The sequence below is a fragment of the Rhinolophus sinicus genome, linkage group LG05 (genome assembly GCF_036562045.2).
Source record: "Rhinolophus sinicus isolate RSC01 linkage group LG05, ASM3656204v1, whole genome shotgun sequence".
NCBI lineage: Eukaryota > Metazoa > Chordata > Mammalia > Chiroptera > Rhinolophidae > Rhinolophus > Rhinolophus sinicus.
The window spans coordinates 30,906,004-31,021,399 of NC_133755.1; the positions used below are offsets into that span (position 1 = coordinate 30,906,004).

Sequence of the window (115,396 nt, forward strand, 5' to 3'; positions counted from 1 at the left end):
GGGAGAAATTGTGCTGCCACCTGTCACTCAACCTACAAGTCCTGGGCTGATGAGGGAGAAAGGGATTCTGCCCAGAAACAAATCAGGGTAGTTTCCAAAATAAGGAAGAACGGACACAGGGGTACCAAAGCCCAGCAAATATTCACTACAATATACATTTCTTCCAAGACCCATCCCCAAAAATCCTGGCTGATTGTCTTCTCTGCACTCCTGACCTAATTCTTCATAATGGCACACTTACGTTGGCAATGTGTTTTGCAGGTATCCTTTTGTTGAGAATAAGTCTTGCTGTGTCAACTACTCTGTGAAACACTTTCATGTGAGGACTGTACCCATATCCTTCATTTGGCAATGAATCGTGTACTGCCTTCTTTACTGCACTGTTTCTCTTACTGATATTCCTATATATGTAGGTCTTAACTTTCTTTCAGATTGTAAACACCATGGCAGGAAACAGGATATTCCTCTCTATATAATAAATGCACGACAGATGTTGTTGATTGATCAAAAATTGAATGATACATTTTCTCTTATAACTTCCATTGGTTGAATGTCCACTGAGCGATAAATAATATTCTTAGAATCATAGATTTAAAAGAAACATCGAATTTGGACAGGGCCTTATGATCTAATGCAGGTCCCTCGTTTTATACGAAGTTAGGACAGGGCCCAGAGTAATGCAGTGATTATATGAGCAAGCTAGATAAAATTAAAATCAAAATCCTTTGAACCATAGTTAGCACTTTGTATTTGTTGATTGACTGATGATTGCAAATTCAATGGATTTCCATTGAATCTTTACGCAAGACCAGGAACAAACCAAGGATGCCTGCTTTCACCACGTCTATTCAACATAGCAGAATTCCTAGCCAGACAAATTAGACAAGATAAAGAAATAAAGGGCATCCAAGTTGGAAAGGAAGAAGTAAAATTATCTCTGTTTGTAGGGGACATAATCTTACATGTAGAAACTCCTGAAGATTACACAAACAAACTATTAGAACTAATAAATTCAGCAAAGTTGCGGGATACAAAATCAACACACATAAAATCAGTTGCATTTAAAAAATATTGTTTTATTGTGTTAAGAACACTTAACTTGAGATCTGCCCTCTTAACAAATTGTTAAGTGTACAATACAGTATTGCTGATCATAGGTACGATTTTGTACAACAAATCTCTAGAACTTATTCGTCTGGCTTAACTGAAACTTCACGTTTATTGATTAGTAACTCCCCTTTCACCCTTTCCTCAGCCCCTGAAAATCACCACTCCATTCCTTAATTATACGAATTTGACTGTTTTACATATCTCAAATAAGAGAAATCGTGCATTTGTCTTTCTGCGACTGACTTATTTCACTTAGCATAATGTCCTCAAGGTTCATCCATGCTGTTGCATATTGCAGAATTTCCTCATTTTTTTAAGGTTACATAATATTCTGCTGTATGTGTATATCACATTCTTTCTATCCATTCATTGGCTGAAGCACATTTAAGTTGTTTTCATATCTTGACTATTATGAATAGTGCTACAATGAACATAGTAGGGCTAATGTCACTTCAATCAACTGATTTCAATTCTTTTGGGTAAATATCCAGATGTAGGATTGCTGGATCATATGGTAGTTCTATTTTTTGATTCTTTGAGAAAGCTTCATACTATTTTCCATAGCACCCATGCCATTTTGCATTTCGCCAATAGAGTGTAGGACTTAAAATTTCTCCACATCCTCACTAACACTTTTTAATTTTTATTTTTTATTAAGAGCTAGTCTGACAGGTGGGAGGTGGAATCTCATTATGGTTTTCATTTTCTTTCCCCTGATGATTAGTGATATTCAGCACCTTTTTATGCACCTGTTGGCCATTTGTACGTCTTCTTTGGAGAAATGTCTATTCAAGTCCTTTGCCCACTTTTTAAAAAATTGGGTTATCAGGTTTTTGGCTTTTAAGTTGTAAGAGTTCCTTGTATATCTTAGATATTAACCCCTTATCAGATATATGGTTTGCAAATATTTTCATTCCATAGGTTGCCATTTTACTCTGTTGATTGTTTCATTTACTGTGCAGAAGCTTTTTTGTTCGATGAATTTCCGCTTGTCTATTTTTGTTTTTAATGCCTGTGCTTTTGATCCATTTGGAGTTGATTTTTGTGCGTGGTGCAAGATAAGAGTCCAATTTAATTCTTTTGCATGTGGCTATCCAGTTTTTCCAACACCAGTGTTGAAAAGATCTGTTCTTTCCCCCATTGTATATTCTTGATGCCTTTGCTGAAGGTCAGTTGACTGTATGTGCATGGGTTTATTTCTGGGTTCTCTGTTCTGTTCCATTGGTCGACGTATCTATCTTTAGGCCAGTACCATACTGTTTTGATTACTGTAGCTCTGTAACATATTTTGAACTCAGGAAGTGATTGTATCTTGATCCAAGCATCAGTAGAGTTCCAGTCTGCCTGCCTGGGCCTGTGGGCTGGGGGCCCAGAAGCAAGACCAGCTGGGAGTACAACCCTTAAACAAACAAAACAAACAAACAAGAAACTTATCATTCCTCAGGGAACAGAGATTAAGGCAGGGCAGGTCCTTAACAGGTGAATGAAAGAAATCCACAAAATAAGAGAAATACCAAAAGGGTGTTAAACAAGTTTGGACACTTCATCCAAAGCCTTTGCCATTACCTGCAATGATTACCTGGCAAAGCTCCTGTACATCCAGAGGTAACTGTCCCAGGCCCAGAGGCTTGATCCCAATGCAATCAAACCTGAGCTCTGCGCAAGACCCATGGTGAGCCCCACCGAACCTGGTTCTCAGGTATTGGGCCTCCAGGGGTCACCAACCAGCCCTCAGTCGAGAGGGAGGAGAGATGGGGAGGCATGAGACTGAAAAGTCTCTCTAGTTCTTCTCAATCTTCTTTACCAGATGGAAGGGGCTCTGTAGGTGCCAGACCCAGGGCAGGAACAGGAAATCAGCTCAACATGGCCCTCAGCTCCACAGGACATCTCTAGCAGATAAGTGACACCCACCACCCAACAGTCCTGCCTTCTGCCGTGGGGGTTGAGTGAACAGGGCAGGCAGGGGCCCCAGGGGGAGGGACACAGTCTTATTTTCCTAGAGAAATGTGGAAAATTAAAAGGATGCTGTCAGGGGACCTTGGATCTAATCCTTGTTTCATCATTTTCTACTGTGTTTCCCCAAAAATAAGACCTAGCCAGATAATCAGCTCTAATGCGTCTTTTAAAGCAAAAATTAATATAAGACACAGTCTTATATTATGTTAGATAAGACCTGGTCTTATATTATAGTACAATAAGACCAGGTCTTATATTAATTTTTGCTCCAAAAGGCACATTAGAGCTGATTGTCCAGCTAGGTCTTATTTTCGGGGAAACACGGTAGTTGCCTGACCCCAGGCAACCTCTTCAGGTCTGCTTGCACTAACCTTAGGAGGGGGTGGGGTTGGATGAGCTTTCTCCCGCTCTAAGTGAGGTGATGGTTAATTCTGATGGCACCAACTATACACCCACAGGCCACATGTTTAGGACGTTTGGGTTCTCCGTGGACAACTGAAGCCAAATCTCTGCTCCAGCTCATGCAGTGGAGCAACAAGGCAGTGCCACCCCATAGTGAAGGGCACTGCTCTGGAGCCAAAGCGCATCTGAATCCCAGCTCTGCCCCCTTTCCATGCCTCAGTCTCCCTGTCTGTAAAATGGAGATAAGGGAGATAATTCCTACTTTATAGAACTGTTATGAGGATTCAATGGTTTAGATAAAACCTCTGAGAACAGTACCTGGCACTGGGTAAGTGCAGCATAAGAGTTGCTTGTCATTCCCATGAGCACTCAGCAGCCCACAAAGCTCTCAAAACCACTGTCTGAGCTAACAAAACATCCAAGTGCAGCTCCCAAGGACTTTGTCTCAGGGAAAGCTGAGCCTCTCTGCAGACCTGGGGCCAGAAGGAGATGGCCTTGGATGTTCTCTTGCTCACTCTGGAAGGTGAGAATTGGCCCGCCCTCTGGCCTGGAGATTAGAGCCCCTCCCAGGCTCCAGCTCCCGGGGGGCCGTTGGGAACGTGCTGTTGACACAGACCGGCTGCACCCCACATTTGCTCAGAACGGCCTGGTAGGCCGGATATGGCCTCCTTTCCCAGTGGGCTTGTGCCAGACGGCTAGATTACCGTGGGGTGCATTTCAGGCCTTCTCGCTATTATCAGCTTCTCACTTTCAGCTGCTGGATCAGGGGCAGGATCCTTCCCTTCCTCCCTCTGCCCCTTCAGTGGGTGTTTGTTTTCATAGCAGCCTGGACTGCCAAGGTGAGCCATCTCCCATCCTGGTGAAGGCTTCTCCTGCTATGCCCGCTCAGACCCACCCAGACATCATGCCACATGCCCTCAGTTAGAATCCAACTCTTGCCTCCAGTCCCAACCCTTCATGCATCTGTCTCGAGTAGGGGTGGGGAGGTGAGGACGGGGCCAGGTCACAACTATTCTGTCCGTGCCACCAGCATTTCAAGGTCTCCGCAGGAGAAAACTTCCCTGTAGTGATGAATAACACACTTGGAAAGACAAAAGGAGAGAAGAAAATGAAGGAGAAGGAACAAGCAAAGATGTACACTGGAGCCATAAACACTCGGTTTATAAAACGTGCCATTCCTCCCTCTACACCATGCAGTGCCCCTTCCAGCTGTGCCCTCTCCTGCCTAAAGCTGCCCCATGATGTTAGTTCTCACAGAGCCTTCCCTCCTGGTCACTGCTTCCCAAATGGACGTGGCAGGAGTTGTGAGTACCCCCCGTCCCTCCCCACCACACTGAAGTCTGGAAAACTTTTCTACGTTAGATTAATTCCTTGTGGGGGGGAGGATGGTTCATCTTTGAATAAACAAACAAACAAAAACTTCTTTCATCAAAGAGCTCCAGAGAGAAGCCTTTCCAGGGGGAAGGGACACTTTGGCAGCTGGTCCCTTTCCCTCCGCCAGGATTTTGTCCTCACTGGCACTGCTCTTTTGTTCTCATTGCCACAAGTCACCTTGTCCACCTGGTTCTCCTGCCCAGGTGTGGACCACGCCCCCTTTGTCCCCCTTTGCAGAGCTCAGACAGGCTGGAATTCTCTAAAAATAACCTCACAAAAAACCAATGAAATGAACAAAGAGAACACAAACAGCTGAACAACAGATGTGCTTACCGAGCGCAGGTACCTAATCCTAAAACAACCAAAGTCTCGCCATCCCTATGCTGGCCAGCTCTGGGTTCCTCCCTGCTAACTCCCTGCCCTGCCAGAAAAGACCCTCTCAAGGAAAGCTTTTGACACTCTCCTTCCCCGCTCCGCCCCCACCAGTGAGGCAGAAGGAAGAGAAAGGGCAGGTGGTGTTCAGAGCGCAGCCAACAGCTGGCCTTGTGTCTGAGCTCCAGTCAAAGGGCAGTTGGGCCCGTGTCCCCTAAATTGGAGCAAAGTCCTGCTGGGTGAAACAGCCCCCTACTTGGCAAGGGGCAGTGCCCACAAAGGGGCACCTGGTGAGGAGAAGGGAGCTGGTGAGGCCGGGCTTGGAGGCAGGGCCAAGGTCTAGACATTGGGAGCAGGTGCCTGGCTCCAGCTCTGCCTTTGTCACTCTGGCCGTGTTCTCATCTTTTCTGGGTCTCGGTTTCCCCATTGGTAAAAGGGGGATGTTTAACTAAGTGACCTCCAAAGACTCTTTCATCTCTAGCACTTGGCAGTATTGCAATGCTCCATCTTCAGCCACTACTTGCCAGCGGTGAGAACGCTGCAGTTTACCCAGACAGCTCTCGTATCTGGTACCCCAGTAAAGGCATCAACTCCCAACACAGTGATAACAGCTAATCAGCCTGAATGCTGACCAGGTGCCAGAAACTACTGTAGCCCTTTACGTGTGTGGACTCATTTCCTCTTCACAACAGCCCTGAGCAGGACGGCCTAGTATCCCCATTTCACTGATGAGAAAACTGAAGCACAAAGTGGTTAAAAGCATCTCAGGTGGAGGTAAGTACAAGGACGGGCTTCCAGCAGTGTGGTTCCAGGGTCCGTGGTCTGATCCTCCAGCCTAAACTACTTTTTCATGGTGAGTGACTGCAATGTCCACAACAGGCACATTAGCCAAAAGGTAGAAACAACCCACAGGTCCATCCACGGATAAGTGGAAAAGCAAAATGTGGTACATCCATTCAACGGAATATTATTCAGCCTTAAAGAGGGATGGAATGCTGATATATGCTCCAACCATGGATCAACTTTGAAGACATTCTGCTAAGTAAAATGAGCCAAACACAAAAGGACAAATACTGTATGGTTCCACTTATATGAAATATCCAGAACAGACAAATTCATAGAGACAGAGAATAGATTAGAAGTGCCAGTGGCTAGGGAAGGGGAGAATGGAAAGTTAGTGTTTAACGGGTACGCAGTGTTTGTTTGGGAGGATGAAAAAGTTCTAGAAATGGATGGTGGAGATGGTTGCACAACATTATAAATGTACTTAATGCCACTGACTTGTACACTGAAAAGTGGTTAAGCCAGTAAATTGTTATGTTAAAAATAGATTTTTAAAACATCTATAATAGAATAGGTATCACATACTGAGCACCTACTATGCCCCCATAGCACTAGGTGTTTTACGCATCGACTCATTTAATGTTAACAACAACCCTGTGAAGTAGGCTATGGTGTCATTCCATCTACTTTATAGGCAGGGACACCCAGTCATGGAGAATAAATTCCCCAAGTACCGGCAAGCAGAAAGTGGCAGAGCCAACATGTAAACCCAGGCAATGCTGAGAGCACACTCAGAGAAGAGGGCAGAGAGAAATCTGAGAAGGCGAGGAACAAGCTGAGACGAACCAGGGTGTGGGGCCACTCACACCTCCACCTGTGCCTGCCAGGTTCCACAAATTCCACCTTTGTCTTTTCTCACATCTCTCCCTGCATTTGTTGTGTTTTATAGCCACCCGACACCTTCCTGCCTCACCCCGCCAGTGACATCACCACCTCTGCCCAGGCCACTTTGGCATCCACCCCCAGCACAGTAGGACGGCCTGTGGGGATGTAGGGAGAGGGCTCACAGCCTGTCAGGGTTCATTCTGTGCCAAGGGACAGAGAGACCTGGATCTCTACAAAAGCAGCCCCCAAGCAAGCAGCTCTCGCACACCCCACTGACAGTCCTGCCAGGGCCAGGGGCAGCTGACTGATGACTGTCCACAGAAGAACCTCAGGGAGGTCGCTGGGCAGGTGACTCCATGAGGTGCCAGGCCTTGTGGGTTCCTAGTTTATCCCAGTTTCAGTTGCCCGCCTGTGTGAGTGTAGACAGGGCAATGAGTTTCCTTTGCCTTTGAAATAATGAACTGCCGATTGCCCCTGAAGAACATGGCATTTTATATTCAGGTCCCCCGGCGAAGCCACGCACACCTGCATCCAGGCTGCCATCCTCTTGTCTGGCTGGAGCCTCCCAAGGCATGAGCCTAGCCCAGAAAATCGCAGGAGGCACCAGGCATCCTCAGAAACTCCTCACACGCGAGGGCTCAGGCAAAATTGCCGGATGCCAGTCGTGACTGTCAGGATTGCAGGGGGCGGGTTTTGTGTACGTGACCCATAACTTGCTTTCTCGGCCCCACATCCCCAGACATTTCCCTGGCACTCTGTGCCCCAGGCCCTGCACCCAGCCTGTGACTGTAAGTCCCCGGAAGTGGCCCGCTGATGAGCTGTGACACCGCCCCAAGAAGTAAAATCCATGGGGATTCTGGACCTCCAGCAGTAGTGGGGAAAAGGTGTTAAAGCATCTGAGTCTTTCCAAACATCTCTTTAATTATACCCAGGAAGGGTGACCTCTACCTGCCGGCAGATTTAAAGCACCGGCTGCCGTGTTCTCGGGGGAGGCACTGGGACATTACAGAGTGGACTCTGGTGTCCCGCTTCCAGGGTTTGACTCCTGACTGCCACTAACCAGCTGTGTGATCTCGGGCGTGTTGTGGCTGAATTTTCCTCCTTTAGAAACTGGGGACAATGATAATGCCTACCTTAGGGTGCTGACGAGAATTAAATGGGATGAAGCACGTAAGATACCGCGGACGGCGCTTAGCACAAAGGTCCTAGTCAATAAATGTTAGCTACCATGATTATGCGGCCCATGCAGATTGACACTGGTGGTCAATCAGGGCATCTTTCCCCGAAACTAGACTCAGTCTCAGGCTCCTCGGGGCAGCATAGCAAGTAGCCACTACCAACTGGCCAGGGAGAGCATCTAAGACAAAATCTGTTTGCAACCGTTGTCCTATTTCTTTTAACTTGGCATCTAGTGCTCTTCCCCTTGCTGAGCTGGGACCCCTTTACTTCTCCACCCTGGTCTCCTATCAGGCAATGCGAGGACAACCTCCTCCCAACACACACATGCACTTTAGATCCAAAATTGGTCCCCAATTTCCCCGTGCACAATTTTAAACAGCTTCATTGAGATACGATTCACATACTAGACAATTCACCCATTTAAAGAGTACAATGGAATGGCTTGTAGTACATTAACGTGTGCATCCCCAGAATCAATTTGAGCATATTTTCATTCCCCCTCCAAAAAAATCCCTACACTTCGTATCCATCACCTCACAAGCTCTCCTCTCCCTACCCTCCAGCTCTAGGCAGTCACCATCTACTTTCTGTTTCAATAGATTTGCATATTCTGGACATTTCACATAAACGGAATCATACAGTAAGTAGTGCTTTGTGACTGGCTTCTTCCACTTAGCATCATGTTTCCAAGGCCCACCCATGTTGTAGCAGGAATCAGCACTTCATTTTTCTTATTGCTGAATAATATTCCATGGTGTGAATATAGCACATTTTATTTACTGATGGACATTTGGGTTGTTTCCACTTTTTGACTATTACGAATACACAATAATGTTGCTATGAACTGTTAGGTACAAGTTTTTGTGTGGACATGTCTTGTTTCTCAGGTAGAAACATAGGAGTGAAATTGTTGGGTCATATAGTAACTCTATGTTTAACCATCTGAGAAACTGCCAGAATGTTTTCCCAACCAGCTGTACCATTTTAAATTTCCACCAGCAGTAGGTGAGGATTTAATTTCTCCACATCCTTGTCAACACGTGTTATTATCTGTGTTTTTGATTAAAGCCACTCTAGAGGGTGTGAAATGGCATCTCATTGGGCTTTGGATTTGCATTTCCTGATGGCTAATGATGTTGAGCATCTTTTCCTGTGCTTATTGGCCAGTTGTGTATCTTCATTGGGGAAATGTCTATTCAGATCCTTTGCCCATTTTTAAATTGGGTTATTTGTAGTTTTGCTATTGAATTGTGAGGGTTCTTTATATATTCTAGATACAAGTCCCTTTTCAGATATATGATTGGCAAAAATTTTCTCCCATTATGTAAGTTGTCTTGTCACTTTCTTGATGGTATTCTTTGAGACACAAAGGTTTTTAATTTTGATGCCATTTTGAGTACATTTTGTATGTGATAAGAGGTAAGGGGTTCAACATCATTCTTATTTACACATGTGAATATCCCGTTGTCCCAGCACCATTTAAAAGACTATACTTTCTTCAATTTAATTGTCTTCTCCCCTTTGTCAAAAATCAATTGACCATAAAGTTTAAAGTTTATTTCTGGACTCTCAATTCTGTTCCCTTGATCTATATGTCCATCCATATGCAAATAACATATTGTTTTGATTACTATAGCTTTGTAGCAAGTTTTGAAATCTAGCAGTGTTAGTCTTTCAACTTTGTTCATCTTTTCAAGATTATCTTGGCTAATCTGGGTCCCTTGCATTTTCACATGAACTTTAGGATTAATTTGTCAATTTCTGCAATGAAATCATCTGGGATTTTGATAGGGATTATGTTGAATCTGCAGATCACGTTGGAGAGTATTGACATCTTTTAACAATATTATGTCTTCCAAACCATGAGTGTTGGGACGTCTCTCCATTTATTGATATCTTCTTTATTTTATGTAGTTTTGAGTATAAATTTTTCACTTCTTTTGTCAAATTTATTTCTGAGTATGTTATTTTTTGATACTATTGCAAGTGGAACTGTCTTCTTAATTTCATTTTCTGTTCACTCAGTGTTGCTTATTGAAATACAATTGAGTTTTGTACATTGATCATGCATCCTGCAACTTTGCTGAACTCATTTATTAGAGTTAATATTTTTTTGGTGAATTATTTAGGGTGTTCTATATGTCAGTCATGTCATCTATGAATAGAGATAATTTTACTTCTTCCATTCCAATTTTGATGCCTTTTATTTATTTTCTTGCCTAATTTCCCTGATTAGAATGTCCAGTACAATGTATAAAATCAATGAGAGTAGAAATCCTTGTTTTGTTCCAAATCTTAGGGGGTTGCATTACCACTAAGTATTATGTTAGCTACCGGTGGGCTGACATAAAATAGGATGAAACTCTTCCTAGAGATTCCCCACCTGCATGGGAGCTTTGAAGGTACCAATGTGGGGACTGGTATGATGCCCTATGATATTATGGGATAGTATCAGGAGACCTCAGAGTCTGACCACTTCTGAACACTCTGCATCTACCCCCAGAAATGTAAATCTTGTTGTATTATTGCCAGTGGTCAGGTGATGTCTTGAATTCAGGTTAATTCAAGTAATTGCTAAATTCTTACCATTAGTCTAGTCTCACGCTAAGGACGGTGGTGAACAGAAAGGAAGGCTGGGTACGGTCCTTGCTGTTAAGAACTTCATAGCTGGAAAAACAAGAATTCCATATTGGAAAATAGCATGACTCACATAATTCACCCAAGAGTGGAATTAAATATAAAAATGGACGGAACAATGAGTGGGGTAGGAGTTGAGAGGGGACAGAGAGAGGACAGAGGGCTGGTGGCCAGGGAGAACTTTATGGAGAAAGTGGAACTTGACACCAATATGCACCTATAAGAAGAAGGTGCCATGTCCTTCCTCCCTCCCCCGAGGCTATGAGAGGAACAAGCCCAAAGCTTGGGAGTGGAAGAAGTAGCTTCTCTTCTGGAAACTTAGAGGTAGGGCTCTACGTGAGAACTTTCTCCTGTCCTATGTTTTTCAGTGCTGTTTGTTCTAAAAAGGGAACAGATTTTCCTGTTACAACAGCCAAGAAAACCAAAATAAATCAAGGAAGGAATGAATGGCAAGATGGACCTGGAAATGATGTTAAAATCTCTAGGCTTGGTGAAGACACCACAAAATGGTTTTCTCCTCAAAGTGGCCGCTGAGTTTAGAGGGACGGCGGACCAGACTGCTCTAATGGGCCTGGGGACATATTCTTCTCCCTGACAACTCCACCCACCCCTCTTCCCACCCCATTTCCTCCAAAAGCCTTTTGCAGATGGTTCTTTTCAGTTCCCAGAACCAGTCTGGAGCAATGATTAAAAGATCAAAATTCCAGGAACCATTTTTTTCTTCTTGTACACCTTGGCAAATGCTTCAGCTACACTAAGACACAGTGAATCATTTAAGAGTGACAATCAAGATGCTGCAGAAAAATTAAGAATTCCACTAGGCATGGGGCCAGTCCTCAAAAAAGTAGTGGTTTGTGAAAGGTAGAATTCTGTGAACACTCTGGGAGAACGCTTTATCCCCATAGGTGCTCAGACCTTCCTCTTGCCTCACTGCTTCCCTCTTTCCTTTCCCCATTTGTATGGACAAAAATTATTTGCCTTACTAACAGTTTTCTGCACATTACTAATTAAGTTAAATGCGGGACAAAATCCATAAGTTGAATGAGCTAAATCTGCAGTTTGAAGAGTATATGTATATGTGATATATATTTCTTATTTTAAAAACTCTGTATTAGTGAGATATATTAAAATAACAACATTTTTATTATCCTAACCTTTTTAGAGTATATCAGGTTAAACAAGGCACTTTTATGTGAAAAAGTGCAGGATATAATTAATAGTCATTCTATAAGTCATAGTAGAGTCTTTTTGATATACTTTCTAGAAATTGAGAAACTAGATGTGTGCAATGACCAAGAATACAAATTTCCAGTTGGCTGATTCTCCATTCTTTGTATTCAACTAAACCGGTGGAGGATCTAACTGAATTATTAGCTGATAGATCATTAAAAATAATTTTTGATGATAGGTCACCATGTGATTTTGGTATGTAACTAGGAAGGCGTTCAAAGCATTGAGTATCATTGCTATCACAAAACTCTTTCTATTCCCTTCATATTTTTGTGAACACGTTTTCTCAGCATGTATATCTACAAGAAAGGAAAAATAGGAATAGAATTGAAGCCAAACACTGTCTCATGTAACAAGTAACTAATACCCCTCCATGGAGAGAGAGAACAAAAAAGAAAGGCTTCCCATGTCATGGAGAGATGCACTTCCAATAACACTACAGTTTTGTTAAATATTTACTAAAATTTGTATTATATTTATGATATTTTGGTCAATTATATAACAAAAATTATTTTAATGAATAATCTAGAAATAATCACAGAAGATTTTAAAAGTTAATTTTAATACATACACACTTTTTAGTGCCAAGGGTATAAAAATATATTAGGATAAAATTCTATGAGAGAAGAGGAATGAAAATGCAGATTCAAGGAGAAATAGGAACAATGTAAGGTTTCTGATGGTAACGAAGAGGTTGTTCATATCCTTTATAGACAGATGGTAATGAGTATGAAATTGCTATGGTATTTATAGACCACCGGATACATGCTATAAAATTTTCGATATGCAGAAATTACATCCTTTTGCAATTGCTATTTTAAATTTGTGATGAAAATATTTAGCTGTCAGTGCACCTATGCTGCCTCTCTGCCTTGGCTTAGCCCTTCCCCTCATCTGGAACATTCTTCCCCTCCTAGCCCAGGTAGTATGGCACAGAGGGCCTGGGACAGATCCACACGGGGGGGGGGGGGGAGCCCAGGGTACACTGTCACATCACTGCTTTCCAGTGCTGTCCTGACCCCACCATTCTGCAAGAGCCAAGCAGAGGCAGGTCCCGTGCCTTCCCTCAGGCACTGTGCTCTCTGAGCTGAGGACAGGAACAAGCAGTGCCCACACAGATAAAGGGTTCCCTGGACTTTCAGGCCACATACCCCTATCCTCTGTCCTAATCAGGGATGCGTGGCTTCCTGTGGGGAAGTGGGCTGAGGGTGCCTGGGCTACTCACCAACAATCCACCATCCACTGCACAGCTCACCCTTCCTCCCAGCATGCCCTGGGTAAGTACTCTGAGAGGGAAAGAGTACTGGGAAAGAGAGAGGACTGAAACCCCAGGTTGATGGAGAAGACAGTCTCCACATGTAGGCAGAAAGGGGACATTAGAATCTCGGCCCCTTCTGTCCTCAGTATAAAAGAGAGGCTTCATGCTCTTAATTTTTTTCTTTTTGCTCATAATTCAAGAGAATCGATGCTCTAAAGGGTTGAGGACCTGATGTAGTCACAACGTTCCTTCCTGTAGGACCAGCTACAAGAGAAGAGAACCATCTGTATAACAGCAAGGCTTTGATCATAAAGGAATCAAAGTCTTTGGGAAAGGCAATGCAGGAAGGCTGCCTGGAGGAGATGGTTGAACTAGTTGTTAAAGGAGATTTGGGTCTCATGGAGGCTACTAAGCAACAATTCAATGTTTATTGCCTCCCAGAATGTTTTCTCTGTGGTTAGAAGTTATAACATAATGCCAGAGATCAGCTGGAGACAGATTAGCTGAAATTTGAAGGCTAGAAATGAGAGGGATGGAGTAGGAGGAGAGAAAAAAAAACAACCCTATCTCAAATCCAATAACATCGCCCCGCTTCATTTCATTACCAGAGATGAACGGGGCTCACAAATGCCAACATTATAAGCTAAGACGCGATTCCCCTGGGGAAGAGTATCAGCTGCCTCAGTAATTATAGATCTGCTCCCCGCCGTCTTCGATAGTGATCTATGTGAGCTCTGAGAAACAACAGGCAGGCACCTAAGAACACGGACGATGTTTTCGCTGTAAAGAGCATACCCCTGCGCAGGTCTGAGCCTTGCTGGGTTGCCCTGGCCTGGGGCCTTGCCAGTAAACCCACAGGAGCTGTGCCCAGCAGCAGCTTGATGGACTGGTCAAGGGGGGCAGCCAGGACCATCACTTGGTCAGTGAGTGAAGAGGGCCCAGAGCAGCAGGGACCCATCGACTTTCCAACCCAATGTGGCCGCTCCCTTCCAGGCAGTCTTGGTGCCAGCATTACCCAGCTGCTTGCTCTTGCCCCATACCTGCCTGCCTGTGCTCTCCTGCCCAAGCCACTTCCTTCCCTTAAATGTCTTTTGTCCGCAGAGCCCCATGTCTGCCACCTTCTACCATTCCTTCAAGCCCCACTATTTCTCTAAGGCGCTTCCTCCGGAAAGGCTTCTCTGATTCCCCATCAACCCACCCAGCCCATGAACTGAAGATCACCTGTCAGCCTCTGTGCTGCAGCCTCTAAGCCCTTGACCTGCAATTCTCTCATGTTATAGATCCCTTTCCACCTTACGTCATGATTATCTACATGGTCTGAGTTCCCTCCCAGTACAGGGCTAGCATTATCAACCCCTCTTCTCCTCACCGCCACAAGGGAGCTGAGCACGTGTTGGGTTCAGGCATAGTGCAGGGTGCACTAACGAGGGAGGGAGATGGCCCTGCAGCCAGGCGTCCATGTCCCACTAGGAGAACGGAGGCCAAACACAGCCCAGCGCACCGCCCTCTATGGCCAAGCTCCACACTTGTTCTATAACTTTAGCCCAGTGTGGCTTAGTTCCAGGAGGTTGGAAAGTGATTTATCTTTAGCCAAATGCAGACCATCCTGTGACTGGGTGAGGTCCGGGGAGAAGTGGTTGGGAAGGTGGTCCAGCAAATACTGCTCAGTGCTCAGTCACTGGGCACGGGCTTCTGGGGAATGGTGGACACACCTCGGTCATGATGTTTTATCTGTCTGGAGGCCCAGAAGGGACTCTGGAGCCAAGCTTCCTAGGGGCCCCAGCTGAGTACAGGGAGAGCATCCAGTTCACATCCAGCAGGTGGTTCCTAACTTCCTGGGGAGCTAATGAAAGTTCTGGATGTTCTTCCCAGAAGTGCACAGACACATGCAGGTACTGTTTGGCACGCAGTTTCAGGAGATTCATCTACTCTCAAAACCCATCCCTGAGTCCCTGGATCAATACCTTGATGTAAACAAAGTGTCCTTTAGTGCGGCTGCCATGGAACAATGGGCAAAATGTATATACCCTGGGGGGAAAAAGTGCTCAGAAAAAGTTTGTTGCATTAATGAATGACCTTGAATTTGACCAGGCCAAGTTCCCTACTTGTATTCGCTAATTACTATTTCTTGTACTTTCTGGTAGAGCCAGCATGAGGTCTTCGCCAGAGCCAACCTTGTGTTCAGGTGGAACAGGTCGCCTTCTGCATGGTGGCACTTGTGGGATTCAGGGAATGCCTCACCTCTCAAAGCATCTTCCTCCAACAAGCTTCCTTTGGCCCACCATGCCTGAAACTCTACCATTAACACTACAGCCCTTTGAAGCAAGAGGTTATAGTGAGTGGGGTTAGGGAATGCCTTTCCTCCTTCCAGGAGGAGCCCACGGGTTAAGGACAGATGTATAGAGCTCTTACTCTGAGGACGGGGCTTGGCAAAGGAAAGTACAGTACATCAGACTACGGAGACTTCCCAGCCTGGGCTCTGCCTCCCTCAAGGGGACATTCAGACTGTGAAGAACTGCAGAGGCTGGAAGAGCTATTTCAAAATCAAACACTACCTGTATGATCTGACAACCCAGAAACACAAAAAAATATCCTAGAAAACCTTTTGTAAGTAAGTGAATAAGGACTTCCAAGAGGCCTCAGCCTCCAGAAATAAATCCTCCAGAAAGTTTGGATTTATCCAGGCAGGAAAGGCCTCCCCAGAAAGGATGGGGATGGACAGCTACTGGGTATCTATTGTGTGCTGGGTCATTTCCACACATGATCTCATTTAATGTCCACCTCATTAGGAAAAGAAAGTACATCATTGCCCCCATGTACAAGTGAGGAAATGGATGCAAACGTGCCCAAAGTGACAGAGAATCCAACTCAAGCCTGTCAGGTTCCAAAGCCTATGAGCTCCCCACCATACAATAAATCGAAGGTGTTTTGTTTAGCTTCAGGACAGAACGCAGATCAGGCCCGTAATCTCTTTGGCTCAGAAATAAGAAACAATTTGGGGAGACCAAGGTTGCCTTGAAGGACATTTAACTTCAAAACTTGGGGGAATGAGCCCAACTCCCACTATTTCCCATGGAACCAGGGCTGGGTTTGCTTCATGATAATGAAAACTAATCACTTTTCTTTTTCAAAATACATACCCTGCAGACCTTAGGATTCTTGGGAAATCTGAAAATAGGCAGATTTTCCCTGATGGTCCCAGTCTAAATCTCCCAGAGGCTGGGAAAGTGCTCTGGCCCAGGAGCCACACTTCTACAAGACGCCAGTGTCTCGGGCCTATCTGAGAAGGAGGACCTCCGTGACGCCTGGTAAACCTGACCTGAGGCTCATCTGTCATACACTTCATGGTGCAAGAAAATGGCCAACCTGGGAAAAGATGCGCTTCTAACCACATTCGTTATTTCAGCAATTTTTTTTTCTTTGTTGAAAGTATCTTTGTTTGCTTTGCCTCTTTGGCTTTTCCTGTTGTTTCTTCGAACAGGCGTACTCCCAAAAATGTGATCACCATCATCACCAGCCTTATAGTCAACAACCAGGAATTCCTGCGCAGTCGAAAAGCACTTTTCTACAAAAGACAAATCATGATCAGGGGCCATAACCAAGGCTTCCCAAGACAGTCAGTGTTGACATAAAGATAACTTCCTTCTTTGATAATAAGCTACTTTTGGTGTGTTTATTAACTTTCATTCCTACATTTTTCTTTCTCTGTTTCTTGTAGATAAATTTATTTTAACTAGATGTTTTATTTTTTAATAAATCATTCTCCTACTGACCCCTTTAGACAAGAAAACAGGGACCTGTCAGGGTAGCTACATGCACACCAATATTTTTTGCACACCAATTTTGGCAAACTGATGACTTTTGAGGCCTAGTTATAGAAGTTTCTCAGACAAAAACCATTTGGATAACATTAAAGAAAAAAACCCAAGACTTTTTTTCCACTTAATAGAGGGCTCTGCAGAAAATATTTTTGGCACCTCGAGTTGTCTTGTTATTAATCAGCTATTATTATAGGGGTTTGTACCAGAACAATGTTCTAAAAGTTTTTTATCTCGTTACATAAACAGAATGGCATTTCAGAATCTCATTTTTAAAAGGCATTAGTCACCAGTATAACAAAACACGTGCTCTGTACCAATAAAATTTAATGTTCAAATAAAAAATGCTTGTTTACATGCGTTTTTATATGCCTCTTTACATAAAAGAAACCATGGTTTCATGAGCTATTTTCCTTAGGTCAGTGGACACTCCCTCCTAGTTCTCTGTCTACTGAGAAGCCAGCCCATCTTACTGTCATCACCCTGGAGAGAAGGCAGAGATCCAAGAGGGGAGGAGCAGATTCAGTAGTTATGACTTTGTGATTTGAAGCGAAACAGTAGCTGCACCCCTGACTCGGTCTGGTGTAAGAACTATTTCCACAGGCAGGTCCCTGTTGAAATGAGCTTTATCACTTCACTGGCCTAAACCCACCAGATGTGGACCCTGCAATAAGGTCCTTCTTCAATACACCGACAGTAAACAGAGAACCAGAAGCATGTGCTATAACAAGAGCAATGACAAAAGGTGGAGTTTCTCTGTTTTCTAAAATTGCTTTTTTAAATGTCTAGTCCAGAGGACCCGTTCATGAACACAACTGCTTCTTAAATTTATTAACTTTTACTTTATACAAAATAACTAAATCCTATGAGGTAGGGCAATAGTCCACTTTAAGCCACTTTAACTCTATTTGATATCTTTAGGCTAGAATTTCCCCTTCGATCTAATTGAAATTTCGTAATTGAAGTTGATGGACTGGCAGTCTCCGATTTTCACCTGTGCTACTAGATTTGATGTATTTCTTGCATGCATTCAGAATTCACATAACAGTACATTTTAAACAAAACATTAGGTCATTCATAGACTTGTCTTCTATGCGTAGCAATCATGGGAAAGGATATCAGAGTGAAGGATGGAGTTTCTCGTAGGTAGTATTTTCCTTTTTGGTTCTATCAACAAAATAAGTGTTGTATTAAGGAATATTTTATTCTAAGAGGTTAACTTTTTATTCAATAGCAAGTTAATGATTTATTAGTCCTATTACTTAGACACCAAAGCCCTAATAAATAAATAAAATTTTAAATTAAGCTTAACAGTAACAGAGAGGGACCAGGAGAACAGAGAAACAGGTCCTGGAAACGATTTTTGTGTGTGTAAAATAAGTACTGCTGCTACTAATTCTTCCTTTTCCTCACCTGAAAGCCTTGCAAATTCTAGACAAACTACTTCTCTGTCAGAGTTCAGAAAGAGAAGGAAAAAACAAAATGAAGCTGACACCATTTTTTGCCCATGATGTCATCTGCTGTCCTCCAAAGCCCGTGGGTCCGATTTTGATGTCAGGGTGCGTAACTCTGCAGTGACAGCCCCAAATGTATTTGAAGAGGGAAATAACCTTTCAGCTCTGCAGCAGTCATTTTCCCCACAAAGACAAATATAGCCCAGGCTGAAATCACTTAGTGTCAATCAAGGTAACCAGATCAGCTCAGCGTTAATAATGAATTTGGTCACGTGCTTGCACCGAGTGAAAAGTGTGAGATAGTTGAGCACTTGTTCCACGCGACACCCACCGGCTTCTGTGTCAGGCCACAGTTTTCCTAGCCCAGCTGGGAAGCAACAGGGTAACTTAATCTGCCACCCACTCTAATTGCTACACTGAGAGAATTATCAGAGTTGCCAGAAAGGGCTTTCAGAACACTGGGTCCAGGCTTTGTGGCTGGTATGCAAAGCCATGCCTGGGGTTGTAATTAGGGATGAAGTCAGGTTTTGTGGGATCGAAGGCTTATAGAACTTGGGGTCTCTCTTTGAGGAAAGAATGCAGCTACAAATACAAAATTAGGAGCAAGGCCTTCCTTGGAAGGGGCCCTTTTAAGTCACAGTCCCTGAAGCATTAAGTGTCATTAACAGCATGATACATCCACCTCCGGTTGTCATGGAAACCCAAAGAACATTAGCCTTCTGTTTGTGTCCTGGATTTTGGATTGACTGACTCCAAGGAGGTATATCCTCTCCACTCTTATGTAATCATTTGTACTTTTCCATTTTTCCTTCCACGAAGATAAACTACACACAACGCTATCGCGGGTCACAAGCGATCCCTTTACCAACCCCTCAGCCCACCTCAAATGTAGGATTGTGTTTCTGACAGACACCAATCAGTTGGTATGCCCTGGTTGTCCTCCATGATGCCAACTTTTAAAGCTTAAGGATTTGTCCCAAACATCCTTAGTTTCTCCTAAATCATCTGCAATAAAACCTTTGAAGAAGATGACCATGAACTCACTCACTAGAGACAAAATACAGACAAAAATGACAAAACAGTGGAGTCATGGGAGACCTTTGAAACTGTCAGTTTTCAGTCAAACCAAAGACTGCCTGTCCTATTTAAGCATTTATAAGCAAACTAAAAGCATTATTACCACAATTAGGAAAAATCATACAGCGTTTAATCCCTGAAATGCAATGTTGGTTCAACATTTCAAAATACTGTTAAATTAATAGACTAGGAGAGAACAGTTCTGTAATTATCTCAATAGAAGCAGAAAAAAAATATTGCATGAAATTTAACACTCATTTCCAAGAAACTCTTAGCAAGTTGGAAGTAGACAAAAAATTTCTTTTCTTGATAAAGAATGCCAACCAGAAACCTAGAACAAATATCCTTGCTAATGATGAAATAAGAGAATTATTCCTGCTGATATCAGGAATAAGAGAAGGATGCCCACAACTATTTCACATTAACCTGGATGTCCCAGCCAATTAAATGACAAGGACAACAAATGACATAAAAATTTGAAAGGAAGAAACAAAACTGTCAGTATTTGCAGACAACATAATTGTGTATTGAGAAAATCTAAGAGAATCTGAAGTAAATTACCAGACTTCACAGAGTTCAGTCAGGAGGCCAAGCATAATATTAACATATGAAAACAATAGCTTGCCTCTATTCTACAATAACTACTACAAAATGTTATGAAAAAGGATCCTATTCACAAAAGACACAAAACTGCAAAATACCTAAAAATAAACTGAAAATCTGCAAGATATACATGAAGAAAAATGATAAAAATTTTACGAAAGGACATAAAAGAAAACCCAAATAAATGGAGAAAATGTTCATGTATCTGGTTGGACAGACTTGGCATAGTAAAGATGCTCATTCCTCCACAAATTATTCTATAAATTCAGGGAAATCACAATCAAATTCCCAGTGGGATTTTGCACAGAACATACATACTGATTCTAAAATTCTTCTAGAAGAGAAAATGTGAAAAAATATCCAAGGCAATTTTGAGAAAGAAGTTCTGAAAGAGAGTGCATGCTGTTTGAAATTTCTAAAGTAGTCCAATAGAGGCTGGGCTTAAAGACAAGTAAAAGGAAACACTCAGGCACATAGAGAGGATACAGAGTACATGTCATTGCAATGACTTTGAAGGATAAAAGACTGCCTCAAGCAGGAGAGCTTAGGAAGCACAGCTTCTTGGGGTTACCTTAATTCCACCATGAGGGACAGGCCTGAGGGCTGTGATGGTCAGCCTGCCAGGGGAAATAGGCAGGTGACGGTAAGTCCTGAACAGTGTCTTCTGGAGCCCACAGGTCCCCAGCCACAACACCTCAACACCCCAGAGTGGTTTTTACAAAACCGCTTTTGGTAAGCCACATTATCCAGATCTGTTATCAGGCTCAGGTTCTTGCTATATTGCTACAATGCCACACTAAATGCTATAATGCTATATTAAACACAGAGGAAATGGCAATAACTAGGCATCAAATATGTCTGGTTGCCCTAAGACAATACGTCAGGCCATGTGTGATGCCTGGTTATTATCACTACTCATCCTAAGGCCCATTCTCTGCTGAACTACTTCAGAAATGTGGAAGAGCATGTTCTCTCTTCTAGACTCCTTTTTTCAAGATTTCAGGCATGATGTCAGCTAGGAGCTGAGCAGGACAAGCTTGGCCATTGCCTATCACAATATCTAAATATAATACGAAGCTATGGAAAATAAAATATTGTGAAATTAGTACAAAATAGCTCAATAGGACAAAAGGAAATCTAGTAACTGAGCCATGAATATATGGGAATGTATTATCTGATAAATGTGGCATTTCAAATCAATAGAGAAAGGATAGAATGAATGACTATTCAAAGCATAACATTGGGGCAATTTACTGACCATTTGGGAAAAAGTAATTTACTTCACTACTTTTAACTATTCAAAATATAAGCTCCAGAAGGATTAAAGACCTAAACATATACAAAACTATAAACCTTAGAAGAAAATCTTAGGGGATGCGATGGGAAAGCTCATGCAAAAACTATAGAGGGAAAAGTGAATAAATTTAATTTTGTCAAATTATAAAATTCTATCAACAGAAGTCACCATAAACATACTAAAAGTAACAGACAATGAAAATATATTTGCTACATATAAAGTAAGTCATCACTTACTGCCGTCAATTGGTTCTGCAATTTGAAGTCAAACAACATATAACAAAACCAATTTTATCATGGGCTAATTAATATAAACAAGAGTTAAGTTCCTAAGGTACCTCATCAATGTTATAATGGAACAACATTGAATGAAATGACATTATTAGAGAACCTGCTGTATAACAAAGGATTGGTATTCAAAATATTTAAAACCCTGAAAAGAAAAAGCCTAATAAATAAATTAGTGAAAGATAGAAATGAGCAATTTAAATAAGACAAACTACAAGTCAGTACTAAACGTAAAAATAAATGATCAGCTTCACTGCTCATTAGTAATAGATTAAACCATAGTGGGATACCATTCCCATTTTTCACTTGTGGTCAACAATACTTTTGTTTGTCTAAGGAAGTCTTATTTTTAACTCCACTTTTGAAAGATATTTTTACTGGGTATAAAATTCTGGCTGATGCAGTCCCCCCCTATCCACTGATAGCACTTTAAAGATGTCACTCCATCATCTTCTGGATTACATAGTTTCTAATAAGAATCCTGCTATAATTTCAAAAATCTTTCTTCGTCTGTATATAATATCTTTTTTTCCTCCTTCTTTGCTTTCTTTGAGCTTTTCTCTTTATTCTTGGCTTTCAAGAGTTTGGATATGATAAGCCTAAGTTATTTTGTTTTGCTTTGCTTTTGTATTCATTCTGCTTGGTGTTCTCTAAGCTTTTTAGATCCATGGGTAGTGTTTATGATTAACTCTGGAAAATTCTGTCACTACTTCTTTAAATATTTTTTCTGCCTTTCCCTCTTTCTGGAATTGTAGTTGACATGTATATTAGACTATTTTATGTCATCCCACAGATTTTGTATGCTCTGTTCTGTTTTTTTTCTTTTGTGTATGTGTGTGTGTGTGTGTGTGTGTGTGTGCACGCATGCATGCATGCAGCATACATGTGCACACTGTCGTTTGGGTAATTTCCTGAAGATATATCTTCATGTTCAATGATTCTTTACTTGGCTGTATCAGGTTTACTAAGGAGTCCAATAAAAGCATTCTTCGTCTATGTTACTGTGTCTTTCATTTCTAGCATTTTTCATTTGTTTTTTTCTTATCATTTCCATCTCTCTACTGAAATTACCCATCTGCTACTGTGCACTGTACATTCTTTTCCATTAGAACCTTTAACATGTAAACCATAGTTATTTAAAATTCTCTGATCATTCCAACATCTGTTATATCTGAGTCTGATTATATTGATTGCTTTGTCTCTTGAAAGTATGTTCTTTTTTTTAACTTGCCTTTTTGTATATTTCATAATTTTTTGTTGAAAGCCACACATCTTGGATGTAATAGTGAAAATTGATGCAAATAGTTTTTATGCCTGGATATGAGCATGCCTTTCCATCTGTTAGGCCTTTAGTATGTATAGGGGTTTGAGTTATTATATTTAGGAGATTCTTTGTGGCAGACAATGTTGGTTGTTGCCCCAACAGTAATCTTTTCTTTCTTCCTTGCTAAAAAACTCCAATGTTATTCAAGTATTGGGTGACAATGCCTTTAGGGAAGATAGGGCCTGTCTCCAGTTTCAGAAGATGAGTCATATTTGGTTTAAGCTAATCACGGAAATCTGATTCCCCTTTGTCAGTGATTGGTTTAAAAGTAGGTATGTGATCCAGTCCACACCTCTGATATTAGACTGAAGACTGCAGGGAGGATTCTGAGAAATATTTTCCCACGTGATAAAAAGGAGGCACGTGGAAGAGGCCACAACCCTTCTACCTGCTCTACCTTTCTGCCAGGTGAGGATATGTGTGCTCTTTGATGCTGTGGAAGCCACCTTGTGACCATAAAGTGAAAACTGAGGGAACCCTGCAGACACGACCTGAAGCTCTGACATGATTAAACTATTAAATTAATCAACCCTGGAATCACCTACCTCTGGATTGCATGTTACATGAGAAAATGAAAGTTCCCTATTGTTGGTCTTACAGGGGAAGATCAAAGTCTGACAGTGACCTCAAAGTGGTCTTCTTATATTCTCCCATGGCATCCAGTACTGTTCCCCAAATTACACTTGTCACACTGAATGTTTATTGTTCCTCACTGGATTGTAAGCTCTGTAGGGCAGGGACCTCATCTGACTTATTCACTGCAGCATTCCTGCATGGAGCTCAGGTTCTCACACATGGTTGATGCACAATAAATATTTATTGATTACAATCTTACCATCTAGAAAGGAAAATAAGAGACACATGTAAGTGTGTGTGTGTGTGTGTGTGTGTGTGCTAAATATGAAACAATTTCCACGAAAGCTCAAGGGAGTTGGATAGAGTAACTTGGGAAAGCTTCCCAGAGGAGGTAAAAGTGAGCTGGACCTTGCAGGAATTATATCAGAGGGAAGAGGGCATTTCTGGCAGGATGGAAGTTAAGGTGCTTGAAATAGGAACAGGAGCAAGTAAAGCAGCCAAGTTGGAGCCAAGGTTTCAAGTGAGGTGAGTGTCAGAGATAAAACTGGATTAATTATATAGAATCTTGAAGACCAGGCTAAGGGGTTTGAGCTTGATTCTATAAGCAAAAGGAAATCCCTTAAAATTTCTGAGTGGAGCAGTGGCCAATGCAGTCAAGCTTCTGACTATTCAACCTGAGACAGTATGGGATGAATTGGAGCAGGGGAGACGGAGCCAGGATGACCAAGGAGGCAGCCACTGAGGCACTCTGAGTGAGCAGGTGGGGGTATTCCCGTGAGTAACGATGCCTCTCCCATTTTTAGCCTATGATTACGGAATAAAAACTGTGATTGGCATATAAAGCAAATATAAAAAGTGATTTTAATAAGACCTGTAGAAAGAACAAGTCAGGCAAAGATTATTCCCTACTGTGACCCTACAGATGGGAGATTAAGAAGCAGGCCCAGGAAAGGAAGGAAAGAACTCCAGGCAACCCCTTGACTGACAAAAATGAGCTCTTGAGAAGTTATTCCTTTTGGCTGAGGCTGTGAGGAGAAACTTGGTTCCTCTTTGGCAAATTCCGATATCACTCATGTAGTATTTTCAAGTGCAAGACAATTTTCCTGCTGTCCCTAAAAGCTGTAACTTTTCTTCAAACTACAAAGTTAAAGTGGGTGAATGTACCTTTCTCCAGAAATAGTATTTTAAGAATGAGTGGAAGGAGAGACATTCAAGTAAGATTTTTTTTTTTCCATTTCCTCAGCACTTTAATTATGGTAACGGCTTGAAAATTCCTAACACCTTTCATGTGAAGTGATCAAAAGCAATTTTATCTCACTCATGGTTTGATTTACATGCAGAACATCTCTTCAGACTTCAGTAAAGAGGTGAGATTGTTTTATATGTTTACATCAAAGCTACCAACTCATATACCTGACAGCATGTCATAATTTACCAAAAAATGAAGCCTTCAAATGCAACTGTCATAGGCTTCCAATCCCCTTGTTGTGTTTTAGCATTCCTGCCAAAATTGCCAAGAGAGAAAGAAGGCACCTTGAACTTTTCTGACCCTTTGTGTCAAACACATCTCTCGTGTGCTTCGTACTTCGTCTCAGTTCTTTTTGACAGGCAGTTCTGAGGTTTACGAAATTCTCCACAGGAAAAACCTCAAAGCATGGACTGTACCTTCCACTCACATCTGGAGCCATATATCAAAAGCTGCCTTCACAGATTAGCTTTTTCTGACAGAAAGGAAGGGACGTCTATCTTCCGACTTAGGAGCTGGCTGAGTGCCTGAGTACCTGCCCTAACCTCCTTTTCCCTCACATGAACCCTTCTGAGTTCCCTTGGGGAACCTCTGAGCCCACTTTCTGGGGCTCAGAGTCCTTGGACTATCTGCCCCTGATATCCCAACAACCTTCAACAGGGCTCAGCCAGCTGTGATCCATCCCTTCAGGCCCCAAGTTGTGAAGTCAAATTTCTTCATGACTAAGGAATACGCATATTTTGAAATACTGAGGCCCGATTGAATCTGAACCTCTGGGGGTGAGGCCCAGACATCGATTTTTAAAACAGTCCAGGTAATTTTAATCTGCAGCCAGGGTTCAGAACCACTATGGTAGACGATCTCGAAAGTTCTCTCATTTTTAATATTCCATGAATCTGGGAGGTGCTGATGAATTATGAGGATACACCTCTCCCCTTTTCTTTTACTGATAGAAACATGATGACTAATCCTAGAATGGCAAATAGTTTCAGTTCAAAGACCTACATCCATGGCTTAGTAGTTGCTGTCCAGAGCCCTGTGGTAAGGCTTAAAGGAAAACCTTGACTGAATGGGAAAGAAAGTTATATCAGCCAACAGTGTCTGCCATGAGCAATGGGGAGAGAGAAGCACTCGAGTTTTTTCCCAGCCTGTCCTAATCCGAAGAAGAGATCACACAGGATGTCAGACACTGATGTACACTGGTGCTATCCTTTGTTTCGGGTATACATTGCTGTGTCACAAAACCTTCCAAATAGAAGTGGCTCAAAACAACAGCTATAACATATGCTCATGATGGTGTTATTTGGACAGGGTTTTCAGAGGATGGCTTATCTCTTTTCCAAGCAGTGTGGAGGGGTGGATCTTTACTGGGACTGGAGGAACCAAGATAGCTGCTCACCTCCATGCCAGGTATCCAGGATGGAGAGGCAGAATGGTGGAGGGTTGACTACCCCCACCCTCTCCTGCTTCCACCCCCCACCCCCCACCCCCGCCGCCCCAAGAGCTTTCAGATAGTGAAAATGGAAGCTGTCAGGCCTCTTACAAGGCTCAGAACCGGCACAGCATTGTTTCTGTAGAATTCTCTTAGCCAAAGCAAATCCCAAGGCCGGCCCAGGTTCAAGGGGAGGAGAAATAGCCTCCACCTCTTGATGGGAGGCACATGTGCATCTGGGGCAGGGAGGAATTGTTGGGGTCGTCCTCCCAAACAATTTATCATATCCCTTACTTGGCTCACCCAACGGATCCTGTTGTGTGTCTACTGGCCCGAAAAATCGTATTACATAATAGGTGAAGAGAGGGTGTCAATACTCCTAATTTTTCATCCCTCATTTGAATTGTTTAACTATTAATGTAACCACTAGTACATGCATGTTATATTCAGAGACACATATTTACATTACTGCCTCAGCTACTATCTAAATATTGTCAAATACGGTCATTTATTAGATTATGGTCTTCACTATCAGAAAGAGATCATGTACTTGAACTTTAACCCTCCAATCCCTCGGAGGGACTGTTGTGTTGTATCTAAGACTACAATTGCACAGAGAAAATTAAGAACACAATAGGAAGATAGCTGTTAACCCCACAGTACTCTCTCCCTAAACCCAATTTGGCAGATAGTCTCTTGGGTATCAGTTTCAGGATATTGAGCATAGCAAAAAAATGAAGAGCAGGAATTAGAACCAGTGGCTTAAAATCCATTTCTTCGAGGAAATGACCACCCCAACCCTACTCTGACATCCCCATCGTACTGCATATCCTTAACTTGTCTGGTTCCTTCTGGAGGCTTTTCTACCCCTCACACCATCCATATGATCCCGAACACTTTGGAGGGGGATCTTCTTTTATTTTAATTGCTCTTCAAATAACCCAACCCTGGACTCTGTTCTTGAAACCATGTCAAGAATAGTGCGGCTAGGACCATAATTCTAAGTGGAAAGATTTATCACCAAATGAGTTTCACTTGATTTCACACTGTAGTTCTGCGGGTTATAATTCCAAGACAACTTTCTTTTGTTATTTAAACAAAAATGAGAATTGGGGTATTTTTAAAACCACAAGATAATTCATACGAAGGCCACAGATACATAGTTGAAAGACTGCTTGTCCTTTGAAATTTACTGGAAAAAAATATATGATGTCATAGACAGAGCCACACGGACCGTGCCCAATCATTTATCCAACAAGTGTTTATTGAGCACTTAATATGTTCTTGACGTGGTGTTATACACTGAGAAAACAGAAAAAGAGGGCACTGCTCTGGCTCTAACAGCCTAAGTAAGAGAGGCAGATACGTAATCCACTATATTACACATGATATATTAAGTACCCCAATGATATTAATAATAATAGAAAATATTTATGTCACATTTACCATGAACCTGGCATTGTTCTAAATGCTTTAACTTACATGAATTTACTTCTCAGAATAACCCTATGATCCAGATTCCTTTATTATCCCCATTTTATAAACGAGGAAGCTGTGACATGGAAAGGCTAACTTCTGTGTGCACGGCAAGCCCCTAGCAGGTGACAGAACTGGGATTTAAACACACAAGGTTTGGCTCTAGAGTTCATTCTCTTCCCTATGACGTGAGAAGATAGCAACTAATCTGCCTGGGGGACTTGGCAACGGTCCTATTGAAGTAGTGATGCATTCATTTGAAAGGATCGGACGAATTCCCCGGGTGGAGGAGAGACAACTGCAAAGCTGAGGACAAACTTAAGTACTGATGAGAAGGCTAGTATAGCTGGGGTGTGGGAGGCAGGCGGGGATTGGAGAGTGGACAGTGACGGTGAGGAGCCCTGCGTACGGTGACCATGAAGGCCAGGGGTCCATTTGGGGACATCCAGCTTCCCCTCATGCCCTGTTCAGAGACTCACCGCTAATTCAGAACCATGTCCTCCAGATGACATGTCGGAATCTGGAAAAGAGAGATGAAAATAATGGTCATAAAAATCTACATGCACAGTTTCAGTTTTCTGAGTCCTTCAACACACATTCTCCTAGCTATGCTTCATGTTCTGCATTTGAGAAAACAGAGAGGTAAATGTCACCCTGCACATAAGTCCAGAGCCAGGCCTCAGACCAGGTCATTGGAATCCTTATCCAGTGCCCTTTCCAAGGTGACCAACATAGTCCATCCCCATCACTGGGCCCCCAAATCTCCAAGTATCCACTCAGCTAGTCCTGGGTCCAGAAGGCCCCTGTCACACAAAAAGGAAAGCTAAGGACATTTAGACTGCTGAGCCTCCAGAGAAGGCAAAAGCACCCACAGTGAAAATGGCATTAGAGTCCTGTCATTATTGCAGTCACAATGTGACTTGCCCATCTTGGCCTCCTCACCTGCAAAATGAAGGCAGAGCGAACATGATTTCCAAAGGGCCTGTCCCGTTATCTTTCACTGCCTCCCTCACCATCTTCGTGGAGCTTCATTCTTTTACTCAACTGCTGTTTTTGGCCATCACCAAGTGTCCAGTTCCACTCAAAACAGAGGTGAGTTGACAGACTGTGCCCTGAGAGCTGGAAGCGCAGCATCTGGGACACAGCCTCAGGCGTGTCTGTATTCCAGCTGAGTTCCTCTCTCCAGCTTAAGCTAACCTTCAAGCACCCAGCATTTCCATGTCCCACTGTGGGATCTGCTTTGTAGCCTGAAATGAGATATGTGTCTCCCTATTAATATCCTCACACTGTCTGAATGCATTTTAAAAGCTCACCGTGCTTGGCAACCTGTGGGCCTGTTTTTGTTATTGTTGGTTGGAGTAGTGCATACTTGACTTAAAAGTTAGCACCCAATGCGGCTTTATCTGATCCGGGAAGCATGAAATAGAGAAGGAATGGGTCAATTTCCTTTGCAAAGCAGACACCCTTGGATGTATTTTACATGCTGGAGGTTTGCATCAACTTGAATGAATGGCAGTGGTGGTTCTCACCAAGCGAATTGAGTGCCAATGAGGTCACGGAGAGAACAGTGGGCATTGCAAATACTACGACACAGCCTGAGCGCACTGGGCCCCAGGACAAGCACATAGGGCCGTAGCCATGTTAACTGGATTCCTTAATCCTTTCCTGTTTATATAGGGCTCTTGAGGTTTCAAAGAGTCTTTATATTCCTTAATTCATTTGATCACTTTAGCACGAAGGAGGTGTCCAGGGCATAGATAATTATCTTCAGGGACAGGAAGCTGAGGTTTAGCAAAGGGTCAGATTTAAATAGAAAGGCAGAACTAGAACCCAGGTCTCCTAAGCCCTAGTCCAGGGCTCTTTCCTCCGCAACATGCGGCCACACAATCCTTGGGACTTGAACTTCTTGAAGGTAGAGACTGCCTTACTCATCAATATATGCCTCAGGATTCGGCACACAACTTCAAGAAATATTTGTGAAATTTCTTACCCTCTATCATGACTACTGAGAGAGACTGCCTTTATGAAGTTACTTGAGTAGGGACAGAAAAAAGGTTACGTCCTTACGGTGTCTGCAAGGCCCTACCTGGTCTGGTCCCTGTTATCTTTCTCATCTCACATCCTTCCCCTTTTCCCATTGCTCACGTCACTCAGGTCACGCTGGACTCCTCACTGTTCCTTCAACATGCCAGACATAGTTGTGCCTCAGGGCCTTTGCAGTAGTTGCTCCTTCTGCCTGGAACACCCTTCCCCAGACACCCTCGTGGCTAACATCCTCGCGTCCCTCAAGTCTATGTTCAAACAGCACTTTCTCTATCAGGTCTGCCCCTAACCCCGGATTTGAACATGTAACTCATCCTCCAGTACTTCCAGGCTCTCTTACCTTGATCTGTTTTATTCATTGACATTTTTTTTGCTTTCTATCACACTGTACACTTTTCTTATTGTTTATGACCACTATTTATCATCTGCCTATACCTAGGAGACTATAAACTCCAGGAGGGCAGGGACTGGAGTTTTAATTCATGATGCATCCCAAGGGCCTAAAACAGTGCCTGGCACACAGCACATGCTCCATAAATATTAATGAATAAATGAATGAATAGGCTTGCAAAGTCCCAAACACACGTTTATTTCATACAGAGGCTTTGTTTCTGGTCTCCCCAAGTGTACATAAGCTTAACTGTGATATAATCAGCTGTTCCTGGTGCTGCAGGGTGGCTGGAGAGCAGGGACTCTGTCCTGTGACTTTTGTTGAAGGGAGGAGTAGCTGTGGCCTGAACCACAGATCTAGTATCTTCTCCCACTGAGCATGGGCCTTTTGACCCTAGACAGGGTTCTTGCAAAGAGGAATAGAGGAGCAGATGGAAAAAAAACAAAAACAGGAAAAACATCCCTCATGGTCGATTTCCAGAGGGGCTCTCAGAATCAGTACAGAACAGCTACACATGGCCATTCCAGATATTGAGGTCTAGCCCCAGGCCCAGGCAAGTGCCAAGCAGTGGGGCAGGGATCGCGGGAGGATCGCGGGAGGAAGGGGTTTCCCCAGAGTTGTGTAATCTCAGCAAGTCTGCCAAGCCCAGGTACAGGTGAATGGGAGAGATAGCTTCAAGTGCCTGGATATCTGTATGGAGTAAGCTGGAGTCTTTGCTGTTGGGGGGCTGCTGGGCTACTAGGCTGGTGAACCAGGCTGGACCCACGAGGGAAAGGAGCTGGAGCTCAGGGGGACCTCAGATGTGCAGGACAGACAGCTGCTAGTCTGGAGACCCTCAGCATCTCCTCCCTCCCTCACCCAGGCCTGGTCTGGAGAAGAAGCCCAATGGGGGCGGGGGCACAGAGTAGCCCCAGCTGGGAGAGAGGGAGGGATGCAGGCAGGGCACCTAGGTAAGGCTGAACCAGGGGCCCAAAGGCATCTGCCTAGAGACAACAGCAAAACCAGGTTCCTCTTTATTTAGCAAGGCAGAGTGAAGAGCGACTGAACAGGGATTTCAGAGTCAGGGTCAAAACCTCACAACACTGCTTTAGAGCTGGGCGAGTTATTACTACCTCCGAGCCTCAATTTCTTTACTCTCTTTCCCCATGGGAGTGCTAAAAGACCTGAAGAAGAGAGCCCACGGAAAGCCTGCACACCTCACGCACACACGGAGGGCCTCCTAACGCAGCCCTTCTGGAAGGATCCACATTCTCTGATTTTCTACTCCCTGCCCTGACTGCAGCCTGAACCCAGGCAGGTCGGAGGAGAGGAGACCTTACAGCTGGGCTCCTCCTTCCAACCCCCATCTCCCATCCCCCACCCCACCCTGTGCCCCTCCAGAGCTGGTTTATTTGAACTAAGAATTTAAATGTAAATATGCAACATCCCTTCCCCTCTCCCTCCACTCAGCAGGAGGGAGCGTGTGTCCACCCCTGTCAGCTGCAGCAAGAGTACCCTGTGTGCAGAGATCCTATCTATACCGAGGAGAGCAGAAATATTAGACGTGGCTAAATAAGAAAACACAGATTATTGCTGGAGACCCCTAAGGCCTACTTTGTCTGTGCAATAGTTTGTTTTACTTTTCACAGAATTTATTTTGGCTGCAGCCAGATTGATGGTGATTATATCTGAAATCCCTCCCACATATCTGTCACATAAACACTTCGTTTAATTCAGGTTTGTAAAAAGCTACGGGCCAACAGGGAGCCAGTTTTCCGATTAATTAACAGACGCTAATGCTGGGCATCTTGTCACATGGGCCAACGGCTCAGAGGCTGAGGGTCCACGAGGGGATGGCAAGCGGCCCTGGCCCCTGTCTCAGGACTCTGACCCTTGGCTGGTAAAGGAAAACCAAGGAAAGGTTGGAGGAGGAGGAAGAAGGCCACTCACTGTCTAGCTGGCTGAGGAGAAGATTCCAGGCTGTGGAATGGGCCAGAGTTGCCATCCGGGCACAGCCCGAGGAGGAGGGGGGATTCATAGGCGTTTTGAAGTCGGTACAAAATAAACGCCAGGCTTCCTCGGGGTTTCTGTCGATAGCATCGCTGGATCCGACACCTCCTGGGAAGGGGAAGGGCCTTAGGGGCCAACAGCTGGGGGGGGAGGCCCCTGCTCCGGCAGCTGTGGGGGAGACACAGGGCTTGGAGCCTTGGCAGCAACGGCTCTGATTCCCCGAGACCCCCAGACCGCCTGCTCCCCAGTGGCTGCTGCAGCCCTGCCAGCACTGGGCAGGATTTCCTTCTGTCTGATGGGAGCGTGCCCCTAACAGGCTGCATATGCCCGCCAGCTGTTGCTCTGTTCTGCCACCGCAGCCCAGACAAGAAAAGCATTATTTCCTCCTGGTCTTCTAATCTCCAGGCCTCTCTAACTTCACAGGCCTGCTTTGGGCATCGTTAACTCGGCACTTCTCAGGGGTGAGTTCCCCCTGGCTCAGCAAAGGCTCTTTTATTCTCCCCATCCCGTTTGCCTTTCCCCTTGACATAGGGTTCCTCCATTAAGGGGCTGAGAGTGCGTAGGACTTCACCGGGGAGACTTGGTTTTCAGAGGCTTTATTTACATCCTTACTGATTGGGAAGAGGCGGTTCCATTGGCTTGAACGGTCCCAAGCCTGGGAGAATTCCTGTTAGCCCAAGAACGAACATTTTTTGCGTGTGTTAGTTTCTAGTTTATATGTACCATCTCATTGAATACAAAAAGAACCCAGCCGAAGAGTTATTTTTGAACACCATTTCATAGATGAGGGATCTAGTTGGAGAGGAAAACAGATGAATAGGAGATAACCCAGCTGAGCAGAGGCTGAAGCCCTGCATCCGAGTCTATCTAAAGCCACGTTCTAGAACAATCCAGTGCTTTGCAGAAGGGACACTGGGACCGGAAGCGAGACTTTCCCACTCTTTGCTATGCCACTAACTAAGATCACCAGATGCTAGTCCCCAGCCCACCCCGGGCCTTCGTTTCCTTCTGCATGAGGGAGGGGTGGGTAGCACCCCCAGGCCCTGCCTTCCAGGGCCTCCTGCCCCGATTCCACTTCCAAATAACTGCAAGAACTGGGCCATCCCCAACTCTCAACCTGCAGCGGGAAGGGAGGCCAAAACCCAGCTCTAGCCAGCCATATCCAGTTACTAACCAAACACTTGTCTTTCTTCCTGACTGAAACTGTCGCTTGAGGCTCTTGACCAAGGGAGCTGATTTTTAACCCTTACACAGCCACTGTTTGTTTCCCCCTCGGCACATAAAACACAAGGCATGGGCGGTCAGATGTTAGTCCACTCAGACCTCGCCCGGGGATGCCCTTCAAAAGGAGAAAGACCTTCAGGAGCCCAAGCAGGACACACCACTTTGGACTTGGCCTGTCTTAGTATTTCACTCCTGTTCCTTTTTATAAATGTTACTTTGGAAGTGTGATTCCTATTTCGCCATACTTTTTAAAACAAAGGGTGCCATTGTTTGGAGGGCAGGAAAACAGAGGCTGGATTGGAGGGGAGAAAGGGAGGGAACAGGAGTCAGCAGAGTCAGGGGTCACGTCTTGGAACAGGCCTGAGTGTTCCCCAAGGTGGAGCTGGGAGGGCTGAGCTCCTGGGAAATGCCCATCCAATCTAGAGGCCCCAAGTCTGCGAGGAACCCCCCATCTAACTACGTCAGAGGGTCTTTGAACATTAACTCCTTATTCCTCACAACGCTCTTCTTGGGACAAGACTGGAGTAAGCGTTCTGCTCTCCTGTACTACATTTCACTGGCTTTCAAGATTTTGCAAGCTCCACCCCCAACGCTGAAACCAAACAAACAAACAAACAAACAGAACAGAACAGAACAAAGAGCAGCCTCAGGGAACAGTGCTGTGGAAACAATCAGCATCCAAATTCCAAAACTCCTGGGTTCACCCCAGCTTTAAGGAAGTGAGAGCTGCAGCCAGAAAACCTACGGGGAGCTTGCATGCTGGCCTCCAGGCTCAGAGGCCTAATTGTCAGACTGTGTTTGCAGATGCAAGGTTCCTGAGTTTGGCACGGACTTTTTCTATAACAAATCCACTTTGGGGTCATTCATCAGTGCATAAATACACACCTGGGAGGTGGGGGACAAGCCCCCATTTTTCTGGCTCTATAAATACGGAACTCACATTTCTCCATTGACATGTGCAGAGCCATGATCGATTAGAGGGCCTTGCACCATGGAGCAATTTCAAATAAACGAGAGTTGTCTGGTGCGTGCTCCAGCTTTCCACGCACGCCCTGCAGAGGAAACAAGCCCTTCCCTTCCAGCCTCTTTCTTTCTAGGTGAGCAGAAGCAAAGACCCAAGCCTGAAAGGGGTTACAACTTCAAGCTTTTGACGCTACGCGGTGTGGGGGAGGGAGGAGAAGCGGGTGTGAACTCTCAGTTCCCTGTGCTGCTCAGCAAATGGGGGAATGAGAAGTCTAAAACACAGAGTACTGAGGCCTCCGCGACTACCTGGGGACCAAAGAAGTGGGAGTGGGTGAGACCCACTGCTGGGTGACTTCCTAGGGTCACTAGCCATAGGGACCTAGGGCCACCTCTACATGTGGGCCACGTCAGTGGTTGTCCAGATGGAAAGACTCAAGAGAACCGTTAGCATTGTTGCCTGATCCAATATATTGTCTGCATCTGATGTGTGGAATGATACAGTTAGACACCCATGTCTTTGGGTTAACCCTGTTACCAGTTTGTAACAAGGTGGGGGTGTACTCGGAGGTGGTGGGGGTGAGGGTGAGGGGGTGGGGTTCACTGGGAGGAGGTAGAGGGAACTGGAAAATGGTTAACAGGGGGAAAGTGCACTAGAGCCAGTGAGGACTCAGAAAGAGCCCTAGGATTTAACCTGGACATTAGTGGTCAGACTAAAGAAGGCGGCTCCAGGTCAAGGTGGGAGGAGGATTGAAAGTCATGAAGCAGAGGCAGTGTGTATGAGGCCTTCTTTTTTCCACAAGTTTGGGATTGAGGGAAAGAGGAGCGAGCTTACACTACTGTTTGGTAAGACAACTGAAGGAAGGATTTTGGGGAGCCTTCTAGACTTTTTGGGGCCATTCACATAATACACTATATGTGAAAATACCTTTGAAAGAGTAGGGGATGCCATATGGCTGAGACTTTGGATTCTGATTATTAACGGGTAAGAGTGTCAAGCCAGCGGATCGGAGACACCTGAAGTTGCCCTGCCAGCTGTGCAGTGCCCTCCACTCCTCTGAACCTCCACAACATCTTGAGTTCTCTCCAGGACTTTGCTCACTGTGGCTCCTCCACCTCTGCCATGTGCCCACCCCAGGGGATGCAGACATGGCCCTGAAGTGCCTAAAAGAGAAAGTTGTGAGGGAGGATGACTGAGGAGCTGCGGCCTCCTCCCGTTAGACCCTCTTTCAACACTAAGCAGGAGTCTGGCACTTACCGAACTTTCTCTTGAGCTTTCAGAGGGAAAGACCAGCGCAGTGAGGGGAGGGCTGAGTGGAGCCAGTGAATGGTTTAGGAGGAGAATTAAATTTCCCTGAAGAGGGCTCTCTTCTTAGAGTCCCTCAAAGCTTGTGTGACAATATAATTAAGTGAAAGGCCACGACAGCCTGTCAAACTGGAAGAGTGCCTGTGGCTCGCCTGAGGTGGTGGGTGGATGAGCAGGGCCGGGGGCATCAGACCTGCCATCAACACAGTAATTCTAGGTATGTACTTCTCTCTGTCAGTTCTTGAGAATCACAAAAGAAGTAAACAGGAGCCTTCAACAGGTGGGGATGCCGGTCCTGGCAGCTGCAGCAGGACAGAGCCACCCACTGGAACTTCTGACGCCCCAACCCCACTCGACTGCTTCTCTCTCCAACCTCAGCCTCATAGTCACCAACACTGGTCATACATTGTTTTGTTTTGGTCCCGTTGCAGGAGCATTTCCAACATGTCACTCCTTAGATTTGCTCCTTGGATATGGAGACTGGCACAGCCAGGAGGGGTTTTGCATCCAGGGATGAGATGGAGAGGGGGGAGGGGAGAAACCTAGCTCAGCTGAATAAGATGAGACCTTCCTGCTAACTCAATGGCTCAGTTTCCCTGCCCGTAACCCCTCCCAGTGCCCTCTGCCTCACCTTCCTGTCCGCACCACACAGCTGTTTCAAGGGCCTCAATCTGAACCAAACTTTGATTTGGAAAAACATGCTGAATAAACGTGGTGGCTCCTTAAACAAATGTCATCATCCACAGACAACAGATACTAACACACGTATGTCGAGATAAACATATGTGTGCTCTGTCTCCCAATCATTTTAAATAAATGTTACCACAACACAGCTCAGCTATCTAGACTTTTTTAAAAATCAATATTGCCTGGAGCTAGCAAATAAGGAAGGAAATCACTGGGAAATGCATTATTCATGAGCTCGCCAGAGTGCTGATGACTGGCGGTGATAAAAGTCCCAGTGTGAGGCGAGCGGCAGTCTGATAGCTCCCTATCAGGTCAATCTATCCAAGCTGCTTCCTGTTTTCGGGAGCAGGGATATCAGCTCTCATCACTTTTCTCTTCTCCCTCATTTAGGAGAGAGGGTTCTCTGCACCTGTGGGAACTGAACTTGCCTTTTGCGCAGGTCATGACACTTGAGCGGGGATGGAGTGTGTGTGTGTGTGTGTGTGTGTGTGTGTGTGTAGAACCAAATTCCCACAGGGGGAACCCCTGATGAGAACTAATTAGAGTTCTGCCTTCTGTAGTTCTTCAACTCACACCTTCTTGTTAGCAAGAAAAAATCCTTCTCACTTTTGAGAATTCTAATTGACAAAGGGAAATAATCACTGGACATTAATCAATATTGTGCCCTTGCCTAATGGAATTCTGGGAAAGTCCCTCAGAAGCCTGAGCGTAGAGCTGGGGAGGGTTGACAACCTGGCCGCCTTATCAATTAGCTTTTCCTTAGCAGACAGCCTGGGGAAAGGATGGGGAGAGAGGAAGAGCCTGTGGGGTAGGGAATCCTGGGGCTTGATCACAGATGCTCTACTCATTAAGTTACCTCGGCCAAGATACCCCACCCCAACCTAGGCTCCTAAGCACCCCACCAATTAAACTAAAAGTCAGGAACGCCACACTGATAGGAAAGGAGACCCAGATTGCTTCTGAAGTGTTTCATAAGCTTGAGTGGGAGAGACAGGGAATATCGAAGAGTAAGAAAAAACACCGTCATGTTCAAATTAAATTTCAAATGATTAACAACACAGACTCATGCATAACTTATATACACCTGAGAAATGTGTTCTGTAAATGAACACAAGTTCCAAAGAGCATTAGTTCACACACTATCACACACGTAGTGGGTGTGACTCCTAGAACACTAAACGCGGTGCCATCTAAGACATGGGATCACTGGAAGAGCAGACGAGAGGTCACATCGAGCCCTGCCAAGTCAGGTACAATCATTTTTGTTAATAAGCCTCTGCAAGGAAGTAAGAGGTGGTTGCCTCGTGCAGAGTTTGTTACAGGCTCCCATCCCACTCCTCGCTGAAACTTCTAGCAGACTGGTACTCACTCCCAGGTAGCTGGGTCCAAGTCAGATTAATGGATGTAGTCCCAAAGGGGGGAGGGCAGGAACGAGGTGCAAGGGTCCATTCCTCCAGCTGCTCGGATGGCAAGCAGAGGAGAAACAAAATGGTGTCATGGCCTTTTAGTCCTGGCGGAACAGGGCTTCCTGGGGAGCCGGAACTAGCAAGAAGCAGAGCCCAGGACAGCAATGCTTGGTCGTGAGCTGAGGGTGAGACAGGACAGTGATGAAACAAACCCGTTAGAAAAATTAAACCACTTTTCACTGAGTTACAGATTTCTTTCTTTTTAATGTCATTTTGATATTTTCAGGTACATATGGGGCCTTCAAGAGTAACAAGCAGAAATCTTGTGGCCCCACTTACCAAATGAAGAACCATTACTTAGAATCTACATGGTTGATTGTATTCAAACACGCATTCCCTGTGTGTGATAACTGCTCTTTAAATTGTGTTCCCTTTCCGCTTGCAATTTTATTTATGCGATAGCAGTTACCTGAAGGAAAGACTTGCAGGGCTCTCGAGCACCCAGAACTATTGTGATACCCATTGGGAAAAGGAAAGAATATCTGAGGAGCAGAGAAGTTTCACAAAGCTCATGCACTGCACACCCCAAGATGCATGTCCCTCAGCCCCTTGCCCAGACGTGGCATCTGAGAGGCAGAGCCTGGCAGCAAAGAAACAGTAACAGCAGTAACATATTACCTGCTGACAGCCAAGGAAGTGTTGTGGAAAGTTATTCTGTCTTTCTTTCTGAGTCATGAGTCTGGGTCCATTTAGTGTAGGGATGGAAAAAAACAAAACAAAACAGGACAACAAAAAAAAACTCTCTCCTTCCCTTCATAGTCCCAGAGTGGATCCCCATGTTACAAAATAGTGTAGAATAACAGAACGTGGTATGAAATGTCATCCGCTAAAAATCATCTAGTCCAGTGTTTCCAAAACAGGTTCCCCAGAACATGTTTTTCTAAGAGAACGTTAATGGGAAGGCTGTATAAAAAGTATCCCATGATCAAATTAGTTTGGGAACTATTTAATATTCTACCCATATCTTCACAATGTACACTGAAATATTAAAGGCAGTGAGAAGTACCGCAGTAGATAAAATTTAAGTCTGATTTATTCTGCATCTCCCCAATTTATTTAAGGATAGGATAATTTTCCCCTCCATATAGCCAATAACATACTATGGAATGTTGTTATTTTGGTTAAACATATATCTATCTGTCTCCTTCCTCTCCTTAGCTCCCCTCACAACTTTCCTGTCCCCACCCCACCGCACACATACTTTACCAAAACCTCAAAAAGATGAGATGAATGCCTAAATGAAGATCTCAGAGCACCTGTTTGAAAAGGGCAACTTGTATGTGGCTGAGAGCTTTTCCACCTGTCTTGTATCTACCCTTTGCGACATAACTTTGCAGTTCCTTCCATAAAAGAGCCTCTTGACTCTGAGTTTGATCATGTGACTTGGTTTGACCAATAGAAATGACCATGTGCCAGTTCCCTGCCTGGCCTCAAGGGGCCTGTGTGATTCCTCTTGTTCTCTTCCACCTTGTCATTTACCACGAGAACATGCCCAGCGTAGCCTGCTGAGGGGTGAAAGACCTGTGGAGCAGAACTGAGTCACCTCAGTTGCCCCAGAGAAGACCAGCCTAGATCAGCCGATGGCCAGTCAAGCACCAGACGTGTGAGTGAGACCAGCCCAGAACAGAAGTGCCTGGCTAACTCCCCGCTGGCCCCAGAAGGGTAAGCAATGTGCACTTACTGTTGCCCACCACTGAGGTTTTGCGGTTGTTTGCTATGCATCACGCAGCGCTACTGAGGCAACAGCTAATCGGTTACATCTATATTCAAATCCTAGCTCCACTGTCTTTCCCCTGTGAGAAAACTGGAGTAAGCTATACGACTTCTCTTAGCTTTAGCATCTTCCTCCATTGAACAAGGATAACCTCAGTGTCATCATTGGGATGATAACAGAGATCATGATGAAAGTTCCTAAAACAGCATCTGGCACGTGGTAGGTGGTCAGCAAGTATTGCTTCCTTTGCCGGGAACCCTTTAATTGAATGCACCGAACTTTCATCTAAGGGTAAGTATTCTGGCATCTTTATTTGCAGATCTGAACAGTCTGGAATCAGAGCTCACCAGGATCCCCAGGCATAGGGACCATTCTAGTGTACAGACTATTTAGCAGCCTACTGCATCATGTAGCGATATAGCATAAACTTCTTTGCGCTATTCTCATTTCTATATCAATAGCCTTCTACATCCTTTTCAAAGGTCACAGAGGAAGCCACTGAGTGAACACATCATCATTTATTTTACCATTTGGGATGTTCTCATCGTTTCTTCCCACTAAATAAGGAGAAGATGTATATTAAATACCACGATAGATGGGGTGATGTAATTGCAAAATAGCATATAATGAACAAAAGAATAGCAAAGAGAAGACAAAGCCTTTAAAAGTGACATTCAAAATAATGGCCCTGTTTCATCAATGAACACTTAATGTCTCTGCAAGAATCCTGCTGGAGAAGAGGTGCAGCTAATATATTCCTGAAAACTGTCTATCTTGAATGGTTAAAATAAAAGCTTTGCTGTCGACAGAAAAAAGCCTCAGTTGTCTGAGAAATGTCACTTCTGAGGTGCACAAAAGCCAGATAACTCAAATTTGCCTGCAGATTCTTAAAGAGAGGACAAAGATGACGCCCAGCCTTTTCAGATTTCAAGGGTTCTGATTGGTGAGGTTTCGCTGTTTAAGACAAACAAGAGTAACTGTGTGGTTCCAGAGAAAGGTATCTGCCTTTCTCTAAAGCACTCTGTGAGCTCACAGTTTCCTCAAACTGCCATTCACCCCCTCTCTGGGCTTTCCAGTGGAAACAGTGGGTAAGTCTGAAAACAGCCACAGCCAACTGGTCAGGTCCCCATGAGCTGATCTCTCACTCCTGGAGGAAGTCTTACTGGCCTACAGTGGAAGTCCATTTCCAGTTATTACCACCAGACAAATGGCTTTTAAATTACATCCTAAAAAACTAACAGGCCATTTGTCTTTTTAAGTAATGGCACAGAAATACTGTATTGCTGCCATCCTAGCCCTGCTGAGGGGTTCTGCCTTGCAAGGGGGAGTGTGGGAGGGAGCATAGGAAAGAGGTCCAGGAGGCAGAAACACCCAAGGTAGGAAGGGATTTGATCCAGAAAAGCTGTGGCTTTTCTAGATCCAAAGCCAAATGGGAGCGTGCACACTGGCTAGTCTTCAGAGAAGGTAAAGCTGAGGCAGCTTTTCCTGGAACCTGTCTAGGTCCCCCAGGAGAATTAGAACTGAACTTCTGGGATGTGAAAGGTGAGCGAGTGTAAAGAGCACTGGAGTAGAGAGAGGCAAAGCTGGACGATGGCCATGACCAGGCCTCGACCACCAGGCTAGAGTCTGGACTCTATCCTCAAACATGTAACCTCAGGAGCCATGGACTTCCCAGGGAAGTGGCCAGATGCCTTGCCCAACGATGAGAGAGCTGCTCTGACTCTGAGCTCAGTCTCTGGACTTCCAATCTCTCTACTCACCACCCTTGGGAGATCTTAAAAGCCAGGAACTGCTACCTCCACTGGGCCAGGCATTAACTCTGTGACATGTTATGAATAGGGAAACATTAAAGAAAGAATTCCGGCATTCCTCCTCCATGCTCTAAAGCCTTTGTTTACCTTATTAGTCGAGGCCTGTCAGTTCCCCCATGAGCTGACAGGTCTGGAGGGTGAAGGAAGCTGTCACCGCATGGTTTCCACGCTGACAGTCTGTCTCGCCTCCGTTTCAGCACACAGCCTGCCTCGAGGCACCAAGTCACGCTACATCTTTCATATTGTGGCCCCCCTGGGGCTTGGCGGGAACAGAGCCCCCAGTCTGGAGCCCAGAGAGTCACATAGAGGGGCCTCTGGGTCTGCCAAGAACAAAAAGCTGCCAGCTTTCAGGGATGAAGTTATCATCATCTCACATAGCTGGCCTCGCCTCCTTCCCAGGGAGGGGGTGCTGTTTATGTGTAACTTTCTCCCTCCTGCTTTCTGTAGGAGAGCCAAAGTCCCATCCGACATGGAAACAGTCCCTGGCTGTTTAAGATGTGCCGTGTACTAATTTCATGTCCCTCAAACGGGAGTTACACTCCCTTAGATGTGCTCACTATATAATGAATAAGCATCACTTAGCTTTAGGAAAGCTGATTTTATAAAGACTTTGAGAGGGAAACCACTATTTCTACACTGGAACAAACATGGGTCCATCAAGAAATAAAACGAAAAATCCGCATGCATTTTTTAAAAGATAACACGAAAGTCCAAGACATTTAACTCTTGTGGAATCGATCTAAGCCCCTAGATTCCTTAGGTTTGTGTTTCTAGTCTTCTTTGATATGTAGGATGCTTTGGTGAAAAGTTTAAGAACCACTTAAGTAATATGACAAGTTACAAAATAGTTCCCAGTATCCAGTTTCCAGAAAGTCTACAGAACATGTCTGTCTCAAGTTCTTCATTTAGAGCAATGATAATACAATAATATTTATATGCCAGCCTCTATTTTAAGCATGTTATGTGGATTATCTTCTTTACATATGGTCGCCACCCAATGAAACGAGAACTATTATCCTCAGGGGCGTTCCAAAGCACACATAATGTAGCACAATTGACTTCTGCAGAATGGGAGTGGCTTTTTAGTAGTTGCACCCACCTAGAAAGCAAATGGAGGTGATAAGGATCAAGTGACAAATGTGTGATGGGAAAGGAGGCAGCATAGCTGAAGAGTGGACCCAAGAAGAATGCCTGTCTTCCTGTGGGCTCCTAAGGGGCTCTGAGCAAAATGTCTCTGAAGGAAGGGACATCTGATACTGAAACCCCACCTCTCTTCTGCTTCCCAAAGCTACTACTTGGCCCAGGATGCTGGCCCCTGCCCTCTGGGCCTGTTCTTATACAAAACACAGTAAAGGCAGGATTGAGCCACTGATTCAAGAGAGGAAACAGACAACCACACAAGAAGTGAAGGAGAAGAGAAGACAGGGGTAAGGGAGCCTCCGCGAGACGATGCACATGTGTGCAAGGAAAGAGAGGCCCCACCAATCTCATGGCCCTGACAATGGGACAATGGGCTGAGGACTTGAGAACACGGTGCTTTTAGTAGCATTGACTGGAAGCCTCTCTTCTCTCACTTATCTCTGCATGCCCATGAAGAGGGACTGAGCTCTAGCTGCCTCCTCCGTGTAACAGCACAACTCCCTCAAGTTCACGGCTCAAGATAATGTTCCCAAAGGACCTGGCCCCACGTGGCCAAGGATGAGATACAGGGAAGGTCTTCAAACTATTTAACTATTGGTCTGACTTGGGCACCAACCAATCAGAACAGGATTCTTACCAGACCCCTTCATGTTGAATGCCATTTGCCTTGTAGTTTCAACCTTCAATGATGTCCCCCCAGTGTGGGCAGTCACCCTTTAACTTATCCGCTGTGGACCAGCCTCTCTGCCCTGACTCGTCATACCCCACATGCTCCCTCAGGTCCTAGGCTCTCTCCAGCAAAGGCCGGCAAAGCACATGACACACACACCACTCATTCCAACCTCCAAGTTGTCACCTAAGCTCTCCCCCCTGGAGAGTGCCCTCTTCTCCCTTCACTAGCGACATCTCCCTGCCCTGAGCTCTGCCTGGGGCTTCCTGACCCCACGAAGGCTTACTTACTACTCTAACCAATGTTGTTGGCATCTCTTCCAGGACACGTTAGTCTGGACTTGGCCTTGGATGTTATGAAGCTCTGCTCTTAACTGAACATTGCCCTACCGTGTTCATTTGATGGCTTCCCCCATTAGTTCTGCCGCCCCACCGAGGCCGTACATTCCTTGAGGGCCGGGAGCGGGCTTCACGTTCCTCTTGTAACCCCTCTGCGCCCAGGGCAGGCCTAAGCATTCTATAGGTGCTCATCAACCACGTAGCAAACCAAGCTGACATTTGCCTAGACACGAGTCCTGGCCCTTACATGGGCAGTCGCCTCCATCTTGAGCCCTCAGTTTCCTTCTCTGTAAAATGAGAGGTGGACTATGGTTCCCAACTATGGCGTCACATTAGAGTCACATGGAGGGTTAGAAAAGCTCTCAGTAGCCACCTACTCCAGGGCTTCTGAATAGTGGTGGGTGAGACCAAGCATCAGTCTTTGTCCTTTTGGAAGCGTTCCAGTGTGTAGCCAAGACTGAGGACCACTGGATTAGATCATCAAAACAGTCCTGTGCAACTCTGTGGTTCGGTGAATTGAACTGACTTGGATGGTATTCCATGTGAGATCATCCTTGAGAGAGGGTTGGGTTTAAAGCTTTCCTGACTCACATGCTCGGGAGTGGCCACAGGTGGGGGCTGTAGCCACAGCCACTGGTGGAGCTCAAGGCTGGTCAACACCGAGCTGCTCTTAGGTGACGCTTACCCCAAAGGACTCTTAGATGACGAATGAAAGAGTTAAGGCCTCCCCCAAATCTGAACCCTCCCCCCCCCCCCAAACATATTACGTGCTCTTTAAAGTGTCAAGAAAAGTTCAGGTTTTGTTGGCAGGTCGTGCCAAAATTCTTGCCTGAACATATTGGATTATAAAATATGTGGATATGACAAGCATATCTGACAGATCAGTTTGCCTCATACTAAGATGATGTTTAAAAGAAAGACATGTTTTTTCACTGTTGTGGTTTAGTTTTTTGGTTGTTTTGTGTGTTTCCTGAGTGTTTTCATTCTTTCCTCCTTCTTGAAATATGGCCCTGACTTTGAGTTGTGACATCAATTAAAAACCAAGCTAATGAAAAAGCTAAACCCATGGGGAGTACATTAAATGCCACTTAGGAAAGTTGGTTCCGGCTCCTTTTCAAAGCCAACTCTTGGACACCAAATCATGCTCAATTACAGACCTTCGTTTTTCTTGGGATATAAAAGTCTTTTTGTAACTCGCCCTCATGTGGGGCTGCATAAATGGGGCATATTCATATTCTCTCTCTCTCCCTCCCGCCTCCCTCTTCTCTCACTTGTTGAAACAAGCATAGTAATTGCATTACCAGATTTCCAGGATTAACTTTAGGTTCAAGGAAAAGAGCTCGGTTTGAGCGTGTATCTGTAATTAGAGGTGGTAAAGTAATTAGCTGCACACAGCTAGATTGTGTCTACAAGGGGCCTAGAAGACAGGTCTATGTGTTCTGTTTCATCAAACAACTTAATCAAACAGTGAGTGCCTCGCTCACAGGCCTCACAGAACAAATATTTGCTGATTGATTGATTCATCAAACAACTGGTCAATTCAGTTAAACCAGCTTCGTGCTGTCCAGTAAGCCAAGGAAAGAAAAATAACTGACCTAAGTCTTTCACTTTTCAAATGGCTGCTTTGCTGCCTGCCTTTCAGAAATCACTGCAGAACAACACATGGCGAAGGTGCTGAAATCCACTTCTTTCTTTCCTTTTAACGTCTTTCCAAAATAAATAGCATTTAAAAATCAACGGGCTCCAGAATGAAGCTCAGCATGCAAACCTGCTGCAGACATGCATCGCTTTGTCTCCCGAAGGCATGCTTGCCTGAGTGCCCATCTCCGCGGGGTCAGTCAAGGCGGCTCCCATCGCTGAGAAGCAGTGGACTCAGCGCATCCTCCAAGCAGAGCAGGCTTAACCCATGGAGGCGGCCTCCCAACTGCCAGGAGAAGATGCAGTCGCATCCCTGGGTGTTTGGCTGTGGACACGATGCCAAGTCTAGACGCAAAAGGGAATGCCCAGATCAGATGCTGATGTCATGCCCACCTTACGGAGAAACCTCTGCTTTCTTTGTTGCTCATTAGCAGACCGTAAATGACTGGCTAGAAGCTCTGCTCCACTCAGCTTGGCCCTGCTCGGCCCAGCTAGATTGGTAGAAATTCCTGGTGGGGAGTGAAGTGTTTCAACACACTTTATTTTCCATTCTGGAGCCACTGAGCACAGGAGATTTGTCTCTGTTGGGCCCAGAAGAAAGAAGTTTCCCCCACAGCAAGGCAAGACTCCAGCTGTGCACAGAAATGCCTGCCCGGAGGCTCTCAGTGGAGGCAAAGGAATGGCAGGGAGGTGGTTTTCCATGAAAAGCAATTTAAAGTGACATGAAGTTAAAGGCCAGGAGTCCCAAAACGGCAAAGAGCCCATCACCTGTGAGTAATCCCCTGAGCCTGGTCACATTTGAAAAAAAAAAAAAAAAAAAAAAACAACCCATCTCACAAATCGCCGGGTGTTTAACTTGAAGTCCATTTGTTAATTTGGTAAACACTGACATGATATTGACAATATGACTTTAATCCAGGCAGGAAGGAAGTATCAGGTGTCGGGCAACTTCAGGCCCCTCTGCAGCCCCTCCTCACCTGAAGGTCAGGGTGGGGGGAGATGGGGTAGTGACAGTTCCGACAACAGGTGGAAGAGCAGTGGAGACAGTTAACCCTCCATGTGCCAGGACCCTTTGGCTTGGGGGTCGGGGGAGGGATCTGCAGAGCTCCCCCTTCTCATAGTGGTACAGAGTAGTTTGCCATTTACAAAACACTTCTCACGTTTCCTGACTAATTAACTCTTCAGGCCTGTCCTAGGAGACACACTGTGATAGTTAATTTTGTGTGTGTTAACTTGGCTGGGCCATGCATGGTGCCTAGACATTTGGTCCAACATTATTCTGGATATTTCTGTGAAGGGTTTTTTGTTTGTTTGTTTGATGAGATTAATATTTAAGTCAGCGGACTTCGAGTAAAGCAGATTACCCTGCATAATGTGGGTGGGCCTCGTTCAACCAGTTGAAGGCCTGAATAGACCAAAGACTGACCCCCGCTGAGCAAGAAGGAATTCTGCCAGCAGACTGCCTTTGGGCTCAGACTGCAACTCTTCCCTGAGTTTCCAGCCTGCAGGCCTATCCTGCAGATTTTAGACTTGGGCCTCCATAGTCATGTGAGCCAATTCCTAAAAAACAAATCAACCTCTCTAGATATAGTTAGATAGATAGATAGATAGATAGATAGATAGATAGATAGATAGATAGATAGATAGATAGATAGACAGATCCTGTTGGTTCTGTTTCTCTGGAGAACCTGACTAATACATCAGTAGTGTTATCAACCTCATTTTGTGAGTGAGGAAACAGCTTCCGTGATTACAGGAACCAAAACTAGGCCACTGCAGTGTAAACTGATCATTTAAAGAGGGTGCACTGGGGTCACGGTCTCACATGACAACTTCATCATTTAGAAACATAAAAGCCCAGGGCTGAGGAAAACATAATGAAGAGTCAAGGCTTTAGCCACTGCCATCGGACAAGCATATGTCTTGATCATATCACCTCTGTTCTTGAAGATTTCTGGGCACGTAATCCCACCCCCCACCCCATCACCCATTGCTTCTCCCTCCATTGCCAATTGGAGCTACATTCTCTTTTAATTTAAACCCATTTTCTTTGGTGCTGTTATCCACACAGTGAACAAGTGCTGGTTGTAAAGTTTCTAGTGGGAGCCCTCTGTGAACTAAAAGACAATTTTAAATAGCATATATCATGATGCTCAGAATACAGCAGATGCAGAGAATAAACAAATTAAATGATTGTATTTCTGGTCTCCTACAAATGCGAGCTGAACTATAAGGCATATACGAGGTGTGATCAAAAAATACAGCTACATTTTTAAAAAAATACAATTTTAATTTTAATTTTAAAATTAACAGTTAAATTTTTAAAAATTATTACAGTAAAAGATACATTGCCATTAATCCCCCTCAAAATACTCCTCCTCACCACTCATATGTGGGATATAAAGCTGAAAGCAACAAAGGAACAAAACAAACAAATAAAGAAACAAAAACTCATAGACACAGATGTAAGAGGGTAAGGAGGGATGGGGGTGGTAGATAAGGGTAAAGGGGGTCAAATATATGGTGATGGAAGAAGAACTGACTCCGGGTGGTGAGCACACAATGTGATAATATAGATGATGTATTACAGAGTTGCACACTTGAAACCTATGTAATTTTACTAACCATTGTCACCCCAACAAATTTAATTAAAAAAAAATACTCCCTCTTGCTTCGAACACACTTATCCCATCGTTCTTGCCATTTTCCAAAGCAGTTCTGAAAGTCCTCTTTCATAAGTGTCTTTAGTTGTGCTGTCATGGCTGCCTCAATGTCTTGAATCAATTCAAAACGTTTACCTTTCATGGTCATTTTGACTTTGGGGAAGAGCCAGAAGTCACATGAATAAGGTGGATGAGGACACACTGCAATGTTTTTATTTGACAGAAATTGCTGTTACAGAAGCAGTGTGTGACACAGAGCCCTGTCATGATGGAGGATAAAACAAAGACACTCACGAAAGAGGACTTCCAGAACTGTTCAGAAAGTGTCAGGAACAATGGGATAAATGTGTTTGAAGTGAGGGGGTGTATTTTGAGGGGGCTTAGTGGCAATGTGTCTTTTACTGTAATAAATTTTTCTTAATTTAAACATTCACCATATTTTTTTGACCACACCTCATATTATCATCATTATTGTTCCAAGTTGCCATCTGGGTAAAGTTGAGTGAACACTCGGTTTCTCAGGTATAAGAAGCAGATTGTAAAAGCTTCAGGTTCAATGCTGAGACTACTCTGGGCTAAAAATTAGTTTAAGTGAGATGATAAGAGATTTAACACTTTTAACTAAATACATTCCAGACTCCTGGTTTAATCCCCTAATCCTCCAAACCCTTGTAGTAAAATAAATAGGTTCCCCTTCTTTTAGTAAGGAGAACTGTTTTGGTTGCAAGAAACAGAAACCACCTCATGCTAGCTTAAATGCGCAAGGGCAGGTCTCACAGAACCTGAGGGCAAGAGCAGTTGGGCCTAAGGAAGGGCCTGAAATCAGAAAATGGAAGGCCATTGGGAAACCAGGGGACACTCTTTCTTCCTCTCCTACTGACTTCATCCTTATTTCTCTGCCAACTCAGTCAACAGAGTGGGAAAAAGCCTCCTTGCTGGTGCTGAATTTGTATTTCTTCTTTTGGGGAAAACACTGTAAAATACCATCAGGTGATGCAGAGTAAGAGATGGGGCATAATAATCTAATAATAATTTCTTTTGTTCAAAGGAGAAATACAAATTCTATTCTTGGTTAGCAGAGAATTCCAGATTTTCGGGTAAGAAATTCTGATAGCCCAGGTTTCAGTCAGGTACCCATCCCTTACCCAATCAGCTGTGGCACAGGGCTAGGGTCACTTAGTAGCTCCCACATGGCCTGCAGAGGATCTATGGTTATAGACTCTTGTGACCTGTGGCTGTAGGATGGAGACAGGAAGTCACCCCCAAAATTGTCACCCACACCAGTGTTTCTCAAACCTGCTCTGCCTCCAAATCACCTGGAAAACTTGGCAAAAAACACAGACTCCCCAAGCCTACACTAGCTCAGAGGCTTTGGACCAGTAGCCTCCGGCTGCCGGCAGCCTTGTCTACTTTCCCCAGAAAGTTTTAGGACTAGGAAAGGACAATCAGTACATGTAGCAATCGCCTCCTCCTCTCCCATCCCTACTTCCTCCCAGATAATTCTATGTAACCCTTTTAAAAGACCTCTTTCAGGGAAACCACTGTAAAATATCATCAGATGATACAGAGTAGAGATGGGGAATAATAACCTAATAGCCCTGCACCAGCCTTTTACCACATATCAAATGCTTCCCCACTCACTAAGTGCTGCCTACCAGCTGGTCATTGAGCAAAGCTGTTTAATAAATATTCTCTTTAATAAACCTCCTTCCAACCACACAACAGTCCCATAAGGTACATGCTTTTGATTCTCATTTGACCGACAAAGTGTTCACTCAGAGAGGTTAAGTGACTTGCCCAAGGTCACTCAGCTAGTCAGTGACAGAACCACTTAGTTATACGTCTCTCTTTCTCAGTTCCATGAGGCAGGGACCATATGTCCCAGCTTTTGCCCCTCCGGCCTCCATCCCAGCACTGAGCATGGTGCTTGGCACAGGACAGTTGCTCAATAATGTTTGTGAGGCGAATATAATATAAATGAATGGCAGCCTGACAGTGTAGGCCAGTCCACATATTCCTGCCAGAGCTTCCCACCCAGCCAGTTGTTGCACCTCGGCAGGTCCTGACGGGTTACAGGTGGGCTGAGATACATATCCTCTCAGCCACTGGGGCAGCCAGAGCCCTTAGACCAGCAGCTCCCTCCGGCCATAAGTAGCAGTGCTAACTTCCCTTGTGATGTCCAACAATGATGCTGTTCGACATGTGGTGTGATTTGGGAAAGTGTGGGAAGTACAGCAGTCTCATTTAAAGAGTCAAGATTTGTCGTCATCAAAAGCTTGGGAGGTGAGCTGTGACCCCACCCCAACCCCTTCTAGTTAGCCTGAGATATTCAGAAAAATTGCTCTTCAGCCTCTGTCTTGGGAGAGTCACTGAATGACAGTCCTCATGAGCCAGTAGCCTCCTCCCTTCCAGCGAGAGCACCCCAAGGCTTTCAAATTTAAACACAGACCCTAATAGTGGGGGGATGGGTGGAGGGTGATTCTTCCAGTGATGAGATGCTGACCCAGGACAGGGCCAAGGCTGACAGGATCTGGCAATATTTGCATGAAACCCCCAGGCCCCAAGCCTGATGCCAGGACTCCAAAACGTCATTCCTGCCAGGGGATAATGTTCATTTGTACAGGATCTGAGACAGAAATTCCAAAGAGATGATACTGGAAACCAAAGGCCTATATCATATTAATAATAGAGACAGGAAGACTCCCTCAGCAGCGGGAAGCAAACATATATTAAAGAAAGAAGGGGTCCTGGCCCAGGCCCCACAATCCAGCCAGGTCATTTCACATTACAAATAGAAACAATTAAACCTTATTAGGTTTAGTAGAACCCTTGTCTCTGGTTAGCTATTAGGTTTCTGCACTTACATGCGAATTTCTGAGTCAAGGAATCAGGGATCTCCCCAGATTAGGTATCCACCACAGCTCGGCAGGCTGCAAAAATCCAGCTGGATTTACTCTTCACTGTATCCTCCGTGCCCATCCCAGGGTGCAGGGGCGAATGGAGGGCTGGGTCACAAGGCACAGCACCAAGAGCATCAGCTCTGCGTTCAGAGGCTCCGGTTGGAAGCCTGACTCGGCCACTCCCTGGCTGAGCGACTGTGGGAGAGGCAGAATCTACATTTGACAATTTTTAACTTCCGTCTGTGCAAGCACCCCCAGCCCTCTCTTTCCCCCACCCCCAATTCCAGTTCTCAGATTCCTATACCCACCACTTCTTCAGTTAGTGAGCAAGCTGGCTAAGAGGATGTCATAAGCAGACAGTCACAGGTTTAAGTTGTGTAGGTTCAGATGGAGATGGACAGGGGGAGCCGGTTAGCTCAGCTGGTTAGAGTGCGAGGTCTCAACAACAAGGCTGCCGGTTCAATTCCCACATGGGATGGTGGGCTGCGCCCCTGCAACTAAAGATTGAAAATGGCGACTGGACTTGGAGCTGAGCTGTGCCCTCCACTAGATTGAAGGACAATGACTTGGAGTTGATGGGCCCTGGAGAAAGACACTGTTCCCCAATATTCCCCAATAAAATTAAAAAATATATGTACGTAAATAAAGTTTCAATTTAAAAAAAATGGAGATGGACAGAACTTCAGCCTTTTCGTCTATAAAATGAGAATGATAATAACCCCTTCTGGGTTCTAAATTCATCGGGGTTCATTCTCGCTCAGGATCAGCAATTGTGTAACTGGTGACTTCACTTCTCCTGGCCTCAATTTCCTCAGCCATTAAGTGGAATTGGCCCGTAGAGAGAAGTAATGAGATTGATGCATTTCTTCTTTTGCAAACTGCTAATTCTTGTCTTTTGTTCACTTTTCCTTTGGGAGACTTATCTCTCATTGATTTGGAAGAGCTCTTTATATGTTATAAACTTTAACCCTTCCTTGTGACTATGACATTGGCAGCAATTTTATTATTGGGAAATGGTTTCTAAGTAGAAAGTTCTAGAACAAGAGGAGTCATCACTATTTTATTATTACCAAAGAAGAGGAACTGCACCTTCCTGGAAAGTTGAAACTGATTCAAGTTGGCTGGCAGCAGAGGGTGGTGTGGAGACAAATGTGGCTGTCTGGGCTGCACTAGAGACCTGAGGTCTAAATGTTGAGAGGAACCAATATCTTGAAAACGAAGGGCTCTCCCCGAATCAAACTAGATCCTATCTTTACCCACATCCCTCTCTCCCTCTCTCCCTCTCCCTCTCCCTCTCCCTCTCCCTCTCCCTCTCCCTCTCCCTCTCTCTCTCTCACCAAAACATACAGTGAATGTTTAAATTTAAAAATAATTATTACAGTAAAAGACACATTGCCATTAATTCCCCTCAAAATACTTCCCCTCACTTCAAAGACACTTATCCCATCGTTCTTGCCACTTTCTGAATAGTTCTGAAGTCCTCTTTCCTGAGTGTCTAGTTGTGCTGTTGTGGCTGCCTCAGTGTCCTGATTCAAAACGTTTATCTTTCATGGTCTTTTGACTTTGGGGAAGAACCAGAAGTAACATGGTGCCAGATCCGGTGAATAAGGTGGATGAGGACACACTGTAATGTTTTTATTTGACAGAAATTGCCACATACCAGAAGTGATGTGTGGCACGGAGCCTTTCCATTGTGATCACAAAATACGGTGAATGCGGCTGCCGAGTGCCATCCAATGGAAAGGCAGGGATCTTCAATATGGGAAATGGTGCGTCAAACCTTAGTAACAGTGTGTGACAAGTTTCAACTTGTTTGGTGCAGTCAGTCAGGTATGAGCGACCGTTAAGAGAAGGTGTGTTTCAAAGTGTGCCGTGAATCAGCCTCCCTCATGACAATGCCCCGTGTCACACATCACTTCTGGTATATGGCAATTTCTGTCAAATAAAAACATCCACCTTATTCACTGGATTTGGTACCATGTGACTTCTGGCTCTTCCCCAAAGTCAAAATGATTCAGGACATCAAGGCAGCCACAACAGCGCCACTAAAGACACTCACGAAAGAGGACTTCCAGAACTGCTTCAGAGAGTGGCAAGAGTGATGAGATAAGTGTGTTCAAAGTGAGGGGGAGTACTTTGAGGGGGATTAATGGCAATGTGTCTTTTCTTTTGCTGTAATAATTTTTTTTAATTTAGACATTCACTGTATTGTTTGATCACACCTCACACACGCGCGCGTGCTTGAGAGAGCAGTGGAAAGGCTCACACGAAGGATGACTTGAGGAGAAACCAGTCTGAGAAGGGCTGGGTGCCTTTGTGTGAACACGGGTCATGGTGGGTTATCAAGAGGAACCTCTGAGCACAAAAGGAACAGGGCAGTACGGACAACTATTTGCAGACCCTGCAGGACATAACACACTTTCATATTCACTCTCTCATTTGATCCTCAGAGCAGCCCTCAGAGGTGTCCAGGACAGGTATTTGCAGGCCATTTCACCCAAGGGGAAACTGATGCTCAGAAGTTCCACGTTTTATTTCAAAACAGGACAGAACCAGGACCAAGATCTGGGTCTCTTGATTCCTATTTGAAGTGATTCATTCAACAGACATTTCTTGAGATCCGACCTTGGGCCTGGTTTGTTCTAACACCTGGGTCTAGAAACTTTCAGAGTTCTTTAAGCCTTTCCATATTGGCCTCATGCATCCTGGGATTCCCAGAATCATAGTCTCAGCCTCCCAGGACCCTTGGAAAGGACCCTGGCCAGAGTGGCACAGGTCAGGGTTTTGCAAATATTCCGCTAGCATATGCTAAGAAATCAGATCATTGTTCTGTGGGTGACTCTTTGCCAAGCAGCTGGCCTATGACAGCTCTAATAAAGACCGAGCTCGGGGCCAAGCAGAATCATCCAGTTTATCTGATAGCTTAAGAGGTTTGTGAGTCTAGGAAATACCTCTGGTTTCACTGCCTCCGTTGAAAACCCTTTTACGTTTAGTTCCTGCGAACTCGGCGAGATGAACGTGGCCTGGGTTGGAGCTGGTGGGAGGAAGGTACTTCTTCCTCTTATCCCTAAACCTAGTTCACTGGCACATCAAAGTAGCCCCCCTTGGGCTCCATCTCACTTCATTCCTCCAACAAGCCCCACCACTACGACCCCCACTGGAACTGTTCAGGGATCTGAACAGCAATGAGGCCACGGAGACCCAAAGGGTGCCCAGAGTCAGCTGCCACATGGCCCTCGCAGCCCTCTCGGCCCCTCCCTCATCCTCAGTGTCCTCGCCCTCAAGACCCGCACCCCCTTGAGGAGAGTGTAATCAGCCCGTTGCACAGAGCTGTGGTAACTGAGCTCAGACACTGGATCGGATGTCCGGGGGGCCCCGACTGTAAACTGCCAGTCACATAATTCAACTTGATCCCTCACTCCATCCTACACTTTATGTGCTTCGGGGGACACAAGGCTGATGGTGAGAGCGATAAATCCCTGCGATGGTGACTGTGAGATGAGGGATTGCTCTAAAATGGAAAAGTTACTTCAGATCCAAAGAGGAACGACCTCAAGGAAGGGAGGGGAGGGGGACCGCCCTGAGGGGAGCCCATCACGAGTCCCCATTTTCCTCTCTGAACCCCATCTGGGAGACTCGGCCCTTCGCTTTGTGCTCCACGCAACCTCAGAACTGTGTCGGAGGTGTCAGATCCCCCCCTTTCTCTGCATCTGTAACATGGGAATAGCTTTCTGCTAAAAAAAAATAAGATAAAATATGAGTACGTACTAGTCCTTGGGAGGAAGAATCCTTGAAATGGGTAATAGGGTTATTTTCCACCCTCATGACCATGTAACCGCAGAGAAAATGCTTTATTTCACTCACTAGCAGTGACACTGTTCAGTGGAAATGACGGTGGGACTGAGATTTTCACTAAGGGGCTATGAGGTGGACATCTAAGATGACAACTTCAGAAAGAGGCCCAAAGCTCCCGTTTTCACAGGGAGGAGATGGAGGGGCCTTCCTGCTCTGACCCAGCACCCCAGTGGCCCCAGGAAACCAGAAACAAAGGGGCAAGTTGGCTGGGCCCTCCTGTCTCCATCTGCTCACACCGGCCCAGCTCAGGGATCAGTTCAGAGCCCATCTTCCCAGCAGAGGCCATGTACTCTATACCCCGGGGTGCCGTTCGCCCATCACACTTGAGTCTGGGCTTTTCATTTAAGCAAATCTTTCTCTCCCAACAGTTGTGGCTGGACAGGCCCAATGGTGGGGCTGCTGTGCAACAACATTTAGACACATTGCTAAATATTTCCAGCTGCCCAGAGGGCCCCTCTACTATATGAGGTGAGACTCTGTGAGGTTTCACCATACAGGCGAGGACAGCCAAAGGGCATTCCCTAAACTTTTTTCTACTGTCCTCCATTTGATGAAAGACTTGTGGTTAAACCTTTATCTTCCATAAACATTTAAAATGTGGTTACCTTGATTTCCATGTCTCATTTTCATTTTATTAAAAAAATGGGTTCCTTGCAGTAAAACATCTGATACGGTGGATGTTCTGCAGAAAACAGATGTTTCTCCATGTAATAGACGTCGGCAGGCCTCTGTGTGTCCACCAGGCCTCACCCTCACACTCAGACACACGCACGCACACGTGTGTCTCATGAAGGGCCGGGGCAGGGTCGGGTACCCCCAGGGACACTGAGGCCACAAGGCCACAAGGCTGGAATCTCTACAGTCATGGGACCTTTGAGCCAAGAAGCCAGAGAGGTAATGAGACCTGGAACTGTAATTAGGGGGTTTCTCCGCTTCTGAGCTCTTGCTCTGAACATTTCTCCCCACAGTGCATTTTCGTTCTGGGCCTCCTCGTACAGCCTCACACTATAGAGGTGAGAAGCTCCTCTGAGCTCTCTGGCTCCCTCTGCCTCACAGGGGACGTGGGGCAGAGTTTAAAACCGAGCAGGCGGCACCATCTTTCTCAAAGGCACACAGAAGTACCAGGGGACTCTGCCCGGGCAGGCATTGGCAGAGCTGCCAAGCAGGCCTTTTTTCCATCGTTCTTCTTCTCCTCTTCCCGTATTACAGTCCTGGGCTGAAGGAGGCCCATGTAGGGCTCAGGGCCTTTGGGAAAAGCTAGTTTTTGCTTCCTCCCACCCGGGCACACACATACGCTTGTCAGCTCGACCCCTCAAGCATGGGGACAGCCCGGCTCACGCACTTTCCCAGGACTTTGCTCCCCATGTCCTCTGGGGAGTCCCTGGAACTAGCTGAGACACCTGAAGCTTGCTCCCTTCCCAGGGATATTTGCACTTTCATTGAGAACCTGAAAAACTAAGAATTATCAAGACCCAAAGGAATTAACTCCCAACTGTTGAGTGTCTTGGGTGCTAAACAACTCTCTGGGGGCAAGAGGGAACTCTGCCATGCTGGAGGCAGCAGCCCACCCACCACACAGCCCTCCCCACAGAACGATGTTCCAGAAATTGCCCTGCATTGGGATGCCTGGTTTCAGTCTCAACCTGCTTCCCTCTGTCCCAAGACCCCAGGAGATTCACGTCCCAATATGTACCACAGGATATCTTGAAGAAGCTCTACTCCCTCTCTCTGAGCTTCTGTATTTCCTAGAAGATAAAACTCTGAGCCGGCGATTCTGTGAAATTATTCCCCTAAAATTATCTTTACTAATATCCATCCCAACCGATTCCAAGTAGGATTTGTGTAAGCTTATAAAGGTGTGCATAAGATAGGAAAAAATATTAGGACAAATGACTCAGAAATGAGGGTAGAAAAATAAGATGCGTCCTGGTTGCTACATAAAATCTTTGCTAAGGGGAACTACAATACATTTGGCTGTGGGCTTCCCAGGTGCCAGAGCAAAGATGATAATACTGTCAGTTCCAAGAGTCACAGTGTCACTAAGGTAAAAAACACACAATTACTCAGAAGAATCACAGATATTCCCGGGAGGGAGACTTCAAGCTATTTCTCACATAGCTTGAATTTTTTTCTCACATAGGGTTCTCAAAGGGAATACCGTGTTTCCCCCAAAATAAGACCCAGCCAGACAATCAGCTCTAATGCATCTTTTGGAGCAAAAATTATAAGACCCTGTATTATATTATATTATATAAGACCTGGTCTTATAGTAAAATAATAAAATATAGTAAAAGATAGTAAATAATAAAATATAGTAAAATATATTTACTATATTATAGTAAAATAAGACCAGGTCTTATATTAATTTTTGCTCCAAAAGACGCGTTAGAGCTGATTGTCTGGCTAGGTCTTATTTTCAGGGAAACACAGTATTGAGGTATATCATAAACCAGGGGTTTTCATTTTGAAAAACAAAAAACTGGACACTTCTTTTTTTTCAAACTAAAGATTATTTTTTTGAAATGTAAGAAATTAAATAGATAAAACAATTACCCTGTGCTACGTGCAGGACACCAAAGCAACCATATAACCTCACTCCACAAACAGCTCAGTCACACTAGGCACTGCATGAGTCGCTATTTCCAATCCTTGCCAGAGGTAGGGGTGCCCTGGAGGGCTTGTTAAGTGCATGGAACCCAAGGCCCCATAGCAAAACGATTGCATCAGAATCTTTGGGGGCCGGGGGACATGATGAACTGTGGCCCCAGGTGATCCTTTGTTCAGGTGAGCTTTGGAAATACTCCTATAAATCAGCACCACAACTGTTTGGCTAAGATAGACAGTAAAACCCCATCAGAATGGCAAACCCCATCCCTGGGTATATGGCCTTCATTGTAGGGTAGGGTAGGGCTCCAGAGGAGGTCTCCACCAGGAGAAAGTCAGGGTAAGATGGCGTTGAGTAAGCCATCAGGGCCATGGGCTGTGGTGACTGACATGGGAGTGGGATAGAGAAATTCTTGGACCCCTCTCTCTCTGGCAGCATCTCCCCCCACCTCCACATCAGCAGCCCCTTCCCATCCTGCCTCTTCCAGCTCCCAAGGTGAAGCAGCTCTTGCTGTCCTCTCCTCAGAGACATACAAATATCAGTGGTGACAATGCCAGGGATGGTGGGTGACAAGGCTGCCCCTCCAGAAGCAGACGCTGAACAAGCACAAACCGTAGTGACTGACTATGGAGTAGGGTGTGTGCTCCATCCCCCTATTCCAGCCCACCCTCCACGTCTCAGCCACGTCAGGCTCCCACAGACCTTGCTGTCAACAGGTCACCTCCAGTTTGAAAAGCCCTTTCAGGATTCATCATCGGTCATGTCTTTAGTGTGTGGAATCATATCATGGTATGTAAGAGCTCAGGCTTTGGGGCCATATCTGGGTCCAAATGCTGGTATTCCCACTGATGATCTGTGTGCCCTGGGCAAGTTCCTGAGCTTCTCAGAGCCCTAGTTTCCTCATCTATAAAATGAGTGTCCACTACGCAGAATATGCCGGGTTGTGCTGCAGTAACAAACAACTCCAAAATTTCAGTGGATTAAAACTACAAAGGTTTATTTCTTAACAAAGCTATTCCTTAGCTCCAGGTCTCGGGACCTCCCAAAGCAGTTGTCCCCCCACGCAATCCAGGCTCACTGATCCAGGCTGTTTCAGCCAAGTGTCCTCCCTGTCTGCCGCATACTTCCCAGATTAGAATAGGATTCTGGAGGGCCTCCCGGAGGCTAGTAAGTGCTTTGGCCCAGAAGTCATGTACATCATTTCCACTCACCAATCATTGGTCAAAACTAGTCACATGGCCCTGCCTCCAGCAGGGTGTGGGGAAGTGTAATTTTAACCTGGTGCCTAGAAGAAGAAGACCGGATATGAAGGAGCACAAAACAAGGTGGTGATGCTTCTTGGGGGTGCTGCTGGTGCTAAGGAAAGGAAACAATCCATATAAACCTTTAGCATAATTCCTGGCATACGAAAAAGGTTTAATAAATGTTAACTATTATATCATTATGATGTTGGCCTTCCAAACGCTGGCCTCAGGCTTATCACTTGCTTTCTCTTCCATTTTGCTCAGTGTTCTAAGAAGCAATGGCCTGTTTCCTAGCTTGCAACTTCTTTTGCCCTCCAGCCTTTAGTTTTTGTAGCTTCTCCTTTCCATCAATCCCATTATTCATTATGAGATTTGCATCAGCCATTGTAAGCACTCTGGATGCTACAATGGCAAGGCGCCCAGGATAATTTATCATATAATATATAATCACACACACAATACACAGTCATGCTTGTTGAAGAGTGCACGTTCCAGAGGTCATTAATTAACATTTCATCAGCACTAACAGCGTTGCATACAGCTGGTTCAGGATCAGGGAGCAGGAGGCGCCACCAAACACAGAGGAAAGAGCATTCCTAGTAAATGAATGACAACACTGGGTTTCAAACCTCAGTGTCCACATCTATAAAATGGGGCTCAGGTTCCTGCCAAGCTCACTGGGCTGAAAAGACCCAATAAGAGCAGGAAGCCTGGTCCCTTGTGAAGTGCCATCCAAATGCAAGGCATAGTATTCCACGACAGGGGTTGCCGAGCACTGTGGTGGCTGCCTCAGAAAAACTCATCAACAGAGTCCTTTGACTATCTCAAATGCTGCTCTTCTGTCCCGTGGGGTCTCCCTCTTCAGAGATCTCTGTCCCCCACAAATTCTTATTCCCTTGATAACTGATCCACCCTCAGCTTGCACAGCACAGTATCTTTCTCCTTCCAGACTTACGGGGGGTGGGGAGAGGGTGTCTCACTGGGGAGTATGTGCAGCTTCCCTGGGCTTTCCCCCACTAGAACCCCAAGCTCTGGGGAACAGCTTACCATTGCCTTAATCATAACAAGGCTCACAGCACCATTACACAATTTTAATACCAGCTTTTATGCGGGCATCTGGGGATGTGTGTGCTTATGAGCAATTTGTAATGAAAACAAGACTGACCTGCAGCCGGCTGGGAGGAGCAGGGCCCAGAGCACCAGGCCGGGCAGGCCCCATCACAGGGGCCGCCCCAGGCTCTGGGGACAGGGCTGCTGCCCTGGGACACCGAAGGCATATTTGATCTCTTGTTAAGTCCCACATGGCTTCAATTTCCAAGTGCTCTGAAAGAGAATAGAATTAGAGTCAACAGATCCGTCGTGTCTTTCATAAAGATGTGTTCTTAATCAAGAAGGAGATAAAGGGGGAAGAAAACTCGCATTCATGGAGGCCAACTATGTGCCAGGATCATGCCGAGTGCTTTATTTCTATGTGGTATCTCGTGTGAGCCGCATGAGAACCCACTGAGGTAGGTTTTGTTATTATCCTTTGGGGCAGATTGCAAAAAATAGATTTTTCTTTGCACACACACACACTCACAACCTCATCCCATCAAGAGGTGGAGTCTGTTTCTCCTTCCTTTGAATTGGATATTGACTGTCTCCTTGCTTTGGCCAACGGAGCATTAGCGAACACAAAGCAAGCAGGGGTTTTAAAATTGCTTACGCATCAGGGCTTGCCCCCTCTCGCTGCTTTGAAGCATGCTGTGTGAACAAGCCCAGGCTAGCTTCCTGGAGGATGAGAGATCAGGTGGAGCAAGATCCCCGCTGTTCCAGCCATCCCACACGGGGTCACAGGCATAGGAGTGAGACCATCCTAGACCGTCCAGCCCCATCCGAGGCAGCCCAAACCTGAAGAGCTGCCCACCTAACCTATAGAATTACGAGAAATAGTAAGTGCTGCTGTTGGAAGCCACCAAGTTTTCAGGTAAGGTCATGTGCGGCATCACGACATTTTAGTCAATGACACCGAGTGTCAGGTGGTAGTCCCATACAATTATGGCAGAGCTGAAAATTTCCTATCACCTGGTGACATCGTAGCTGTCTTAACATCATGCACAATGCTTACTCGTGTGCTTGTGGTGAGGCTGGTGTAAATAAACCTCCTGCACTGCCAGTCCTATAAAAGGATAGCACATACAATTAAATACAGTACATGATACTTGATAATGATTATAAAAAACCATGTTGCTAGTTTATGTATTTACGGCACTATACTGTTTATCGTATTTTAGCACTCTTTCTACTTACAGTAAAAAAGGTTTGCTGTAAAACAGTATGCTGTCTTACCCCGACAGCAGCCTCATACACTTCACGTGTACCACGTCTCTTCATTGCATCATTTTCTCTTGTGTTTGATTTGATCTCATGTTGCTTTATAAACTAAGTATCACCTAACTGCACAGGGTTGGTAAAGTCTACAGTGATGACAGCAATGTCCTCGGCCTTCACACTCACTCACCACTCACTTATTGACTCACCCAGAGTAACTTCCCAGCCTGCGAGCTCCATTCATGCTAAGTGCCCTATACAGGCGTACCATTATTTATCTTGTACGCCCTATTTTTACTGTGCCTTTTTTATGTTTCGGTATGTTTAGATGCACAAATACTTACCATTGTGTTACAATTGCCTACAGTATTCAGTACAGTCACATGCCACAGCGGCTGGTAGCCTAGGAGCAACAGGCTGTACCATACTGCCTAGGTGTGCAGTAGGCGGTACCAGCTAGGTGTGTGCGTGCACCCTGTGATGTTCACACAATGACGACATCGCCTAACCACCCATTTCTGAGAACATATTCCCGTTGTTAAGTGGTACATGACTGTAGTTTGTTATTCGCTAAAAGCTACCCTCGTCACAGATGAGGGGTCTGAGGCTTAGAAAGCTTAAGTCATGTCTCCAAGATTCCTCAGTTGGTAAGTGGCAGAGAGGGATTTGAACCTCGGACTCACATTTAGTGCACTGAATTACCCCTCCATCATGCTAGCACGTGGAGTGGGAACCCTCAGAGCAAAACCTCCTGAGAAATGCTGACTCCCCCACAGTCACGGTCACCACTCCATTTTGAGGAAAGTGAGAGAATTTCTGCTTAGGTGGGCTTCAGTTCTTAAGAAAAGGCACAGCACAGTCCTGAAAACTTTTTTCTACATGGCATTTTCATAAATAGAATCTAACTTTCCCACTGCCTTTTATTTAAGAATTGCTCCATCTTTACATGTGAAGAATCGTCAAGGGACCGAGGTAGCCATTTGCAAGTTTCTCTATTCCTCTGGCTCAGGGATCCTTGCCTCTGATCAGGTGTGAGTGGTTTGAAGATCATCTATTTTGCGTGTATTTTTTTATTGTGATAAAATATACATAAAATCTGCCACCTTAATCATTTTCAGTGTATAATTCCGTGGTGTTAAATAAGTTCAGAATGTTGTGCTACTATCTCCATAACTCTTTGTATCTTGCAAAACTGAAACTCTGTGCCCATTAAACACCAACTCCCTATTCCCTCTCCCCCCAACCCCTGGCAACCATTGTTCTATTTCCTGTCTCTGATTTTGACTGTTCTAAGTACCTCAGGTAACTGGAATCACACAATATTTATGTTTTTGTCACTGACTTATTTCACTTATCCTAATGACCTCAAGGTTCATTCATGTAGCATATGTCAGAACGTCCTTCCTTTTTAAGGTTGAATAATATTCTATTAGATGAAAACACCCCATTTCGTTTACCCATCCATCCACCAATGGATACTTAGGTTGCTTCCATGTTTTAGCTACTATGCATGATGTTGCTATGACTATGGATGCACAAATATTTTGAAGATAAATCCTTGAGCGTATCTGGAAACCTCCTGTTCAGTAGTTGTACTAAGGAGAATCATTTTGGATGTTTGACTGTAACTCCTGAGGAAATTACCTTCCTAACCCAACATCATGTTCCAAGAAGGGTCTGCCTGAATATGGACATACCAGGCTCTGGGAGCCCTAGTTACAAGTCCTCTGTGCCCTAGAAATTAGTTAACTGGGAACAAATCTCCCTAGCAAAGTCCTCTTACGCTTGCTGGTCTATTCTCCCACTAACTTAATGCACCCCATAATATAGGGAAGGATAACATATGAGTTCTGGGTCCTAGGGGTAGGGCAGCCCTCTTTTTCTGATGCAGGATTGGTTTAAGTAGAATTTTGAAATAACCAGTTCTATTTTAGCACTTCTGGAACTCCTTTTCAGGTCCCAGGACTCCCAACTTTAGAATGAGCCCTATGTCCCCTCCCACCTCCCCCACCGTCAAGGAGTTCCACACTCTAGAATTATTTCTCTTCTCCACCTCTCCACGCCTCTTCTCCCATTACTCTCCCTTCCATTCTCCTCTCCTCCCCACACAGAGGGGCCAGGCGTACGTGGTGGGCCTCCGTTAGCTAATACTATTTTGTTTCATTTTAACTGCTTCTCAGACTCCATTCAAAACCTCACAGGTTATCTAGAAGCACCAACACTTTTTCACTTGTCTCTCACCTGGAAGTGGCAGAAGGGAGTTTGCTGCTAGCAGCACCCCCTAGCCTATCAACAACATAAAGAGGATTCTAATCACATCTGGAATTTCATATATAAACTCACATCTACGGTAAGGAGGAATGTTGTACTTTGGGAACCTTCTCTATTTAAAGGCTAAAATCTGAATCTGTTTAAAAATAAAATGCGTAAGGAGAAAGATGTCTTTTGATATGATTTATGGGATATTATAAGGAACCTGGAATTTATTCTTAAAACCAATTGCGTGCAAACAAATTAGCAGATGTAATTGCTTTTGAGAGAAAATTGTATCTCATTACTAACTATTGGATTTTTTTAAATGAGCTCCTTCCCAGCAGGGAGAACATCTGGAGTCCCAGGGGCCATGGGCAATGCCAGAGCCTCTTCCGGCCCAAAACAGAAGACAGGTTTTGCAGGTTGCTGAGAGGCTTTGAGTGAGAAAGGACATAGAACAGGGGAGTGTAGAATACTGGGGTTTTTTTGCATTATAAGGTATTAGGTTGGTGCAAAAGTAATTGTGGTTTTTGCGATTATTTTTAACCTTTTAAACCACAATTACTTTTGCACCAATCTAATAAATTTAGTAGGGGCCATCGGTAGCAAGCAATTGTTTAAAAATCTCAGCTTTAAGTGCACTCAGCATGCATTCGAGGCTCAAAATTCTGGGCCTGGTCAGCCTCTTTTCCCACCACCTTCCCCCCAGAACCTATTCCTGGTCCACCCTGGAACAACTTTCTCCCCTTTCTTCACTGAGCCAAACCGTCAGGCTTCAAGGCCCACTGCAGAGTGACTTCGTCCCTACGCCTCCAGCAGGCTCACCAGCACTACCATGGAAGAACGTCACTGTCCAGCTGGATCTTCTCTGCTTGCCTCCCGCCAGCTTTACTTCTAACAGAAGCCAGGCTCACCCACCACCATGCAGGTGAGGCTGGAATCTCCTACTCAAAAGAGCCTGTCAGGGCTGGTCCTAAGGTCTTTGGAGGTCAGACATCTTTCTCAGAGGTAGTGCCATGTTTTGGGGAGGCCAGCCAGGCAACTCAGTGGCCCAATCCTTTAGGGCCGATAAACTGAGTAACAATGTATCAAGATGGAGAAAACTGCATTTCCTTTACTTGAACTTTCCTCAGGGCTCTGTGTCTGGAAGCAATACTCTGATAGCGGGGCTGTGGGGGGGTGGGGGGGCATGGAACGGTGGGTGGTCTCTAAACTGTCTTTCGGGGCACAATGAATGAACTGCAGGACTTGTATTCTACTGAGAAGGGGACCTAAGTTGGAGCCAGGACAGAATTAAATGCTGAAGGCCAGAGGAGAAACTGTGGCTAGCCAGGAAGGTTCTCCCTCCGTGTACTTTCCCCTACAGCATGCCACTTCTCCTCCAAATAAAAAAAGGAGCACTTATTGAAAGAGAATCCATTGGCAATGGCACCAGTTTTGTCAGCCCGCCCAGTGTACCCACTGCCTCTGACTGAGGCCCTGCTGACAGAGGACTCCCAACCAGTGGCTGGGCTGCAAGATTCTCTCCTGCTCATGGAGCGAGACGGGGCCTGTTGTCCACAGCGGGGGGCAGAGTTCCACTCTGAACTACACCCCTCAGGAGAAGAGCTGCCCCTGCGGCCAGGCCAGCGCCGTCCCGGGGCATCTCTGCTCAGATTCCTTCTACTTGCTAGCAGCGTACAGTGACCAGGTCACGCCGCCCTTGCCCCTGGCAGCCCAAGCCAGGCACCGGGTTTTCCTGGCGTTCTTCTTCACTGCAGGCTGCCAGCGGAGGACCTACCACGCGCCCATCCAAGAACTTCAGGGAGTCGATCCAGAACATAGAACAAAGATTTGTATTTTTTCCTCCCTAACACTGCCCTCCCCGCCTCCAACCCAGTGGGAAAAATGGGTTGCCGTAAGGAATCGGCTACTGCTATTGGTATAACTGCCAGGTGCTGACCCTCGAACCATGTCTGGCCCTTCTGTGCCCAATGTGCAGGCATGAGCTCCGAGGAGAAGCACCAACACTCAGAAGGCAGCGGCTTCCCCACCACATGCTCCAAACACTGGAGCTCTCCAGAATGCCGGTGTTTCCAGAAACCTAAAGGCCTGGTTGGGGCCTCTAGTCTGGGCCTCCTGCCTCCTGCCCAGACACTGACTCCTGTCGTCAAGGCCGGCCTCCGAATGACTTCCTCACCAATTCATGGTCACGCAGAAAAGCACAATCTTTTGGACTACATCACAATGAAAATCTTCTGTGCATCAAAGGACATACTCAACACAGTGAAAACTCAACCCACAGAATGGGAGAAAGTATTTGCAAATCACATATCTGATAAAGGGGTTAATATCCAGATAGACAGAGAACTCCTACAACTCAACAACAAAAAATAAACAGCCCAATTGAAAAATGGACAAAGGACCTGAATAGACGTGTCTCCAAAGAAGACGTACAAATGGCTAATAAGCACTTGAAAAGATGGTCAACGTCATTAATCATTAGGAAACGCAAATAAAAACCCCAAGGAGATACTATCTCATAGCCATTAGGATGGCTGCTATCAAAAGAACAGAAAACAACAAGTGTTGGTGATTGTATGTACAGACAGGGGGTGACGAGGATGCTTCCTCATTCCCTGACTCCTCTTCTCCCCTCACTTCCCTCTAACCCTTTCCCTCTTGGAGGGAAGGAACCCTAACCACCTTCATCCTTTCCCCTGCTGGCCCTCCCTTCCCTATTCAAATATCAATTCCTAACCCCTGAGGTCCCTTCCCCTATCCTGCAAATTTCACACACTCCAGCAGCATCCTGTGACTGTCCTGACACCTCTTCCCAGCCCAGTATCTGGCCCTGTGTGAAGCGGGGGAGGGGGCACTCTGGTCGGAAGGGCTTCGGGCAGCTGGGGCCAGCACGGGCGGTGGAGGCATCCTTTCCTGGATGCTGTTGTCTTCTCCACCGTAACTTGCCATCCTGAGGATCAATTCCTTACAAAAAACAAAACCACAGCAAAACGCCTTGGCTGGTCTTCAGGAGAGATTTCTACTCCTCCTTTAACACGACTGACCTTTTTGGGGAGAGTTAATAACCTCGGCCATGAGTGGCACTATGCCCAAATCTCTTCCTAGGCGTCCTCCTTGATCATAGACCACAGAAGGGGAGAGGTTCGTTTTGTTCATTTTAACTCTCACCCATAGGTAAAAGCAGAGCTGGCCATATTAGCACGGCGGGTGGATGGTGGAAAGCCCTGCTCCCTGAGACCCCATTCCTCTCTTGGCAGAGCCCTTAAACAGGGTTGCCAAAGTTAGCAAGTGAAAATACAGAACACCCAGTGAAATGTGAATTTCAGATAAACAATGAATAATTTTTAGTGTAATTCTGTCCCAAATCTTGCATGGGACAACCCTACCCCTGAGACACCCCAAAGGCCACTGGACTCCCCAGAGCACCTGTTGTGGGCCATGTTGGCTTCAGTGAGGGGGTCAGAACAGTTGACCTGTAAGATTCCTTCTTGCCAAGGACTGCGTCATTCCTTATATATCAGTGCACCAAGGGGGGTCACGCAGAACATGGGTGGTGGTCCCTGCCTGCAGAGGGCCCCCTCCTTCCCCAGCCTCAGCTCCTGCCTGGGGCCCTGACTGCGGTGGCATCGACTTCAGCTCAGGGGTCTCGGACTCTGTCCCTTGCTCCCTCCTCAATAGGGCATTTCCAAGTGAGCACCAAACTTTATCATGGGTTCTGGCTCTGCCTCCAGCATCTCCTTTACCTGCCTGCAAGTGTGGGGCCCTCTCAATTTTCTAGAACCATCACCAACCACTCGGATGTATAGCGTGTAGCCCAGGGCTTTTCTAGGGCATCAGGCTCCCCTCAGAGCAGCACAGACCAACCTTTCTTTGCAGCAGGAAGGCCTCAGGCTTCCAGAATGAGAATCCTTGTCAGGAAAGTAAATGAGGGTGTCCCTTCTTAAAAACAATGAGCTGAGATCACCGCATGAGACAGAGAAAACTGTGTTTAGTTTGGCTAAAGTCAGGTCTAATGGAGAGTGCGTGTGATAACCATCTCCGGGCTTGGCTAGGGGATGCAGACCAAGGAGGAAAGAGGAGCTGAGTAGGGGACGCACAGAACTGGGAGATAACGGACGAGGGGAAACAGTCTGAAACGCAGGAATGTACCCAGTCGTGGTTCAAAGACTTGTTGAGGCAGGCTTGCAGATAAAAAGATAAAGGTGCTGACAATAATGCTAGAGTCATCCTCCAACCTTACTTTCTCTCAAACCTAAAAGAAAGAAAAAGGGAGGGAGGGATAGAGGAAGGGAGGGGAAGGAAGGAAGGAAGGAAGGAAGGAAGGAAGGAAGGAAGGAAGGAAGGAAGGAAGGAAGGAAGGAAGGAAGAAACATAACACGAAGCCATCTCCATTCTATTTCCTCTTACAATGGAGGAGGAGAATGCCTGGTTAACGTCACGAGAGTCACCGAGTGCCCACTCAGATTAATTAACAAGTGAATTGACAAGTAGATGGACAAGTAAATGAAAGTAGCTGCCCTGTTACAACTCCTTCTACATTGGAACCAGACTCTCTGGGTTCAAATCCCCGTTCTATTATTACATGTGCTATGGCCCAGAGCAGGCACTTCACCTCTCCAAGGCCTCAGCTTCCTCAGCTATAAAAGGGCATTAACGATGGGATCACCCTCACCAGACAACAGTAAGGAGCGACGGTGACATATCAGAAAGGGCCTCTAGACACTACAGTTATTTCCAAGTACTAAATACCACAAAATGCAATCCCTACCTTTAAGCAGCTGACAGTCTAGACCTGTCCTGTCCATAGGGGCAGCCACTAGTTATGTGGCCACTGAGCACTTGAAAAGTGACTGATGAAAACCGACACGGGCTGTACATACAAAATACACGCCAGGGAGAGTTGGTCTAGATGGACCACAAGACATGTGCACACACGAGGTCAATATAAGGATACAAGAACCAGGCAATAAAATGTCAAGAAGCACCAGGTCAAGAGGGGCACTTTATGAGGATTAAGTTATTGGCTGACAATGGCTGTCATTTATTAGCACACAAATGGTGGCCAACCAGTGTGTCTTGAAATGTAAGTCGATCACGCGTGTGTATGCGTCTCTCCTGGGCCTCTGCTGATCAAAAGGGCAGACATAAACATTTTGAACTCTAAGCGACCTGTAGGACAATGCAATCCAACACCTGATTTCCTTCAAATGAAGAAGCTGAGGTCCAGAGAAGAGACCACAGAGGCTATGAAGGACCCAGTATATTCTTCATATTCACATTTGGCAGATGAGAAAACTGAGGCCCTAACTAACCAAATGCGTACAATTAGTGGCGTCTTCGAGGCCAGTACCCTGACCGCTCACCCTTTGCTCTCCCTCCCACTATAGGATTCCTCTCCGGATGCGGAGGATGGTCCAGTAACACATAGCATCCCCCTTGCCCTGTGCGACCTCCCCCGCCCCAGCTTTTGTTCGGGACACACTTGTGAGCATTCTTTAGCCTAATTAAATAATGGAACCACACTGATCCTTTCTTCCAAGGTCTGGGGGCACTGTTTCCTCTCCACCCCAGTTCTGCTTGGGAATGTTGACTTTGGAAAACAGCAGCAAAAACACTCTGGCTGCAATTTCCAAATCAGAAACAGCCTCCAAATCCTTATTCAGCAGAGAGCAAGAGATCTCAGGAAGGCTGAGCCTGTTGAGGCCACGAGAGCCTAGAACTTCTCTGCACATAGCCCCCAGGGCCATCACAAGTCAGCTCAGATCCACAAATGGATACCTGCTGCGTACCCCAGGACTCAGGGAATAAAATTAGAGTCTTATCTCCTAGTCACTCCCAGTCCAACAGAGGAGATTCATAGGTAGGCCTGCGCTCCCGATCGTGTTCATGGCCCCAGCAGGAAAGGGACAGATACATGGCGTCAGGGCCTCTGCATAGCATTTCAACAGTAGAGGCCAAAGAACCATCCTCACTAACCCTGAAGAGAGGCCAGGAAGTAAACATCACCTCTGATGTGTCTTGGAGGGTAATCCTGGGAAAGCCCCGGCCCTGCCAGCTGTCACAGGAACTGCCTTACTTCCCGATGTATGTACAACCTCTACCTGCCCGCAGCCTGAGGTCTTCCTCAAGCCCCTGATTTCTCCTAGGCCCTGACCACCTCAGTCCATGCTCTTGGCGGCTGTGTGCACACACCTTCCTCAGGCATCAGAAGAGTGTTTATGTTCTTCGTTATCCTCACAGGCATTTCCACCGAAGTTACATTTTTCTAACCCTTTATTGCAGGTGAAAGAAACGCCCCAGTGCACAGTGTGGAATTACTGACACGTTCAGGATATATGAGGGACATTAAAGGCACCGTAGGATTTGATGACAGCTGCCAAGAATCTTTTCTATAGTCATAAATGAGATAAGCATGAAGCAATGAAGATGACATAAAGATCCTGGCACGGACCAAGGGCAGGTGTTTCCCCTGCCGCAGTTAATGACGTTGTGGGGGCCGGCTGCACACTGGGACATGTGCAGGCACCCCCCACCCAGGGCCCAGGGGGCCAGAGAGCCTCAGGGTGGCTCACTCCCTCCTGAATGCCCTTCTCACCTCCACACGCATTTTCCCGTGATGCCCCTGCCAGGACAGCATACCCTCCTGGGTGTTTCATCTGTTGGAAGCCCTGCCAGCCTCTGAATCTCCCAGACTTCATCAGACCTTTTCCCTCCCAGGATGGAGACTGCCTCACCTGTGCTCAGTGCATCCAAATGTCCTGGAGTGCCTGGATGGTGGGCCTTCCTGGCTTGGCTGCAAGGCACACACTGCTTGCCCGGGCAAATACTTCACGGGGCTCTTGTTAGCTACAGCCTGGAGATACCTCAGTGAACCACCCGGCACCTACTGTCTCCACTGTTGTTTACTCTCAAACGACTCCCCCTTCCTTCCAAAAATACTCTTTTCTGAAACTTGCAAGCAAGTTTCGTCTTAAGGACACACCCCACTCTGTTATTTTCCCAATGGAGACCTTCAAGGGAGCAAAGTCAGCCTCAAAATAGCCATGAGGTCCTCAGAGCTTAACTTACAGCTCTCAGCTATTGGTCCTCTACTCTGGGAGGCTGTGGAGGGGGCAGAGAGCACGTGAGGGAGCTGCCGTCCCTTGCTCAACCTCACCTGACGGTGTGAGTCCAAACAGTGTGAGGAGGGGCCTTCTCGTCAGTCCCTCCAGAGCTAAGGCAGGACAGGGAACAAACTGAGGGCTGTCCGACGATTCAGCCAACTCCTAGTGCAGACCACCTAACGTATCTTCACCTCTACCCACTACTCCTCAGGGAGAACTCTAGCTTCAAGGTTCTCCCGGCCATTTAGACCAAGCCAAGAGTATGGGGATATGGCACCCCATGTTTTACGGCCCCTCCTTTAACTAAAGATTCATGGTTTGCCCTGGAACTTTCCCCTATGCTCCCAGACAAACATAGGTGGAGAGTCCATAGACACCAGCGTTCCAGAGGAAGGGGCTGAATGGTAGAAGCCTTTGGGCAATGGCTTCCGGGGAATCAAGGGGCGGCAGGAAGGCCCCCCATGGCTGGAAGCTTCTCTATCTCGAATGTTACTTGCACTCACCCAGAACAACCCTCCTGCTGCCACGATGCCCAGCCCGACCCTTCCCACCCACTCAGGTAATTCTCGATTCAGAACAACCTTGTCTATACCACTCATTGACTGTATACTCTTTAAGATCTGTAAATTTTCTAAGCCTGTTGCCTCATCAGTAAAATGAAGATGACAATAGTAGTGCCTGCTTTAGGACTGCAGGGACTAAGTTCCACGTGGGGCTGGAGCAGTGGCGGCACATAGCAAATGCTCACTTAACATCGGCTGCTGCAATTGGTATTAGTTTCATCATCACGGTTCTGCCTGGGAGAGCTCTGGGTTTTCCCTTGCCAGTTCCCTTTTATGTGCCATCTTGGGTCTTATGGACCTGGAGCCAGTGAGGAGGGAGAGGGAGCTGGGACCACAGAGTCCTACTTATTGCTTCTGGTACCACTGTCGCCAACTCCTGTACACCGAGTACCCACTCTATGCATGGGATGGCATCTAGACTGGACTTCCCAAAGATTGGCACACCTAAGAACCTCCTAGAGATCTTGTTAAAGCTCAAAACACTGGGCCACACCCTGAGCATTTCTGACTAAACTTGCATTTTTCACAGGTTCCCGGGTGATGCTGAGGCTGCTGGCCCAGGAAACACTGTGAGAATCACTGCTCTGGGCACTTAGGCAGGAGCTCTTCTACTTTGTCACTGTTGCATCGCCAGCACCCAGCACAGTTCCTGGCACAAGGTATCACTTGAAGCTTTGTCTGTGCCTCACTCATTCTGTGATTGGCCAGCACCCTGTCCCCTGTCTCAGGGTCACTGCCTAGTAGTTTGAGAAGCGTGTGATCTGACCTCCTCAAGCAGACCCTGAACTGCTTTCAAGTGCTTCCAAAGGAGCTGGAGGGCGGCCCACCCTGCCACGCCCAGCACAGGCTCTGCACAGCTGCCTGTCACAATTGACATCTCCCATTATTAACTGTCCCCAAGACAGGAAGGAGCCCGAGGTGAAAGGCAGGTGGAGGGGGCAGGGGGGAGACAGGGCAAGCTGATCCCAGAGGTAGCAGTTCCCAACCTTCCAATAACCCACCAAGCTCTTTCAGCCTTTTTAATTTCCTTTCACTCCCTTCTTTTTTTCCTTCCTCTTCCTCCCTCTCCTCCGATGCTGCTGCTTTTTATATCCATTTTCCTAGTTGCCAGTTTTCTTTTCATTTTTATCTCCTAAAATATCTTTCACCATGACAAAGCTATGTCATGGGGGGGACCCCCATGACCAGTGAGGAGCTTTAGGGGCTCCTCTCTGTTTCAGATACTGGTTCTGCAGACCCTTCAAGAACGTAACTTCTCCCAACGCACTGCCGCCACCACACCTGCCCAAGGTGGAAAGAAGACCAAATCTTCATTTGAAACACAGCCGTCCTGCGGCCCAAACATCAGACCCCCATGGACTCATGCCATTTTTGTGATGACTACAGACCCTTGCTCTGTCTCCAGGGAGGTTGACATCACTCTTCTCGTTGGAGCAAGTCCTCGGGAGAAAATGCAAGTGCAGTGCAACAGAATTATGTCACCTATTCTCTTGGGAAACGAAGTGAGGAGAGAAAGGGAGGGCCAGGATTAGACAACCAGGGCTGAGGAAGTTCTACCAAATAATGTTTTAAAATAAGCTTCTTATTTTAGACTAATTTTAGATTTTTAGAAGTTACAAAGATAGTAAAGCAAGTGCCTGTATCCCTTTCTCTCAGTTTCCCCCGGATGGTAACATCTTACATGAAACAGAGTGGCTCAAATCTCTTTTTTAGATCAAGAAAACGCATTCTGGTTTTTTGCTGTTTTGTTTTCGTGTTATTCTGATCCTCCTTTAAGAAAACATGGAAACGAGAAGGGAAAACAAAAAAATAACAACAATGTTCTCTTAAGCTTTAGAGTGGCCAAAGCTTTTGATTCTCCAACTGCAGATGTACAAAATGTGTCCATTTGGGTGGTTTCCCTGAACAGTCGATAAGAGGCAGCTGCTCTCCATATATGATGCCAGTGACAATTAATAGCATTTTTCGGATGGTTCACAATCACAGAACCCTTGATATTAATGAGCTCCCAGCTCGGGCTCCCAACCGGAAGGGCCTCGATTCAAAACCACTTCTAGTGGATAGAGGGAGGGGGGTTCACACAGTGTGAGGGATATAAATGATAAACGTCTAAGTTTTGCTTTGTCTTGTGCACCTGAAACTAATAAAAAACAAACAAACAAACAAAAAAACCCACAAAAAACACACACAAAAAACCCCCAAAACAAAACCACTTCAGATTTCAGACAACATGCCCCAGTGGGCTGCCACCGGCATTGCCTCAACCTTTGCATCAAATGCCTCCCGAGATGGGCAACAGACTCTTCGCACAAGACAGCATGACAGGCAGAGAGAAACCAAAGGCTGAAGCCCATCAGAGCCCCAGGAGCCTTTGGCCAGGGCTGGGCAGCAGATTCACTGAGGACGGTTGTCAGAAGGTACAAGCCCAGACCCCACCCTCAGAGGTTCCTGTTATAGGTCTGAAGCTCCGGCATCTATAAAGCAAAAGTGGCTCAGTGATTCTGGTGTGTACCCAGGGTCACCACATATAGCTGAAGGGTACACAGCAGCCCCGTGGGCCCCCATTGCCAGAACCACTGGATTGGAACCCGCAAAGTGACCAGCTTCTACACAGAAACATCACTGGTCCAGGATGAAGACTGGCAGGGTGACCCTTCGCTAGCAGTGGGAAATCCTTGTCATTTCAACCCTGGGGAGGCTGGATGGAGGGGTGTCAGACCACACCACCCAGGAGCAGCTCAAAATGTGGAACTGTGACTTAACATGTCAGCAGGGTGCTACCCAGGAATGACGGGCCCAGAGGGTATGGGCTCTTGAACTCTTAACAGGAAAACGAGAAAAGATTCTCTTGGTAGGATAAATAAATAAATAAATAAATAAATAAAGGCAAGCCTCAAAATACAATCTGCCAAAACTTAGGGGGAAAGGTAAAGAACAAACAAATGAAAACACTGCTACTTGCTCCCAATAACCAGGCCGAACACCCCAACCAGGAAGACTATCTTGGTGGTTAAAAGCACGACGTTGATGCCAGCTTGCTGGGTTCAAGTTCCAGCACAGCCACTTACTGTGTGACCCTCCACAAGTTTCTCTCTCTCTCTCTCTCATCTCAATTTCCCCATCTAGAAAATGGGGATAAAACTAGAAGTGCCCCAGAGTTATAGTAAAGACGAAGCGAGAACATATGTGTAAAGCGCTTAGCACAGGGCCTGGTCCTCAGTGCCGTGTAACTGTCAGTTACTGTGAGTACCAGGTGCAATGTTCTCATAATTGCTGCCAGTCATTCTTGGGGACCACAGCCTGAAAAGTCAACGTCTCAGGAGCCATCCCAGTGCTCCTGACCCAGCAGAAAGATGACAACTCTCCCCAATTCCAGCCTGCTGGAGATTTGGGTCTTGGAGAGAAATTGGGTTACGAAGTATTTGGATGGGTTTGTTGAGAAAGCTGTGATACATCCATGTGACAGAATGTGATGTGACCATTACAAATAATGGTGACTGCTCATGAATACACATGGAGGGATGCCTGTGATACAACGCTGAGTGAAATAACCAGGTAACCAAACAGGATGGTCCCATGTATGCTAAAAGTCTATACATACAGTGTGTATAAACCATACTCCACAAGCTCGGAGATGCAATCACATGTGATTTTATTTAAGTCAACTCAAATCCAACTCTAAGTTTTATCCTGCTGGGCTGGCAGGAAATTCACTGTCAGGCATCGCTGGGGTTTCTTCCCCTACCCAGCGTCCCATGGGAATCCAGCCTGCTAAGGGGATGCCCCGAAAACAGAAGTCACCCTCCAGCCTTCTGCCCCTCGTGGCTGCACTGACATTTTCATGGTCAAGCCCACAGTTCCCTATGGACAAAAGGCTGTTCATGAGATTGGGGGGAGGGATTGCTCTTCAGCCAGGCGGGGAGCTCAGGTGCCTTCGGCCTGTCCCCTGGGGGCAGTCATTTCCCTGAAGTGTCCTGCCCCCTCTTCAGGGGCTGTTGGGTTCCTTGCAAGTTGGGTCCACCAGGTTGACCAGGGCTGGGCACTGTCTTGTCCCCTCTTCTATACCCCTATGTACACCTGCCATAATATGGGGCTTCAGGCAGCTTGGGCCTTCCCGAGAGACAAAGGGACAGGTTTGGCTTCCTCCTCTACCAGAAGCCGCCCAGGCTGGAAATGCATGGCCTTAGAATAGGGGAGGCAGGAGCCAGGGAGAACCCACACCATTAATGAGTCACTTGACTAGATGTATCTGTGTGTGCACAGGGACATGTGACCGGCATGTGCCCAAATGCAGTTATGGGGTGTGTGGGGGGGATTATGGGTGATTGGCATTTTCTCCTTTTAATTCCTCTACACTTGCTACAATAAACAGGAATCGTTTAGTTTGGAGGAAGCATTTGGTAAGGAAGGTAGAATTCACTTACAGGCCGGGAGGACGAGAGTTTCTGAAACAGGAGGAAGCTAAAAGCAGAGGCAATAGAACTGGCTGGCCCTGTGAGCAAAGTATTATCTCAGTGATTTAAACTCGAGTGCGTGCTCTGAGGATTGAGTTGTTCTTGTCCACATGTGAACCGCCACACAGTGTAAGACGCCATTCAGGGCTCTGGGTGGAGAAGTCAAGAGCTGGGCGAGTTACTCCCTGGTCCGCCACCCCCTCCACCAGGACTGCATGGCCCCCTAATGCTAAGCAGTGAGTGGGGTGGGGGGTGTACTGTCCAAGCTGCCTCGTTCCCACAGTCCCCATTCAGTGCAGCCTTACCCTGAGCTGCAGCACCTCCAGATATGTCTGTGTTTCACCACCTCCCCTCCCCACAAGCCTTTGTGAGCCACAGAACCGAGAAGAGGAGCAAGAAGGGATGGGTATCACCCTTTCTGGTTCTGCAGATCTCAGGGGTCCGGGTGCATTTGTTTTGGTGAGCTAGCCAGCTGTGAGCTGTTTGGTTTGGGGCTATAGGATTAGGACTGCTTTTCTTTTGAGTTTGGCGCAGAGGTCAGAAGCAGCAGCCCAGGTTGAGGACGCCCAGGGCCTGGCCTCTCAGCCCTCATGTCTTACTGCTGCTGCTGGGAAGTCTAGCTCCCCAGCAAGTGTTGATGACATTGCCTTTCAGGGGAGAGGGGACAGCTCCCTGGACACAGGCAGCTGGATGTCACCCCCACCTCTGGGGCTAAAACTCTTCCCTCTGCCCTGGGGAGAAAGCCCCGGGGTCCAGGTAAAACACAGAAGAAACAGGCCAGGCAGCAGCTTCTCTCCAGCTTCAGCCTCCGGCGCTCCCAGTTTAGGCTGCCCTCGCCAGGACTGTCAAAGCCACCCCTTTCCCCTCCCAGCAGATTCCCAACATTCCCAGGACATGCAGTACTGGGGTCCTCAAAGGCGCTTTGAGCTTTAGAGCCTTAAACCCATTAGAATGCCAGGCCATAAATATCATGCTACTACCCCGGTCACCAGCCCTCCAGAGTGACAACGTCTGTGTTTTAATTCTGGCTTAGAGTAACACGTTCTATTTCCTAAGTCCTGTGTCTGGGCTATCCCCCTAATTTTAGGGTAGACACCATTTTCCCATAGGCTAAAGCATAAGGTAAAAAAATGACCAGGCGCTCAAAACACACTTGTGGAATTATTAGGATGGATGGGTAGATAGACAGACAGACAGATGGATGACAGACATCTTTCATGGAGGTCTTCCCACAGCAGGAACAGTTTTTTTCTGTGCTTTCATCCAACAAATATTTACTGTGCACTTAATACATGCCAGCCATTGTTCAGCAGTGAACAAACAAATACAACCTTGCCTTCATGGGACTTATATTCTACCAGGAGGAGGCCTGCAAACAATAAACATTAAAAAATAAGTCATTTCATAGTATGTCAGAAAGTGATGACAATATGGAAACAAAAAAGGTAGAATGGGGTAGGGAGTAGAGGCAAGTTGTGCAGAGTATATGGGAATCAGGTTGGGTCTCACTGAGATGGCGACATCTGAGCAAAGATTTGAAGAACATGAGGGAGCAGGTCATGTGGCCGTTTGGGGAAGGAGCGTTCCAGGAGAGTGAACAGACAGGGCAGTTTGTAAAGTGAGGCACGCCTGGAGTGTTTGAGGAACTGCCAGGAGGTCAATAGGCTGGAGTAGAGGAAATAAAAGGAAGAGGAGCAGGAGGTGAGTTCAGAGAGGCAGAGGTGAGATGCATTGGCAAATCCTGTAGGGCCTTACAGACGTGGGGAGCCATTAAAAGATTTTTGAGAAGAGGAATGACATGATGTAATTTAAGGTTTCAAAGACTCCCTCTCGCTGCTGTTTTGAGAATAGACTGCAGAAGGACAAAGGTTATGACAGTAACGTAGGTGAGAAATGATGGAGGCACCAACCGAGAGTAGCCACGGAGATGTCAAGCCTAAGCAACTGGAAGGATGGAGTTGCCATCACGTGAGATGGAGTTGGCTGTGGGTGGAGCAGGCTTACAAGGTAGAGGTGGGCCTGGGGCAGATCAGGAAAGCATGCTGAGCTTGAGATATCATCCAAGTAGAGATCTGAAGACTGAAGGTGTAAATTTAAATTTGGGCATCATCAGGGATATTTGATATAAAAGCCACCAGATCAAGTGAGATCACCAAAACAATTAATGTACATAAGGAAGAGGACCAAGGACTGAGCTCTGGGACATATCGACCCGAAAAGATCAAGGAGATGAGGAGGAACCAGCAAAGAAGACCAAGAAGGAGCAACCTAACCTGGGAGGCAAGAGGAAAACACAGAGAGTGTGTTGTTGTGAAAGTCAAGTGAAGAAGACATACCAAGCAGGAAGAAGTGATCAACTTGTGTCAAATGCAGCTGATGAACTAAGTAGTCAAGACTGATACGTGACCATTAGACCCAGCAATATGAAAGTCGGTAGAGCAGTCTGTTGAGTATCAGGGGCAAAAAGCTGATCGGAGTAAGTGGGTTTAAGAGAAAATGGAAGGAATCCACATATTTATGCCGAGAACACAAAATGGAGAAAGGATAATCTCGTCAATAAATGGTGCTATGAAACTGGATATCCACACGCAGAAGAATGAAATTGGATCTTTCTTGGTCAAAAGTCAAGGTATGGAAGCAACCTAAATGTCCATTGAAGAACGAAAGGATAAAAAATGTAATAGATTTATACACAAATACATACATACGCATACGTAATGGGATAGTATTCAGCCTTAAATAAAGAAGAAAATCCTCTAATTTGTGACAACATGGATGGACCTAGAGGACATTATGTCAAGTGAACTAAGCCAGACACAGAAAGAAAAATACTGCATGATTTCATTTATGTGTGGAATCTAAACTAGTCAAACTCATAGAAAGAGAGAACATAACAGTGGTGCCTGGGGTGGTCGGGGTAGGGCAGGAGGAGTATGAGATTTTTGTCAAAGGGTAGGAAATTTCAGTTACGCACGATGAACGAGTTGTGGAAACCTGATGTATAGCATAGTGACAACAGTTAACAGTACTGGCTAAGAGGATAGATCTTAAATCTTTTCAACACACATTAGGAACTAGGTAGAGGCGACGGACAAGTTACTGAGCTGCATTGTAGTGACCTTTATACAATGTATATACAGAGGGAGCCCCCCAAAAAAAGTATACACATTTTAAGAAAGGAAAAACTGTATTAACATTGTAATACTCAATATATACTGATAACAAAAGATGAATACAAGTCACGTTTGACTTCTGCAATCACAAGAGGTGCTCAAAGTGGTTACCGTCAGTGTCCAGACACTTCTGATTGTTGTAAACTACTGCTTGAGCAACGTTGACCAAACTGTCCACTTGTATACATTTTTTTGGGCACCCCTGGTATTTATCAAAACATAAGGTTGTACACCTTAAATATGTACAATTTGTATATGTCAAAGATATCTCAATAACATTGTTTACAAGAGAGAAAGAACAGGAGGAAACACATTGGAGACAGTGAGTAGGGATAACTTTCTGAAGCAGTTTTGCTGCAAATGGGGAATAAACAAAAAATTGTAGAAGTGAGTTCAATAGAAGGTTTTTGTAAAATGGGAGAAATGACCACACACTTGTTTGCTGACGGAAATGATTCAGCTTGTTTGCTGAAGATGGAGGAGAGAAGTGGACAATATGGCTGGAGCCATGGCCTTGAGTCGGTGGAAAGGATGGGATCCGGTGCGCAGGTGGAGAAGGCTGGCTCTAGAGAGGTGTGTGAAGAGTCCATCAAGTTCCAGCCAAGGACATGAGGACGTGAGGGCAGGCGCAGGCGGCAGGGAGATGTGGTGGTGCCTCTGTGGAAGTTCTCTTAGGATTATTTCAGCTTTGTTGGTGAAGACGGAAACGAAGTCATCAGCAGACAGGGAGAGGGATATGGTAGGAAGGCGTTAGGGGTCTGGTTGTCATCTAGGAGGGCAGGAGAGTGAGTGGACTAAGGGAGTAGAGGATGATGAGCTGGCAGCAACTGAAGGCCTCCATGAAAATTATAGGCATGAGATTCAAGTGAGACCAGTCAGCATGTTGTATTTTCCCCCAAAACAGGCACATGGTAAATGGAGAATTGGATTTAACTTTGGTCGTGGCTTTGCCAAGACAGTAACAATGAAATGAGAGGTGCAAGAAAGTGATTACAATGATTGACCATGGCATTCTAGAAAGAAGAGTTTCCATTTTAATAGGTGGGATCACGTGAGGTCTTTTACTTTGCCAAGAGTGAGCTATGGATGGAAAAAGTCTGAGACTCACTGCCCTGCAGCCATCACTAACTCGGCAACTCCCTGAGGACTTATTGCAGGTGACCTGCCTCCCGAACATGCCTTCGTGATCTGCTTGCCAAGAGGTGTGATATAGTACAGAAGTTGGCAGTGGAACGGGGAGGCAGAGTCGATCCTATTTGTACTAAATTTGCTCTTAGGCTGCCCATGGGGCACCCCATTCACCCCAAAGACAACAGTGCACCCTGCCTCATGGGCAATGCTGGCCTCACTGAAAGTGGCCCCAGCAGTCACCTCAGATCTCAGCCAGGTCTCTGAGCTCCTCCCGTTGGGCCAAAGTGGTTCCAACTGCAGCTATCTGTCTCTGTCCTCCTGCCTCCCTTCTTATAGCTGATCTTTCCCTGCCCTGTTCTTTATTTCCAGGACAGCAGCCCTACCTTAATTCATGTTCTCTGAATTCCCAGGGATTTCTGAACCTCTGCTGCTGACTCATATGACCAAGTCCTTGGCTATTCTGCCTTAGTCAACCTTCTACTCTTCCTCACTCAACGGGCCCCATCAAACATGCACCCCCCCCCCCACCAGCCAGCCTCATTCCTACATACCCAGACCCAGAGTTTGTTGGCTCAGCCTCACCCACTCGCTGGCAGACAGTCAATCTCTAGGTCTGTTTCCAGAATCATGACAATAGCAGTAGTAACCACCGCAATATAACTACTGAGAAGGTAAGAACCTCATCTACTTTGCTCATTGCTGTGTTCATGCTCCCAGAATTCAGAACAGAGCCTTACATATGGTAGATACAGTAGTGCCCCTTATCCTTGGGTGATACATTCTGAGACCCCCAATGGATGCCTGAAACCGTGGATAGTACCAAACTCCATATATTTTATGTTGTTTTTTTCCCCTATACATACGTACCTATGATAAAGTTTAATTTATAAATTAGGCCATTTCATGGATAGAAGATTTGTTCTTATTGTAGATCTTAGCAATCTAAGCATATGGGATTTTTTTCTTTCCTTATTAAGTCAAGAACCTTTTCACTTAAAGGAAGCACTCTACAGCTTCCCTTTGGCTTATCTGAATTGCCAGCATCACTACTCTTGCACTTTGGAGCCATTATTAAGTAAAAGAAGGGTCACTTGAACACAAGCACTGTAATATTGCAACAGTTGATCTGATAACTGAGATGGCTACTAAGTGACTAAGAGGTGGGTTGCATATGCAGCATGGCTAGGCTACCGTGTTTTCCCCAAAATAAGACCTAACCGGGAAATAAGCCCTAGCATGATTTTTCAGGAGGACGTCCCCTGAACATAAGCCCTAATGCATCTTTTGGAGCAAAATTTAATATAAGACCCGGTCTTATTTTCGGGGAACCACGGTAGACAAAAGGGGAATTCACTTCCCAGGTGGACAGAGAAGGATGGCTTGAGATTTCACCACTCTACTCAGCATGGCGCACAATTTAAAACTTATAAATTATATATTTCTGGAATTTTCCATTTAATATTTTCAGACCACAGGTGACCATGGGTAACGGAAACCGTGGAAAGCGAAACTCAGATGGGGGGGAGGCTCCTCACTGAGTATCTGAGGAATAAAGGAGTAAATGAGGACCCTCTATGAAGTGCCTATTAAATCCCAGGGATGGCACTGGTCTTTTTCACATATGATCTCATGTTAACCTGCCCAACAACCTCCTTCAGTGCAGGAGATGTTACCGTCCTAATCTTACGGGTGAGGAAACCTAAGGTGCTAAGGAGTCACCTAGCTAATAAATGGCAGAAATAGAACTAGAACCCAGTCCTGTCTCTTTTATACTCACTGCCTTATATGGATCCAGCCCAGCGAGTCCCCAGGGTCTCCCTGATCCCTCTGTGGACAGCACAAGAGGTTGAGAGCACCCAGACCAGAGCCCCCACGAGTCAAATCACATGGCATGACGCATAGTATAAGAATGGCAAGCTCCGGGCTCCCAGAAATGTCTTTGGTTCCCCACCCCGAGCTCTGGGAAGCCAGGCTCCAAAGATGGCCCAGGGGTGGCAGATGACCATCCAGAGCTCCTACCAAGGACGCCAGGATATTCCTCCTACTGGTGACTACCCTTAATCCCTTCCCTCCCATTGTGTATTCCGGGCCAATACCTAAGATATGAAGTGGGAATTCAGTAATTTGAGAGTCCAGATGCCTGAAACGGAGACAAAGAATACCAGTTGTCACCAAGCATTCATTCTCTCTTTACAATAAAACTCCCAAGTCTAAGATGGGTATATTGCTGCCCAGCTTGTTATGACCACATAACTAAGTTCCAGGTTATAGGATAACACCAGAAGTAACATGTGCTTTTTTCTAGATCAGTGATTCTTAACAGGGAGTGACTCCCCCCACCCCACAGAAATTTCTGGTTGTCACAACTGGGGGGTGCTACTGGTATCCAGGGATGCTGCCAATCTGTCTACAATGCACTAAACAGCCCCTCACAAAAAGGAATTATCTGGCCCCAAATGCCAACAGCGTCAAGGTTGAGAAATTCGATTCTAGATCGTGCCCTTAAAAGGAATATACATGTCTTCCTCCGGTCCTTTCCTCCAGGCTACGAGCTGGAGAAAATTGGAGCAATGTCTTTGGACCTAGACACAGACACCGGTTGCTTGGGGATGGTAGAGCCATCATAACAGCTCTAGATTGCCTACTCCCACTATAACCAGCAACAGCCTTCTTTCGTTACACTAGCAGATTAGCCCATACCCAAAGGCACACCATGGATTTTAAGAGGGCAGTGGCCTGGAGCCCCTGACACGGCTAACGCAGTCATCAAGTGCCAGCCCCCTGCACTTTGGCCCACAATCCCAGACCACCATCCAGTGCTTGTCTGAGATGGTCCCTAACCTTAGGATACACAGGATTTCAATTTAGGGTAATGCCTTCTGTTCTCTCTCTCTTTCATTTTCTTGCTATAACTCCCTGTGGTCGGCAGAATAATGCCTCGCCAGTCATGTCTAGGTCCTAGTCTCTGGAACATGGCGAGGGGGAATTAAAGTTGCTTATCAGCAGGCTTTAAAGTAAGGAGGTTATCTTGGACTATCCAGGTGAGGCCAATGGGATCACAGAGGTCGTTATAGGCATATCTCCTTTTATTGTGCTTTGCTTTACTGCAGTTCACAGATATCGCAGTTTTTACAAACTGAGGGCAAGACCCTCCACCAGCAAAAAGATGACAACTCGCTTTATTGCAGTGGTCTGGAACCAAACTTGCAATGTCTCTGAGGTGTGCCTGCATAAGTAAAAGAGGGAGGGCAGAGAGGGGCAGAGTCAGTGATGCAGCGTGGAAAAGACTCCACCACCCAGTGCTGGCTCTGAAGGAGAGAGGGGCCCACCAGCCAAGGAACACAGGCTGCCTCTAGAAGCTGGAAAACGCAGGGAAATGAATTCGTCTCTAAGCCTCCAGAGGGAACACAGCCCTGCAGACACTTGATTTTAGCCTAAAGAGACCCATTTTAGATTTCTAACCTCCAGAACTGTAAGACAATAAATTCATGTTGCCTTAGGCACCAGATGTGGAGTAGTTTGTTACAGCAGCCCCAGGAAACAAACATTCACCCTTTCTTCCTTTCTCCTTCTTCTTCCCTCTATCTACCTTTCCAGTTTAGCTTCCAGGGTTCTCTTCACTCTCTGTGAAAGTCTGAGCCAGTGTGGAGCAGAGACCAAGGCCCCAGCTGGCCTATGTCTGGGGACTTCCTCGAAAGCCCCTGCCAGCATGATAGAAGGAATACCAGAGAGACGAAACGGGCCGTGCTTCACCAGAGCACGGGCTGCGTCCAGCAAGACATGCATTTAGGACTAATTCCTTTTATGATTTGCTCTTAGAAACACATGTTTCTTCTGTACCCAAGACCCTGCGGTAAGTAGCCTCGCCTTGCTCTTTATGAAATCCAGGTTATTACTGGGATTGTCTGCATTTCCAAAGGGGCCTCTGCTCCAAGCCAAGGGGGCCACTAGGTGATAGTCATCCTAACTGGAGGTGGAATTAGCCAAGCCTCTAATTCCAAAGTGTTTAGCTTTGGAACACAAAAAGTTAAACACCTTCTTGCAACACATTGTAAACATGTCAGTGTGTTTAACATGTTAACCGTCCTCTGTTCTCCTACCCACGTGTTTAGAAAAGAAACAGGTTCTGATGTTTAACTAGTGAATGGATGTATGTGCTCATAGCAGCTAACACTTTTTAAACACTTGTGGATGCTTAAAATTATGATGTGTTTAAGATTTGAACACGTTTGCTTTTCTACACTCTTAATCCAATGAGTGCTGGCTGCATTTTTCCCCCCAAACAGCAAGGGTTTGTCCACCTTGCAAAGGCCAGTCTGCAATGACAAATTCCTACTGCTGCCAATTACTTTATTTTAATTTAATTTAAATTTTTTTCAGTATTTTCTTTTATACATGAACCCTGTCCTTGGGGGAAAACAATAACTAGGAGAGAGTAAATGACAATCATTCTTTACAGGATGTCTAGAGTCCTAGTCTGTTAGGGAATTGAAAAGGTTTTACTGTCACCAACTGAGAGGCTTAACCAATTTCACTCTATGGTTTAGAAAACGAGAACCAAAGAGGCTCTGGGTTCTGCCCAGGCCACACAGAAGTGTGTGGAGGACATTAAATGTTGCTGTACCCTTCCAAGCGTGGGCTCACCATGCAGAATCATAAAGAGGGTTGTTTGGGGGTGGCTGCCCATCTGCTTCTTCTCTAACTCACTGTGACCTCTCTATCCTAGGCCCCCATGGAGAAGCCTGGGACCTGCTGGAAGAGGGTCTAGGATCTAAGCTACAGAGGAGATGAGGCTGGAGAGGCAGATTGGAGTCACAGCAAGAGATCTTGAAATGCCACTCAGGAGTTTGGAGTGAACAGTAGGGAGTTGCTGGAGGGCTGTGAGCAGGGGAAAGCCAACGAGCATTAGACTTGGGGCGTTAGTCCTGCTGTTGGGTTGGGGTGGAAGAATCACTTGGGAGGCGGCTGCAATTACTCAGGAGAGAAGGGAGAAGGCAGATGGCAGTGAAAAAGGCAGGGAGAGGAAAGGGCTGAGATGAGAGGCCCATCAAAGGTAGAAGCAGAAGGATTTAGGAGCTGACTGGATGCAAAGTCAAGGGAAAGAGTGAAACCCAACAGAATGTCAAGGTTTCAAGCCTGGACCATCGGGAACATGATGCTGCAATGAGGAAAAGCAGAGAACACAAGAGTAAGAGAAGTGGGTGGGATCAGACAGCATATTTCAGAAACGTTCATTTTGAGGCACTGATGAAGCTGCCATGTTAAAATGGTGGCAGGTGATGGAAATGCAGGTCTTGAAACTGGAAACTGGATTAACATGTTCCTGGCCTGACCACAGGGCTTCTGGGAAAAATCAAATGAGATGGTGAAGCAAAAGGTGCTTTGGGATGTAGAAGTCACTCTGTACACGTAAGGGATGGTGATTTGTATTTTTATGACTGTTAAAATATATATATAAATATCTCAGAAGATGGGGAAACCACATCTAGTCTCCCTGTCTCTTCCCTTGGCAATTAGAAACCTAAAAATTGTTCCTTGAGTGTTGAAACCAATCCATAAAGAAGCAGACTGAAGTTCTCTGAAAGACACAGAATGGCTTCAGGGCGGGCAGATAGTAGGAAGGTACTGAGTCATCCCTGGGACACAGGAAAGGGAGAGGCATGAGGCACTTGCCTTATCCACCCAAGCACTGCTAGGGATGCAGAGGCAGGAGCATTTCATTTCCTTGGAAGACCTACTCCTGTCATCACACAGGTTCTCAGGCTTAAGTCATCAATCAATCTTACTGCTGCCTGGACTCTACCCTCAGAGATTCAGATTTCATTGGCGTGGGTTATGGCCTAGACATTGAGATTTTGTTTTAAGTTTTCTAAAGGATTCCAGAGTGTAGCCAAGTTTGAACTATATTGCCGTAGTGCCTTATATGATCTCAAATTGTACAAATAACCTCATTCTAGCTGGGCATTCCTGTAACTTGCCAACAGGGAAAGAATGTGTGAACCAGAAGACCTGCGCAGCTTAAACCTGAATGTTCACTGCAAACTAACCTGGCCTCTGGTTTATACAGCAGCCTGTGTGAGGTTGGTTAATGTGAATTCTGCCTATGAGGAGAGTCGATTCACAGCAAGCGAGGCTGAGGGTAGACCCAACTCCAGTGAATTTGCCAAGTGAAAGCCACCTTGCAGAGTCTTAGGTCAAAGAGAAACAAGCATGTTGCTTCAGGGAAACAGATGATTCAGGGCTTTCAAAAATAATATTTTCAAAACATTTAACACTTATTTAGAAAAATTAAGAATAAACTTATTTTCTAACAAGTATTTAACATGTTTGCATTAATAAGAGTTATTCAAGTTAGTACCAAATATTGTTTCAGACATTGAATGTGCTGTGACACTGGTGTATTTGGAGCAGTCTTTCATTCTCCCATTTTCTCATCTCTCATAAATGGACAGCAAGAGTCCCTCACACTCACTGAAGTCTGAGGTGACTTCCATGGCTAGAATTACAAAGTCATGTTCAAAATACGACTGAAATGCCTTTTTTCCCTGGCTTTCCACTTTTCCTGCAATCCCTATGGAATGCGGTAGGTGGGAGGTTGGTTCCCTGTAGGCAGCCTCCTGGAGAGGAAGCTGTTTCTGCAGAGTCCCATGGTTCCTTGAAGTGTTCTGAACCAGGCAACGTCTTGGCAGGTATCTTCAAACATTTAAATTTTAGAAAATAACACACTCATGTCCTGAGAACAGAACCCGTCCATGTATGATTCAGTTTCCGAATTTCAGCAGACTATGGCCGTGAGCTTGAGGTAACTGTCTGCTGGACTAATGCGGAGGCCCACAATTTGCACCAGGGAACCTGCAAATGTGAGTCACCACAGCACTTGACAGATATGGTGTCAGAGCAGTAGAGACTGTTTTTTCATGCCTTTTGCACGCATTACGTGGTAGACTTTCCTAGTATCTACTAATTATCCGTTCTCATCTCCTTTCTGGCAGCAGGAAGTCTACACTTTCCACACCCCTTAGAGCAGGGCTGAGCCATATGCTGGCCTCTAGCCATGGGCTGTGAGAGGAACTGACATCCAGCCTGAGGCAGGGAAAAGCCCACGGATAGTTTTCTCTCTCGCTTCCTCTGCCTCATTGAGTAAGGAGGCCTTAGGTTTTGGACATACGACCCTCATGGATCCCTGAGTTGTTACATGGAGGACATTTGCTTTGCAGAGTCACTAGGACTATTCTGAGTGAGAAGTACACCTTGCTAGAAACACTGATATTCGAAGACTGTGCATGGAAATGTGATCCATTCCACATTTTTCATCTATTACCACAGACTCGGCAGCTTAAAATGGTACACATTTCTTCTGGAGGTCAGATGCCCCAAATCAGTCTCATTGGGTTAAAATTAAGGTGTTGGCAGCACTGTTTCTTTCTGGAGGCTCCATGGGAGATCCTTTCCTTGTCTTTACAAGCTTCTAGAGGCCACCTGCATTGTTTGGCTCGTGGCCCCTTCCTCTGTCCTCAAAGTCAACCGTGTGGCATCTTCAGATCTCTCTCCTTCTCCCTTTCTGACCTCTGCTTCTATCATCACACCAAAATGTCAACAGTGTTTTGGGGGGTTTATTATTATTTTGGGGAGACCATATATGACTTTTACTTTCTTCTTTACACTTTCATTTAAGAAAAATGTCCACAAAGAACAAGGACACTTTTGTAGTCAGAAATCTCCATTGGTGATAACAGCAGGCCACCATACTGGACAAGAACATTCTGGCAGGCACGGAGAATCACTATTTATGAGGATCAATGCCACATCTTCTCTCTGGAAGCAGCTGAGGATGTGTGGCTGGGGGATTCCTGCTTCCGTGTGTGCTCAGACCCACAGGCATTCCTGCTTTCTGGGTATTTGCCCAGAGGGAGCAGCTAGGATTTCTGCAGAAGGTACAGAAACCCACAGGGGCCACTCTGAGGCCAGGTACAAGGTCAGACATATCACATTGCTGGTTACCCACAGGCTTCTATACAGCTCAGCAAGGAGATGGTCAACGGAAGTTGTTTAGTGTGAACATAAAAAAGCGCACCATCTTCCAGGGTGGATGCAGCCGAGGTTAAAATAAAAAATACTCAAGAAAGAAGCAATGCCGGCCTGAGACCTCATCATCCCCAAGATGAAGGTGAGTGACAGCCAGTGTGGTAGAGTGGAAAAACAGGCACATTCAAACAATGCTACAGGAAGTACAAAGTGGCAAAAACCATGCTAGAAGGCAGTAGGTAGTCTGTATCAAGTTGTAAAAACATCTATATCCCGTGGCCCAGTATTTCCATGTGAAGGTATGTATCGTGAGGTAGGAAAAATAATAATCTGAATGTCCAACTTTATGAGATGCACACAGTGGAATATTATGCAGCCATTAAAAATCATGTTTGAGAAGAATATTTAAGAAAAGGAGATGATATTCATAGCAGTGCTAAGTTAAAAAAGCAGAATATAAAACAATAAATACAACATAATCCAATTTCATAGCAAATAAATATGTAATCCAGTAAATATATAAATAGATGTTCCTAGAAAAACACTTGCCACACACCAAAATCTTATAATATGATAGAATAACAGGATATTTGCAGGGCTGGAGGGAGGTTGACATGGGGAGACGGTTACCTTAGTTCTTCACGTTTTCTGCATGAAGTGTGTGTTACTTTCAACATGGGGCTTTTGTTTCCAAAATTGTCGCTCCAAAGTAGATTCTGCTGATGGAACCCTGTTCTCCCTGGAAAGGACTTTCTCGTCCACAGTCCTTCGAGCCCACACCCACATGGCCACTGGAGAAGACGAACTTTCAGAGGGCTACAAAGTTTTCACAGGCTCCTTCCTGCTTGGGCAGGTCGGGGTGGCCAGGGATGGTTGAATCATAAGTTTTTTTAAAATCAAGATTATGGTTCCTTTGGTAAAATCATTTCTTCAAGTGCTTTTGAAATACTTTTGCTTCTGGTCATTCCACGTGCAAGAAACTACCACTGAAGCTCTTGCCTATTTGTCATTTTTAAGCCTACATGCTGTTCATTCACTTACGAATTGCTGGGCTCCGCCAGAGCGCTCAGCTTAAAGGCAACTATCTAGAGTCTGTCGGAAACAACAGGCTTGGGAGGTGGGGGCAACATCCTTGCCGGCCCCCCCACTCCCCCCCAGGTCAGCAGGCTCACCACTGCGGTATGGCAAACACGAAATTCATCTTCTGCCAAGTCTATGGCTTCTCAAAGGCCACTTACCCTCTGCTTCAGTTTAAGGCACCAAAGCAATGGACTTTTTAATGATTCTGATCACAATCCCAATGTGTTTGGGGAGCTTTTGTCCACACATCCAGGGAATTCCCCAACACCAGCTAGGTGTCCTACAATTACACTCTATTCTGACTATAAGCTCTATTCTATCCGGAGACAACATCAGATCCCACAGATTGAGGGCTCAGTCCCACAAGACTACCCCCCCACTTCAGATGCCAATGACAAGTACAGATAACCCCCTGAGCTTCTGACCAACTGGCTATAAATCAGAGGTTCCCAAGACTCCCTCCTTGGGTTTGATTAATTTGCTAGAGCAGCTCACATAACTCAGGAAACCAGTTTACTCACTACATTACCAGTTTATTACAAAGATTATTAAAGGAGATGAATCAACAGCCAAGTGAAGAGACACGTAGGGCAAGGGATGCCCTCTCCCAGTACACCACTCTCCCCGAGTGTCCTCCACCTGTTCACCGGCCCGGAAGCTCTCCTCTGGAGGGTTTGTGGCGGCTTCACAGTACATAGACATGCTTGATTAAATCGTTGGCCATGGGCAGACATTCATCCTCCAGCCCTTCTTTCCTCCCCAGAGGTGGGGAGTGGGGGGTCAACCTTATAATCATTTGGTTGGTTCCCCTTTGGGTAACCCAGGGGCATTCCAACAGTTACTCATTAACATAGCAAATGTCACCTTCATAGCTCTTGCCACTTAGGAAATTCCAAGGGTCTTATGAGCTCTGTGCCAGGAAATATGTATTTCTTATTATAAATCACAGTATCACACTTTTTCAACCCAGCAAGGCTCCACATTACAGAACTCAGCCAGTTGAGATTTCAGGGTGCAGTTGGCAGAGCAGCACCTTGACAAAGCCACATTCCCTTCCGTCTGTTCTTGCAGACCAGCTCATGCTAGCCTGAGTTCACCCCACTCTTTCAAGGTTTAGTAAAAGCAACAAGACACAACCCCACACGCTCTAATGCTCTGAACATTTCTTACCATTTCTCCTATTGCTACAATCTCAGGCTGTATCTGTTCTCTCTTCTGAAATCGGGCACAGTTTGATCAAATGTTTCGCCATATACAACAAGGGTCACTTGGCAATATCTTGAGTGCTCCCTGACTGGCACCTCAACTTCCTTTTGGAACCAGGCAGGGTATGCAGCAAAACAAGCACATTCCAGAGAACGCTGGCCTTTCTAGGTGACTACTTTGCAGGGGACAGGCCTCACCTGGCTGTGTACATTCTGTAAACTTAGTGTTTCAAAGACCAGCCTCATTATAGTAGTCACACTTAATTTCCTGTTCCAAGTTCCTAGAAAGAGATTTTTCTCCACATTTAAGTGCCTGTCTCAATAATTAGCAAAAACGTGGACATGGGCTTATGTGGATCAATCACATCATGAATTCAAGTGTCTGCATGCAGCAGGGAGGTCTGTCAATGCCTCGTTAGGTTCCAGTGAAGTGACTAAGGCTGATGTGATGGTGGGTATAGAAGCTCAGCGCTCAGGATAAAATAGAAAAATGTCCCCCGACTCCCCATTTCCCTAGTGGCTGAACAGAATGATGTTCTCCCCACAGCCCCAGACAGGAGGTGGCAAGTGGGTCACGCACCAGCTGTGTCTGTGTGTCTGATCTGGGTCCACCAGGCCTTCTGCACGCAGCCCTCCCCGTGTGGGTGCTGGCCCTCGTGCATCACAGAGCTGCAGAGAACAGTCTGCATTTCTAGAAGTGATCACAGTGGCGACAACAGCCTTGCAAGGTTGGCGTTTCTAACTCCTAATCCCCTTAACATTGTCATCTCCCTGGTCAGGACACGTCCTTCCTATAAGACCAAGGGCCTGGGGTGGGGGAGGCAGAGGGCAGGTGGAGTGGGGCTGGGATCTGAGTGACTCTTCAAGTCTCTTGTCCCTGTAGACTCTACAGTCTCCCACCAAGGCTTCTGTTCCTGTGGATTCATCAGTCTCCTTTTTGAAGCACCGATGCCCTAGCAGAACAGCTGCTGTGGTATAGGAGCACCCACAGTGAGGAAATGGCATCTCCTCATCCCTCCACCAGCCTCCCCTGCTCAGCCCTTTGCCCATTCCCTATGTATGCGTGGTCTCTGTTTTAGCTTCTCTTCCTGGCGACAACTTCCAGATAACGGCTCTCCCTGCTCAGCCCAATCCCTGGGACCCCTCCCATTCACCATCCTTGAGGGGCGCTAATCCACTCAGCACCAAACACCTCAGAAGGGCTGAATCAATAGCTGCTTCCCAAGATGAAGTGGTCAGGGCAGCAGAAAACTCTGGGCAGAGGTGAGGATGATGCCCCCCACTATGCTCCTGGCTACAAGGGCTGCCATGGTGCTTGGCCAGGTTAACCCTGTCCTTGACCTTCTTCCTCCAGGTCCTGATCCAAAGCCCATTCTCCAGGACGCTGCCTGTTTCAGACTAGGAGCTCCTCACGAGGAGAGACAGAGCCACTCCCAGCACAGGGCCAAACATAAACAGCAGTTGAATGATGACCAAGGAAAGGGGCTTTAAACTGGAGGACAAGGGAAGAGGGAGGAAGGGAAGAGGAAAGAGGAAGAAGAGAACCCCTTTATTCTAGCCTCCATGCCTTTGTTCATGCTGAAACCTAAGGCGGTTGCCTTGTGACCACTCCAACCCTCAGCCCTGTCCCTGTCTGTGGCCCTGTCTGGCCACCATCACTTAGCAGAGAATTGCCTGTGCGCGCACAACCAGCCTGGACTCAGCTGCTTGCACTGTAGCTGTTTGCTGCATGCGTCTCAGTCATGGATCCACACCTCCACTGCAAACTGCTCCTTCTCTCACTGCCCTGTGGTGGCTAATGGGCTCTCGCTGCAGCCTTGATTGATTGGGTGACAGGGTGGCCAGGAGCTGAGGCACCCTGGTGGCTCTTGCCGAGGAAAGGGGAGTCCAGGGCACATTCCAACCCTGTCAGCGCTGGCTCAGCCCCTTAGTGGTGTAAAATCTCACGCCTGGAGCCCTGTAAGCTCCTGGTGCCAGCTGCAATTTTATTGGTGGTCTGTGACTTCAAAGGCCTTTCCTCCTGCATGGTGAGCCAGGCAGGCTGCAGAGCAGAAGGCCTCGTGCCCAGGGCACCGGGAATCCCCCTGGACCTGGACCCGGCCTCTCCTCAGCCTGCCCTCTTTCTGCACAAATATCACTCTCCCAGCGCACTCTGTGACCACAGCAGATAGAGAAGAGCTGCTTGTTGAGGAGACTGCTTTCATGGGCCTGTATGTCCCAGTTTGCAGACAAGACACTTGTAACCAAACATCTGTTCAATGTCCCAACCATGTTTCCCTGTAAAAAACCCCTGACGCGGCAAGACAGGAGGCTGGCCTGAGGCCTGGGTAACCCTGGGTACCCGCTTGGCATCACTGCGCCTCGTCTATCAAGGGGGTGGGAGGTGACAGGAAGGCCGGGACACCTACCTCACTGTCTTTGGAGGCTTAGAAGAGATCAAGAATGGGGAGCAGGCAGAAATTCTCTCCAACGGGAGGTACTGCTCAGGCCACACTGCTGGCATCCCTCTCCGACAGTCCTGAAACTCCATGAAGTATGTAAGACACATTCTGGGTTTGCAGCTCAGCTCTGACATGTCTAAGCTGTGTTACTTTGGCAGAGTAACCAAACCTCTCTGTGCCTCAGTTTCCTCATAGGGATTAGTTAATATTGGTTAATAGTAATCCTTGACCAGTCCTTACACTCAAGAGAAGCTATAGAAGTGTTTGCTGTTATCATCACCACACATAAACCTCATCTTGCCTATTTGTTCCATGTGAATAGGTTTGTCTGCCAATGAGACAGAGCGCTTCCAGGGTTTTTCCTTCGCCCCACAACACACACAGACACAGGCACACACCCAGCCCAGCCTGGAGTGGTAGCAAGAGCAGCCCAGGGGTCAGATCCTGCTCTCCCTTTTGCTTGCAAAGTGAACTTGGGCAAGTTGTGAAACCCTGCATAACATCGGTCACATTTACAAAGAGGAGCGAAGCGCAACCTGCTTCTTATACAGAATAGCATAGATTTCACATGAAATGTAAAGAAAGCTACTAGCAAATATCAGTGAAGCTCAGTGCCTGACCTCTAGTAGGTGTTTAACGAATGTTCTAGTCCCAATGCTGGCCACACAATAGCTCAATAAACTACTGAACTGGCTCAAGGTCAGTTATGAAGAATATGTGTTACACGAGGAGACCCCATCAAGTCACGGGTCCCACCTCCCACCATCAGCCACACCCTCCATTATGGCCACACTTAGAATACACTTCAACTCTAGGTGTATTAGATGGACTGATAGGATTGACCTCCTTAAGGGTAAGGACTGCATCTTCTCTCTCACACTTGCCAGCAGCTGGTCCAGCTCGGCACAAACAATGCGAGACACACCCCAGCAGAAGTGGTCCTGGCTGTCTGAAATCCTGTCCAGAAGTGAATTATTAAGAGAAAGCTGAAGAAGGAAAAGCTGCCCTCAAACATATCCGGAATCTTGCTGGAGATGGAAACTAACAGGGATGGAAACATGACAGCAGAAAAATACAGACCGTTTTGAAGTCTGCCCACCTGGGAGTCAAGCCACATTGAAAATCAATAAGGCATCAAGGCTGGGAGCTCAGAGAACCAACTGGATACCTGCTTGTGCCTCCTTTAAAGCAGGGAAACCTTTGAAGTTGCAGACGACCAATAAAAATACAGCTGGCATTTACAGCTTCAACTCCTCCTGCCTCTGCTTCTCACCAAGTTGCTAAAGCTGCAGCCAGAGTCACCCAGGCTGGAATGTTGACAAGGACAGTGGCTCCTGGCATGCAAGGACCAGGGATTGGCACTGTAGGCACACTGGCACCTTCCCAAGGACAACCTTGTCTTGAGTTCTGGCCATCAGAGGCTGTGGCTAAAGTCCCCAAAAACACTGTACCGTGTTTCCCTGAAAATAAGACTGGGTCTTATATTGTTTTGCTCCAAAAGATGCATTTGGGCTTATGTTCAGGGGATGTTCCCCTGAAAAATCATGCTAGGGCTTATTTTCCGGCTAGGTCTTATTTTCGGGAAAACATGGTAGTAAGGTAAGCTCTGTTAGAAGCAGTCAAAGTCATGGCCAAGATGAGTCTCAGGGAAGCTGTTGCCGTATGGGATTCCTCCACTCTAGTGTGCTTGTCTGTCCACTCCCTCAGTGGGGGCTCTTTGTAAGGCCTGTAACGACTCCTTCCCTCAAGGACAGAGCAGGAGGAAGCAACGAGTTTAAAAGGCAACAAAAGTTACAGTGAAAGAGCTCTAGAACTTAGTTCCCAACCCAACGCCAAGGGATTAAGATGCTGAAATTGGAGCCTCGTCTCACTTCTCTCATTTTTCTACTTATCCCTCATAGGAAGTTCCATGACCTTGCTCTCCATTCAATAAGCACATGGGTCCTCAGAACTAGGGGCACATGGTCCAGTCAGGGAGACAAGACTTAAGAGACATAAAACATACAACAAAAAAAGCTACAAAGCAGTCTTAGAATGAATGGAAGATATTATACCATACAACATATATATGGGCAATGTCAGGCTTAATGACCAAGCTGAGCTAATGTCAATAAACAGAGAACTATTAGCAAATTCATTAATCAAGGTCTTGTTTATACTCCTATTTGTCAACCAAATTATTTGTTTGACTTGTGGCCTCCCTGGTTTATTACGGTCATTTCTGTCATCAGCAGAGCTGGGCTGCTGGAATTTCACACGTAGGTAGGGCCTGTATGCATCTTAGGTATGCTGTCTCAGTAAGGCTCCTCAAAGAATCAAAGCTCTCATCAGGGGCCAAGGTCTGTCTTCAGTTAACAAATAACTGCTCTTTGTAATCCAATGGCTCACTGGGCCTTAATTAATTGATTTGCTAATCACTGTTTCCTGTTTCCAGAAGTTGACCTCTGAAGGACCCTCCTGCTCTTGAGGGAATGTCATCTTGAGGGAAGAAACACAACAGAAGAACAAATAGGGGGACTCCTAGCTCTCTGAGGACACCTGGGGTCCTGCCCCAGCTGGATTTGGTCTTGACCACGCCATCTGTCATTGTCCCCCACCCCCGACAGCTGCTCACTTGGCTCCTACTTGCCCTTCCCTCTGCCTTTTCTTACCACCAGCCCAAATATCAAGCTCCCAAAGCCTCTCCCTGACCACGTTAAGACCACATTAAGCCAAAAAGGATTTGTCCCATCGCTGCCTTTCTAACTCCTCAGTCCCAATGATTATTTCTGCTCCGTTCTGTTGGCACCTTTCACACACAGCTTTGTGAACTGTATACTTCAGTTAGTATCTGTGTAAGTTCTTTGAGGACAAGCCAGTCTTAAGGGTCTCACAGCTCTGCATCCTCTCTTCTTGGCCCCACTCCGCCACTAACACACGTGCACTCACACATGTACACATGCAATGCTGGACCAAGAGAGGGTATTCTGCTCAGTGCAGCTGTAACTTTCATTGGGGGTTTTTTGCCTCCCCCAGACTCTAAGGTCTCCTTGTTTAAGGCCCTGCCCACAAGCAAATCGAGAATGATATAATCACCTTGGTAAGGAGCAAACTGCCTTCCCTACTTTCATCTCCTAAGTTGAACTAATTTCTGGGGTTTCCACCTTCTCTGAGCCACTGCTTCCTGTTTGGGAAATAAATGTCAAATGATTTCTCCATTCAAAGTGATGGATCACAGTAGGTTTCTGGGTAGCAGGCAGGGGAGCCGCCTTTAAAAAGTAGACCTCCTTTATTACTTTGAAGGGAAAAGGGTGAAGGGCCTTGTGGGGAGTGGGCTGAAGGGTCAGATTTCTCCAGAATTACTCAGAGTAATATCTATCCTCAGCAGCCACCCTATGAATTTTGACACATCTCAAAAAGCAGGAGGAGTCTGGAAAAAGTGCTCAGAATTTCTTACCTTCTGCAAAAAGCTACTGTGCAGTCTGTTCCTTTGTAGTTTGCTTTTTTTTTTTTTTTTAAGTCAAACCATCTTGGAAAAATCAGAAAGCAGATGCACCCATAATTGAACTTGGCAAGTCAACAGAAACCTTGTTATAGGTGTTACAGGCCCTTGCACCCCAATTAACCTGGGGGGAACAGGGGCTGTGGGCTTCTGAGCACAGATGTCTGGGAGAGACCCTCGTGGGCAAGAGATTTAGGTGCTCTGAGACCCTTCTGGAAACGAAAAGCCCATGACCCTTCCCAGCCCTGGAGTAGAATCCCTCTCCGGGCTCGGGAGACTCGTCCCGGGGAGCCCAGGGACACAGCGGACTGTGGTGGACCCCGGGCTGCAGGGCCGCCCGCCCACCTGAGCGCAGCCTGGGCTCACTCTGCACCGACAGCCACGACCCGGTGCCGAATTTTACTATCTGCCATTTACCATTCAGACGGGAAAACAAATTTAAAACACCTGGAAATTTATGTCTCTGATGGGTCGAGTTGCACTGTTCCATTATATTAAATAATCCAGGCTGTGTGCTTCAAAGGCCGCCGGCCTCCCGGAGGCCGCCAGGGTGCGGGGCCTTGTTAACGGCGCGGCCGGGAATGGGGACCCGACGGCCGAGCCCCGCACCTGCGCCCGCCTGGGAGCCCGGCCTGCAGCCCGAGAGGCCCGCCTCCGTCGCCCGCCCTCCGGCGTGAACAGCGCCCTCGGACGCCGGCCTTCCCTTCGGGCCGGCTCCGCACTCACGGCGCGAGCAGGTACTATTGTCGCCACTTGCACCGACCTGAGATCAGAAGGCTTGAGGTTTCCTTTCTCCTGGAGTCGCTCTCTACCTCCGTCACCGGGAGCCCGCGTTTCCTCACCTGGGTAACAGTTAGTGGTGGGCAGCTATTCGCGGGCGACGCCCCGCCCCCAACGCACCCCTCCCCCACTTACCGGCAAAATGGGATTTACTCCCTTCGGTCTCAGTAACTAAAATGTCAAGGTGGGCACGGAGCCGAGAGAAGGTTGGGGTTGGGAGGAACACCCAAATAGTTCAGACTGGGTGACTAGAGGGGGTCAGAAGAAGCTGGGAAAACAGGGCCAAACAGACCTCTTCAAGGCTGGGGCAGCTGTGGGAGGGCAGGTGAGAGTGGGGGAGGATGCTTCCGTGTTCTGGGACCATCCAGAGAGGTGTCCTCATCACTGACACGGCGGGAGGTGGGGCTCCCGGCTGAGGACACCTGCCCGGAAGCTGGGCAGGAAGGACAGTGAGTTGTGCTTGGAGTCTGAAACCAACACACTGGTGTATGGGCTCACACAAGGGCCCCCTTGGAAACTTCCAGAAAATACCAGAGGAGGGATGGACGTGGGCTTTGAGATGGTCTCACGCTGTGGTGAGGGCTGTGCAGTTACTCCGCATTGGTGCTCCCTCAGCAAAATGGAAATAATGCCTTCTGCCCCCTCTACATCGTACTACTGTGGGGACCAGAGGGAACGTTTTCTGAAAGCACTGGTAAAACTAAGATTATAAAATGAAGTCATAATATTATTGCAGTTGGGAAAGGGAGGCTGGGAGCATCCCACCCTCACAGCAGAAGGAGTTGGGAGAAGGTGCTCTCACTCCCAGCTTCTTGGCTGTCCAGCCCCCCCATCCTACAGGTCAGCAGGGCCTGCTCCCCTCCTCCTCACATCTCCTCCAAGGGTCTCAGGAAGTTGTGGCTCCTTCCCGGGGTCACTGGTGCCACCCTGCTCAGCCACAGCACCGGGCCACAGAGACAACACAATGGTCTCTTCTTTGTACACTTACACGGTTTACTAGAACAGGCTTGCTCATTGGTTTCATAGCTGCCACTATGTGGATACAAGTAAATAATCTAGAAAACTTCAGAGGTCTGCGTCCCAGACCTGGATCTGCCTCTGTCTAACGGTGGCCGTAAATGAACACGTTACTTCACTGCCTCAGGCTTGTCACTTTGGAAATGAGGGCATTGGGCTGCATTTTCTCAAGCCATCCCCTTCCCGCAGTGGTTCTTAACCTGGGTGGCACATTTGACTTAGCTGAGGAACTTTGAGCCCAGGTGGGCCTGGGATCCACCCCCAGAATTCCAGTCAAAGTGGGCTGAGATGGAACCTCAGGTGATTCTAATGTGCGGGCAAGGCTGGGGATCCCTGAGCTAGTTGTTGTCAGAATTTTATTAAGCAAACAAACAACAAGTCTGCATGGAGTGGCCCAGGGGCCAGAATCCAGAAACTCAAGGGGGAGCTCCTGGGAGTTTCATTTCCTCTCCTGGAATAAGAACTTGAAGAACTCAAAAAAGCCCTAAAAGTGATGACACTGACGTGTAGGCCACCAGCCGTCCTATATAGGTCTGCTATAAAGAAGAGGGCCTGGGTGTTGGATGACTTCATTGGCCACAGAAATACTCAACTGAACTATCCTCAGGGGCCTCCTGAACAGGTGGGGCCAGTAGCCAGAGAGGCTGCTCCACTGCCTTACCCACACCCCCAAGTTGAAGGGGCCCTCTGAACCACCCCCCTGCCATGCCACCCAGGCAGCATTCCTGACAGAGGCTCCCCTTATATGTGTGGTCACCTCTAGGCCTCCAGGGAACCTGAGAGCTTGGCACTGGTTTGCCGCACCCACAGGCATGTGAGAGAACTCCACCAGAAAGTCATTCTTCTATGGACCAGAGGGGGAAGGACTTGGGGAGCAGTGTAAAGTTCCCCAACAGAGGGTTTAAAAGAAATACTTTACTAACCCTTTTAAGGATACCAAAGGGCAGACGTTGGAGCTCAACGAGGCCTCCAAGGAGCTGCTGGTACAAGCGCTACCTGCAGGCAAGAAAGGTGCTCTCATCCCCACGTTACCTCTATAGTAAAAGCCCACAGGAGGGGCTGTGGTGCCCTTTGGTCTGCTCTAATGAAATGGGGCCGTTTCTAATTAACCAGACTATACAAATGGGTGCATCTGACATGCTTGGAGAGTTTTTTCCTTTCTTAAGTAATAATGATAATGCTTTCCCTTTATTGAATGCTTGAGTCCCATGTGCTTGCACAGTAGGGCACTTCACAACCCCTTGAGATAAATGAGGCCGCTATTAACGTCACTGTTTTATACATTAGGCACCTAGCGTAAGTAACGCCAGGGCAAACAAGTTCTGAGTATCTGTCATGGTCTCATCCGCTCCCCACGTTGCTGTGAAACAGGTTTCTCTCCAGCTACATCAAGCTTACATCATTTGCTTGTTCACGAATTTTACTTTTAATTAAAAAGGCATATATATTGTCTTCCCAATTGTAACATAAAGATAAAAAGCATGATATAAAATTTTGTTTAAAGTTCACTTCCAACTTTTTTTTTTTTAAGTGTGGGTGTATGTCACACACAGAATAAAATAAGCAAAGTAAAAGACATCAAAGTATTAACCATAGTTCTCTATAGACAGTGAGAATGTAGTTGACTTTCTTAATTTTACCTCCCTATATATTTTAAAACCTTTAAAATAAGCATGTGTCCATTTTGAATTTTAAAACAAAATACTTTTAAAATAGAGTTTTGGTTTGGCAAACAGTGCAAGAGTCAGCCTCAGCTCAGCCCTACCTGTGTCATCATGAGTTTCAAAATGGCATCTATATCTAGTTGGGAATGGCAATTACCAAGGGAGCGCGTGTGGTTTAGCACCTCAAGCAAAGCCCCACATTGATGGCTGTTAGCCATTACAATGGCCGATTTCTCAGGGATCACTCCAATTAGGATCTTCTCCATGGCTTATAACACCAGCCCTCTGACTCCAGACGAGGAGCATCTGTGGCACAGCTGGAGCAGCTGGGTTGGAAAATCAATCACTACCCAACAACTGTGCAACTGATGGCCCATCAATCAGAAACATAAGGCAGTTGCTCCGTTTATAAAACACATACATTCTCTTACGAACCTGCAAATGCAATAAGCCGCCCCAGCACCTCCAGCCCTAGAGAAATGGCATCCCCAGTCACTTCTGCCCGTGGAGACTCACAGATTGGTACCACCAAACGGAGCACTACTACTGCAAGAGCCCTGGAAGAACCCTGGTCCCACACTTCCTGGCCCTCAAAGCCCCTGCCGTCCTCAGACCCGGAGTCCTGCGGATCGCCTCACTCAGGGATGGCCTTGAGATTTTCATTGGCCCCGACAGTCAGTCCCGCTGTAACTCTGGGAGAATACATCAGTACTTCAAGAATTTCTTTGAGACTTTCTAAAATGGCCGTTTCCCCCTCCTTTTATTTTTTCCTTCTTGCCCTCCTCCCTTCCTTCCTTTCCTCCTTTTTTCCTTCCTTTTAACCTTCAAACGTTAAAGGAGGAATATCTTTTCTCTAGAGCAGAATCAGGCGATGACCGGATCCGTGGGACTTCCACAGTCACCCACATCGAGCTGACTTCTGGGGTGAATTTACTTCCTCAGGATCCATAAGACTTTGCCCTCAGGCCCACGCAAGGCATGCCTCACACGATATTTCACAGGCACTCAGTAACTGTTCCGAATAAACGTACGAACGGAAGAACTCATATCGGAGTCTGTCTACCAGGAGAAGCACCAAGGCCACCTCTTTTCCTTACAGGGCACCCTGATACTACTGTGTGCTGAAATCGCCCTCACTAGCTCCTGGAGTAAGGTGACGGTCATTGCACTTTAGCCCCAAATCAGGGCAGAAAGATAGCGCAACCAGTATCTCTGGTCCCCGCCAGAATCACTTTATATGTTCCTCTCCAGACAATAATAATTGATAATGACCATCATACACTGCTTTGTAATTTATAGACGATCTCACTTGATCCTGAAACTCTTGTGCACATTACCAAAACAGATGAGGGAACTAAGGGAAAAAAAATATTTAGTGAGTGTCTATGAGTGATGTAACTGGCACATGCTAAGCACTTTTCACAAGTGAAATTATTCTTTGGGACAACCCTGAAGAATATAGCATGTATATATAATTAGCCCCACATTACAGACAAGGAATTAAGGCTCAAAAAAGAAAAAGAATCAGAGAGGTTGCAAGACATACCAAGGTTACATGGCAAGTGATACCGTGTTTCCCCGAAAATAAGACCTAGCCGGACAATCAGCTCTAATGCATCTTTTGGAGCAAACATTAATATAAGACCCGGTCTTATAGTAAAATAAGACCGGGTCTTATACAGTATTATATAATATAATACCGGGTCTTATTTTAATGTTTGCTCCAAAAGACGCATTAGAGCTGATTGTCCGGCTAGGTCTTATTTTTGGAGAAACACGGTAGAATAAACTGGGTTCAAACCCAGGACTTCCGACTCCATGTCCTCAAAACATTCCCACTATAGTTTCATGAATCAAAGTGTGGTAGGGGTATAGTTCTGGACTTCCCTGCAGGAACAGAGGACCGGACCAGGGAAACCCCAGGATGGCTCAGTCAGAAGTCCAAGATCCCTCTGGGAAGAGTTCCCCATGACCCACCCTTGTCCAACTCAGCACTGAGTCTGGAACTCGGGGTTCAGGGGACACTATTACATGTATATGCAACATCAAGCCACCCCCTCTCAGTCCCTGCCCTGGCCCCCCAACTGCAGTCTCTATTTGCTCCTATGAGGATCCTTCCTGGATCCCCAGGATCCCTTACCTGCAGTTGCCTCTGTCCATGGCTTTAGGACCCTTGCTTTCCCTCTGAGAGCCAGGAGCACACGCCATGCGTGAACAGGAGGGAGTGCTGCAGTGGGCCCCATTCCCCTTCTGAGAAACATAAGAGTGGTCTTACTACAGAATCAGAAAACTCCAGGCTGCCATACCTCATCGTGCCAAGGGGTGAACTGTGAAACAATGGGACAGCAGTGCACAGGGAGCCTGGCTGAGTTGATGGTGTTCAGAAATAATAATTGCAGTGAGCAGTTATTGAGCATTTATAGGTGCCAGGTGGGAGAGTGATGGAACTTTTCCATATGTGTCCCAGGGGAGGTGTAGGACCACTGGGAAGAAGCTGAAGGGAGACAGATTTCAGGTTGTAAAGGGAAGAACGCAGCTATACAAAGATACAAAAGGCTGCCTCGCCGGGTAGCGCCTCATGCCTGGGGCTGTTCAAACGTAGAGTGGACAATCCCTTGCTGTGATGCAAGAGATAGAATCATGGAAGAGGGGAGCAGAGTGATGGAATGGGGGGGGGGGCAGAGAGTAAGATTTGAAGATTTTTAATGTCCCTTTCCATGATGATGTTTCTATGATTCTGCTTCCATGTTTCAGTCACATGCCTGCTCTCTTCCATCCTTCAAACCAAACACTTGCTGACATTTTCCAGCTTTTCTTGGCAAATGCCATGTCCTAGAAGCTCCTGGAGGGGTGAGAAGATGAGGCCTCCTTTCCTGTACATCTCCCTACAAAGGTTCAAGACCATGTCCTAGAACTTCCCATCAATATAGGATTGTTATTCATTCCTGCTGGGAGGCCTTCCTGCACTCCAAATCATAGAAACCTGAGATAAAACATAAGATGAAAAAGTTACAAAGACAAAGTCCCAATAGCTCACCACCAGATAAGCATCTCTGAGGACCTGAAACCAAATAGAAAGACAAGGTAGCAAACAGAAGGCAGCTCAGCTTTTGCAGGATAGCGGGACCTAAACATGCCCCACAGAGGTAAAGAGTTGGATCCAGACTCCTGCTGAAACTAGGGGTTGGGTGGGGCTTCCTGTCCATGAAGTGAAGAGGGAAATGTCTGACTGCTGCTCAAGGCCCTGATCTATCTGGAGGGGCAGGGTGAAACAGCACAGCCTCCCAGCCAGGGACCGGGCGCGGCTGCCCACTGGCTCGGGACCTGAGCCACAGACACCAGGCCTGGGTCTACATACGATTCCTGGGACCCTGTCAGCATCCCTGAAAAACTGTTAAACAGAGGGGTAAATGCAAAGAGGGAGAGAGAGAAAGCAAAACTCCATTCCAGATGAGATTGCAAACAAAAATTCCAAACACAGGAAGAAAATTAACCCTCTGAGAAAAAGCCTGAAAGATCAACAATAAATGAATTCACTCCAATTAAAATGAAAATAGTAGTGAAATCGAAAACAAATTTACAATAAATATATTTAGGTAAAGGAGGTAAAAGAAGTAAAGGAAAAAATAGCCATTAGATTTTTACAATTATAAAACAGAGAAGAAATTAATTAAAGAGAGAGAGATAAAAATAAGCAAAACTGAAATCTTGGAAATAAAAATATAGTTGGAGAAATAAAAAAAATGTAATAGAATACATTCTACATGAGATACAGTAGAAATAATAAATTGGAAGATAGTACCAAGGTGTTAGTTCATAATGCAGTATAGAGAGAAAAAGAAATGAGATATATAGATAGACAGATACATGGAGTATAGAATGAGAGGCAGAAACATATTTAATAGAAGCTCCATAAATAACAGAAGCAATATTCAAAGAGATGATGCTGAGAATTTTCCAAAATTGATGAGCTCTAACAACTCAGATTAGAAGTCATCATGGAGAACAGGATAAAGAAAAACTCCTTGACACATCATAGTGAAACTGCAGACCGTGAAGCGGAAGAGGAAAGTCATTTCCTGCCCAAGTAGAACTCAGAGAAGGAATGCTAAGGAAGACTCAGGCCTAGAACATGGGGTGAGACTGGTCCCAACACCAGACGGAGCTGCTGCCCTTATCCTCTGCGGTCAGCCTCGTGCACAGGGACACCCCCACACACCAGCAACACTGGGGAAACCAAGTCCATCAGTTTCCTCCTGCATATCCCAGTGCAACAGCTTCTTTACAAAAACTCTCAGAGCCACAGTAGCTCTTTCTGGCATTTGCAGTGAACATGGAATCCAGAACTTCTTTCTGTCGCTGAAATAATGTTTCTTTCCTTGTTCCCAAAGAAACGGGTCTTTTGGAAGGCATTGGATTCTTTTCCTCGCTATTGCCAATTGCTGTTTTTCTTTACTTTGTAACTCAGTTTTTCCCACAGTATGTCACTCTGGAAAAAATGTGGAAATGGGGCTTTCACATGTTTGAGACAGAGAGCAAACCCATGTTGGAAAAAATGAAATTTCTAACCTGGAGCCCCAAGCCTGAGTCAAACTTTCCACTGAATCAAGATCTCTACTTGCAACTTGAGAGGCAAAATTAAGTTGTATTATTCTAGCAAATAGCTATAGCCATTCAGAATGCTACTCCTGGCTCCTTGGCTGGATAACAAACCAATGCAGAGGCAAATTTAATTACCTGTCAGGAACTAAATAAAAGGTTTGCTTCATCTAATACTCCCAGTGTGCAGGACAGCTATGAAAACAAGCCTGACACTCAATCGATTTGCTGTTTACAGAGACCCAAAGAGGCGCCGAGAAATACAAGTGAGCTGCTTGAAGCATTTGGAAGTTTAAATATTCTTTAATGCATTTGTCAACCACTCCCTCTTCCTCAGCGAGACTCAAAGCAACTGCCCACCCTCAAGAGCTCGTGCATCTAGTCCTAAAAAAATATCCTGTAATCTTTCCAAATAGCTGGTAAGGTAAGCCCCACCCCATTAGCTCGTTCTCATCAGAAGGCTCATCTCTCTCAGAGAAAAAAGCTTGTTTCCTGGGGCCCATTGCCTGTTCATCAAGACTTCCGGTCTGCCTTTTACCCCCAGCAGCATCAGGCATAGCGAGTCATGGTAGGAAGAATATTTTGGCACCAGGAAACTTTGGTGAGCTAGGCTAAATTCACCTCTGTTGCTCTAATCCTCAATTTCCCCAGTTGCAGCTTGAGGAAACCTGCCCGTCTACTCCCATGGCTGTAGCCGGCCTAAATGTGATGATGGATATGAAATACCTGGGCCAACGTAAGGAGGTGTTAGGCTTGCTGATGAGTATGTATGACGTTATTTCGCTGCCTGCAGCTGGAGGGCCAGAGGACAGGAAAGGAGCAATTTCTGTCTTGAGGGAACTTGGAAGTGGAGAGTGTGAGTGGCACACTGAGAACAGAGAGAAGGAGTAGGGCAGGACTGAGCACAGAGTCGTCTGTGGAATGAGCAGGACTGAGCACAGAGCCAGCTCACAACCAACACTCTCCTCCAAGGCTTTGCAGAAAGCAGGGCCAGCTCACCCTGCTTGTTTTAGGAGAGACCCTGAAGAGGCTACAAAGGCAGCAGTGGTTGGAAACGAAGGGAAAAATCAGGACTGGGGAGCAGTTTCAATTTTTAAAAAGTTTTTATCCCTTGGGCCCAAAGTAAGCAGTCTTCCTCTGTAGAGGCACGAGTCTTCGTTGCTGTGTCACTAGGACATGTTGCTTCTCTGAGCCTCAGCGTCCTTATCTATAAAATAGGTTCCGAATGAGTACAAAACTTTCTAAAGTGAAAATTCCTATGTGAGCTATTATTGTTCCACTATAGTTTCTGCTGCTTTTCACCTACGAGCCTAGAGGACTTTAATGAATGAAATGGGTTCATGAGTCCTCACTATAGCCTTAGGAAGGAGGTGAAAGAAAGGGCAGCCTAGAGCCACCCAGAGACAGTACAGACCTGCTGGTCTCCTCTACCCTGGGTCACTGGGCCAAGTGGGCACATTTCAGTTTAAAGGCTCCAGGCTCTTGGTAGGAATATCCGGGATGTGTAAGGGGTAAATTAAAGCAGAATCTCCCCATCTGTCCCAAATTCTGACTGCCACTACCTCCCGCACGGCTCCTAGGACCAGAGGCTCATGTCTCTTTCTCCAGACCCCTTACTGCTCCTTCCCTCCCAGTCCCGTTGAGGTCCCTAGCAGGAGCTTGACACAGTCAGGTGAAGACCGTCTGTGGCTCACCGTCTGTGCTGGACCTTCTGTCACTGCAGGGGTCACATAGGGCTCTATCCACGGTGCCACCATCAGCTTAAAGTGCATCTCCTCTGGGAACACCTTCTCGACCTCCCTGATCTCCAGAGAGCTTTCCTCCACCTGTGCTCCTGAAGCTGTCATTGTTCTTGCTACTGTGTTTCCCCCAAAATACTACCTAGCCGGATAATCAGCTCTAATGTGTCTTTTGGAGCAAACAATAATATAAGACCTGGTCTTATATATTATATATTATATTATATTATATTATATTATATTATATTATATTATATTATATTATATTATATTATATTATATTATATTATATTATATTATAATAAAGACCCGATCTTATAGTAAAATAAGACCGGGTCTTATATTAATGTTTGCTCCAAAAGATGCATGAGAGCTGATTGTCCGGCTAGGTCTTATTTTCGGGCAAACACAGTACCAGCATGGAGCAAGCAGGACAAGTCTCCTGGCATCTCTTTAGCTGTCACACTCTGTTGGAATTAACTTCAGAGAGGAAGGGGCTGGGGCCAGCTCCACAGGTCAGCAGCAGCCAGGCCTCCCTCCCCATCCCCACCTGCAGAGGCACACCAGCACCTGACAAGGGAATGGGATAAATGGATGGCACTGGAGACCCCACCAGCCACCAAAGAATCATCCGACTCCCAAAGCCCTGGGAGAGGTTATGAGTAGTGTCAGTCCTCCCTGGCCAAACTCAGGGAGGCCCTAGCTCACGACGGAATAGACAACAGCTATTAGGGAACCTCTGGTTCCTTTTTCCAAGACTGGGAAAAAGAAAGATGCTCCCTTTCACATCTTAAACAATCTGATTATCAGGAAGGCACCTCATTTTAAATTTCTCTCCATGGTGTCAGTGTTTTATTTATTTTTTTCCTGAGCAGTGCTAATAAAATCTCTAACCCACGTGGCAGCCCCACTGCTCATCAACTGTTAGCTGCCCTCAGGCTGCACCAGTCTGTTTATATTATAAATAAAGGCTGAAATAAGCTGCTTGCTCAATGTAGGCTCCTTGGGGGCCGAGGGGGTGTGGAGCCAGCCCCTCCTGCTCCCTCCCACCCCCGCTGGGGGAGGGATGGCCCAACAGGGGCTTTGCCTGAAGCCAGCTCCTTTGGACTTGAACAAACCGCTACAAGGATCTGGGATCCATCCCCGGAATCCCGGTTTAATTATTTAGGAAAAACACTTTTGCTTTCCCTAAACTCTGCAGCTCCCCAGAGCCCACAGAATCATTGTTCAATGCTTATTACCGCCGCGGGCCCTGGGTACCGTGTGGCAGAGACCTCATTTCAATATTTACCACTTAGATCACTTAAGGGCTGTCAGCTTTAATAACATTTTATCAATTGGATACTTATATTATTCACGGCTTCATAAAAATAACAAGACCTGCCTTGGCATTTCAATCATACTCGGGCTAATTTCAGTGACTACTCAGGGATTTCGTTTTTATTAACATTTCGACGCAACGTGACTGCTTCTCTTCCTGGATACATAGTGCATGAGGTGGCCACACAGGCAGGTGTGGGCGTGGGCCGCACAGGGTTGTCACGGGCAGTAGGGAGCCAAAATCAACAGGCCAGGCTGAGACACCCTCCCTACTCAGGTGACTCGTTCATGGTGGGTAGGGTAGCTCAGGGCTCTGTCGGTAGAAAAACTCTCTGCTCCAGCTCTGGACAGGCCCCAGCCTCACCTCCTTCACCCTCTACTAGGATGCAGCCAGGGGGAACTGACTCCTGTGCACTGTCTCCTGGGTTCCAGAAGGCAGTATTCTCTTCTGCAGGGATTGGTCTGGAAAGACAATCTACTCTGTCCTCCACCTGAAGGGCCCCTCCACACCCTTTAGGGCTCATGTCCAAGGTCACTTCCGCCATGAAGCCTTCCCTGCTTCCCAAAAGCCTGCTGCGTGCCCCTGGCTCTCTGAGAGTGTCTTTGAGTAAATGGCACCCATCTGGCCCTCGCTCCTAGATTCCCATGCCCTCTTCTCCCGCAGGTGCCAGAGTTCTGGCCTTTCCTGAAGCCACCCCCACTCTCCCTTCTGGTATCCTGGGGGAGCATGGCACATGCCTCCTGACTTTGCCTGCATTTTGCTCTGTGAGAAGAAAGCTTACAAACCCCTTCTTGTTGCCACGGTGTTTGCTATTGCTGGTAGCTGCAGGAAACTCCAGAACTTTTGTTAGTTGTTCAACTTGGCAACCATTGCCAAAATGTTGCCTTTTAGAGGAAACACCACCTCATCCAGTGGCTGCCCCGTCTTCAGGAGCTCTTTGCTCTGGTGCTGTAACCCCCTATGGCTGTTCCCAGGCCTCCTGTCCTGCTTTGGCCCCCTGTGCCCCAAGGTTATACTGCTGGGGTGGCCTCCGGAGTGGTCTCACCTGCTCCCTGTTGCCCCCTCCAATCCATTCTCCTCAGAGGCCACAGTCCTTTTATGTCGCTTTCCTGATGAAAACCTGTTAGTGGATGTTTACTGCTCTCAGAAAAAAGCCCAAGGCCTCACCTTCCCATGGTCCAGTCCCACTGTGTCTCCTGGGCCTCACCACACAGCCCTTCGCCCACGTACAGGTCTCTGGTACACAGGTCTTTCAGATACTCCATCCACCAGTCTTTTCTCCCTCAGTGTCTGCAATGCCAGCACCCCCAGAATGCCCTCCCACTGTTCCTCACAGGGCTGAAGCTAGTCTCCGTTTTATCGTCATCCTGACGACCTCTCCCACGCAGGTTTCTCCTTCTAGCCCCGTGATCCATTATCTTAGGAGTCAGTCCCCTTTTCTACCTCTATGGGACTGATCACGATGTGCAAGCTTTTAAAACTTCTTTGTTGATTTGTTTTGCTCCATGAGCTCAGAGACTATAACTGGCACGTAGTAGTTGCTCAATAAAAATGTGTTGCATGAATGAATTATCCATTCCATTCCTCCCTTTCCTTTATGAGAATTCCCCCATATTCTCCCTCTCACACTATCCTGAGTATACAGATAAGCAGGCAAAGCGAATCATATTCATATGAGGCCATTCACTTTGCTTGAAAAGGCCCAGACTGCTGCCCACAATCCACAGATAGCATAGCTCAGTGGTTAGGGATGCAGGTGCTGGAGGCAGCCTGTGCCCACTTGCCTGTCAGCTCTGTGCCTTCAGGAAAGTTCCTTAATCTTTCTGTGCCTCAGTCTGCTGAGTTGTAATTTGGGGTTAGTGCTACCTACTTCATAGGGTCATTATGCAGATAAAATGAGATAACAAATATAAAGTGCTTAGAACAGAGCCTGTCACACAGTAAGCACTCCATGGATGTCAATCCTATTACTGAGTTTGGAGTGGCCTTCTCCAGTGCCCACAGAGAAAGTTGCTTCCCTCCCCCCGCAAACACACACCACTCTGCTCCCTTGGGTGACTGTTGTCATTCGCTGTTGAGCCCAGGGAGGCCCATTCAGGGGAGCTGTTACTCCCTCCCTTTCTTGCAGTTATTGGTTGTTGTGAATGGCCTTGGGGTGGGGGCAGGGTGAAGGTCGGTGAATCCTTGCTGCTGGCTGACCAGGCAGATCTTCACACCGGGGGAGACAGGATTTCTTGCAAGAGGTATTTCTCATTCCTGCTTATTGCACGACGGTCCACTCCTGTTCTTTGTGACGAAGACTTAAGGGAAGTCACTGTCTCACAACTGCTCCCATGAAAGTGTTCCCTATCTGCATGACCCCTGGAGATAACCAGCACCCCTGGAGAGAGGGGAAGGGGAAGCCTGGGGCTGGCCCCTCTGGTCACCCCACCAGGAGGGTCAGAGCCGGGCCTGCCACTCAGCTCCTCAGCTGGCCTGTCTGCCAAACATCCAGATATTTTAGAGCCGCCATGCTCCATTTCTGCCCCATAAGCTGTACTGATTCTGCCCGTAAACTTGTTGATTGCTTGAAACTTCTATTTCTATTAGAGACATTAAATGCCTCCCAGGTGGCAGGCTACAGGGTTTCCAGGAGCAGTGAGTGTGTGTGTGTGTGTGTGTGTGTGTGTGTGTGTGTGTGTGTGGTGAGGGAGTTATATGAAGTAAGACCTGTCCCTTTTGACACTCCGGGTTGCCTGGGTTCTATCCTCTCCAAAGTTCTAAATTGCAGGAGAAATGGCCCCCACAGAACCTCCTGCTGACAGACAGTGTCTTTTGTTACAGACGGAGGTGTTGATCCTTCTCTAATCAACAGCTTAATTAGGTCTGCTGAGATGAAAGAGTCATTTTTACTTTGGGAGCTAATATTTATAGACAACCCTCTCCCCAGCTCCTGCACTGGAGGTGTTAACAACTTGAGGGCTAAATCAAATAAAAATTATAAAACTCATTTCTCTGCTCTACAGAAATCACTGGCAAATTCAGACGGCACTCTCTAGACCGTGAGGTGCCCCGCAGAGCAGCTGTGCTTGTGGCCACACTGTCCAGCGCAGATGTTGGCACACAGTGGGCACTCAGGAAGCATTTGTTGAATCAGGGATGTCTGTTTGTTGGTTTTCTTCTCTAGCAGGAGTCACTGTGGCACTGAGGATAAGAGCATGGCTGAGGAATCAGACAAACCTGGAATCAAAGCCTAGCAGTCTCACCACTCAGCTGTACAACCTTAGGCAAGTTGTTTAAATGTCTCTAAGTCTGTTTCTATGGCTGTGAAACAGGGCGATAATAATACCTAATAGATAGAGGTATTATCCTTAAAGCCTACAGGACAGTCTTTGGCACCGAAAAGTACCTTAAGCGTTGGTTCCTGGGAGCTGAGACGGTGGTGGTCAAGGTGGAGGTGATGAATCAGCCTCGGAGCCTTTACTGTGACAGGAGGGCGTCCTGGGACGCCTGTAAGCTGTTTGGTTCATGGGCTGTTCAGTTCTGTCAAGAGTACATCAGACTCACATTAGGGAAATGAAAACCACAGTCACAATGAGCCACCACTTTATACCCCTAGGACAGTTTTAATACAAAAAACAAACAAACAAACAAACAAACAAAAAACACAATCCATTAAGTAACAAGTGCTGGTGAAGATGTAGAGAGATGGGAACCTTCAGACATCGCTGGTAGGTATGTTCAATGCCACAGCCACAGCGGAAAACTATATGGCGGTTCTTTAAAAAGTTAAACATAGAGTTACCATATGATCCAGTAATTCCACTCCTAGGTATATACCCCGAAGAACTGAAAACAGGGATTCAAACAGAGAGCTGCCAGTGGTCTGTCCCCAGTGCTCACTCCCACTGTGTCCATATGCACAGTCCCTCAGGAGGCCTGCTTGTCACCCCGCGCTGTCTGAGAGCAGGGCTGTTTTCAACGGGAAGCCTCTATAGTACACAACTTTTTCTAACACTTTACAATTTGCAAATCACCATTTAAGGTGAACCTTACATCTTACAAACAAAAACATGAGAATTAGCACTGCAATTATACAGATGTGGAAACTGAAATGCAGACACAGGAGGCAACTTGGCAAAGATCACCCAGCTAATACGTAGACGAGTTGAAAATGGAACGTACGCCCTCGAACGCCAACACCCTCTGTGTGCCCTCCTGATGATACACGAGTCCACCACCATTGCTTTCAGATCTTCACAACAGAGACTCACTTCCAGACAGAGTCCTGACTGACCTGTGACTTCAGCTTCTGCCTTAGCTAATGTGGGGAGCAGTCCTGACCCTCTCAGTTCCTGGCCTGCACATCCGGTCAGAGAGCCGGGGCCTCACACACAGGACCTGAGAAACAGGTCAGCCACCCACTTCCCATCCCACCCAGGCAAGGAGTTGCCCTGCAGCCCCTGTCCCTTACCCACCTGCCACCTGGATAAGAAGATGCGTCTCATTCTTGCCTGCTACACAAAGGTATGTTGCCAGGATCTGGGCGCTTTGACAGTGATGAAACTCCGCAAACCAATCATGGTGGGACAGAAGTCCCCGTGTTCAGCTGTTGCTGTTCCCTTTCGGCCTCATTGAAGCCCCATGCCATTTGGAAAAAGGTTTCTCACACAGTTCAGAGGCTTCTACAAACAGATGAATTGGGAGTTGGAAGCATCCAATCAGAAAAGGCTGGTTGTGAAGAGGCTGAGAAGAGAAAGGAGGGCTTTCCATTCCAGATTGTTGGGGTGGGGAGTGAGCGAAAGGGAGGAAGGGGAAAGCAAGGAATAGGGTGGAGAGTATGCAGAGTACGTGGAGGGACTTCTGAAGTGCCCAACTGGCCTGGAACAAAAAGAGCAGAGATGTGGCTGAACAAGCAGGTGGGAGCCCGATGTAAAAGGCCGTGGCCACCAAGCTAAGGAGGGAGGCCACTCCAGCAGTCAGTGGGGAGCTATTGGAATTTCTAGAGTAGGGTCCTGATTAAGAGAGTTCATAGACGTCTCCACAGTATAAATTGTCCATATGGAAAAGCCGTTAAAAAGAAAAACACCTGCTCATGGGTCTCAGATGTAGTTTCTGTGGGTGGCCGAGAACGGCTTTACTAACCGAGTTGGAGGTTGGTTTGTGAAGAATGGGAAGGAGTACAAAACTTTTGAACCAAAACTAACTCTGAGATGTTGAGACGAGGTCATGAAATCCCAATGCTCTTGTCTTCATTCGGAACCTTCCGCTCGCCGGCCCCGTACCTCACAGGAATAAAAGCTGATCCCTTTTAGCGCGGCTTGGATTCAATAGGTGCAAAGACAGTGGCCTCATACGTCTCTTCTGTAGTCACACCGAATCATTTCTTAAGCCTAAAAACTAATTTGAAGTCATTGACACTTTCATGTGAAGCTGCCAAACTGTGCAGAAGCTCCTGTCTGACAAGCCTCCAAAGATTGGGTAACCCTCTCTATCTTTAGAAATGTCTGGCTGTTAGAAACTATTTCCATAGCTAAAGTCAAACCCTGACTTCCTGAGGCCTCCACTCATGGACCTCATTCCAACTCGTAGCACCGTTTCAGAAGCACGCTTGCTCATTCTTCCACATGACGGTCCTTCAATATTTTCAGCCAGCTGTTGTACCCACAGCCACCTCATGAATCTTCTCTTCTTTGCATTTCTTATGTGACGCTGTGTTGAAGCTCTGGATCCTCCTTGTCATGTTGCTCTTGCCCCCTTTATTTATAATTCAGTTTTTAGAGAGGGAAGATTAATATGTTGCCTTTTGTCTGAGAGACTTCTGAACTTCCCTTCCATTGGTTAGCACTGCACAGAAAACTCAGTAAAGGCATGGCATTCTCTTCTTTCCCCTCCACCCCCAAAGTGTTGCATCTCACGGTACAGCTCTGCATGGATGCCAGCAGCAGTGGGGACCTGGAACTAGACCAGGCAGCTCGGTGTAGCAGGTTCTGGGAGGAAATCAAGTTCAAGAGCAGAATGTGGCATCTAAAGGGCACGGAAACAAACAACAGCAGCCACCCAGGAGTCAGGCCCACAGGGAGGATCTCCCCGTAGCTCCAGAGATGGGCACCCAGGAACAAGCGACACCCCAAAAAGCCAGCAGACCATCAGTCCTGGGGAAGTTTTGCAGCAAGTGGCCAAGTCTCAGGCCCAGGCCCCAGTCTTCAGGAGACTGGTATTCTGTGAAGTCCATCGGTACAAGGACACACGTCCAGACAACTGAGTCCCAGGTCCGGGCCTGGCTGAGGGGCTTGGTCTTGGCCACGTTACGTGCCAGCCCTGAGTGCTTGGGAGTAAATCCAAGGGCACACAAGATTCTGCTTCCCACCTGCTTATCCAGCCACATCGCTGAGCTTTGTCCAGGCAGGCGGGGCTCCTCGGGATTCCCTCCACACATTCTGCATATTCTTCATGCTGTTCCTTGGTTTCCCCTTCCTTCCTTTCATTCATTCCCATCCCAACAATCTGGAACGGAAAGCCCTCCTCACTCTTGTCAACTTCTTCACATTTGGCCTTTTCTGCTTGACCCAGGCGGTTGGAGGCCGTGACACCTGATTCTTCTAGATTCTAAGACAAGACTCTCCAACGGCTTCCAGGAAAGAGTTTCATGACTGATTCCCAATGGGACTCCAGGCATAGGAGGGAAGAGTAGTGTCACAAATGTTGAGTATTTCCAAACTAGCCACAGGGTCAGTTATTAGAACTGGGGCCAGGGTCAGAATGGGAAGAACATTGAATGGAATTGAAGCCGCTGGACCAGAGCTGCTTCAGTCCCTCCCATTGGAGGCCAAGACCAATGGAGCAGACGGCAGCTTAGCTGAGTGGGGGCGGGAGGGGAGGGACACTGCCCAGGCTCGGAGACAAGGCCTGGACTGTCACGCTCTTCAGGCCCCCAACAGGAGGCTCTGGCCTCTGAACGCTGCGGATACTCGACTTTCCTCAGCTTAGGCGGTCAAGTTATGTATTCAGGAAGCATTCTGCAGGAGCAATTTTTAGAGCGAACGAAAAGAGAATTCCATCTGTTTCAGGTCAAAAAAATGGGGGCAGGGAAGGGAGATGAAATAAAGGTGGAAATAGTCCTAGAAAGATAGACTGCTCCAATAGCGACTGGCAAAATATCTGAAACTTCTTTATGTAGATTTAAAAGTCTCCTATCCCTACTTGGAAGGTAGTCCTGCACGTGAAACCTGTAATAGAAACTGGCAGGTTTCCTTTGAATGACTTTGTTGTAAAAAAATCCACATCCTTAATGAGGCACAGGAAAGTTGGAAGAAGACACCAGGATGGGCCACAGCAAAAAGAGGAGGGCAGAGTGTCGGGAGCTGTTTGGAGCATGTCAAGACACTGGAGTCGGATTTTATGCAAATCTAATCAGTTTCCAAATCAAATCACAATTATTTAACCCATCATCCCTGGTCCAGAGTAATGCCAGGCACATTATTCTTACCAGCCCTCACCTTGTCAAGACAAGGAAAAAAACACACGAGTGTTTATTTCTATTATTATGCATCCTGTTATGAACCCCACTGTCGCTAAGTGCACGCAGCACCTTTAACTAAAGAAACTAATTGCAAGCCACTTTCAATATCTCTTGTTTTTTAATTTAATGCCCTCGGAGAGATATAATTGGGCTGGAGGGAAGAATTTTCACTGAAGTCATGAATTTGCTATATAAATACAAACAAGAAAGAAAGCTAATACAGTAAGGGAATATGGGATTAATTTTGAAATTGTCTGATTAGTGGATTGCTGCCCATCAATAATTGCCTTATATTTTCCCAAGGCCCTCTCTTTATTAGAGTCTGGCACCGCATCTGCCCACAGTCTGTCAATCAGCCCGTGCAGCTGGGAGGGTCTGCAGAGAGACCACAATTGGAAGCCTGCTGGGGCGCCTTGTTAGACAAAGCAATATATCCCAGACGTGAAAACGTTGCCATCTCAACTCGGCTGCTAACATCTTTACACTCAATCCTCCCGTGTTGGAGCAGGGCTTCACTGTGACTAGGTCTGATTTTTAAAAAGGAAAAGAAAAAGTGACAATTGCCTCTTGACATGTATTTGACAAGCCTGGGCTCTGCCGGAATTTGAGGTCACGAGCGCCTTTCCCTTCACAGTGGCTGAGTGGCCCAGTAATGTCGTTAAGAAGAGCTTTGCAACAGCTGGAATTTCTAAAGCAACATCAGCGTCATAGGGGACAACGAAACATGCTTCATACATTTAAAAATTAAGAAAGATAATCAGAAGGGTTATAAGCAAGTGTGCAGATGGTGGGTTTCTAACTTAATTAATGCTTAAAATCTGGAATGTTCCTCCAGCGCCCAGAAAACTTCCTGTCTATGGTCTGCAGGCCTGATGCTCCCAAGTCCTTAAAGACTCCTGATCAGAGAGAGGAGGAGGGTCTGTTGACTGAACTCGCCATAAACATCTCTGCAAACCACAGACACACAGACACACAGACACAGAGCTGCAGCCCTGCTAATGATATGTTTATGCCATGTCCATTTCCAACAATATTTATGTCTCTCTATCTTGCCAGCAATCAGTCAAAATATACAAAAATGGATTTGCATGTAAAGATGCTTCCTTTGGAAGACAAAATACGATGATAATAGA

The 115,396-nt window shown here is 46.3% G+C and overlaps 1 long non-coding RNA gene across 2 annotated transcripts; it reads right to left on the minus strand.

The window, feature by feature from the left end:
• Positions 1 to 1,111: 1,111 nt before the first annotated feature.
• LOC141571824 (uncharacterized) lies at positions 1,112 to 96,474 on the minus strand. Of its 2 annotated transcripts, none has more exons than XR_012496881.1 (4): positions 96,406 to 96,474; positions 59,586 to 59,743; positions 28,256 to 28,296; positions 1,112 to 2,509 (listed from the first exon to the last, which is right to left on the minus strand). It is a non-coding gene; the product is annotated as an uncharacterized LOC141571824 (long non-coding RNA). The 2 variants fall into 2 exon arrangements; XR_012496880.1 differs by lacking the exon at positions 1,112 to 2,509 and adding an exon at positions 16,559 to 16,751.
• Between the last annotated feature and the right edge of the window lie 18,922 nt (positions 96,475 to 115,396).